The sequence below is a fragment of the Chlorocebus sabaeus genome, chromosome 20 (genome assembly GCF_047675955.1).
Source record: "Chlorocebus sabaeus isolate Y175 chromosome 20, mChlSab1.0.hap1, whole genome shotgun sequence".
Taxonomy (NCBI): domain Eukaryota; kingdom Metazoa; phylum Chordata; class Mammalia; order Primates; family Cercopithecidae; genus Chlorocebus; species Chlorocebus sabaeus.
Window position 1 is genome coordinate 135,715,875 of NC_132923.1, and position 130,709 is coordinate 135,846,583.

General features: G+C 59.1%; 7 protein-coding genes across 27 annotated transcripts; 3 read left to right on the forward strand and 4 right to left on the reverse strand.

Moving 5' to 3' along the window:
• Positions 1–2,605: 2,605 nt before the first annotated feature.
• Positions 2,606–4,310, reverse strand: ISG15 (ISG15 ubiquitin like modifier). Of its 2 annotated transcripts, none has more exons than XM_007981089.3 (2): positions 3,676–4,310; positions 2,606–3,159 (listed from the first exon to the last, which is right to left on the reverse strand). In XM_007981089.3, exons 1-2 carry the CDS (start codon positions 3,676–3,678, stop codon positions 2,665–2,667), a joined length of 498 nt encoding a protein of 165 aa, XP_007979280.1. In that variant the 5' UTR covers positions 3,679–4,310; the 3' UTR covers positions 2,606–2,664. The 2 variants fall into 2 exon arrangements, with proteins under 2 accessions (XP_007979280.1, XP_072864081.1); XM_073007980.1 differs by lacking the exon at positions 3,676–4,310 and adding an exon at positions 3,571–3,583.
• A 12,871-nt stretch (positions 4,311–17,181) lies between these two features.
• On the forward strand, positions 17,182–21,278 carry HES4 (hes family bHLH transcription factor 4). 5 transcript variants are annotated; one of them, XR_494593.3, is made up of 4 exons: positions 17,184–18,088; positions 18,174–18,436; positions 18,530–19,673; positions 20,648–21,278. XR_494593.3 is itself a non-coding variant. In XM_007981092.3 (4 exons), the coding sequence occupies exons 1-4, from the start codon at positions 17,981–17,983 to the stop codon at positions 18,901–18,903; spliced, it is 666 nt and encodes a 221-aa protein (XP_007979283.3). In that variant the 5' UTR covers positions 17,184–17,980; the 3' UTR covers positions 18,904–21,278. The 5 variants fall into 5 exon arrangements, 3 of the variants coding, with proteins under 3 accessions (XP_007979282.3, XP_007979283.3, XP_007979281.3); XR_012089837.1 differs by having other exon boundaries at positions 18,530–19,386; positions 19,524–21,278; XM_007981092.3 differs by having other exon boundaries at positions 18,174–18,269; positions 18,349–18,436; positions 18,530–21,278.
• Positions 21,279–37,172: 15,894 nt separating this feature from the next.
• On the forward strand, positions 37,173–41,656 carry PERM1 (PPARGC1 and ESRR induced regulator, muscle 1). 2 transcript variants are annotated; one of them, XM_007981104.3, is made up of 3 exons: positions 37,173–39,123; positions 40,984–41,109; positions 41,335–41,656. In XM_007981104.3, exons 1-3 carry the CDS (start codon positions 37,173–37,175, stop codon positions 41,418–41,420), a joined length of 2,163 nt encoding a protein of 720 aa, XP_007979295.3. In that variant the 3' UTR covers positions 41,421–41,656. The 2 variants fall into 2 exon arrangements, with proteins under 2 accessions (XP_007979295.3, XP_037841192.2); XM_037985264.2 differs by having other exon boundaries at positions 41,050–41,109.
• Positions 41,657–41,724: 68 nt separating this feature from the next.
• PLEKHN1 (pleckstrin homology domain containing N1) lies at positions 41,725–51,385 on the reverse strand. The gene is made up of 16 exons (XM_007981103.3): positions 51,136–51,385; positions 50,952–51,051; positions 47,491–47,637; positions 47,308–47,388; positions 47,153–47,225; positions 46,904–47,031; positions 46,702–46,833; positions 46,499–46,579; positions 45,753–45,828; positions 45,477–45,613; positions 44,584–44,733; positions 44,271–44,408; positions 43,957–44,097; positions 43,546–43,764; positions 43,209–43,257; positions 41,725–43,131 (listed from the first exon to the last, which is right to left on the reverse strand). The coding sequence occupies exons 1-16, from the start codon at positions 51,216–51,218 to the stop codon at positions 42,998–43,000; spliced, it is 1,869 nt and encodes a 622-aa protein (XP_007979294.3). The 5' UTR covers positions 51,219–51,385; the 3' UTR covers positions 41,725–42,997.
• A 646-nt stretch (positions 51,386–52,031) lies between these two features.
• On the reverse strand, positions 52,032–57,029 carry KLHL17 (kelch like family member 17). 5 transcript variants are annotated; one of them, XM_007981096.3, is made up of 12 exons: positions 56,712–57,025; positions 55,962–56,221; positions 55,764–55,885; positions 55,444–55,665; positions 55,030–55,215; positions 54,586–54,799; positions 54,251–54,395; positions 53,928–54,095; positions 53,422–53,570; positions 53,251–53,324; positions 52,901–53,082; positions 52,032–52,761 (listed from the first exon to the last, which is right to left on the reverse strand). In XM_007981096.3, exons 1-12 carry the CDS (start codon positions 56,819–56,821, stop codon positions 52,533–52,535), a joined length of 2,061 nt encoding a protein of 686 aa, XP_007979287.1. In that variant the 5' UTR covers positions 56,822–57,025; the 3' UTR covers positions 52,032–52,532. The 5 variants fall into 5 exon arrangements, with proteins under 5 accessions (XP_007979287.1, XP_007979289.1, XP_007979288.1 ...); XM_007981098.3 differs by having other exon boundaries at positions 55,030–55,146; positions 56,712–57,024; XM_007981097.3 differs by having other exon boundaries at positions 53,422–53,510; positions 56,712–57,024.
• Positions 57,030–58,189: 1,160 nt separating this feature from the next.
• On the forward strand, positions 58,190–73,492 carry NOC2L (NOC2 like nucleolar associated transcriptional repressor). The gene is made up of 19 exons (XM_007981095.3): positions 58,190–58,313; positions 58,446–58,598; positions 60,203–60,377; positions 60,454–60,585; positions 61,196–61,316; positions 61,465–61,555; positions 63,367–63,445; positions 63,558–63,668; positions 64,155–64,268; positions 64,834–65,022; positions 65,308–65,447; positions 66,230–66,341; positions 69,068–69,181; positions 69,436–69,537; positions 71,116–71,259; positions 71,372–71,485; positions 72,027–72,165; positions 72,545–72,652; positions 72,913–73,492. The coding sequence occupies exons 1-19, from the start codon at positions 58,288–58,290 to the stop codon at positions 73,017–73,019; spliced, it is 2,271 nt and encodes a 756-aa protein (XP_007979286.3). The 5' UTR covers positions 58,190–58,287; the 3' UTR covers positions 73,020–73,492.
• On the reverse strand, positions 73,129–95,425 carry SAMD11 (sterile alpha motif domain containing 11). Of its 11 annotated transcripts, none has more exons than XM_073007984.1 (14): positions 91,150–95,420; positions 90,308–90,399; positions 86,041–86,222; positions 85,312–85,362; positions 81,443–81,567; positions 78,491–78,580; positions 78,217–78,393; positions 76,376–76,538; positions 75,431–75,546; positions 75,206–75,284; positions 74,624–75,135; positions 74,292–74,416; positions 73,888–73,998; positions 73,129–73,788 (listed from the first exon to the last, which is right to left on the reverse strand). In XM_073007984.1, the coding sequence occupies exons 1-14, from the start codon at positions 91,991–91,993 to the stop codon at positions 73,543–73,545; spliced, it is 2,913 nt and encodes a 970-aa protein (XP_072864085.1). In that variant the 5' UTR covers positions 91,994–95,420; the 3' UTR covers positions 73,129–73,542. The 11 variants fall into 11 exon arrangements, with proteins under 11 accessions (XP_072864085.1, XP_072864087.1, XP_072864086.1 ...); XM_073007986.1 differs by having other exon boundaries at positions 78,217–78,354; positions 91,150–95,419; XM_073007985.1 differs by having other exon boundaries at positions 78,217–78,357; positions 91,150–95,419.
• Positions 95,426–130,709: the final 35,284 nt, after the last annotated feature.

A 130,709-nucleotide genomic window follows, 5' to 3' on the forward strand; every position in this document is an offset into this window, starting at 1 on the left:
GCCGGACACGGAGGCTGGGCCCGGCCAGGACCCCCGGGGCTGCGGCGAGGGGGCGGGTCCTGGCGCCAGGCTGGGCGTTGATTGGCCAGCACGGCCCGCGGCCCCGCCCATTCCAGTCCCGCCCCCAGGCCCCGCCGCGGGGAGGTGCGCGCCCCCTTCCGTCCCGAGGCTGCAAGCGCGGATCCCGCCACGCCCCCTCCCAGCTCCGGGCCGGGCGCCTCTGCAGCTTGGCCTGGCTGGGTGCAGGGGGAAACTGAGGACTGGAGGGCCCAAGTGACAGCCTGGCCTAGCTGAAGATTGAGAGGAGGGAGCGGAGGCCCTCTTTGTCCCCTCAGAACTGTGACTAGGCCGAGCGTGGTGACTCACGCCTGTAATCCCAGCACTTTGGGAGGCCGAGGCAGGTGGATCATGTGAGGTCAGGAGTTTGAGACCAGCCTGGCCAACATGGTGAAACCCTGTCTCCACTAAAAATACAAAAATTGGCCGGTGTGGTGGCGCACACCTGTAGTCCCAGCTACTTGGGAGGCTGAGGCAGGAGAATTGCTTGAACCCAGGAGGCAGAGGTCGCAGTGAGCCGAGATGGTGCCACTGCACTCCAGCCCGGATGACAGAGCAAGACTCTGTCTCAAAAAAAAAAAAAAAAAAAAAAAAAAAAATTAGCCGAGGGACCGGGCGCGGTGGCTCACGCCTGTAATCCCATCACTTTGGGAGGCCGAAGTGGGTGGATCACTTGAGGTCAGGAGTTCAAGACCAGCCTGGCCAACATGATGAAACCCCCATCTCTACTAAAAATACAAAAATTAGGCCGGGTACAGGGGCTCACACTTGTACTCCTAGCACTTTGGAAGGCCAAAGCGGACGGATCAGGAGGTCAGGAATTCGAGACCAGCCTGGCCATAGAGTGAAACACTGTCTGTACTAAAAATACAAAAAAAAGTTAGCTGGGCATGGTGGCAGGCACCAGTAATCCCAACTACTCAGGAGGCTGAGGCAGGAGAATCACTTGAACTCGGGAGGCGGAAGTTGCGGTGAGCCAAGATCGCGCCACTGCACTCCAGCCTGAGCAACAGAGCGAGACTCTATCTCAAAAAAAAAAAAAAGAAAAGAAAAAAGACAGGCGCCGGGCTCACACCTGTAATCCCAGCGCTTTGGGAGGCCGAGACAGGCAGATCACAAGGTCAGGAGATCGAGACCATCCTGGCTAACACGGTGAAACCCCGTCTCTACTAAAAAAACAAAAAAATTAGTCGGCCCTTGTGGCGGCGCCTGTAGTCCCAGCTACTCTGGAGGCTGAGGCAGGAGAATGGTGTGAACTCAGGAGGTGGAGCTTGCAGTGAGCCGAGATGGCGCCACTGCACTCCAGCCTGGGCAACAGAGTGAGACTCCGTCTCAAAAAAAAAAAATTAAAAAATAAATAAATAAAAAGGACTGGGCCTGTGGTGCCCCCCCTCACCCCAAGCTAGCTATGGATCTCTGGACCAGAAGCCATGAGGGAGGCCCCGCCCTGCTCTGCCCACGTTGGGAGTTCAGGAGAGGCCCCTGGCTCAGTGCTTCACTCGCCCATTGTGTCACAGGGGTGAGATGGGGACCCAGACACAAGGCTGGAGCCAGGACAGCCCCTGCTGGGCACACATGGGCACACAGTGGTCCTGGTGCAGCCAGACCAGGATCTTCCCACCTGGATATGGACCCCCACAGACGAGAGGGGACTCTGCGTCTCCAGCTGGATCCTCCAGAGGGCTCTGAAAGCTGAGGTCCAAGTGCCCAGAGTCTGGACTCTGCGTGTCCCTCCATGCCCCATCCTCACTGCATCCTGGCCAACAGTTGGCTTCTGGGAGACTCATTTAGCAAATTGGAGTAGGAGAGCTAGAGAAGGGTGCACCGTTGGGGGAACGAGTGTAGCTTGTACTGAATTGGGTGCCCCCAACCTGGGACAAGCTCTTCTTCCTGGATGGTGTCAGCCTCAACTCCAGGCGCCCCCACTGCTGGCCACGGCCCCTCATTCACGCAGAGCCTTGAGGGGATGTGCTTAGCCACCCAGGCTGTCTTCTACAGCTGGCCCCAGTGGTGATGTGAGCACTCAGGACCTGTCTCTATCCCTCCCTTGCCCAGCCCAGGCAGGTGGAGCAGGCTGTGCAGGCTGGGCTAGGGACAGCTGAGGCCCCCAGCCCCCAGTTCCTATGGAGAGCCTGCCTCACAGCCCACTGGGCAGGCTCCAAGGACTCACCCCTCACCGCTTCCAGGGGCCCACTGGGAGCCTCCCCCGTAGCCTTTTGATTTGAGCAGGCTGGTCCCTGCCTAAGCTGTCTACTGTCCCAGATGGAGGATGGGCAGGATGGGCTCCAGCAACTGTGTCTCTTTTTCTTTCCCTAGAAGTTAATTTCCCAAAGGGTGGGGAGAGCTGTCTTACTTCAGTTTGGTAGGGAGGAAGCTCCGTATTTTGATCCCTCGAGGCTGTAACTGCAAACCCTTATCCTTTTACTTGGCAACCAGGCCTGGTCACCAGGATGGACCCTGGGATCTCCCTCCTGACTCCTCCCGCCACTTCACTAGGGGTCTGAGGCGGACGCTGGAGGAGGGTCAAGTGCAGACACAGAGGCAGCCATTTCTCTTTACAACATTTATTTCCAGCCCTTGATCTTGCTCGAATGCTGGTGGAGGCCCTTAGCTCTGCCCACCAGGCTCTGTGCCGCCTCCCCGCAGGCGTAGATTCATGAACACGGTGCTCAGGGGCTTGAGGCCGTACTCCCCCAGCGGGAGCTGATTCTCCAGGGGCTTCCCCTCGAAGGTCAGCCAGAACAGGTCGTCCTGCACACCCTCCTGCCGGCTCACTTGCTGCTTCAGGTGGGCCACAGTCTGCGTCAGCTGTACCTCGTAGGTGCTGCTCCGGCCCTTGTCGTTCCTCACCAGGATGCTCAGAGGTTCATCGCATCTGTCCACCACCAGCAGGACCGTGCTGCCGGGGCCCAGGCCCTGGTTGGCAAGGGGAACCCTGTCCTGCAGGGTGGCGCCGCTGGGGTGGACAGCCAGACGCTGCTGGAAGGCGTGCACGCCGATCTTCTGGGCGATCTTTGCCTTCAGCTCTGACACCGACATGGAGCTGCTCAGGGACACCTGGAACTCGTTGCCCCCCAGCATCTTCACCTTCAGGTCCCAGCTCTGCAGACATTACACAGGCTCAGAGACTGCCGCACCAGTCCCAGGCCCACGACACACAAGGCCCTGGCTGCTGGGCGAGCTCCTGTGCCCAGGGACAGTGCTTCCTCCTGTTTGTCCTCTACATCCCATCAGCAGGGACCCCAGGCGCAGAAGGCACTGAGGGGTCATTACTAGAAGGCCAGCTGCCCACAGCCATCCGTGGCCTCCCTTTACCTGCTAGGGTGCCCCTCTGTGCCCACCCCGAGGACCTCAGGGGTGACCTGCTTTCAGGAGCACACTTAGAACCTGGCCGAGCTCTAAGCAGCTCTGCTCTCCCTGCAACCCTGGGAGACCTTGGCTGGGGGAGGGATGAAAATTGACTGGCACAGAGGCCCGCCCCCCCCCAGCCCCCACCTGTGACATCTCCCTTACCATGGCTGTGGGCTGTGGGCCACGGGCTGGGGGAGGGAGACAAAAATTGACTGGCACAGAGGCCCCCCCCACCCAACACACACACTCCTGTGACATCTCCCTTACCATGGCTGTGGGCTGTGGGACGCGGCACGAGCTCCTGTACTGGCAAAGATGAGTTCGCTGCCTCTCAACTGCCGGCTCCTGCAGGCAGCAGCCAGCCCTGTTATAAGCCTGAGCCACACACGACAGGGGGCGTTGCGGCGCGAGCCGGCTCCGGTGGCCAAGTTTCGGTTTCCTTTTCCCCAGGCATGCCCCAGAGTGAGCAGAAGAAACAAAACAGAATGGCCGAAAGACGGGGAAAAGCAGAAGGGGGTGGGCAGGGTCTCAAAGGCACTGTCAGGGCCGGGGACTCAGGACAGCGGACGGCATCCCCACCCCCACCCAACACCCTGGAAACACCTAAATATCGAGCATTCCAGGTCCTTCACAAGATGTACTAAAGCTGGTCGAGTGCCGTGGCTCACTCCTGTAACCCCAGCACTTTGGGAGTCCGAGGTGGGCGGATCACCTGAGGTCGGGAGTTTGAGAGCAGCCTGACCCACACAGAGAAACCCCGTCTCTACTAAAAATACAAAATTAGCCAGGTTTGGTGGCGCATGCCTGTAATCCCAGCTACTTGGGAAGGTTGAGGCAGGAGAATCGCTTGAACCTGGGAGGTGGAGGTTGCGGTGAGCCGAGATCGCGCCATTGCGCTCCAGCCTGGGCAACAAGAGTGAAACTGTTAAAAAAAAAAAAAAAAAAAAAAAAAGCGCTAAAGCCTTCACATGAACTAATGGTTTCATTTTCCATTTGCCAACTTGCAAACAGTAAACACGGAAAACACCCCTATGGTTAATTCAGAAACAAAACCTCCAAACTCCCCAGAGATGACAACACTTGGTTTAGGGCAGTATTTGCCCAGGTTTGGTGTTTTTTTTTGTTGTTTTTGTTTTTTTGAGACAGGGTCTCACTCTGTCGCCCAGGCTGGAGTGCAGAGGTGCGATCTCAGCGCACCGCAGCCTCCGCCTTCCTGGCTAAAGGGATTCCCTCACATCAGCCTCCCACGTAGCTGGGACCACAGGGGTCCAGCTACTTTTTTGTATTTTGAGTAGAGATGGGGGTCTCGCCATGTTGCCCAGGCTGGTCTCGAACTCCTGGGCTCAAGTGATCCACCTGCCTCGGCCTCTGCAAGTGCTGGGATTACAGGTGTGAGCCACTGCGCCCGGGCCTCAGACTGTTTTTTAATAAAAGAGACCTATCTTGTATTTTCTACAAAAATGAACTCTGGGACACTACTGAGAAAGTGAAAAGACAATCCACGGAATGGGAAGAAATATTTGCAAATTATCTATCTGATGAGGGCACAGCATCCAGGACATATAGAGAACTCCTACAACTCAATCAAAAAAAAAAAAAAAAGGCAACTCAATTTTCAAATGGCCAAAAGACTTCAATAGACATTTCTCCAATGGCATAGCAACGGCTATAAAGAGATGCTCAACATCATGAATTGGGGAAATGCAAATCAAAACCCCAGTGAGATGCTACTTCCTACTAGTATGACTGCAATAATAAAAATAAAGGACAGGCCGGGCGCGGTGGCTCACGCCTGTAATCCCAGCACTTTGGGAGGCTGAGGCGGGCAGATCACCTAAGGTCAGGAGTTCAAGACCAGCCTGGCCAACATTTTTAGTAGAAACCCCACCTATACTAAAAATACAAAAATTAGCCGGGTGTGGTAGCACACGCCTGTAATCCCAGCTACTTGGGAGACTGAGGCGGGAGAATCCTTTGAACCCAGGAGGCAGCGATTGTAGTGAGCCAAGTTTGCGCCAATGTACTCCAGCCTGGGCAAGACAGTCTCAAAAAATAATATAAAATAAACATAAAGGACAGTAACAAGCATTGGAGAATACACACAGAAGTTGGAATCCTGTACGTGCATTGCTGTTGAGAATGTAAACCGTGTGGCCACTGTGACGCTCAAAACATCAAACAGAATTATCGGTAACCCAGCAATTCCACTTCTAGGCATGTGTGCAAAAGAATTGAGAATAGGTGTTCAAATATTTGTATACAAATGTTCATGGCAGCACAGTTTACAATAAACAAGTAGTGGAAACGGAGCACACGTCCATCAGTGATGGACGGAATATTACGCAGCCATGAAAAGGACTGAGGCACTGATTCGTGTGAAAGAACCTCGAGAACATTATGCTGAGTGGAAAGAGCCAGACACAAAGGCCACAGAGTGTTGGTTCCATTCACTGCAGGGGCAACGACCAGAACTGGTAGATCCACAGCCACAGGATACCGACCCCATTACCGGGGACCAGGGAGGGGGAGCAGGGGGTGATTGCTTCAGAGCCACAAGCCCCTTTGGGGGTGCTAATGCTTCAGAACTCCACAGAGGTGATAGTTGGACAACGTGGTAAATAACTAAATGCCACTGGATTACATTCTTTAAAATAGTTGGTTATATGTTATATGAATCAGTAAAAAGCAAAGGTGAAAAGGCCTCACCATACTTTCACCATTTTGTAACCCGCTTCATTTATGCAACAGCGTATCATAAACATCGCTCCAGGCTAGGCAGCTCATGCCTATAATCCCAGCATTTTGGGAGGCTGAGGTGGGCGGATCATTTGAGGTCAGGAGTTTGAGACCAGCCTGGGCAACAGGGTGAAACCCTGTACCTGCAATACATAAAAAAATTGGCCAGGCGTGGTGGCTGCCACCTGTAGTCCCAGCTACTTGGGAGGCTGAGGTGGGAGGATCACTTCAACCCGGGAGGCGGAGCTTGCAGTGAGCTATGATCACACCGCCGCACTCCAGCCTGGGTGACACAGCGAGACCCTGTCTCAAAGCCAAACCAAACCCAAGCAAAACAAACAAAAAACCCAGGATTTTCTATTTCTTTTTATCATTTTAGATGCCCTATTAAACACGGTATATGTTTCCTGATTTCCTTTTTTTTTTTTTCTGAGACAGCATCTCGCTCTGTGCCCAGGCTGGAGTGCAGTGGCGCGATCTCAGCTCACTGCAAGCTCCGCCTCCCGGCTTCACGCCATTCTCCTGCCTCAGCTTTCCGAGTAGCTGGGACTACAGGCGCCACCACCATGCCCGACTAGTTTTGGTATTTTTAGTAGAGAAGGGGTTTCACGGTGTTAGCCAGGATGGTCTCGGTCTCCTGACCTCGGGATCCCCCCGCCTCGGCCTCCCAAAGTGCTGGGATTACAGGTGTGAGCCACCTCACCCGACCCCTGTTTCCTGATTTTTTAATGCTGACATACGGTGCTAGAATCTTCCTTTTCTTTTGGTTACTCCATCCTATCTCTGCCAGTTGTCTTCCTGCTTCGACAGAACCAACCCAAGGCACAGGCACCAAGGAAGGCGACTAGACCTGCAGTCACTTGCTTTAGTTCCCTGGGGTTGCTGAACAAAGTACCACAAACTGGGTGTTAAACTGCACACCACAGAAATGTGTTTTCTCATAGTTCTACAGGCCAAAAGCCCAAAATTCATGTGGACTAAATGACCAAGATTATCAGGCCAGGATGGTCCTGATCTCCTGACCTCATGATCCGCCCGCCTCAGCCTCCCAAAGTGCTGGGATTACAGGCGTGAGCCACATGTCCCGGGCAGATTAATTGGTTCTTTAAGGTCTGATTCATTCTTTCTACTTTCTCTGAAAATAGGTGATTTCCTAGTAAAAATACACATTAACAAAATGTACTCTAAAATAAGGAAAATTTAAATACACCAATTAGCATAGAAAAGCTTGGAGTGACCCTTAGAGATACCCCATTAAAAAAGGACCCCAGGGGCAGGGCGTGGTGGTTCACGCCTGTAATCCCAACACCTTGGGAGGACAAGGCGGGCAGATCACTTGAGGTCAGGAGTTTGAGGGCAGCCTTGCCAACATGGTGAAACCCCACCTCTACTAAAAACACACAAAAAATTACCCGAGCATCATGGTGCCCACCTGTAGTCCCAGCTACTTCAGAGACTGAGGCAGGAGAATTGCTTGAATCAAGGAAGGGGAGGTTGCAGTGAGCGGAGATCGTGCCACTGTACCCTAGCCTGGGCAACAGAGTGAGACTGTGTCTCAAAAAAAAAGAAAAAAGGAAAAAGAAAAATACCGCAGGGCCGGGCGCAGTAGCTCACGCCTGTAATCCCAGCACTTTGGGGAGACTGAGGCTGGTGGATCACTTGAGGTCAGGAGTTCGAGACAAGCCTGACCAATATGGTGAAACCCTGTCTCTACTAAAAATACAAAATTAGCCACATGCCTGTAATCCCAGCTGCTCAGGAGGCTGAGGCAGGAGAATTACTTGAACCCGGGAGGCAGAGATTGCGGTGAGTCGAGATTGCGCCACTGTACTCCAGCCTGGGCAACAAGGGCGAAACTCTGTCTCAACAAAAAAGAAAAGAAAAAATATATTCCCAATAAAACATGTTCAACTCTCCAGATCGGGGTGACATTTCCAGCTTGATATGGTAACGTGGTTGTGACCTTCAGCATAAACATGTGTGCCATCCCTCGAGCAATTCCTTACAGACCCGGCTCGGCTCTTCTCCAGCGTCTCCTTTGGGAGTTGTACCTGATTTTATTACCAGTTTTCCTCTGAATCCACTGGGGAATGGGACAATTTTGCTTTTGTTTCTTGGCCAGGAGTCACTTAATCCTAAAGTCTGGTGAGAAAACACAGCAAGAAGCAGAGTCAAGCACAGATGATGGTAATGGCAGAGAAGGGAAGGGAAGGTAGGGGAGGGGGTTCAAGCTTTTATTGTTATAGGACCTCCTGTGTCTCTATCATGCTTTGTTCCATGATCTTTGTTAATCTGTTAATGACATTGTTAATATGTTTACACCAGCCGGGCGCGGTGGCTCACGCCTGTAATCCCAGCACTTTGGGAGGCCGAGATGGGCGGATCATGAGGTCAGGAGATTGAGACCATCCTGGCTAACACGGTGAAACCCCGTCTCTACTAAAAATACAAAAAATTAGCTGGGTGCGGTGGCGGGTGACTGTAGTCCCAGCTACACAGGAGGCTAAGGCAGGAGAATGGCGTGAACTCGGGAGGCAGAGCTTGCAGGGAGCCAAGATCGCGCCACTGCACTCCAGCCTGGGTGACAGAGCGAGACTCCGTCTCAAAAAAAAAAAAAAAAAAAAAAAAAAAAACAGAAAAAGAAAAGGAAGATTCTAGCACTGTACGTCAGCATTAAGAAATCAGGAAACAGGGGCCGGGTGCAGTGGCTCACACTTGTAATCTCAGCACTTTGGGAGGCCGAGGCGGGCAGATCCCGAGGTCAGGAGATCGAGACCATCCTGGTTAACACAGTGAAACCCCTTCTCTACTAAAAAGTACAAAAAATTAGCCAGGCTTGGTGACGGGCATCTGTAGTCCTAGCTACTCGGGAGGCTGAGGCAGGAGAATGGCGTGAACCCGGGAGGCAGAGCTTGCAGGGAGCCAAGATTGCGCCACTGCATTCCAGCCTGGGCGACAGAGCAAGACTCTGTCTCAAAAAAAAAAAAAAAAATTATTATTATTTTTTGGCTGCATGCAGTGGCTCACGCCTGTAATCCCAGCACTTTGGGAGGCCGAGGTGGGTGGATCACCTGAGGACAGGAGTTCGAGACTGGCCTGGCCAACATGGTGAAACCCCGTCTACGAAAAATACAAAAATTAGCTGGGTGTGGTGGCATGCACCTGTAGTTCCAGCTACTCGGGAGGCTGAGGCAGGAGAAATGCTTGAACCCAGGAGGCAGCAGTTGCAGTGAGCTGAGATCTCACCATTGCACTCCAGCCTGGGCCATAGACCAAGGCTCAAAAAAAGAAAATTATTTTTTGAGACAGGGTCTTGTCCTATCACCTTGGCTAGAGTGCAGTGATGTGATTACGGTTCACTGCAGCCATCTGGGCTCAAGTGATCCTCCCCCATTGGCCTCCCAAAGAACTGGGACGACAGGCATGAGCCACTGTGTCCAGCTTTGATTTTATTTTTAAGCCCTTTAACTATCTGGCAACAACAAAAATCATCCCAAGACTGGTCCTCACCACTTATACCTGTGTGCCCTGGTCCAGACCACAGTAGCCCTTCACGCAGGTTCCTGTGGACACGTCCGGGTGGTCCTGCTCCCGTGCTGACCCCACAGCCTGCTTTTCACCCAGTCACCAGGTTGATGCGCACAAAGCCTCCCATGGCTCTCCTTACCTCTCAGGGCGACCAGCCAGGCCTCGGTTCCTGCACTGTGGCCTCTGGCCTCTCCCGGTGTCCCCTCCGGTCACCCCACACCTGCCCCCCATCCCAGGCTCTTGGCTCCAACGCCTGGGCCTCTGGGCCATGCCTGGCACACACATGCACGCTCTCACCCCAGCGCTTGAGACCCATCCTCAGCCCTCCATCCTCCACACATGCCCCACCATCCTCCGTCCTCTAACAACCTCTGCCGGGATCTTTCTCTCTCACCAGAATGTTAGTTCGCTGCTACACCTGCCTTGTATGTTTAATAAAACTAAATTGTAAAATGGAAACATGTGCTGAATCTTAAGTTCCCAAACATTCTGATTTTTTCCCCCTTTCTTTTTTTTTAAATAGCAATGGGTCTCACTAGATGCGACCACTTGCCCAGGGTGGTCTTGAATTCCTGGGCTCAAATGATCCTCCTGCCTCGGCCTCATTCTGATTTCTTAATAAATTCAATAATATCCTTCAGTCTTTCTCCTTAAATGATAAACCTGAATGGTTTGTTTGAGACGGAGTCTCACTCTGTCACCAGGCTGGAGTGCAGTGGCACGATCTCGGCTCACTGCAACCTCTGCCTCCCGGATTCAAGTGATTCTCCTGCCTCAGCCTCCCGAGTAGCTGGGATTACAGGCTCCCACCACCACCCCCAGCTAATCTTTGTATTTTTAGTAGAGAGGGAGTTTCACCACGTTGGCCGGGCTGGTCTTCAACTCCTGACCTCAGGTGATCTGCCCACCCCAGCCTCCCGAAATGCTGGGATTACAGGTGTGAGCCACTGTGCTTGGAGATAAACCTAAATGTTTTATTCAATGTGCATTTGAATTTAGAATCTTGAGGCGCATCTGATAAAACACTCCCAAGTGTAAAAACTCTGAGTCTAATTTTTTACAATTTGAATTAGGTGTGATTGACACACAGCAAGCTACATCTATTTAATGTGTAATTTAATGAGCTCTGACGTAGGCACCTGGCAACCCGTCAAACACCGGTTTTTGTGCTTCGTCACGTCTCTACATAATCCTCACCCGCGAAGGATCACGACAAAGCTCCCTGCAGAGCCAGGGTGATCTCAGGTGGGTGAGCCCCATCAGGGTCCGAGGCCTGGGCCAGGTGCAGGGCTGACTTGGGGCCCTGGACTTGGCTGTTGCAGGGGTCTGGCCTCACAGAGGCCAGAGGACGGGGCTCATCCATCTGGAGGAGTCTACCAGCCTGCAGCCCACTCCTTTGCACGAATTCAAATCTAGACCCTTCCCCACCTTCCCGTCTGGTCAGTCACCACTCCTCAGCCACCGCCCTGGATGACATCTGATGGACTCATGACTCCTGCTCACACGTGGCCTGTGGTCAGAGCTCGAAGGTCACTCCGACAACAGGGCTGGGCCTCCGCCTGGTCCCACTGGACAGGATGAGCTGGGAAACCCCACAGGTGTGCCACAGCACTCTGAGAAAGTCACACTGAGTCTGTGATTCCCTGTGGCCACCTTTCCTAAGAAGCATGGATTGCTGACGTCTGAGGCTGGGCTGATTACACAGGCAACCCCTCCCCTCCAGGTCCCACGAGGAGGAGCCTCACCCTGTCTCTCCACCTGGGACCAGGAAGGCCGAGCTGCCACCGCCTGCCCTGGGTCACAGTCTCACAGTCCTGGATCCCATCTTACCGGGCTGGAGCCTCCCCACCCACTTGGCAGGCATGTCACCCCCAGCTGCAGCCTCATGTAAGAGCCTCCTGGGAAAGCAGGACCTGGGACAGGGCGGAGGGTCCCATTCTACACAGCAGACCCAGTGGGCCATTTACAGCCGCCTGGTGTCTGGTGGGCTTGGCCGCGGGGAGAGGGTGTGCAGGTGAGAAGCATGGCTCTGGCTGTGTCAGGGAGGACAGAGTGGAGAGGCAGGCCCATGACCCGGCAGGGCTGCTGTTCCAGCCAGGTGGAGGCACCCAGCTGGTGAGGGGTCGGGGGAAGGTGGAGCCTGGCGCGCTGGACAAGAAGGACCCTCTTAGACCCAAAGGATCTGGCAGGGGATGCATGAGCAGCACACCTTTGGGGAGCAGGGGACCCAGAAGCCCTGAGCCGGACACCTGACCCCACACAGCCACGGGCAGGGCCCCCGCGCTGGGCCACGCATGCCTCACCACCTGGTGCAGTCACCGGGTGCGAGGTCGACCCACAGCCGCCTTCGGAAAACTCCGACCCACGGAGACCCAGGCCCAGCTGTCCTGGGGGCACTGCTGCAGGGAGCTAGGGCTTGGCCATACCAGGCTCCCTAAAGTCTCTGCCACTAAATTACACTTTCGTCCTTGCCTTCCCAGAGCCGGCAGGGCAGAAAAACCCAGGGGGTTCATCAGGTCCTGTGAGGAGAGGGCAGAGGCAGGTGGTGGAGGGGAGGGGGGGTCAGTGCATTTTTTGACTCCTCTGGAATCTGGCTGCTGTGACCTGCTTTGGCCGAGGGAATGTGGTGGAGATTTCACTATGTGCGTTCTGGACCTCGGCCTCAAGAGACCCCAGGCTTCCACTTTGCCCTCCTGGAACACTGGCCGTGTGCCGTGTGTTAGGAGGAAGCTGACCGAGGGTGGGGAGGATTCCAGGCTGCACGACTCTGGCAGAGTGCCCGGCAGCCGAGGGACAGCAGCCCCGGGTGTCCAGCGTGATGCCACGTGGGCCCTTCCCAGCCAGCTAACCTTGGCCCAGGGCCGCAGCCTGTGTGAGGCCCCGGGAAGCCGCTGGCACTGCCCTGATCCCTGCTATGAGAAAAGAATAGGCAGGTGGTGCTTAAGCCACCAAGAAGGTCAGGATTCCACACAGGCTGTGGTCTGCCCACATGAACGGGAGGGAGGGAGGGTGAGGGGCAGACACAATGGCCGGCCAGATAGGCTTCCCTTGATAAGGAGCGAACAGACAGAGGGGATGAGGAAGCCGCAGACGCAGGCCGTGCACAAAGACTGCAGATCTCAGGGCTGGTCGACAGCAGAGCTGGGAGCTGGGAGGCAGGCAGACAGAGTGAAGAGGCTGGAGTGTAGAGGGGTGCAGTTGGGAGAAAGGACCCAGTGGGGTAAGTGGGGAGGGGACAGGACCCCTGCAGGAGAGGAAGTCAAAGTTGGAGAACTGCCGGTGTGGATTTTGAAGACATGGCTGGGAGAGTGACAGGGAGCAGGTGTCCCCTCCTGCCGGAAAGGGGTGCCAATGACTTCAGCTTGGTGAGGTCTGGTCACAAAATAGAGGTGGTTTTGGTGGAAAAGGGAAGCAGTCTGGGAGTGCCAGTGAGGAAGGACAAGGGCACGGACCTCGTCCTGGTGCAGCGGAGAGAAAAGCAGCACCTGCCGGGAGCAGGAACGGGCTGGGAGGGGATCCCAGACAGGCAGGGTGGGGAGGAGACACCAGCACCATCCCGCTTGGGGACACAGCTCCCACCGCTGCTGAGAAGGCGTGCAGGTGGGGTGGGAGTGGCACCAGCCTGGTGCTCCTGCTTCTGCCTGAGTCCTAGTCTCTCTCCTGCAGCCCTGGCCGCCTATCACTGCAATCCCAGCAAGCACCCAGGAACAACTCTGCACCCGCCTCGGCTCTCCAGGAGGGAAACTCACGCCGGCCCCAGCCATGGTTCCTCGGTGGCTTTGGTCCCAGCTGCCTGAGTGCACAGCCCGCTGCCCTTGGCAGGAGTTGGGGACCACACTGATGACTGCCCGCAGGGGGTGGCTACAGGTCTCTGATGTCAGGAGCCGGTGTGTGAGGGGGGTGCTGAGGGCCATGGCGAGATGGTAGCTGCCACCTTCAGGTCAGAGGTTGGAAGGGGAGGTCACAGCCAGCACCTCGTAGGCCTTTTGGGGACACTGGCTGGGGTCATGGAGTGCGGCCACAGTGGCCTGATGTGAGGAGACCCCCCCACGAGGCTGAGGCCCCACAGGTCCAGCCTAGAAGACACCCTGGTTTTCCCCACAGGGTCCCCACTGACGTGTGAATGTCCTCATCAGTTACCCCCCTTAGCTAACACGGGGCCATGCAGATGCCCCGGGGCCACTCGCCATTTGGAGCTTGACCCACTCGGGGCCAGGAGGTTGGCTGGATTTCAGCAGCTCCCAAGAAGCACCTGTTAGATGGGGAGGAGGGGTGGGGAACCCGCTGAGCCTCTGCCTCTGTGGGAGAGAGGAAGGGATCCCCGAAGGAGGGAGCAGGGGTGAGGAGGGAAGGGTCACTCTCCCTGGGTCAGGGCCCCGGCCCACCTCCACTATTCCAGTCTTGAGTGCCACACCACAGATGACCCCAAAACAGCATGCTCAGCAACCACCCTACTGTGTGCAGGCGGCCTTGGAACAGGGCACGCTGCGACCTCGGCTGGAAGCTGCTCAGGAGTCTGGAATCCGACGCTGGTTCCTCCACCGGGCCTCTCCTTGAGGCCAGGGTGGGCTCCCTCCCAGCACCGCAGCTGGGTTCCAAGAGCGACTGTCCCAGGACAGCGAGGTGCACGTGGCGTCTTCCAAGTCAGCCTCAGAAGTCATGTCTTGCCAAACACGCCATTCTTCCTGGCTTAGGCTGTCACAGGGGCTCATGTAGAAGGCATTTCAAGGTACGGGGATGGGAGATACTGTCACGGCCATCTCTGAAAAACGCAACCTGCCTCCAACCCCGGGAGTCACCATCCCTTGCTGCAGCCCAGGGTCCATCCCCACACTCGGAGCAAGGGAACCCCAAGGCCCTCAGGAACCCTGAGGCCCCTACCACAAATCAAGGCCAGATTCGAGAGGCAGGGATGGGACCGTCACAGGCCAAGGGCACAGACCCCGAGAGACAGACACACAAACGGGAGCTGTCCTGTGGCCAAGATGGTGGGAGGAACACAGGCCCCGGAGACCCTGAAGTGGGCTCCCTGGCCGGGGAGGAGGTCTCTTCCTTTCCAGCAGAGCAGAGGCAAGTGCAGGTGCCCCTCCTGCCTCTGCTCAGCGAGGATCCCGCCTGCTTCCCGGGGGCAGGAACCCTGGCAGATGGGCACCAGTGCTCACTATGAGCTGGACACCGTCAGTGGCTTTAAAAGTAGAATCTCCTGGCCAGGCGTGGTGGCTCACACCTGTAACGCCAGCACTTTGGGAAGCTGAGGCGGGTGGATCACCTGAGGTGGGGAGTTTGAGACCAGCTTGACCAACATGGAGAAACCACATCTCTACTAAAAATACAAAAATTAGCCGAGTGTGGCGGCACATGCCTGTAATCCCAGCTACTCCAGAGGCTGAGGCAGGAGAATCGCTTGAATCCAGGAGGCAGTGCTGTGGTGAGCCGAGATTGCGCCACTGCACTTCAGCCTGAGCAACAAGAGGGAAACTCCATCTCAAAAAAAAAAAAAAACCCGGCCGGGCGCGGTGGCTCAAGCCTGTAATCCCAGCACTTTGGGAGGCCGAGACGGGTGGATCACGAGGTCAGGAGATCGAGACCATCCTGGCTAACACGGTGAAACCCCATCTCTACTAAAAAATACAAAAAACTAGCCGGGCGAGGTGGCGGGCGCCTGTAGTCCCAGCTACTCAGGAGGCTGAGGCAGGAGAATGGCGTGAACCCGGGAGGTGGAGCTTGCAGTGAGCCGAGATCTGGCCACTGCACTCCATCCTGGGCGACAGAGCAAGACTCCGTCTCAAAAAAAAAAAAACCAAAAAAACCCAACAAAAAGCCCCCTTTTACAGACGAGGAAACAGGTATAAGGAAGGGAAGTGAGCCCATCCAACAACCAGTGAGGGGAAGATTAGCCCCAGCCACGCTTGGCAGGGAGGAGGCTCACGCCTGTAGTTCCAGCACGTTTGCAGGCTGAGGCAGGAGCATCGTCTCAGTCCAGGAGTTCGAGACCAGCCTGGGCAATACAGGGAGATCCCTGTCTCTACACACACACACACACACACACACACACAAAGAGAAAAGAACGATTCTCAGGCCCCTCCTTCCATCCTGAAATCCCTGCCTGTTTGGGGACTGGGGGAGGCCCAGAGCCCCCCAGAATCCCTTCCCAAGTCCAGGCCCAGAGGCTGGGGAGATTCAGGCCGGCAGCTCCCCGGGACGACCCCCAGCAGGAGGCGGCGGCGACTGCGGCCACTGGGGGCGCTCGCGGGCTTTCCCGCCCTGGCCCAGCGCTCCCGCCGGGGAGGGGACGCGGAGCGAGGACGGGGGGGGGGGGGGGGACGGGGGCGGGGCCACCATCCACACCATTTCCAGGGCTGCGGGGCCGGTCCGAGCCTCTCCAGCGCCAAGGCGCGCGCAGAGGGGTCGGGGCGGGAGAGCCGGGTTCCACTGGGTGCTGCCGGGGCTTAAGTGCTCGCGGGGCCACCCCCGAGACGCCCGCCCTGCCCCCGCGGCTTTCCCCAGTCGGCGAGGGGCGTGGACAGCGTCTCCGCGGAGAGGGCGCCACCCCCGCTCCGGCCTCACAGCCCCCCGGAGGCGCGCGCCCCTGTGCCGGCGGCGAGGTGTGGGGGGCGCCGCTGGGGGACCGCGGAGGGCCAGGGTCAGCGCCGAGAAGACGGGACCTCCCCGCGTGGGCCGCAGGACTTTGCTTGGGGCCAGATTAGACGTGGGGTCCGAGGGGAGGGGAGGCTTCCGGACAGAGACCCCGGGTCCAGGTGCCCCGGCAGGGACGAACCTGCCAATCAGCCGACTCCCTGGCTCAGCAAAGCTCCCCAAAATGTTGCCCGACCCCTTCCCGGCCAGAAGCTCCCGGTTCCCGCTGGTCCAGCTGTCCCTCCCCGCTTCCCTCGACCCTGCGCCCCTTCGCACCCTGGGAATGCCACGCCCTCCCTTGAGGCTTTGACCCTGAGGACCCCCCCACCACGCCGAAGCCTTTGGGACTACCGGGTGGAAAGGGCTCTTCTCCCCCCAGGCCACCCACCCGATTCGGTTCTCCTACAACGGCGTGACTGCGGAGTCTGCCATCGGCCTCCTGCCCGGATTAAAAGCCCGGGAGGGTCTCCACACCCGGGCCCCGGCCCGGCTCTCCAGGGGGCTCAGGAAGCCTCAGCTGCACGGACGCGCGAGGCCGCCGGGGACCCCGAGTGCCGAAAGGACCAGCGTACCCCGCAGGGGCATTGGAAATAAAAACAGCAAAAACGAAAATAACCACAGCCCTGTTTTACGCAACCTGCCCCTTTGCCGTTACACACATTAACAGTGACCCCTCATTTTCCGTGAACCCCACTTTGCTGCTGCCGAGTTCGCCAGAGGGACACCCGGAAGCAGGTGGCGACAAGGGCCCCATGACATCATCCCAGCAGGCTTGCGTCACCGCCCCGGGGCCCGGTGACGTCACCAGCTCGCTCGCGTCACGCGCACGTCCTGCTCCTCGTGGTCCTGCCCGGCCCGCGCCATCACCGGCCCTGCCCCGCGGGGTGACCCGTGCGCCCCTTCACCGTCCTCTGCCGCCGCCCTCCGGCCTGCCGGCCCGGCTCTGTGGTTCCCAAGGCTTTCTCTAGCCCTCCGTGCCCCCGGCCGCACACCCGAGGGTGGGACCCCCGGGGGCGGAGCCGGTGTCGGGTCAAACTCGGAGACCGAGCAGAGCCCAAACGGGACCAGAGGGAGGGCGGGCGGAGGAAGCGAGGACGCTCGAGACCGAGGCTCGCCCACCCCTCGGCGCCGCCGGACCCTGCGCCACTGGGGATATTCCTTCCCGGCTTCCCGCGCCGCCAGCCCCAGCTCCGTCCCGCCCCGGCTCCCGGCCCCCTGGGCGGGAGAGCGACCCCCGAGACTCCGCCCAGCCCCGGGGGTCCCGGTCCCCGTTCGCCCCCAGCGGCCCCTCCCGGCGCGCTGCTCGGCCCTGGCTGCAGCGGGGGGCGCGGGCTCACCCGGCCGTGGCCCCCGCGGTGTCGGAGCGGGGCGCGGGCGGGGCGGCCCCGCAAGCCTTTGTCGCCCGCGGAGGCCGCGCCGGGAGCCGAGGCGTGACTGACAGCGGGCGGGGGAGGAGCGCGGCCGCCGATTGGCCGGCGCGAGTGTGGGAAAGAATGCGGAGCCGGGTTCACACACCCCGCGGCGGCGAGGCCTTAAATAGGGGAGCGGCCTGAGGCGCGCGCGGGCCTGGGGACAGGACCCGCCCGAGGGTCTCGGATCGCCGCGCGCTCGCCGCTCGCCCGTGGTCCCCGGCGGTGCGCTCCAGCCGGCACGGGGAGGCGCGGGGCGCACCATGGCCGCAGACACGCCGGGAAAGCCGAGCGCCTCGCCGATGGCAGGAGCGCCGGCCAGCGCTAGCCGGACCCCAGACAAGCCCCGGAGCGCGGCCGAGCACCGCAAGGTGGGGTCCCGGCCGGGCGTGAGGGGGTGACCGGGGGGCGGGAGGGACGGAGGAACGCGGGACTCAGCCGGTGCCCGACCCGCAGTCCTCCAAGCCGGTCATGGAGAAGCGGCGCCGAGCGCGCATTAACGAGAGTCTCGCTCAGCTCAAAGCCCTCATCCTGGACGCCCTCAGAAAAGAGGTAAGTCGGGGGCGAAGGCCCGAGACCCGGAGTCTGGGGCGCAGCCGAGCCTGGACCTCCCGCCCATCCCCGCCCCCAGAGCTCCCGCCACTCGAAGCTGGAGAAGGCGGACATCCTGGAGATGACCGTGAAACACCTGCGGAGCCTGCGTCGCGTGCAGGTGACGGGTGAGGCGCGGGCAGCCGCGGCTTGGAGGCGACGGGAGGGCGCGGGACCCCCGGGGCCCGGCACCGACCGCTCCTCCCGTGTCGCTCCCGTAGCCGCGCTCAGCGCCGACCCCGCCGTCCTGGGCAAGTACCGCGCCGGCTTCCACGAGTGTCTGGCGGAGGTGAACCGCTTCCTGGCCGACTGCGAGGGCGTCCCGGCCGACGTGCGCTCCCGCCTGCTGGGCCACCTGGCAGCCTGCCTGCGCCAGCTGGGGCCCTCCCGCCGCCCGGCCTCGCTGCCCCCGGCTGCCCCCGCAGAGGCCCCTGCGCCCGAGGTCTACGCGGGCCGCCCGCTGCTGCCGTCGCTCGGCGGCCCCTTCCCCCTGCTCGCGCCGCCGCTGCTGCCTGGTCTGACCGGGGCGCTGCCCGCCGCCCCCAGGACAGGGCCGCAGGGCCAGGGCGGACCCTGGAGGCCGTGGCTGCGCTGAGGCTGCGGCCCTGGGACTGCATCGGAGGCGGCGCCCCGTTCTAGGGCCGCGGCCTTTGCCGAGACTGTAGCAGAGAATACGTATTTATTATTCCAGAGGCCGCGTCACTAGTTTTCCTTTTCTGTCTTGGTGAAGAGTCGACTTTGGGAGCGCCCCGCAGCCACGCCACGCCGGAGTCCCGCCCTCCTCCCAGGGCCGCGGGCCGCAGGTGGCTGGGGGTGTCGGGCGGACCCGGGGGACGGCTGGGGGCGGGACCGAGGGCAACCCCTCCGCTCCGCGCCCTTCCCTTCCCTCCGCGGCCTCCCTCCCCTCCGCACCCCTGAAGCCCCGCCCGCGCACGCGCTCTCTGCCCCCGCGTGGGGTTTGCCTCGCTCTGCCGTGGCGGTTGTGAGGGTTCCCCCCGGAGGCCGGGATGGGAAGCTGAATGTCCCTGAGTGCCCAGAACCTTCCCAGTGCTGGAAGGCGGTCGCGCAGCATCACCAGGCAAGTTACTTTCTAGAGGCCCCTTTCCCGCCTCCCGGTCCCCGGACCGCGGAAGGCGGAGGCTGCGGTCCGGGGCCGCGCTGGGGTGAGGGCAGCCGCCCTTGGCCCTGAAGACCCGCGCTGGGTTCTCCTGTTAGGTGCACAGCTGCCCGTGCCCACCGCAGACCCCTCCCCCAGGTGTCTGTGCGGGGAGGGCCCGACCGGAGCGCGCGCGGGTCCGAGCTGGGCTGCGGACACTGAGTGCGGGGGCCGAGGACGTCGCTCACGAGGGCGTGGGCCCAGCCCCGGTAAGGGAGGTTCCGCCTCCCCAGTGGGTGAGGACTGGGGGCTCCTTCCTCATAGCCCTGAGCACGTGCCGCTGTCGACCACTGAGTTAACCAGGCAGCGCCCGACGTACCCTGAACCACCAAGGCGGTCGCCATCCCGGATCTTGTGTTCGGGGAGGGCGGCTCGGCGCAGTTCCAGGCACTCAGCCGAGGCAGAGGGTCCCTCTGAGCCGCGCCGAGGGCCATTTCCCAACTGGGGCCGAGTTCACCAGGGCCCACGGGAGGCGAGTGAGCCGTCCCACTAGCGCTGGCCCTCCAAGGCTCCAGTCTGTGCCTCCATCAGGAGCCCCCTGGGCCCTCCAGGACACAGCCGTGCGCAGCTTGCAGGAGCCTCGCAGTCCGGCCACCCGTGGCCCCTGGCTGCCCTGCCCCCTCCCTGAGCTCTGAGGGCCAGGCCAGTGACCCTGGGCGGAGGCAGCGTTGGGCTGGGGGCCGCACCCTTGGTCCCACCAGCAGTCCTACCCCGGGGGTCCTAGTCCCAGGGGAGCCTCAAAGTAGCCCTTCTCCTTGGGAGCTTCAGACCCTGTGAGGGAGGCCTCCTCAGCAAGGGGCAGGGACTGTCTTTTTGGCGGCAGGTGGAAGCTCAGCGTGGCCAGGGGAGGGGAGCTGCTCAGAGAAGGCATCAGTGCAGAAGGGGAGGAAGGGCCTGGGGCAGCGAAGCTGGGAGTGTGGGGAGGAGCTCAGGGGTAGTTGGGGCACCCTGCACAGTCACCCGGGCTGTGGGTCCTAAGAGGGCAGGACATCTCTCCACCAGGCCCTGGCCTCGAATGCCCTCTCCACTGTGGCTAAAGGGCCCTTCGTAGCTGCCCAGGGACCACTCCGGCTCTGGGGGAATCAGTGGGCCAGCCCTTCGCACTCTGGGTCCCTCTGTGCTCCGCACCACCCGGCCCGGCTTCTCCCCCGACTTTCCTCCTAACCTGTCCCATCTGCCGCAGGCTTGGTGCTGTATCATCTGGGCCCAGCTGGACGGCGCTCCAGAGGGCGAGGGCCGTGTCTGTCCCGAAGCTCTGTCCTCAGCACCCAAAACACGGAAATGGACCCACAGGGACCTAATCCGTCCATTTGAATGACAGAGCTGGGAGGTTTGGGTTAGACTAAGGAGGTCTCAGGAAACACAGCCTGAGGGGCTGGACTGGACCGGCAACATAGGGGCTGTCCTGGGCTCCCCCTCAGGCTGCCCCCTTCTCAGAGCCCCCCGCCATGGCCTCCGGGAGCCAGCCTCTGCCTACACCCAGCCAGGACGCCCGCCACAACCTGCGTCCTGTGGCCCCAGACTGGGGGTGCCCCCTCACGAAGTCCTTTCTGCCTTCCCCACCGTCCAGACGTTTCCTGCCCCTCCCCGCCTCAGGTGGTGGCCGCTGGGCAGCTGGGATCTGGCCCAGTTCCCCGCCCCTGACCCTCCCCAGCGATTTTTATCTTGGCTTTTGGTTTTTTGCTGAATAATAGATGAAAGTCATCTTCTCGGTGGGGCGGGTGTGGCTGGTGGCCCCTGGTCACTTCCAGTTCATCTCCCACTGCCTCCTTGATGAAGACCGAGGGTCAATAAATGTTTGCTGAATTCCTTTGCCTCTGTGGTGTCTGGGCTTGTCTGTTGTGGGGGGAACTGGGCAACACAACTGCAGATAACAGGCTTTTGAAATCTGGAGAACCTCAGTCCCTGTGTTGACAGAAGTCTAGGCCAGGCCCATGAACTCCAGGCTCTGGGAAGTTAGGGATGGGGGTGGGACTGGGGCTGCCTGGAGCCCGGGCTTGTGAGAGGTGAGGCCGAACTCGCCCTCCCCGGTCCCTGTGTTCACCTGGGTCCCAGCCTCCTCTGGCTCCCCTGGCTCCAGGACTGTCTCCTCACCATACCTGGCTGCTGCCCCACTGTCCCCTGGAACCCCAGGGCTGTACCCACCTCGGACGCAGCCAGGGCAAGGGGCCGGGGGTGGCAGCCTCCCTGATGTCCCACCGGCCCCTCCTGGCATTCACACCTCAGTGTCCTGAGGGTCCAGTGGTCTGCAGGGTCAGTGGGGTCCTGCCAAGGTGATGGGCTGAGAGTGAGACCCTGTCTCAGAAAGAGAATCAGTTGACCGTAAATGTGAAGACCTATTTCTGAACCCTCAGTTCTATTCTACGGATTAGTACATCTATCCTTGTTCTATTATCAATCACACTGTCTTCTTGATGACTGTAGCTTTGCAGTAAGGTTTTTTTGTTAGGTTGGGTTTTGTTTTGTTTAGACAGAGTCTCTGTCACCCAGGCTGGAGTACAGTGGCGTGATCTCGGCTCACTGCAACCTCTGCCTCCTGGGTTCAAGCCATTCTTGTGCCTCAGTTTCCCTAATAGCTGGGATTACAGGCACCCACTATCACGCCTGGCTAATTTTGTATTTTTAGTAGAGATGGAGTTTCACCTTGTTGACTAGGCTGGTCTCGAACTCCTGACCTCAAGTGATCTGCTTGTCTTGGCCTCCCAAAGTGCTGGGATTACAAGCTTGAGCCACTGCACCCGGTCTGCTCTCAGGCGTTTCTTTATGGCAGTGTGAGAACGGACTCACAGTCAGCCTATGAGCTCAGCATAGAGCATGGAGAGAGGAAACTGGTGGGCGGAGGAAGGCGGTGGCATCTGAGCCATTGGGCTCACTCTGACCTGGACAGGGCAACGGGTATGGGGGACCCTGGGGGTAGGGACAGGTGGAGCTGGGGCAGCTCTCCTCTTCTGGGACTGACTCCAGGTACATGTATACCAGTTGAACTTGTCCCACAACTCACCATTCTTCTATTTTTCTGTTGCTTTTTTTTTTTGAGATGGAGTCTCACTCTGTTGCCCAGGCTGGAGTGCAGTGGCGTGATTGTTAAAGATGGTTCTTTCCTCCATTGAATTGTCTTGGCACCCGTGTTGAAAAATCAGTTGACTGTAGGCTGAGCACAGTGGCTCACGCCTGGAATCCCAGCACTTTGGGAGGCTGAGGCGGGCGGATCACCTGAGGTCAGGGATTCAAGATCAGCCTGGCCACCATGGTGAGACCCCGTCTCTACTAAAAATACAAAAATTAGCTGGGCGTGGTGGGACAGAAAAGACCTGGGGGACAGAAAAGAGGCTTAATTGGCTCATGCTTCTACAGACTGCACAGGTAGCAATGGTGCTGGCACCTGCTCAGCTTTTTTTTTTTGAGACGGTCTTGCTCTGTTACACAGGCTGGAGTGCAGTGGCATGATCTCAGCTCACCGCAAACTCTGCCTCCTGGGTTCAAGCGATTCTCTTGCCTCAGCCTCCCAAGTAGCTGGGATTACAGGCGCCCACCACCACACCAGGCTAATTTTTGTATTTTTAGTTGAGATGGGGTTTCACCCTGTTGTTTAGGCTGGTCTTGAACTCCTGACCTCAAGCAATCCACTCACCTCGGCCTCCCAAAGTGTTGGGATTACAGGCGTGAGCTGCCATGTCCAGCCCTGCTCAGCCTTGGGGGAGGCCCCAGGAGACTTCCAATCCTGGCAGAAGGAGAAGCGGGAGCAGGCAGGTCACATGGCCAGAGCAGAGGCGAGAGGGGATGGGGGGTGGGTGCCACCCACTTTTAAACACCAGATCTCCTGTGAGCTCATGTACTAACCCAAGGATTGTACCACAGGGGGTGGTGCTCAGCCATTCACGAGAAACCCGCCCCAGGGTCCACACCTCCCACCAGGCCCCACCTCCAACACTGGGGATTACAGTTCAGCATCAGATTTGGGTGGGGACACAGATCCAGACCGTATCACTGACCGTGGCTTGTGCCAAACACACCAGATGGCAGGGCTGGCTGCGCTCCAGCATGGTTCCCTCTAGCTGCCAATGCCCCCAACCACGGCCTCTTAAGCCCCAGGCCCAGTGGCACCCTTGGTCTTGCCCCTCCCAGCCTGGGTCAGGGATGCTCTGCTGGCTGTGGCCAAACTTCCTGCTTCACATGCACGGGGAGGCAGCACGAGCTGTCGGCAGAGACGCCTGGGGGCCAGGACATCATGTTGTGTGCCCATGCGCCTTCTGTTTCTCCAGTTTGGCTTTAGGAAAAGAGGAAGCTCCATCAGCATGTCCCCAGGAAGCTGGTTTGTTGGGGAAGGGGTGACAGCAGCATTCCAGGAGGCGGCCGACGAATCTACCATGAGTGATTTCGGCTGGATTTTTCCTGACTAAGCCAGGGGCTTGCTGATACCAAGCAGGCTGCAGGCAGAAGGCTTTCACTGCTTCACAAAATCCTTGGGGCAAATGCCTTCTCCATGTGGGGGCAGCGATGAAAGCATGAAGGGTCGCAGCTGGTGTTACAGTGAGAGTGTCCCCCTTCCTGGCACTCAGGCAAGGACGCTTCCCAGATGATAGATAGACAAAGGAGACCCTCCCCAGACGGACACAGGGACCCTCCCAGATGATGGACACAGGGACCCTCCCCAGATGATGGACACAGGGGACCCTTCCCAGATGATGGACACAGGACCCTCCCCAGATGGTGGGCACGGGGACCCTCCCCAGATGGTGGGCACGGGGACCCTCCCCAGATGATGGACACAAGACCCTCCCCAGATGATGGACACAGGGACCCTCCCAGATGACGGACACACGACCCTTCGCACATGGACAGGAGGATCCCAGCAATGTTACAGATGATAGAATTCATAGACCAGGATATGAAAGCCCCTGCTACAACTTACTCCAGATAATCAAGAAGCTATTCCAGATGTGGTTGTGTGCCTGTAGTCCCAGCTACTCAAGATGCCAAGGCCAGCCTGGGCCACAAAGTGAGATCTCATCTCTAAACAAAAACAGGAACCAACTAGAAAAGCGGAAGCTAGAGGAAATATCGAATGTGTTAGGGACTTTGAAGGTATGAAAATCCCAACGGGGAACTTCTAGAGATGAACATTGTGACGTGTGATTTGAGAAGTTCACTGGGTGGAAGTCCCAACAGGTTAGACACTGGAAAGGAAAACAGTAGTCAACTTGAAACTGTAACAATAAAAACTATTTAAAATAAAACATTTTACAAAACAGAGAAATAGAATGGTGAGCTGTGAGATAACGCTGAGTGGCCTAACATACGTGTAATTGGAGTTGGTCCTAGAAGAGGGGAAGAAGGTAAAATAGCTGAAGAAATAATGGCTGGAGTTATTCCGAGCTTGATGAGAACCATAAACCCAGCAGTCCAAGGAGCCTCTCAGCACAAGAACCTGGATGGAGACTCCCAGAGCATCATAATCACATCAATAAAATGCCGTGATAAAGCAACAGTGCCCACTCCTGCCTCTTACTTTCGACATTCTAGGAAGTTCTTGCCAGAGCAATTAGGAAAGAAAATGAAATAAAAGAGGCCAGCTGCAGTGGCTCACGCCTGTAATCCCAGCACTTTGGGAGGCTGAGGCAGGCAGATCACTTGAGGTCAGGAGTTTGAGACCAGCCTGGCCAACGTGGAGAAGCCCCAGCTCTACTGAAAATACAAAATTAGCCAGGTGTGGTGGCGCATGCCTGTAATCCCAGCTACTCGGGAGGCTGAGGCAGGAGAATCACTTGAACCCAGGAGGTGGAGTCTGTAGTGAGCTGAGTGCCATTGCACTCCAGCCTGGGCAATAAGAATGAAACTCCATCTCAAAAAAAAAAAAAAATATATATATATATATATATATATATATATATATAAAGGAAAAGAAAACAGAAAATAAAATGAAAATGAAATGAAAGGCATCCAGGGCCAGTCACGGTGGCTCACACCTGTGATCCCAGCACTTTGGGAGGCCGAGGCGGGAGAATCGCTTGAGCCCAAGAGTTCAAGACAAGCCTGAGCAACATAGTGAGACCCTGTCTCTACCAAAGGAAAAAAAGGAAAAAAATGCAAAAATTAGCCAGGCAAAGTGGTGCGCACCTGCAATCCCAGCTACTCTGCAGGCTGAGGTGGGACGATTGCTTGGGCCCAGGAGGCAGAGGTTGCAGTGAGCAGAGATTGCACCACTGCCTTCCATCCTGGGTGACAGAGTGAGATCTTGTCTCAAAAAAAAAAAAAAAAAAAAAAAAAAAAGAAAGAAAGAAAAAGGAAGATGTAAAACTTTTCAGATGACATGATCTCATACATAGAAAATCCTAAGGAAGCCACTAAAAAAATTATTAGAATGAATAAACAAGTACAGCAAGGTACAGAATTCTTGCAGGGCACAAGATGAGTATTTCAAAACTCAATTGTATTTCTTCACGGGCAATGAACAATATAAAAATGAAACTTTATTTATTTATTTATTTATTTTTCTGAGACAGAGTCTCGCTCTGTTGCCCAGGCTGGAGTGCAGGGGTGCGATCTCAGCTCACTGCAAGCTCCACCTCCCGGGTTCACGCCATTCTCCTGCCTCAGCCTCCGGGGTAGCTAGGACTGCAGGCGCCGCCACCACGCCCAGCTAATTTTTTGTATTTTTAGTAGAGACAGGGTTCCACCATGTTTGCCAGGATGGTCTTGAACTCCTGACCTCAAGTGATCCTCCTGCCTCGGCCTCCCAAAGTGTTGGCATTACAGGCTTGAGCCACTGCACCTGGCCTACAGTCAACTCATTTTCAACACGAGTGCCAAGACAATTCGACAGAGGAAAGAATCATCTTTAACAAACGGTGCTGAGACCCCCGAACATCTGCATGCACGTCAGGGAAGCTGCTCGCCTCATCCACATCACACACACAATGAACTCAAAATGAATGACAGACCGGGCATGGTGGCTCACGCCGGATCACCTGAGGTCTGGAGTTCGAGACCAGCCTGGCCAACATGGTGAAACCCTGTCTCTACTACACATACAAAAATTAGCCAGCGTGGTGGCAGGTGCCTGTAGTCCCAGCTACTCAGGAGGCTGAGGGAGGAGAATCGCTTGAATCTGGGAGGCAGAGGTTGCAGTGAGCCGAGATTGTGCCATTGCACTCCAGCCTGGGTGACAAGAGTGAAACTTCATGTAAAAAAAAAAAAAAAAAAAAAAAGGGGGCCGGGTACAGTGGCTCCTGCCTGTAATCCCAGCGCTTTGGGAGGCTGAGGCGGGCAGATCACTTGAGGTCAGGAGTTTGAGACCAGTCTGGTCAACATGGTGAAGCCTATCTCTACTAAAAATACAAAAAGTTAGCCAGGCGTGGTGGCAGGCAGCTGTAATCCCAGCTGCTCGGAAGGGTGAGGCAGGAGAATCGCTTGAACCCAGGAGGCGGAAGTTGCAGTGAGCCAAGTTCACACCACTTCACTCCAGCCTGGGAGACAGCCTGGGAGACAAGACTCAATCTCAAAAAAATAAATAAATAAATAAAACAAAATAAAACAGAATGGATGACAGACATAAGTTAAGAGTTAAAACTATAAATCTTTTAGAAGAAAATATAGCAGTAAATTGTCATGATCTTGGGTTTGGAAAGACCTTGGGCAAAAACATTCTTAGGTGGGACACTGCAGTGGTTTGGTGTCCCCAGAAGCTCATGGGACACTGCAGTGGTTTGGTGTCCCCAGAAGCTCGTGCTGGGAGCTTGATCCCCCATGTGGAAATGTTGGGAGGTGAGGCCTTTAAGAGGGGTTTAGGTTATGGAGGCTCTGCCCTCATGAAGAGATGAATGGTTATCGTGGGAGTGGGTTCCTCAGGGAAGGTGGGGTCCAGCCCCTCCTCTTCTCCCTCTCTGTCTTCTTTGCCTTTTGCCAGGAATGACACAGCAGGAAGGACCTCATCAGACGACAACACCTTCATCTGGATTTCCCAGCCTCCAGAACTGTGAGAAATAAATTTCTGTTCATCATAAATTACCCAGTCTCAGATATCCTATTAGGGCAGCACAAAATAGACTAAAACAGATACCAGAAGCATAAGTGACCAAAGAAAAATATAGATGAATTAGACATCATCAAAATTTAAAACTTATGTTTCAAATGGCATTATCAAAAAGTGAAAAGACATCACATATGGGAGGAAATATTGGCAAAATATATATTGACAAGGAAATTACCCAGAATTCCAAACACAATCAACCCCGAACTCCAGAAACAATCAACCCCAAACTCCAGAAACAATCAACCCCAAACTCCAGAAACAATCGACCCCCAACTCCAGAAACAATCGACCCCGAACTTCAGAAACAATCAACCCTGAACTCCAGAAACAATCAACCCTGAACTTCAGAAACAATCAACCCAGAACTCCAGAAACAATCAACCCAGAACTCCAGACCAATCAACCCAGAACTCCAGAAACCATCAACCCGGAACTCCAGAAACAATCAACCCTGAACTCCAGAAACAATCGACCCTGAACTCCAGAAACAATCGACCCCCAGCTCCAGAAACAATCAACCCAGAACTCCAGAACAATCAACCCTGAACTCCAGACCAATCAACCCTGAACTCCAGAAACCATCAACCCAGAACTCCAGAAACAATCAACCCTGAACTCCAGAAACAATCAACCCCGAACTCCAGAAACAATCAACCCAGAACTCCAGAAACAATCAACCCAGAACTCCAGAAACAATCGACCCCCCAACTCCAGAAAACAATCCACCCAGAACTCCAGAAACAATCAACCCTGAACTCCAGAAACCATCGACCCAGAACTCCAGAAAGAATCAACCCTGAACTCCAGACCAATCAACCCTGAACTCCAGAAACAATCAACCCAGAACTCCAGAAACAATCAACCCTGAACTCCAGAAACAATCGACCCCCAACTCCAGAAAACAATCCACCCAGAACTCCAGAAACAATGAACCCTGAACTCCAGAAACAATCAACCTAGAACTCCAGAAACAATCAACCACAAACTCTAGAAACAATCGACCCTGAACTCCAGAAAACAATGAACCCAGAACTCCAGAAAACAATCAACCCAGAACTCCAGAAGCAATCAACCTAGAACTCCAGAAACAGTCAACCCAGAACTCCAGAAAGAATCAACCCAGAACTCCAGAAACAATCAACCCTGAACTCTAGAAAAGGGCCAGCCCATGGATGGATGGTCAGCTGCTTTTGACAAAGGTACAAAGACAATTCAGTAGAGAAAGGAAAGTCTTTTCTTTTCTTTTCTTTTTTCTTTTGAGATGGAGTCTTCCTCTGTCACCCAGGCTGGAGTGCAATGGTGCCATCTCGGCTCACTGCAACCAACCTCTGCCTCCCAGATTCAAGCATTTTCTCCTGCCTCAGCCTCCTGAGTAGCTGAGATTACAGGTGCACACCACCACGCCTGGCTAATTTTTGTATTTTTAGTAGAGACAGGGTTTTACCATGTTGGTCTGGCTGGTCTCCAACTCCGGACCTTGTGATCCACCCACCCCAGCCTCCCAAAGTACTGGGATTACAGGCGTGAGTCACTACGCCCGGCCAGGAGAGTCTTTTCAACAGTGGTTCAAAAACAATTGGATATCCATATGCAAATAAATTAACGGATTCTTACCTCACATCATATATACAAATTAACTAAAAATAGATCATAGCCCTAAATGCAAAGTCTAACCATAAAACTTTTTGGAGAAAAGTTTAAAAATCTTTGTGACCTTTAGGCAAAGATTTCTTAGATACAACACTAAAAGAATAATACATCAGGCCGGGCGCGGTGGCTCAAGCCTGTAATCCCAGCACTTTGGGAGGTCGAGACGGGCGGATCACGAGGTCAGGAGATCGAGACCAGCCTGGCTAACATGGTGAAACCCCGTCTCTACTAAAAAATACAAAAAAACTAGCCGGGCGAGGTGGCGGGCGCCTGTAGTCCCAGCTACTCGGGAGGCTGAGGCAGGAGAATGGCGTAAACCCGGGAGGCGGAGCTTGCAGTGAGCTGAGATCCAGCCACTGCACTCCAGCCTGGGCCACAGAGCCAGACTCAGACTCCCTCTCAAAAAAAAAAAAAAAAAAAAAAAGAATAATACATCAAGAAAAATGGGCAAATTAGACTTCATTAAAATAACTTCTCTTTTTCTTTTTCCTTTTTTTTTTTTTTTTTTTTTTTTTTTGAGATGGAGTCTTGCTCTGTCCCCCAGGCTGGAGTGCAGTGGCCGGATCTCAGCTCACTGCAAGCTCTGCCTCCCGGGTTCACGCCATTCTCCTGCCTCAGCCTCCTGAGTAGCTGGGACTACAGGCACCGCCACCTCGCCTGGCTAGTTTTTTGTGTTTTTTGTAGAGACGGGGTTTCACCGGGTTAGCCAGGATGGTCTCGATCTCCTGACCTTGTGATCCGCCCGTCTCGGCCTCCCAAAGTGCTGGGATTACAGGCTTGAGCCACCACGCCCGCCCTCTTTTTCTTTTTAAAAAAATTTTATGTATCCTCGTTGTTAAGCATGAACTGTTTTTCAAAAGACAATGCTAAAAAAATGAAAAGGCTGGGCACAGTGGCTCTTGCCTATAATCCCAGCACTTTGGGAGGCTGAGGTGGGTGGATCACCTGAGGTCAGGAATTTAAGACCAGCCTGGCCAACAGGGCGAAACCCTGTCTCTACTAAAAATACAAAAATTATCCGGGTGTGGTGGTGGGTGCCTATAGTCTTAGCTACTCAGAAGGCTGAGGTAGGAGAATCACTTGAACCCGGGAGGCAGAGGTTGCAGCGAGCTGAGATCATGCCACTGCACTCCAGCCTGGGCAACAGAGCAAGACGCCATCTCAAAAAAAGAAAAGAAAAGAAAAGACAAACCACAGGCTGGAAGAAAATAAATCACATATCTGATAAAAGACTTACATGCAGAATATATAAAGAACTCTGGGCCGGGTGCAGTGGCTCATACCTCTACTCCCAGCACTTTGGGAGACCGAGATGGATGGATCACCTCAGGTCAGGAGTTTGAGACCAGCCTGGCTAATACGGTGAAACCCCATTTCTACTAAAAACACAAAAAACTTAGTGGGAGGGCGTGATGGCACGTGCCTGTAATCCCAGCTACTCAGGTGGCTGAGGCAGGAGAATTGCTTGAACCTGGGAGGCAGAGGTTGCAGTGAGCTGAGATTGTGCCACTACACCCCAGCTTGGGCAACAAGAGTGAAACTCTCAAAAAAAAAAAAAAAAAAAAAGAATTCTGCAAACTCAAAAATAAGAAAAAACAACCTGATTTTTATTTCTAATTTAATTTTTTGTAGAGACAGGGTTTTGCCATGTTGCCCTGGCAGGTCTCAAACTCCTGGCCTCAAGCAATCCACCTGCCTCAGCCTCCCAAAGTGCTAGAATTACAGGTGTGAACCACAGCACCAGGCCACAACCCAACTTTTAAAATGGACAAAATAGGCCAGCCACAGTGGCTCACACCTGTAATCCCAGCACTTTGGGAAGCCAAGGCAGGCAGATCACTTGAGGTCAGGAGTTTGAGACCAACTTGGCCAATATGGTGAAACCCCGTCCCTACTAAAAATACAAAATTTGGCCAGGTGTGGTGTCAGGCACCTGTAATCCCAGCTACTCGGGAGGCTGAGGTGGGAGAATCACTTGAACCCAGAGGGTGGAAGTTGCAATGAGCCAAGATCTCATCACTTTACTCCAGCCTGGGCAACAGAGCGAGACTGCCTCAAATAAAATAAAATGGACAAAATAGCTGATCAATCTTTTTACCAAAGAAGATATATGGATAACAAACACACACGTGAGAAGACGCCCGGTGTTATTCACTGTTAGGGAAATGCAAATTAAAACCAGAATGAGCGCCTTCTGGAATGACTGAATTACAAACTTTCCGCGCTGAGAGCGGGTGAGGACACGGAGCCTGGAACCTCTAGTGGGAATAAATAATCCTACAACCACACTGGAAGATGGTTTGGCAGTTTCTCAAAAAGTTAAATATATACCTATCACATGACCCAGCCACTCCAATTCTGAGTATGTACCCAAGAGAAAGGAAAGCTGTGTCTACACTGCCACCCCCACGTATCTGAGACAGGTCTGACTCCATTCGGAAAGTTGGTTTTGCCGGCCAGGCGCCGTGGCTCACGCCTGTAATTCCAGCACTTTGGGAGGCCAAAGTGGGTGGATCACGAGGTCAGGAGATCGAGACCATCCTGGCTAACACGGAGAAACTCCATCTCTACTAAAAATACAGAATAAATTAGCTGGGCGTGGTGGCGGCGCCTGCAGTCCTAGCTACCCGGGAGGCTGAGGCAGGAGAATGGCGTGAACCCGGGAGGTGGAGCTTGCAGTGAGCTGAGATTGTGCCACTGCACTCCAGCCTGGGCGACAGAGGGAGAATCTGTCTCAAAAAAAAAAAAAAGTTGATTTTGCCAAGGTTAAAGACGTGCCCATGACACAGCCTCAGGAGGTCCTGATGACACGTGCCCGAGGTGGCTGGGGTACGGCTGGGTTTTCTACATTTCAGGAAGACACGAGACTTCAATAATATGTGAGTAATATGTGTAGGATGTATATTGGTTCAGTCCCAAGAGGCGAGACAATTTGAAGAGGGGAGACGGCTTCCGGCTTCCGGGTCACAGGTGGTAAAACAAAGGGTCGCGTTCTTTTGTGTCTGATTAGCCTTTCCAAAGAAAGCCACTGGATGTTCATTGATCCCAGTGAGCAGAGCAGAGGAATGGCTTGGAATTCTGTCCCTCCTGTGTCTGCAGGGAATTTCCCTGTGAACACATCCTGAGGGAGTTAGGCAGCTTTTTTATTTTTTAAAATCTTAGCTGTCTCTTTAAAGAATAGAACAGAAGGCAGGTTGGCCCTAAGCAGTTGCCAGCTTGACTTTTCCGTTTGGCTCAGTGATTTGGGGGATCCCAAGATTCATTTTCCTTTCACACTAGGAACACTTGTACACAAATGTTCATGGCAGTTTTACCTGTGAGAGTCCCAAACCAGAAATAACCCAAATGTCCTTCAACAGAGGAATGGATACAGAAGTTGCAGTGTATCCAACAACGGAACACTTTTTATAAAAAGTAACAATGAACATACACCACAGTGTGGGTGAGTGTCTAAGAAACGCTGTCACCGAGGACAGGCGTGTCCTACACTTCTGTCCTATACAAAGGAGGGCCCGGTGGGTGATTCCAGCCAGCGCGACTCACTCTGCCGGAACAGCAGATTTGTGGTTGCCTGAGTGTGGGGAGGGAAAGAATCACCAAGGGGCCGAAGGAACGTTTGGGAGTGTTGGAGATGTTTGTGGGGGCTCCCAGGGGTATACGTGTCCAAACCTAGCAAACTGCACACTTTAAATAGTTGAAGTGGGCCGGGCGCGGTGGCTCACGCCTGTCATCCAGCACTTTGGGAGGCCAAGACGGGCAGGTCACTTGAGGTCAGGAGTTTGAGACTGGCCTGGCTAACATGGCAAAACCCCATCTCTACCAAAAAATACAAAAATTCTCCCAACATGGTGGCGGGCGCCTGTAGTCCCAGCTACTTGAGAGGCTGAGGCAGGGGAATCACTGGAACCTGGGAGGCGGAGGCTGCAGTGAGCCGAGATGGAGCCACTACACTCCAGCCTGGGCGACAGCGTGGGACTCCATCTCAAACAGTAGATAGATAGTTAAATAAATAAATACTTGAACTGTATTACGTGTTAATTACACTTCAATAAAGCTATAAAAACTGAAAAGGAGGCCGGGCTTGGCGATGGGGCCTGTGGTCCCAGCTACTCGGAAGGCTGAGGCGGGAGGATCACTCGAGCCTGGGAGGTCGAGGCTGCAGGGAGCTGGGATGGCGCCACTGCACTCCAGCCTGGGCGACACAGTGAAACCCCGTCTTGCTCCCTGACTGCCGCAGGGTCCAGGGCTTCCACCAGGGCTACGTGGCTTCAGGAAGGGGAGCCTAGCAATCCCCCAAGAAGCGCCCTTCTCGCCCCCTGCCCGCCCAGACGAGGGGCAGGGCCCGGGACCCCCTGACCAGGGCAGGAGCCGCAGAGCCAACCCCGCCCCTGCGCAGTGGGGGCCTGGTGCCCTCTGGTGGCCGCTGGGGGCACAGCATGCCCCGTCCTCCCAGGGGACTCTGCCCGGCAGGCCGGGGGCTCCTCTCTGCCTCCACCATAGACCTGGGTTCTTCTTCCTTCGGCCGGGGGCTCCTCTCTGCCTCCACCATAGACCTGGGTTCTTCTTCCTTCCCGGCCTGAGGGGTGCTGCTGCCTGAAGCGCAGGGGCCCCTGACTATTCCTCATCCTACAGCCGCCCTCCCCCTGCCGCTCCCACCAGGAAGGTTCACGGCTGGGCTGGAGCACAGAGAAAGGCTTCCGCTGAAGCCTCAGGCCGCTGAAGCCTCAGGCCAACTCCACTGATAGCTGGTGTGAAAAGGCCTCAGAGTAGGGCCCTTCCCTCCGCCGCCCTAGACCTCCTCCCACAGCTCCCTGCCTTGCCTGTCCCAAGCCCCAAAGCCTTCTCGTCTCGTGATGGTCCACGTGGGCCTGGATGCCCACCCAGGATGTGGTGCTGGATCAGCTGGGCGTCCACGTGAAGACAGAGAGGAGCCCCGTGTCCCCCACCTCCCACCGTCCACAAAAGTCAACGCCAGGTGTGTGGCAGAGCTGAGCATGAAAGGCAACACAATGAAGATTTATTTTTTAAATGAAGGAATAGACCAGCCGTGGTGGCTCACGCCTGTAATCCCAGCACTGTGGGAGGCGGAGACGGGCGGATCACGAGGTCGGGAGATTGAGACTAGCCTGGCTAACACAGTGAAACCCCGTCTCTACTAAAAATACAAAAAAAAATTAGCCAGGCATGGTGGCGGCGCCTATAGTCCCAGCTACTCCGGAGGCTGAGACAGGAGAATGGCGTGAACCTGGGAGGCTGAGCTTGCAGTGGGCCGAGATCGCACCACTGTACTCCAGCCTGGGCGACAGAGCGAGACTCTGTCTCAACAACAACAGCAACAAAAAAAAAAAAAAAAAAAAAAAGAGGGAATAGGCCAGACGTGGTGGCCCACACCTGTAATCCCAGCACTTTGGGAGGCCGAGGTGGGCGGATCACCTGAGGTCAGGAGTTTGAGAGCAGCCTGGGAAACATGGAGAAACCCCGTCTCTACTAGAAACACAAAATTAGCCGGGTGTGGTGGCGCCTATCTGTAATCCCAGCTACTCAGGAGGCTGAGGCAGGAGAATCTCTTCAACCTGGGAGGTGGAGGTTGCAGTGAGCTGAGATTTTGCCATTTCACATCAGCCTGGGCAACAAGAGTGAAACTCTGTCTCAAACAAACAAGCAAACAAAGGTACCGTTAAGAGGGTGGAAAGTGGAGGCAGAGAGGGAGAAGATTCCCCAGTACAACAGTTCAATGAAGAGCTTGTCCAAAGGAGGAGGCACAGGGAGGCGGCCAGAGCCGAGAGGCGCCGCCCAGCTCCTGCACAACTCCAGCCTGGACCACGGCCACGCAGCCGCCTGGCGAACGGGGCGGCACCTTCCGACGCTGGCCCCACGCGTCCTGGAAATGCGAGAGGTTTGCTGAAAGGAGCGTTTCCAGACATTCACAGCCACACCGCGTGTGGTAGCTGCAAACTGGAAATTACCCACATCGCCACCCACGGGAAACGGCACAGCTGCGTGGGGCGTTCACGCAGGACAGCCTCGTCTGCACGGCAGCTGTCTCCAGAGCACAGCGAGGACCCAAGGACGCAGACGCAGAAAGGGATGCGATTCCATGTGTGAAAGCTCAAGTCAGGCTGGCCCTGGGTGGCGGGACGCCTCGTCCTGCGGCCTTGTGGCAGCTACTTTCTGGAAAAGCATCGTGTGGCATCAGGCATGCACTTTCCGCACGCCCAGCTCTCACTGCCACCCCTCACAGTGCAGGCCCCAGTCTCCTAGCCCTGTGCCCTGGACTCCCAGGAACTTCCGGGTCCAAACCCCTCCTTAGAGAGATCCCTGGCCCCCCCAGCCACCCCTCTCCCTACTTCCTTCTCAGGAGAGCTGCCGTCGGAGCTGAGCTCATCTGCCTGTTAGATTGGATGTTTATTGTCGGATCTCTTGCCCTGTCTTCTTGTCCCCTGGCTCGGAACCTGCCTGGGAATGGGCACCGTGAACCCCAAGGTCAGGACAGCCTGGAGGGTGCAGCTGAGCAGAGCTGGGCATGGGGACACCTGACCCTGACGCTCCCTGGCTGTGTGGCTACGCAGGCCCCTCACCTTCACATGAGCCCCGGAGGTCAGGACAGGGAGGCACAAGCCCTGGCCAGGACACAGAGGCCATCTCAAAAGCAGGCCAGGAACATTCCAGGGGTGGCAGCGAGGGCAGGTCTGAGGTTTCACTGTGGGTGGCGGAAGCACGGGAACGGAGCGGTGCTGCCTGCTGGTCAGCGTCCTCCGGCCTGTGTCTGACCTCACCTCGGCCCGGCCCCGTGCCAGGAAGTCGTTCTCACGTACTGTAGCTGGAGGGCCCTCAAATGCCATCTATTTGTGGCCTGGACCCTGATGGCTGGCACAAGTCACGTGTGACGACAGGGACGCGGTATTTTTGGCACAGGGGTGGAGCCTGTGCAGCCAGCCCGTGCCGCCCTGGGATGGGCAGCTCAGACCCCCAGCTTGGCCGCCGGGACCCAGGTAGGACATGGTCAGCTGCTTGCTCCGGACCCAAGGGGTCCCAATGGCAACAACCCCCACAGAGGCTTCTCCAGAGACCAGAGAGGAGGGCGAAGGTCAGTGGGCGGGAAGCCACCATCCCTGGCCTCCGTCTCAGGACTCTGTCCCTGCCAAAGGGACTTCCTGCCCCCTGGGTCCAGAGGGGCTGACCTGAGGCTGAGGTCAGTAAGGGTAGACCCGACAGCTGGCTAGGCTCTCCTTGCTTCTCTGAGATGGGGCAAAGGAAGGCACCCTGAGCAGCCAGGCAGGCCTGGGTTGTGCTGCAGACCTCGAGGACGGCCCGAGGTGGTTGCTGGGTCAAGAGACCCATTGCACCCTGCACCTCCTGCCCAGGCTCTCCCTGCTGACCGGGGCCAGCTCTGGTGAGCACCACCTGGAGCTCAGAGAATAGCCTGGCCCAGCCAATGCGATCGGAAGGTCATCACCGAGGGCTGGGCACCTGCTGGGCCCTGCAAACCTCTCCTGTGGCTGGCTGCCAGCTGGGGCGCCCGGGATGGGCCAGGGCCGCCCACCTCCCGAGTGCACTGGTCCCATTGGGTGGACCCTGAAAGGTGCTTTGCCGTGTAAAGACAGCTCTGGCAGAAGGTGGAGGAAGTGAGGCCGCCCCAGCTAAGGTGTGATGGGAAACTGAGCGTTCGAACCTGAGGACGGCTGGTTTTATAACTTCACTGGTAGAAAATCATCCTAGATTCTAGGAACGTAACACACTACGTAATGTAATCATCACACAGCTATCATTTGGGGTGCGTTGGGAATTAGGGTCATGGGAGCTGGGGAGCTTCTAACTTGGAAATCGTCACCACTACGTTTGAAGGAAGCACGGCCCTCCCCTCGAGATGTTCTCTTCCTTTCAGGGCCCAGATGGAGCCCCGAGGCGGTGGAACCCCCGGGTCTCGTGCGGCAGGAGCCACATGGCAGTGTAGTGCCTGGGGCCTGAATGACGAAGACCCCACTGGACCCATTCTGCTACCCTCCAGGGCCTCTGCTGACCCCACATGGAAAATTTCCAGTACAGCGTCCAGCTGAGTGACCAGGACTGGGCTGAGTTCTCAGCCACCGCCGATGAGTGTGGCCTCCTGCAGGCTGGCCTGGCCTCTGGGGACGAGCCCTTGTCCAGTGACATTGACCAAGGGGACAGCAGTGGCAGCAGTCCCCCCAGGCCCCCGCCTCTCCCAACTGGGCAGCCAGCTGCAGGAGGGCGGAGCTGGCGGGGCTGCGAGGGGGAGGACGTGGCCACACAGCAGCTGGTCAGCAGGTCTCTGTGTGAGCCTGTCTTGGCTCTGGGGACCGGTCAGCAGACACCCAGCACGTCCACACAGGCAGAGGCTCCACCGTCCCTCGGCCCCGGTGCCAGCCCTCCCGGCCAGTGCTCATCCTGCCCTGGTCCGGCGTCTTCTGGAGACCAGATGCAGAGGCTTCTGCAGGGCCCTGCCCCACGGCCCCCTGGTGAGCCCCCTCGGAGTCCCGAGTCCCCTGGCCACAGCACTGGCTCCCAGAGGCCCCCCGATAGCCCTGGAGGCCCACCACGGAGCCCCAGCCGGAAGAAGAGGCGAGCTGTGGGTGCCAAGGGGGGTGGGCACGCAGGGGCCTCTACTTCTGCCCGGACGGGCTCCCCGCTGCTCCCCGCGGCCAGTCCTAAGACGGCAAAGCTGACAGCCAAAGCCAGGCAGGAGGAGCTGGGGCCAGGCCCTACAGGAGCTCCTGAGCCAGGGCCAGATTTGGGCCTATCTACACCCATCCCTGTGACTGAGCAAGGCACAGACCAGATCAGAACCCCTCCCCGAGCTGAGCTGCACACGGGGTCCACACCTGTCCAGGAAGCCCACCCAGATGTCTCAAAGGCTAAGTCAGACATGGCTGTGTCCACACCTGCCTCCGAGCCGCAACCTGACACGGCTGTGTCTACACTGACTTCTGAGCCTCAGTCCAGTGTGGCCCTATCTACACCCGTCTCCAAGCTGCAACCTGACACGGACACGGCTGTGTCCACACCTGCCTCCGAGCATGGCCTGGACATGGCCTTGCCGACAGCAGGCCGAGTGGCTAAGCTAGAGGTGGCTTCATCTCCACCTGTCTCAGAGGCTGTGCCGAGGGTGACCGAGTCCAGCGGGCTTGTGTCTAAACCTGTTCCCACAGCTGACGCCGCTGGCCCCACCTGGTCTCCCACCCGCAGAGCTGGGCCTGATGTGGAGACGGGGGTTGTTGTGTCTGCGCCCTCAGCAGGGGCCCCTGGATACCGCTCTGGGGAGCCCACACTGGGTCTCACCCAAGTCCCCAAGAAGAAGAAAGTGCGCTTCTCCGTGGCTGGGCCCGGCCCCAACAAGCCAGGCCCAGGAGAGGCCTCAAGCCTGGCCCCATCGGCCACAGCCAGGCCCTCAGCCCCCCGGACAGCAACTGGGGGCCACGGGGGGCCCGGAGCCTGGGATGCTGTGGCCGTTGGTCCCCGGCCCCACCAGCCTCGGATCCTCAAGCACCTGCCTCGCCCCCCTCCCTCTGCCGTGATGAGGGCCCAGCCCGGGCGCAGCTTTGCCGTGACCCTCCCAGAGGCCTACGAGTTCTTCTTCTGTGACACCATCGAGGAGGACGAGGATGTTGAGGCGGCAGCGGCCGGTCAGGATCCGGCAGGCATCCAGTGGCCAGACATGTGCGAATTCTTCTTCCAAGACACTGGAGCCCAGAGGCCGAGGCAGTGGAGGGCCCCAGCGCCACTCCCAAGAGCTGATCCTACACCGGGCCCCGTACCTGGAGACCCTGTGCCCATCTCCATCCCTGAGGTCTATGAACACTTCTTCGGGGACGACAGGCTTGGGGGCGTGCTAGGGCCAGCTGTCCTGCCCCAGCTGCAGGCCCCGGAGCCTCCCAGGTCGGCCTTCCAGGGTGCGGGGCCGGGGACCACCCTCAAGCCAGCCACAGTAGAGCGGCTCCACCTGGCTCTTAGGCGGGCAGGTACGTGCTCTCGGATCCCCGTCCAGGTCCCAGGCAAACACTGTCCAGGGAGCTTGGCCAGGGAGGGGGCCACTGGGGAGGGGCAGGCAGGGCTCAGGTCATCCCCTGGCAGGGGAGCCTGGGGACCAGCCCCCAGTCACCCCAGGACACAGTCCAGACGGGGTGGCCCAGGCCAGGCGCCCGGGCTGTTCAGGGGGCTGGCTCTGCACTGGCTGTTGCCCTGTGTTCGGGCCCACGGGACGACAGCGTCCCTCCCCCAGCCTCTGGCAGGGTTCCCGCCCAGGCCTCGCTGCCTTCAGGGTCAGGCATCTGCGAGGCGACATCTCACACTCATCTCCTCTGGGAGATGCTTCACAGACCAGAAAACGGGGGCTCCACAGGCAGTTCCCCCAAACTGGCCCAACACAACCAGGTCACCCAAGTCTCAGGCAGAGGAAGCACGGGGGAGATGTGACTCCGACAGACGCGTCCAGGGCAGGCGGTTTCCGGGGCAGGTGGCTCCCGGGGCAGGCAGTTCCCGGGAAGACGTGTCCAGGACAAATGCCTCTTACGACAGACATGTCCCCGGGTGGATGTGTCTGGGACAGGCGGTTCCCAGGGCGGGCGTGTGCGGGGCAGGCAGTTCCTGGGGTTGGGGGGTGCAGGCGGTTCCCGGGGTTGGGGTGGGGGAGGCGGTCCCTGGGGTGGGCATGTGCAAGGCAGACGGTCCCCAGGGTTGGAGGGAGCAGGGGGTTTCTGGGGCGGGCATGTGCAGGGCAGGCGGTTCCCGGGATTGGGGGGAGGCAGTTCCCGGGATTGGGGGGGAGGTGGTTCCCGGGGTTGGTGGTGGGGGCAGGCGGTTCCTGGGATTGGGGGGCAGGCAGTTCCTGGGGTTGGGGGGAGGCTGTTCCCGGGATTGAGGGGAGGCGGTTCCCAGGGTTGGGGGGGAGGCGGTTCCCGGGATTGCGGGGGAGGCGGTTCCCAGGATTGGGGGGAGGCGGTTCCAGGGTTGGTGGTGGGGGCAGGCGGTTCCTGGGGTTGGGGGGTAGGCGGTTCCCGGGATTGGGGGGGGCAGGCGGTTCCCGGGGTTGGGGGGGAGGTGGTTCCCGGGATTGGGGGGGAGGTGGTTCCCGGGATTGGGGGGCAGGCGGTTCCCGGGATTGGGGGGGGCAGGCGGTTCCCGGGGTTGGGGGGGAGGCGGTTCCCGGGATTGGGGGGGAGGTGGTTCCCGGGATTGGGGGGCAGGCGGTTCCCGGGATTGGGGGGGGCAGGCGGTTCCCGGGGTTGGGGGGGAGGCGGTTCCCGGGGTTGGGGGGGAGGCGGTTCCCGGGGTTGGGGGGCAGGCGGTTCCCGGGATTGGGGGGGAGGCGGTTCCTGGGATTGTGGGGGAGGCGGTTCCCGGGGTTGGGGGGGAGGCGGTTCCCGGGATTGGGGGGGCAGGCGGTTCCCGGGATTGGGGGGGAGGCGGTTCCCGGGGTTGGCGGGGGAGGCGGTTCCCGGGATTGGTGGGGAGGCGGTTCCCGGGGTTGGGGGTGCAGGCGGTTCCCGGGATTGGGGGGCAGGCGATTCCCGGGATTGTGGGGGAGGCAGTTCCCGGGATTGGGGGGCAGGTGGTTCCCGGGATTGAGGGGGAGGCGGTTCCCGGGATTGAGGGGGAGGCGGTTCCTGGAATTGGGGGGGAGGTGGTTCCCAGGACTGGGGGGGAGGTGGTTCCCGGGGTTGGGGTGGGGGGAGGCGGTTCCCAGGATTGCGGGGGAGGCGGTTCCCGGGATTGGGGGGAGGCAGTTCCCGGGGTTGGGGTGGTGCAGGGAGTTCCGGGCGGGCATGTGTGGGGCCGTCTCTAAGTGCAGCGGTGGGGCTGACGGTGAGCTTCTCTCCTAGCGGAGCTCCGGGGGCCTGTCCCGTCATTTGCCTTCAGCCAGAATGACATGTGCCTGGTGTTTGTAGCCCTTGCCACCTGGGCTCTGAGGACGTCAGATCTGCACACCCCAGACGCTTGGAAAACAGGTTCGGGTGCTGGGGGCAGAGGGAGCTGTGGCTAGAAGCCAGACCGAGGGGCACTGGCAGGACGAGGGGTGCATGGGGGCCCCAGGGCTCTCCCCTGACCTGCTCCTCCCAAGCTGAGCCGCGGCCCTGGCACCGGCCTAGCCCGCCCTTTGAGGGCTGGGTCTTGCGGGCAGACGGTGGTCACAGCCAAGCTGGCCCTCAGGAGACCCTGTGCTTCTCTTGCAGTCTTGCTGGCCAACATCGGCGCCATCTCTGCCATCCGCTCCTTCCGCCGGCAGGTGGGGCAAGAGCGCCACAGCCCCAGCTCCTAGGAGCCAGGCCCGGGCCAGGGAGATGCGGGATGAGGAGACGACCACAGGCACCCAGGACGGGACGAGGTGCCACCCTTGCCCGAGCCCTCTGACCCCTGTCTTCTACGGTGTCCGGGGGGGGCGTGTCCTGGTGCTGCTCCCTCGGACTCACCTGAGGATCCGGCCAGTGGCCACGGCCACTCCCCACGCCTGGGAGGGAAGGTGCTAAAGTCTGGGTGTGTGGAGGGAGGCAGGTGGCTGGATAGGAGGGTGGCCAGATTCACAGATGAGAACACAGGGCATTCGGTTAATTTCAGACATGCAATAGTGGGGAGGTCATTTTACTAAGAAGTTATTTGTTATCTGAAATCACATTTAACCACACCCTGCATTTCTTCTGGGATGCAGTGGGGGCTGAGTGGCAGGACAGGACTTGGACCCTGGAGGGGTCTGAGCAGTGAGAGGCTCTGGCTGGAGCTCTGGGCAAACGGAGGGGCGAGGACACAGGGCAGCCTCCTCACAGGTGGGCCGGGCTGCCAAGGGCTCCAAGGCTCATCACTCTTGATCCTCAAGGGACTGTGGCCAAGGCCTCTCTGAGCTCTGGCCTGAGACAGTGAAGGCAGCCCAGCGGTCCCTGCAGGGTGGGGGTCTGCGGCAGAGCTGCGAGTCCCTCCCTGGGAAGCCCTGGGTGCAGGTGCAGAGGGAGAATTTGGCAGCATCAGACGGAGGGCTGGGCTCCTGGGGTTGTCCTGGCGGCTCCTGTGGGGCAGCTGGGGGCCCACGGCCAAGGGGCGTCAGAGACGAGTTGGGAAGGTCGGTGAGGGGCCGAAGGTGGCAGAGGAAGGGAGGCTGCCTGGCTGGGTGCCAGGTGGGGGTCCCCGGGTGGGGGTCCTGCCAAGGCAGTGTGTGCAGGGTCCTCAAGACTGTGGGAGATCCTGGCTGCTGAGTGGAGAACACGTGTACGTGGCACCAATAAAATTCTTTCTTTTCTTTTTCTTTCTTCTTTTCCTCGTTTTCTCTCTCTCTCTTTCCTTCTCTTCTGTTCTCTCTCTTCTCTCTTTTCTCTTTTTGTTCTTTCTCGTCCGGTGGTGTCAGCATCTCCTGTGCTGCCCTATGGTGCATGCCCAGGCCATGCAAGGACCCACCCGCCCTCCTCCTTGGGACACCCTGGCCAGTGCTCCTCACACCTTGCTGACCTGTGACCCTCATGCCCTCTGACCTCACATACTCTGACCCTGCTGACCTTTCTCTTTCCTCCGACCTTCACGCCCATGCCGCCCTCCCACTCCCAGTGAGTCTCCCCACTGACTCCTGGAGAGCTGAGCTGAGGGCCGACCCTGTGGATGGCCAGGACCTCCCTGACCTGTGACCCACCTTGCCAGCCAGGGCATCCTTGGGGTGAGCCCTTCCTGCCCCTCCCTGCCCCAGCTGCTGGCACTGAGGAGCAGGAGCCGAGGGACAGGCTCTGAACTCAGGGCCCCGGAGACCCCCCCATCACACTGGGTTCAGACCCTGACTTGTAATTTGAAGTGGGTTAGAGGGGCGGGTACCCTGGAGCTTGGTGAGGGCGGTCCTGAGAGCCAGCCTCACCGTGGCCATCAGATCCACTGCACCAGACCCGCACTGGCCTCAGGCCCTCCAAGCTGGGGGCACTTCCGGTGGGAGGAAGACAAAGTCTCGTCCCAGAGGTGGTCGTAGCCGGGGCCCTGGCTCCCCCTGGAGGACCAGCCATCTATGAGGGAAGGCAGAGATGTGTCAGCCTGTGGGAGGCAACAGGCACTCACCCCAGGAGGCAGGACCCTCACTCACCTGTCACAGGCAGCCGGGGTTCGGGCAAACCTTCCCTGGCAGAGGAGACCTAGGAAGCCCAAACCGCCAGTCTGAGAGCCAGGTACAGCCCCAGGCAGGGAGCTTGGAGACGGCCGGTCGATGTGCAGACCCCCACCCCCCCGGGTTGGCATCACCCACGTCCCCCTGCTCTCCCTCCCCAGTCCCGTCTCCCCACCTCCCTGCTGGCCACCCCGGTCTCCATCTGCCCCCGTCCTCCTGTTTCCCTCCCTGCTCCCTCAGAGTCCCAGGAGGCCCCACACCAGCGCCCCCAGCACCCCGGAGTGCAGGGCACACTGGCGTGGGGACTGCTACTCACAAGCTGAGGGGACTCTGGGGGCTGCGGCCCCCCGTCCTTGGCTGAGCCCCGGCGTCTCTGAGAGGCTCTGGACTGCAGGACTCCCTTCTTGGAGAGCAAGCGGGGGCCCGAGGGACCGGAGGAGCTGGAGCCGGGGTCAGAGGCAGGCACAGACACAGGTACCAAGGGGAGTGGGCTCAAGGGCACAGGTCCAGGTGAGCTCTGCATGGCACTGAGGAACTGCCAGGAGAGCCTGGGCTGGGGCCTCAGTGGCAACCAGGGACCCCCAGAACCTCAACCTCCCATCAGAGCCTGAACAGACCTCAGGCTCGGGGCAGCCCCAGACCCCAGGCTGAGAGGCACGGTCTAGACCTCCCCAACCTCAGGCTGCAGGCACCTCCCGCCCTTTCTGTCGCCCAGCAGGGGCCTGACCTCCTCCAGGCCCCGGACATCGGTGACCCTGCGGTGGGAGGTGGCAGGGGGCGTGTAGGGGTCAGCATAGAGGGGTGAGTGTGAAGTTTCCGAAGCGTGGTCAGGGGCGTCTGGGCTGTTCTCCAGGCTCAGCCTGTTCAGCTGCAGGGTAGAGGTGGGAGAGATGGGCTTCTCGGCCAGAAGCAGCCTAGGCCACCCCTTCTCTGTGCAAGACACCTCTGGGTGGCGCCAGGACAACTAGGCCCAGAGACAGAGGCCAGTGGTGCGGAATGGTGGGAACCAGGCCGGGGTCTGGGTGGGTGTGCTGGGCCCACCTGGGTCAGGTCCAGGTGCAGTGGGGTGGCAGGGCCGTGGCCCTCTGCCCGGGCCTTGCTCCTGGGTGACCGGCTGCTGCTACGTCTCAGCTCAGTCCTCCGTCGGCCAGTGCTGGTGCGGTCAGAGTTGGCCTGGTCCTGTGGGGACCACAAACCTTCCACAGAGAGCCCCTTGGCCCCTCTCCTGTGCAACTCTCTGAGGCTGCAAGGGGCTCCCTCCAGTCTGAGTTCCCCTGAGGAACCAGGGTCCCCAACACACACTTACCTGACAGTCTTCTGCCCCACTTTCGTCTGCCACCCCGTAAGCACTCACCGGTGTGTGCTGGGAGGAGCAGCCCACAGTGGATGGCACTGAGGACTCAGGCAAGGAGTGGCTGGTGCGTGTGGAGGGGGGCGCCAGGCACCCCGAGTCCCAGCTGGTCCGTCCGCCTGAGGACAGTGAGCCTCGGCCGCTGCCCGTAACCTGGGTGGGCAGTGAGTGGGGGTGAGTGAGGGCTGGACCCCCTCCCCACCTGCCCCTGCCTGGACCTACCCTGCTGCCCCCGCTTTTTTCTTTTTGGGACAGAGTCTTGTTCTGTCTCCCAGGCCAAAGTGCAGTGGCACAATCTCGGCTCACTGCAACCTCTGCCTCCCAGGTCAAGTGATTCTCATGCCTCAGCCTCCTGAGTAGCTGGGATTACAGGGATGCGTCACCACGCCTGGCTAATTTTTTTGTTGTTTGTTTTTTTTGAGACGGAGTCTCTCTGTGTCACCCAGGCTGGAGTGCAGTGGCACCATCTCGGCTCACTGCAAGCTCCGCCTCCCGGGTTTACGCCATTCTCCTGCCTCAGCCTCTGAGTAGCTGGGACTACAGGCGCCCGCCACCTTGCCCGGCTAGTTTTTTGTATTTTTTAGTAGAGACGGGGTTTCACCATGTTAGCCAGGATGGTTTCGATATCCTGACCTCATCATCCACCCGCCTCGACCTCCCAAAGTGCTGAGATTACAGGCTTGAGCCACCGCGCCCGGCCAATTTTTAAAATATTTTTAACAGAGATGGGTTTCTCCATGTTGGCCAGGCTGATCTTGAACTCCTGACCTCAAATGATCCGCCCACCTCAGCCTCCTAAAGTGCTGGGATTACAGGCGTGAGCCACCACGCCCAGTCTGCTGCCCCATTTTTACCACTGCCCAGGACCTGGGCTGTGGGGCCTGCTGATGCCTCACCTGCAGCCCTGGGAAGCTCTCCGCGCCAGGCAGCGGCGGGGCCCCCTCCCTGTGGGTGACGGCACGAAGGCACAGCAGCCAGTGGCTGTAGTCCTCGTAGCTGGCGCACACCACGCGGATGGTGTTGATGAGGGGGCCTGGCACACAGATGCTGTGAGGGGCTGGCAGGGTGGGGTGTACCCCTCAGCACCCCCACTAAAGAGCCGGGTGTCCCCCAGGCTGCCGCCCCACCATGGCCTGGCCAGGCAGGAGGCAGAACTGGGGTCAGGGCCCCACCTTCGATCAGGAAGGAGTGGATCTGCTTCTCCTTCTCCTCCAGGTTGATGCGGACCGCACGGAGTGGGAGCTCCCCCTGTGGGGGCAGAGACTGAGGGCCAGGCCTTTGTGGGGGCAGCCCCGGGGCCCCGCCTGGCTTCGTCCCACCCTCGTGCCCTCCAGAGCCTGGCTGGGTACTTGGAGAGCTGGGCACCGAGGCCACCACCCTGAGGGAGGCCAGTGGGTCCCATCTGTCCTGGGGCCACTGCTAGCCCTGCCGGGGGGACCTTCGCTGGCTAGGGGCAGACACACAAAGCCGCAGGACTGGCCTCCTGGGGTCCCCAGAGAGGAAGCTGGGCCGGGGGAATCACAGGGAGGGCCCTGTGTTTGTTCCTCAGTGATTGAAGGTTACCGTGAGTGCACACCCCCTTCCCGGTGCCCGCCCTGGAGGACACAGGCACACACACGTGTGCACACACACCCCTCACGGGCAGGCACACAGGAGGGAGTCTCCGGGAGGGGCTCTCAGCCCCGTGCTGCCTGCCCCAGGGTGATGGTCAAGAACCTCAGGGTGAGAAGCTCAGGGCGGGCAGGGGCTCCTCCACGCCACAGGGAGACCAGACTGACCAGGACTGCGGGCCTGGTGGGCAGGGCCTCGCGCCCTGTCTCAACAGGCCCCGAAATACAGGTTCCTCCTGCACGGCCGCCCCCTTCCACCCCCACACAGGTGCCTCCATGGGGCGGGCCCACAGTGGGGAGGGGCCCACCTTGAAGCAAAGCCCGTCCAGCTCCTCAGAGAAAATGGCCAGGGATGTCGGGTACAGGACCAAGAGCCGGTCCCACTGCTCCTGAGTGGGGGGCGTCAAACGATTCGGGGGCTGAGCTGCTGTGCACCCAGGGCCAGTCCCTGCCCTGCCCAGCACCCTGCACCCCTCCCGTCCCCCTACAGCCCCATGCACCTCCCACCCACCTGTGCGGGCAGGTGCTGCAGCTTGACCCTTGAGGCACAGACAGCGCTGCCGCCGGGTTCGTGCCCTGACGCTGTCCGCAGCCGGGTCAGGTGGCGTTGCAGAGTCCAGGGGAGCTCGTCTCCACAGGACCCCTGTGAGGAGGAGGTCAGAGCAGGCTGCGAGGATCTGGGTGGGGAGGGGCGTGGGGTCCCTGGCACTGACCTGTGGCGGTACCGAGTGGCAGTGTTGCAGCCCCCCAAGGAGGGCCGTCTGCTTCTCCAGGTGGTAAAGCCAGCGGTCCAGCTCGGCCCGGCTGGGGCAGAGCACCAGGAGGGGTGCGGGCAGCGGGCCTGCGGGTGGGGCAGAGAGGGCACACACATACACACACATGCCCCACAGCCCACAGGGCAGGCCCCTCTCCAAGTCCTGGGTCACGAGTGCCTCTGGGGGCCCGGGGAGCATCCCAAACACCTGTGATCTGGAAGGCGTGCTCTCGGGACCCCTCCAGCAGGCAGACGCTCAGCTCCGTCAGTGGTAACAGCCCCTGCCAGGCACAGGGTAGGAGCTTCAGGGATCCATGGAGGGAAGGGTGGCCATGGCCCCACCCCCACTGCCCACTGCCTCACCTGAAAGGTGAGTCCTTCCGAGCCGTGGGCCTGGAAGTACAGGTGGGCAGGGAACAGCTCCAGGTAGCAGTCGCTGACATCCTGCGCGGGCAGCAGGGTCGTCAGTGCAGGGTCCGGGGAGCCCCAGGCTGGTGGGGATGCTGCACCCGGAGCGTGCACCCCCCAGCCCGGCCCGGCCCCCACCTGGCTGTGCTGGAACCGCAGCTGGACCTTGGCGTAATGTACGACCTTTCCCAGGTTCCTCACAGGCACCCTCCGCCGCGCCTTCTTGAACACACTCAGGAACGGCTGCTCTAGGTTTTCTCGCTGGTTCTGCAAGTCCAGGATGTCCTAGAAGGAGCAGTGCTCAGGGGAGGGGGCCTCACCTGGGCCCCTCACCCCCTCGGCTGGCATCCACACAGCTACAGGATTATAGGCATGGTCTGCCTGTGCACAGCCACCCAACACATATGTGAAGAACAGCCTCCCACAGGCACATGAACCTGCACACTCAGCCTCTCCACAGGAAAACAGTCATGGCAGAACTTACACACACACGTGCATACATATATACATACATGCACGTTTGCGTAAACGTACATGCACACACCCCCGATACGTGCACATATAGGCAACATGCAAGTATCTATGCACACACACACACGTACACATGCATACATACACATATGCATACACATACACATAAGACACATACATGCCACACAATAGACACATACAGATGCATACGCACGTACACACACACACACATTCATGCATATGCATGGATACACACGTGCACACATATGCACTTGCACACATACACACAGATGCATACATGTCCACACACATACACCAAACACACATGTATACACATACACGTGTCACGTGCACACATACACATGTGCACACACATATACACATGTACACGCACATGCATGCACTGCACACATACACATGTACACATGCGCACACATACACATATGCACACGTGCACACCTATACACGTGTGTACACACATGCACATATATGCATACATACACACATGCACACGTACACTTGCACACGCACACATGTGCATACATGCATACACATCCACACACAAATACACCAACACACATGCATGCACACATACACAGTGCACAAATACGTGCACACACACGCACATGTACACATATGCATACACACGCACACATACACACTTGTGCACACACTCATGTGCGTGCATACACACACACTTCCCCACACAGAGCTGCCTGGTCTAGTGGTAGAGATGGTGAGATTTGAACTCAGTGGATTAAATCCTATCTTCATTATTTCCTAAGCTGTGTAACATGTCTTTGGTTATTCAACCTCTGAAGACTTGTTAGAAGAATTTGGGGGTGTCTAGGTAACACTCAAAACTCTCCCACATCTCCAGTACTGGCTGGTAAACGTTTAACACCTGGTTCTACAAAAAACAGACACAGAAACAACCAATGCCCTGATTTGTAACGTTTGTCAATTTCCTCAGTGTCAATGTTCTCAGCGCCGCCCATTTCCAGCCCCCAGCCTGAAAGATGTGAGGAGATTTCTGGGGTCGATCCCCTGAGTGTGTGCTGGCCACTTGCTCAGGTGACAGCCGGGTCCTGGCAGTGCCCCGAGGGGTCAGAGCCCCGCTCTCCGGCCACTGCATGTGCTCTTCCCGCTTTGGGGACCGCTCAGCCCCGACCCCCTTCCTTACCCACTTTGCAGCTTTGCTCAGACATCACCTGCTCCAAGAGGTCCTTTTCTGAAAGCCCCTCTAAAATTCCAGCCTTCCCTGATCCTCTGCACCCATCCCCTCTGTTTTTCTCCTTAGCACCAACCCCACCCTTCTCACTGGATCTTCTATTTATCTGCCCCGTCATCTGGGAGTGGGAGTGGGAGCACCGTGAGAACAGGGGTTGCCTATTCCGTTCACTTCTGTGTCCCCAGAGCCTAAGACAGGGCCTGGGATGTGCTGTGGGTATCACTGCATGTGCTGAGAGGGGAGGGGAATCCACATCCATGCCACATTTAGCCAATCCTGGCACAGTCCTCTACAAATGCAGGCTTTGATCACCAGGCTAGAGATCAGAAAGGGGATGGGTGTGAACCTGGGGCTGGAGAGCTCTGTGATCCACAGGCTCAGGGGCAAGTGGGAAGGTGTCCTGCTCCCTCTAGGAGCTGGCAAGGGCTACCTGCAGTGCTGCTGTGCCCTGGCCAAGCTTAGCTGCCCCTGAGCAGGCCCAGGAATGTGAACAGACAGACGCATAGGCTTTCCCGGCCTCCTGCCTCTGGGTGGGGCCTCCTGTACCCACACCCAGCGTGGGAACTGATGCCGGGTAGGCACCCATGAAAAATGGGCCACAGACCAGGAAGGGCCCTGCAGCCCAGCTCAGCCTCGGGGCCCCGGGGAGGACTCAGCTTGGAGCCGGCAGAGCCAGCTCACAGCACTGGGTGCAGAGCCCAGGCACAGGGCAGAGGAGCACTGGCTCCAGGACTGGCCCCGAGCTCCTCCCCCAGCCCCATTTCCTGAGGCTCAGCGGGTTCCCTCTCTAGCTACCATGTCCTGGCAAGGGAGGACCACTAGGGCCACCCACTGCACCTCATAGGACCCCACCAGGGTCCCACTGCATGTCCTGGGCCTGGACAGAGAGAGTAGCATCTGAGATGCAGCCAAAGGGACCCCACCCCTAGGCCAGCCTGGCTCCCTCTGCCTGCCCACTCCTCTGAGGCAGTGTGGTTTCCGAAACCAGCACCTGTTGTCTGCAGGGAACCCTGAAACTCTGCAGGTCAGGAGAGGGTATGGCACGAGCCTCCTGCCTGGCGGGGGCATGTTGGCAACGGGGTCTGCACGGCCACACCAGCTGCTGGACCTAGGAGTGCAGGGCAGGGCCCCCCTCCAGATGCTCCTAGGGCCTGCACATAGCAGCCTGCCTGCCTGACAGGGGTGCCGTGGGGGCTCCTGTCTGCCCTGAAGCCAGGTTCCTCCTCCTGTTCCCTCAACCCAGCACCAGGCACATCGGAAAGGGGCTGGGCATCTACCCTGTGAAGACCCTTAGTCCCACGGGGGCCTGGGCGGGGGGATGGGCGTGGGGGTGGTCTTCTGCTCCTTCCACGGAGAGGTGGCCTAGTGTGTGCTTGGGAGATGCCTCCTTGCTGCGTGGCCTTGGCAGGCTGGGAGGAGGCCGGTGCGTGCACAGAGGGGTTGCTGTGGATGGGGCGGCCCTACCCAGCAGCAGCTTCCTGCGGGACACCCCGGGAGAAACAGGCCGCGTAGGTGGCCGGCTGGCTCACTGCTCACCTGAGGCCCCTTACTGTCAAGTGACACGACCAGCACGACCCCAGCCCCACTGCAGCGACAGAGACGCGTGCGCCGGTCCCCTGCGGGAGGAGGTCCCGGGAGGCCCCGCCCCGCCCCGCCCCGCCCCGCCCCGCCCAGCTCGCTCCCGACTGACTCAGTCCTGCGTCGCGGTTTCGCTCTCCGCTCAGACTTTCGGCCGGATGAGCTCCCCAGGGCGGGGCAGTCAGCGTCCCCTCCTCACCTAAGGGGGTCTGAATCCCCCCGGGCCGAGGGGAAGACCCTGAGCTGCAGGGACACGCGGCACACACGCGCGGGCAGAGCCACGCTCCCAGACCCCAGCCACCGCGTGCGCCGCGCTCACCGTGCCCGGGATGTAGTGGAAGAGCTTGTTGGCGGCGGCGTCCCCGCTTCGAGCAGCCTCGGGGCCCAGCAGGCCAGCCGGCATCCGTGCGCCGTCCTCTCTGGGGACAAGGCAAGGGAGCTCGTGGCCGCGGAGCGGGTGGGGGAGCCCTGTGCCCAGGTGGCCACACCCACACCCCGCTCACCTGTTTCCCTTCAGTGAGGGCTTTCTGGAGAAGGAGGCCCGGAGCCTCCTGGGGGCCTGAGGGACACAGTGGCTGTTCCCCATGGCCAGAGTCGTGCAGGTCGGCAAATCTGGGTCCCTGTCCACAGCCTCCTGCCCCCGCCTCCCACAGGCAGGCGGGGCTCTGGGACGTCCCGCCCGTCACCCAGGGCTGGGCGGGGGTGGAGCCTTTCTGGAAGAGGCCTGGCCCCTACCTGAGCCGTCCAGGTCTCTGCCCTGGGCCCTCCACACCGAGGGGCCAGCCTTGGGGCGATCTCCCCTCTGGCCCAGACAAGGCCTCCAGTGTGCAAGGGGCACCCCACTTGCCTGTGTTCAGGCTTTGTGAACTCGGGGCCACCTTCCAGCACCCCCCAACAATGTGCACACACATCCTGTTTCCATCTAAACCCTGGCCAGCCTGAGTCACCGGTGACTGCAGGGAGGGCTGAGGCAGGAATTCCATTGTAGGAGACAGCAGCCAGAGCCACCCCAGCCTCCCCTCCTGCTTGGGCCCCCTCACCACAGACCCGTCAGGGTCCTCAAGGCTTAAGGGGACTCTGGAAGACCACGTGCCACCTAGGCGGCCAGGACAGTCAGCATACACAGGGGCAGTGCGGTCCTCCCCAGCCACACCCCCAGAGCCCAAGACGTGGTGGGGACCTCAGCCTCAGGACCCAGCCCAGGCAAACCCCACCTACAGTGGGAGGCTGGTCCACAGGGACTCCATGGCCCCCACCCTCCCTGGATGCACAGCTCTGCCTTGTAGCCCCCAGACACCGGTGCAGCATCTCAGGCCACCCGCCCACGCCCCTCACCCTGGACCCCCAGATAGGACCCAAAGTTGCGCAGCTGCCCCACAAGCCAGAGAGACGCTCAGCCTGAGGAGCCCCAGAAATGTGTTTATTGTTCAAGTTGGGCTTGTATTGCTGTGTGGGGCCCGAGTGCACACGTGTGCACCCACTACAAGATCCAGGGAAGACGGCACAAAGCAGACGACGACAGGAAGGACACCTGCTCCCCACCCTTCCCGGGACCCCGCCGTGTGCAAAATTCGAGCTGGTGTCGGCAGCTGCTTGGAAAGCCCCAGGGCCTCTGGTTCTGCGGCCTGCAGGGTCTGAGCAGGCAATGGCCCTGGGGCAGCGAGGCCCCCACCTGGTCACTCCCGGCTGCCCGCCATGCAGGCAGTGGAGGGGAGGACGGGCGGCCGCGGCACTGCTCACCCCTCAATAAATAAGATAAATAACTAAATAAATAAACAACTAAATATAGACACGAAGGAATGGACGCAGAGACGTGGACAGAAGATGCGAGATGTCCCTGGTGGGGGCCACGGCCCCCTTAAGGCATGTGGGAGGCTGCAGGCCTCTGGGGGTGGGGGGGTCAGAGGCTGGTGGAGGACACGGACAGCGTGGGCGAGGACGGCGGCGGGAAGTTGAGCAGCTCCAGCACCGCCACGCCGACACTACTACGCCGTGTGAACATGCAGGACGCGGCCACCCACTTGTTGGTCCTCGGGTTGTACTTCTCGATGGAATTGAGGCTGGAGCTACCATCGTTACCCCCCACGGCGTACAGCCATCCATCCATGGCCACCAGGTCGTGCGTGCTCCTGGGGGGCAGGCGGGGTGAGCCCCTGGCAGCAGGAAGGGGTGCGGGGGGAGGGGCCGCGCCACGAGAAGCAGTGGGGGCAGGACATGCCCACTGAAGTGGGGAAAACCCCCTCCCCGCCGCACAGCCCCACTGCGGACCTGCGGATGTTCATTGGCGCCACGCTCTCCCAGGCTCCAGCCTTGGGACTGTATCTCTCTACTGAGTTGAGGCAGCTAGTCCCGTCGTTGCCCCCTGCCACATACAGGGCACCCTCCAGCACGGCCACACCTGCTGAGCTGCGTCGGCTTAGCATGGACGCCACAGACGACCAAGCGTTCACCTGGGGGCGAGGGTGTGGGCTGGAGGCAGACCCGCCACGGGCATCCCTCCCCTGCCGCAGCCCCAACTCCAGCGTGGGGTGTCGGGAATGGGTGGGATGTGGGTGACCAGAGAGGGGAGGGCCCCGCAGCGCACAGGAGGGGGTGGACAGGAGGGGTGCACTATGCACCTGGGGCTCATACTTCTCCACAGTGGCCAGGTGTGAGGAGCTGTCGTAGCCGCCCACGGCATACAGGTTCCCATCTGTGGAAAGTCAACATGCCCGTGGCACTCCTGCTGGGAGTGGGGTCTCCAGGGTGGGGGAAGGCGGGGACCCCCCCAGGCAGGCCCCATCACCCACCAAGCGTGGCCACTCGCACATAGCGCCTCCGGGTGCTCATGGCAGCGACAGATGTCCACGTTCCGGTCAGGGGGTCGTAGCGTTCGGCGCTGTGGGCACCAGGACCGCCACAGCTCAATAGAGACAGAAAAGCGTCCCGGCCCCAGGACCTGCCCTCCCCAGCAGAACGGCCGAAATCTTACCCTAGGAGCCACAGAGACTCAGACCGCAAAGTCCTACCAGCCAGGACCCGCTGGTGGGCACAGGCTCCTGGCTGCCTGGAAAAGCCTGGGCGTACACCCACCTGGGCCCAGACTCTGGACTGGAGGTAAGGATCCCAGAGAGGAAAGGGGAGTGGGGCAGCAAAGCCAGTTCAGGCCCAATGTGGCCGTGGCCTGGGGTGAAGCGGCCTCGCAGATCACCCCCTTTAACACCCCGTCAGATACGACCTCCATGATGGTGACACAAACTCGCCTCTTGCGAGGTGGACCCTACAAAGCCACTGGGGCCCCAACACCAATTACTACCTGTTCAGGCAGGAGGCCCCGTCATAGCCGCCAGCCGAGTACAGGAGTCCGTGCAAGGCGGCCACACCCAGGCAGCTTCGCCTCGTGCCCATGGACACCTCCGGCTGCCACGTGTTAGTCACGGGATCGTAGGACTCCACGGTAGCCAAGTCTGAGGTCCCGTCATAGCTAGCAGAATTAACCCACTGTAGGTCAAGACTGGCCTGGCGGGCATGCGTCAAACCCGACCCCAGTCCAGCCTCCAGGCTTACCCGCCCACGGCATACAGCCGGTCCCCATGGGGCACACACCAGACCTGACCCAAGTCCAGCCTCCGGGCTTACCCGCCCACAGCATACAGCCGGTTCCCCACCGCAGCCACTCCCACCCGGGCCCGGCGCGTGGACATGGAGGCCACCACGTGCCAGCGGTCGGTGCGCGTGTCATAGGCCTCACAGTCTCCGTGGATGGCAAACAGGCTCCCACCGCCTGGGGAGGGCAGGTGGAGACGGGACTCGTGAGTGGATCCCACTGCTGGGCCACACCCCGGGCTCCTGGAGAGGCCCCTGGATGGAGGGGCGGAGGGGCAGGTCAGGACCTGACCGGCACAGGTGGGGTGAGCTTGTGCTGGTGGGGAGGAGAAGGCACAGGGCAGGAAGGAAAGGAGTGGGAGCCATACCCACAGCAAAAAGCACAGGCCCGGCCCCCTCACAGCGCCGGGGCCGCGTGCGGCTGGTGCCTAGGACGCCCCTCTGCTCGGGCAGCAGGTGGAACTTTAGGGCCTCGATGAGAAGGTCCTTGCAGTCAGGGTGGTGCCTCACCAGGCTCTCAGCATCCACGTGGCCCAGCAGGAAGTCGCGGCTCAGTAGAGGCAGCCGCACACACTTCATGAGCTGGGGCGCAGAGAACACTACGCTCAGGCGGGACCCTCAGGCACACTGGGCCCCAGGGCTGAGACAACCCCCCAGATGCCGGTACCACCTGTGTGACGGGTTCTTCTTCAGACAGGGTGGGCACCATCCCCACGGAATCCCTGAACTCGGGAAAGATCAGGGCGCACCAGGCCCTCAGCCACCTGCATGCCCTCCTGGATGCTATGGGAGCCCCCGGGGCCGGGCCTCACCCGTGGGACATGCTGCCTGCGGGCGTCCACGTCATGTTTCACCCAGCTCAGGACTGCTCGATAGACCTCCTCCTCCGAAGGCACGTTCAGGCTGTCACTAGAGACCAGTTCCAGCACCTGGGGGTGGAGGTCCTCAGACCTGAGATCTGGGGAGGGTCCTGTGGGCCCAGGGAGCCCTGAAGATGCCTAGGAGGAGGGTTAGGGGTGGGGGCTGAGTGTTCATACTGGGAGGGGCTGAGCAGAGTCAGGAGCCACAGACGAGGCTCCTGGGGGGCCTCGATCCAGGAGGGTCTTGGGGATGCACAGCAAGTACTAAGGATTGTGAGCAGGGCTGCATCAGGACAAAATGGGGTCGGGAGTCAAAAGCAAAAACGGGTGGGGTGGAGGGCGCCGGCTGGGCCCACCAGCTGTTACCTGTTTCAGGGGCAGCAGCATAAATTCTTCGGTCTTGGCCACGTCCACGAAGTGCTGCAGCACGTACCTGTGGGCGGCCTTGAGCAGGTCGCTGCAGGAGTGCGCATCGGCAAAGCCCCGGATGCCCAGGCAGTTGGAGGGGTCGAGCTGACTCAGCAGGAACTTGCAGCAGGCGTCTCGGACGCCATTCAGCTGCAGGAGGCTGGCGGCTGGGAGCAGAGTCTACGGGGCACCGAGATGCGGGTGAGGGAGGCACAAGGTGGAGGGCAGCGGGATCTGGCTGAGAGGACTTCACCGGGGCCCAGGGGAGGCAGCCTCACCTGCACGTTGCCCTCGCCCACCACGATCTCAGCCGTGTACGCAAACTGCACCAGCTGGTCCAAGGCCTGGGGGTCGATGTCGTGCAGCGTCACGTGGGTCTGGCGGCTCTCGCTCATCTCATCTGTGGGGACAGCGTGTCAGAGGGGCTGACCCGAGGGACCCACGGAGTCCCCAGCGCCTCGCAGGTGAGTACTTGCTTGTGAACATGGCGTGGAAGTACGGGCTGCAGGAGGCCAACACCACTTTGTGTGCACGGATCTCCTTGGCGGCCACGTGCAGGACGATGTCGCACAGGAGGCCGCGCTGGCGCATGCGGCTCATGGCCACGAAGGCGTCGTGGTAGTGGCGCTTGGAGTTGTGGGCCACGCTGTGGCCCTCGCGGCTCAGCAGCTGCACGGCTCCCTCCATGGGGGCTGCGGGCCGAGCCTGCCGGGGCCGCGTGCGCTCTGCCTCGGGGCTGCAGGGGGCGGGCGGGTCAGGCTTCGGCCCGGCTGGCGCTGCCCGCCCGCCCTGGTTGCCCTGGAGACTCTGGGCCGTGCCCGGGCAGCCCGCGGGGACCCAGCCCCTGGTGCGACGGGGGCGCCGGCAGCCCTCGCCTGACCTCCGCCAAGGACCCCCGCCCCGCGCGCGCCGTGTCCAGGCCTGCGCTGCGCCCCTGCTCCCCCGGGCGTCGTCAGAGCCCCGCGCCTGGCCCCGCTCCCCGGCGCCCCCACGAGCTCAGCTCCTCCGCGTTCCCAGCCGCCCTCTCGGGCCCGCAGCGGGAGCGGCGACCTGGGAGCGCGGGGCGCTGGTGGGGACGCTACTCTGGGCCGACCCCGCTCCGCACCCGGGTCCCGACCTCCCCGGGCCCTCCGGAGCGGCCCCCGCCCCTTCAGCAAGCGGACGCGAGGGCGGGGGCCGGGCAGGTCCCGAGGCCGCCCCCCGCGCCCCGACCCCCGCCCACTCACGCCGGCGGCTGCGGCGGTGGTGGCGGCGGCGGCGCCTCGGGCCCAGGTCCCGGGCTGCCGTGCTCCGGGCTCTGCGTCCTGCCGGCCGGGCGCTCGCTGCGGGGCTGCATTCGGCTGCCGGACCCGCCGCCGATTCGCGGAGGACGCGCGGGCGAACCGACGCGGAGACTGCCGGAGGGCTGCTCGGCGGTGGCGGCCCGCTCGCGTCGCTCAGTCCCGCCGCTCCCGCCCGCAGCCGCTGTTTCTCGGCGCCGCCCGCCCCGCCTGCCGAGAGGCTTCAGGGACTAGACGTTGGACGCGGATCCTTCCAGCGCCGCGCCCCGGGTTCGCTGCCTCCTCCGAGAAGCCCCCTAAAGGCCCCACCCTCATCCTCCTCCAAGAAGCCCCCCAGGCCCCGCCATCCTCCTCCGGGAAGTCCCCCAGGCCCCGCCATCCTCCTCCTCCGGGAAGCCCCCCAGGCCCCGCCATCCTCCTCCTCCGGGAAGCCCCCCAGGCCTCGCCCGCCTTCTCCTCCGGGAAGCCCCCCAGGGCCCGCCATCCTCCTCCTCCGGGAAGCTCCCCAGGCCCCACCATTCTCCTCCCTCGGGTAGCCCCCCTAGGCCTTGCCCTCCTCCTTCTCCGGGAAGCCCCCCAGACCTCCCCCTCCTCCTCCTCCGAGAAGCCCCCAGGCCTCACTCTCCTCTGGGAAGCCCCCCAAGCCTCGCCCTCCTCCTCCCCTAGGAAGCCATCCCCGGCCCCTCGACCCCCTAACCTGCTTCCTCCGGGGAGCCCGGGGGCCCCGCAGCACCAAGAGGCCAAATGGGACCCCGAGGCCACTCCGCCCGCGTCCTTCACTCGCCCCTTCAGTGCCAGGGCTGAGGGAGCCGCGCCTGCGCCCCTGTCATGGGGTCTGGCTGTCCAGGCCCGCGGGCCCCGGTGTCAGGCTGGTAGCAGGGAGGAAGGCGCCGGTCTCCCCACCGTCTTCACCCCGTGCGGCGTCCCCGGGAAGGGCCGCAGAAGAGCCGCCGTCGGCGTCCAGAGGGCTGTGGACGGGGAGCGCCCTGCGCGGTGTTCGTGGCGCTGGCCCGGTCTCCGCGGATCGGGCGAAGCCAGCCTGGCCCTCGGGTCGCCCGTCTTTTGTAGAGTTGGCGACATCAGTGCGGTTCCCACTGCCCCTCGCGTTTCCTACTGGACCCTCGGCTTTTTATTGTTGATTCGTGGGAGCTCTTTGCATAGGGGCCCCGCCGTCGCAGTCTGGCGTCCTCGCAGGCGCGTGCCCTCGGAGCGCCGGGTGGGATGCGGGCGCGACGGGACACCTGGTCTCTCTTCCCCGGGGCGGACACCGGCGTCGCCGCGTCCTGCTGAGCCGGGCGCCGAGCGGGAGGCGCATCGGGGCTCCACTTGGGCTGCCCGCACCGTGCACGCGAACGCGCCCTCCCGCCCGGAGACAGCAGGCGTAGCGGTCGGAGAACCGTAGAACCACTCGGCTGGGCGTGGCGCGGCGGGGCGGGGAACGGGGCGGGACCTGGGCGGCGGAAGTGCGCCGCAGCGCGGCATTCTGGGGCCGGAAGTAGGGCGCACGCTGTGGACTGGTGTCATGGCGGCTCCCCGGAGCCGCAAGAGGTAAGCAGCGGGTCCGAGGGCCGCCTCTGCCTCTCGGTGGGTGTTTGTATCCAAGGGGCTTTTCTTGCTCCTCTCAGGGGGGCTGGGGCGAGCTGCTTCTGCGGGCAGCTGTGACTCCTGCGTGACCCGCAGGCGCCTGGCGGAGCTGACGGTGGACGAGTTCCTAGCTTCGGGCTTTGACTCCGAGTCTGAATCCGAGTCCGAAAACTCCCCAGAAGCGGACACGCGGGAGACACGCGAGGCTGCCCGGAGTCCGGATGAGCCGGGCGGGAGCCCCTCGGCCAGGTGAGTGGGGACAGGGGTGAGCAGAACCTCCTTGCTTGCCCTGGCCCACCCCGCCACAAGTTTGCTGACCTCGCCTGGGGTCTCAGGGTCAAGGCCTTAGGACCTCCGACCTCTATTCCCAGTCCTTTCAGCTTAAACTGTTTCATCCGTTGTTTACTGAGCTCCTGCTCCGTGCCAAACCCTGTCCTATGTATGTCCTATGAGCGTATGTTGGTGAGTTCTGCAAACGTCTCTTCCCGATCTGGGTCTCTCACGGTCTTGGGTAAAATCACTGCCTGCAGTTCAGTGGAACAGATAAGTGCTGGGGAGGGAAAGGAGAGACAGGCTGGAGAGAGAATTGCCAGGGGAGCCGAGTTGCTCTGTTAGAAGGAGCGGAGGCTGGGCGCTGTGGCTCACACCTGTAATGCCAGCACTTTGGGAGGCCCAGGCGGGCAGATCACTTGAGGTCAGAAATTCGAGACCAGCCTGACCAACATGGAGAAATCGCGTCTCTACTAAAAATACAAACATTAGCCGGGCGTGGTGGGCGCCTGTAATCCCAATTACTCAGGAGGCTGAGGCAGGAGAATCGCTTGAATTCAGGAGGTGGAGGTTGCAGTAAGCCGAGATGGCACCATTGCATTTCAGCCTGGGCAACAGAGTGAGACTCCATCTCAAAAAGAAAAAAGAAAGAAACCCAAAAATACAAAAATTAGTTAGGCATGGTGACACACACCTGTAGTCTTAGCTACTTGGGAGGCTGAGGCAGGAGAATCGCTTGAACCTGGGAGGCGGAGGTTGCGGTGAGTGGAGATTGCACCACTGCACTCCAGCCTGGGCGACAGTGAGATTCCATCTCAGAAAAAAAAAAAGAAAAGAAAAGCGGAGGTGGCTGAGAAGATGATGTCTGAATAAAGACCTCGAGCGAGGAGGCCACGCAGGCAGTAGGGGGAGCATGTCTTGGATTTCAGGTAACAGAAACAGTAAAGGCCATGCAGTGAGAGCATTTGGGGAGGGTGCAGAGGTCAACGTGGTGGCTGTGGCAGGAGTGAGCGGGTGAGTAGGGGCAGATGAGCCCGGAAGGGTGATGAAGAGCCAGGGGCCGTAGACTGTCCTAAGGTTACCTTGTAAAACAGGAAGTTACTTCTGGGTTTGAGCGGTGGAGTGCCTTGTAGGTGGCAAGGGTGGAAACAGAGAGACTTTTATGTTAACTGAGAGTTGAACTGTGGTGGTTTGAGAGGAGGCGTGAACAGTTTTGAAGGTGTTGCTAATGAGATCTGATGACAAGTTGCGTGCTGGGTATTAGAGACAGAGGTTTGAGACAGAGGTTTGCCTTTAGTCTGAGCCCCTGGAAGGGTGAAGCTACCAACAGCCAGAGTAGAGCATGGCACAGGTGCAACAAGTCCAGGGAAGACCGTGGTTGGGAGTCCTGTGTATTGGGTTTGAGTGTTACGTTGTAGAGGCTGTTGGGTAGGAGAGACAGGTCTGCCAAAAACATACCTCCTGGCAATCCTCCTGCCTTGCTTGTTGGTAACTCTGTGAACGGAGCAGACTAACCCTGTAGGCCACTCCCCACCCCCTCTACTTCCACTTTCTACTGGGGTTGCTGACTTGTGCCTTTTCAGCTGGCGTAAAGGCCGTGCCTCTGAGCACAAGGACCAGCTGTCTCGGCTGAAGGACAGAGACCCCGAGTTCTACAAGTTCCTGCAGGAGAATGACCAGAGCCTGCTAAACTTCAGCGACTCAGACAGCTCTGAGGAGGAGGAGGAGCCGTTCCACTCCCTGCCGGATGTGCTGGAGGTGAGGGCATGGGCCGAACCAGAAGGAGGGCACTTGTGGCCTTTACACCCTCCTTCAGCTCAGCCTTTCTGTGCAGGAAGCCAGTGAGGAGGAGGATGGAGCAGAGGAGGGGGAGGATGGGGGCGGAGTCCCCACAGGGCTGAAGGGGAAGAAGAATTGTGTTCCTGTGACCCTCGCCATGGCTGAGAGATGGAAACAGGCAGCAAAGGTGAGCAGCAGCGAGGGGTGGGCAGCCGGGTGCCCTAGGCCGGAATCTGGCCTTGCCTCACTTGGGGTGCCTGAGGCTGTGCTGGTGGGAGGAGCTCTTCTCCACGAAGGGGACACTGGAGTCCTCTTCAGCGCAAGTCACTACGCCTTGATCCTCCTGCTTGCTTGATTGCCCCAGGACTGTGTGTTCACCTTTGGGTAGATTCCAGGGGCTCTGTCGGCGCCTGGCTCCCCAAAATCTGCCCCACTATGGGTGGGATGGACTGTCTGTGCCTTTGTTGGCTGGGGGAGCTGGGATCCTTCTGAGCCTCTCTCAGTGGTTTTTCTAGGGACAAGGATAGGGAGAGCTCCAGATACCACCTGGAGGTGGCCATAGTGCAGGATCTGGAACCCCCAGCCCGTTCCCTGGGGCTCCTGAGCCAGACTCCCTCCCCTTCCCAGAGAATTCTAGACTTTGTTTCCATTTTTGTTATCCGTATGGGGCTCTGTGGGCCCCCCCCACCTCTGCCCTGTGTCTGAGGGTGAGGGTGCCTTTCTCTGGGGCCACCGTTTCCACTCTGCCCAGTGCAGTCTTGGCTCCCCTGACGCCCCTGGTACTCTTGCTCCTTCAGCAACGCCTCACTCCAAAGCTGTTCCATGAAGTGGTACAGGCGTTCCGAGCAGCTGTGGCCACCACCCAAGGGGACCGGGAAAGTGCTGAGGCCAACAAATTCCAGGTCACGGACAGTGCTGGTGAGCTGGGGGGACCCTGGCATCCAGGCTGGTGAGCTTGAGGGGACCCTGGCATCCAGGCTGTCTGGTGAGCTGGGAGGAACCCTGGCATCCAGGCTGTCTGTTGTGTTCTCTATCCCATGAGTACATCCAGGCCTTTTCATTGCAGTGTTCAATGCTCTGGTCACCTTCTGCATCAGAGACCTTATTGGCTGTCTCCAGAAGCTGCTGTTTGGAAAGGTGGCAAAGGACAGCAGCAGGTAAGAGGGGAGGGAGTGAAAGGGGGATTGGGACCACACATAGGAGAAGCCAGAGGCCTTGTGGCCAGGACAGAGACATGGCGACAGAGCCAGGCTCTTCTCAGGGACCCTGAGAAGGCAGCGAGGCACGAGGGACCCTTGGGAGAGGCTGGGCACTTGGGGCCGGTTGGAGTGGCCCCACCTTCTTTCCTTCCTGAAAAGGAAAGTTCTCTGCTCAGTCTCAGGAGGTGTGGATGTGCAGCTGCCTTTGCGCTTAGAATTTCCCAGCTTAGGCTGCTTGCTCTCTTCCCCCTCGTATGGCCTTGGAAGTTCTGTCCGTGCTCCTTGATCTCTGCACTGTGACTGGCCTGTTTCCTGGAGCTGCATGTGTCTGTAGACAGGGGCCTCATCAGTGCTGAGAACCTGGGGGCCTCAGCTTCCCCCTTAGAGAAAGATTGGGCAGAGAAGGCCGTGGAATGTTTTCAGAGAGAGATGTACAGCCAAGCATTTGGTAGAGCATGGGTCACACTGGGGTTCCAGGGGCCGTGCAGCCATGTGACCTTGAGGCAGTGGAGGCCTAGAGTTGAAATTGCCCCAAGACACCCTCCAGAGGAAGAAAGGAGACCCAAGGGAGAGGTCTTGCCATCAGCACCTCGGGGGCAGGAGACAGCGGCTCAGGAGACGGGCACTGTTGCTGGTGGTGGTGGTCGGGGCTGGGCAGATTGATCAGAGCTGTGTCCACATGGAGGCAGTGCTGTCTGAGCTGTGTCCACATGGAGGCAGTGCTGTCCGAGCTGTGTCCACATGGAGGCAGTGCTGTCCGAAGGGGACAGGGAAGCTGGCAGATGGGGGTGGAGGACGGGCAGTGATTGGGGGACACTAAGCAGCCTGAGCCACTAGGTCAGGGACCCCTGTCAAGGCAACAGCTGTGCCAGAGGGAGTCAGGCCGTGGGGGAGCAGCAGCAGGTGCCCAGCAGCCAGTGTCAACACAGGTGTGAGGAGGGCTGAGGACGGGGGGCCTCTCTGGGGCCCTGCCCTTTGTCCTTCCCATGCTTCAGTAGATTTTAGTGAGCGCCTACTGCATGGGTTCTGGTAAAGGTTTTTTTTTTTTTTTTTCCTTACAAGACAGAGTCTTGCTGTGTTGCCGAGGCTGGAATGCAGTGGTCTGGCCACAGCTCACTGCGACACCTACCTCCTGGATTCTCCCACCGTAGCCTGCAGGCGTGGATGATACTTTGTATATTTTTGTAGAGACAGGGTCTCACTATGTTGTTCAGGCTGGTCTCAAACTTCTGGGCTTGGAGTTTGATCCCCCTGCCTTGGCTTCCCAAAGTGCAGTGACTGCTGGCATGAGCCTCCACACCTGCCCTCTGATTTTCTTTTCTTTGTGCAGCAAATGTGGGCGAAAGGAAACCAGCCTGCGGCAGTTGGTGGTGCCTGGCAGACCCCAGAGGCACCGAGTACTAGCTGCTGGGCTTAGGGGCCTCATGTGGTCTCGTGGGAATATGATCAAGGGGACTTAGAAAAGGTTTATGTCTGAGAGACGGAGCTGGAGGCTGGGACTTCTGGGGACTCTTAGGGAGGTGGCCAACCCTGGGCCAGGGCAGACAGGAGTTCAGGGCCACTGAAGGAAGGGCTAGTGCCCTTGAGAGGGTCCTGCTAAGCCCCTGTGTCCGTCCAGCTATAAGGTCCCTGAGCTTTCTTGAGAGGAGAGATGGGAGTCTCTGCAGGGTTGTGGAGGCTGCACTGGCCAGGACACGTGCCAAGAAGCTGAGCAGCCTTGTGTCCAAGCCATGGGGCTTCCCAGACAGGGATGGGTGGTTTCTCTGCAGGGTGCTGCAGCCGTCCAGCAGCCCGCTCTGGGGGAAGCTTCGTGTGGACATCAAGGCGTACCTGGGCTCGGTCATACAGGTGCTGTTCTGGTGGGGTGGGCACAGGGGCCTGGCTGTATCTGGTGGTCCAGCCCTTTTTTGTATCCCGGAATGTGTGGGTTTGGGGCTTCACTGTCTCCTCCTGTCCCCAGCTGGTGCCCTGTCTGGCGGAGACGACGGTGTTGGCGGCCGTGCTGCAGCACATCAGCGTGCTGGTGCCCTGCTTCCTGACCTTCCCCAAGCAGTGCCGCATGCTGCTCAAGGTGGGCGGCCCAGTCCCCTCTGTGTCTGTCATGGGGTCGGGGCCCACGCGGCTACCCCCACCACATCCCACTCCTGACCAGGGCACAGGTGGTGCCCACACTCCACTGGCTCCACTTGGCTACCGAGGCCACAGAAGCACCTGGCCCCCCCCAACCTGGGGTTTCCATCTCAGGCAGACCCCACCTGCCTGGGCAGCATGGCTCAGTCTGTGAGCAAAGCCACGTGAGGTATTCTTTTCCCGGTGTGATTTCACATACAGTGGCGTGTCTGACATACGCTTTTGTGGTCCTCTTCTCACGAGGAGCAACGCGCCCGTTTTGTGTTTACTTCTGTAACTGAACTGCTAACTCACAGCTCCCTCGAGGTGCTTTGGGAAGAGCTGGTGGCCACGGGAGTTTTTGCCTGGCTGGGGAGGGCTGTGGTGGCCCTGGGGCATCCCAGCTGAGGAGGCTGGGGGGCCAGCAGTGATGTCTGACCTTCTGCAGAGAATGGTGGTCGTATGGAGCACTGGGGAGGAGTCCCTGCGGGTGCTGGCTTTCCTGGTCCTCAGCAGAATCTGCCGGCACAAGAAGGCCACTTTCCTCGGCCCCGTCCTCAAGGTAGTTGGGGGCCCTGCATCTGTGTCCCTCAGCGTGTGCTTTGGAAATCTCAGCCTGAGGCGGGGCAGGCTGCCTTGGTGGTGCCCCTCACTGGGCCCTGCACTGCGGCTCTGAGCAGACCTGGGCCCTTGGACCACGAATGTCTTACAGAGCATCTGGGGGTGGTGGGCAGGGAAGAGAGCCCTCAGCCTTCTCAGGGCCCCACCTGGACCCTGCTTCACACAACTTCCCCAGGGGAGGGCCTCCCTGGCTGGAGGAGGACACTGGGTGTTGGCATCTGAGGCCATGGTCAGGGTACAGTCCTGCCTGTCTCCAAGCCATGGGTGGCCTGCATGTGGGGACCCTCAGCCCCCAGACAGGCCCAGTGTGCAGCAGGAGCTTGTGCCCCACCTCCTCCCAGGCCTGAGGCTGGTGGGCACATGGGGGTGGGGGCTGTGCGAGGGGCTACGGCTCTTCCTCGAGGCCCAGCTCGGAGGGAAAGGCCCAGGTGTTCACAGGGGCCTGGAGTGGGCGGTGGAGGTGCACGGCCCTGATCCCAGGTGGCTCTGACCGGGTCCCTCCACAGCAAATGTACATCACGTATGTGAGGAACTGCAAGTTCACCTCGCCTGGGGCCCTCCCCTTCATCAGTTTCATGCAGCGGACCCTTACAGAGCTGCTGGCCCTGGAGCCGGGTGTGGCCTACCAGCACGCCTTCCTCTACATCCGCCAGCTCGCCATACACCTGCGCAACGCCATGACCACCCGTAAGAAGGTGTGTGGTGGGCCCTTCCAGGCTCATGCTGGGCGTGGGGTGGGACAGCCCCGGTGCTTGACCCAAGGCAGGGCCTGGGGCCTCCCCGAAGCCCGTCTGTTGGAGACAGCCGAGCACCTTGGTGCAGTCGGTCCTTGCAGGTCGGGGAAGGGTGGATGGGTCGAGACCCCACGTGCGAGGTGAGGAAATGATTCCTGTGCCAGCCCAGGAGGAATGTGCGTCAGCCGGGCCGGTCAGCCCGGCCGGTCAGCCTGGCCAGTGGCTGACGTGGTTCTCTCTGATCAGGAAACGTACCAGTCTGTGTACAACTGGCAGTACGTGCACTGTCTCTACCTATGGTGCCGGGTCCTGAGTACTCTGGGCCCCAGCGAAGCTCTCCAGCCCTTGGTCTACCCCCTTGCCCAGGTCATCATTGGCTGTATCAAGTGAGTTGTGGGGTGGGCAGGGCTGTCCAGGAGGCTCAGGAGAAGCAAATTTGCTGGGACTGTGTGGGCAGTACCTCTGGCGTTCAGGGCCTTGGGGCCTGCGTCTGTGTCCTGGCCGTCCCTGAGGAAGGGCTGGGGTCCCTGTACCTGCTACAGGGAGATGCCCTGGATTCTGGAGAGCTGGGCTGGTGGGCACCTGTGACATGAGCTCCTCCAACAGCAGTTTAGCTGCCTCGGGTGCCACCCAGCGTGTGTTCTGGGGGCTTGTGTGCAGTTTCCAGTGAGTTTGGTTCATTACGTGGGGTTTTTGGGTGGAGCACATCTGATGCAGTGAGCTGCATTTTGGGTGTGAGCGTTCAGGAGGGTCCGGGCAGGGCAGGGGCTGCAGCAGGAAAAGCTGGGAGTGGCACTTTGGCCGGATGCTTTTGTGGCCTCTTTGGCCAGGAGGGGGCATCTGTCTGGCTGAGCCTTAGAAACTCAAGGCTGGGAAGGGAGGTGGCAGGTCGAAGAGAAGAAGCAGGAAAGCGGGAATGGAGAGGAGAGGAGGCAGGAACAGATGAGACCCCTGGCACCGTGTTAACATGAAGTTAAGCTGAAAGCTGGGTAAGGTGCCTGCAGCCCCACAGCTGAGCAAGGGGTGCAGGTCCCCTGGGGTTCAGACTTGCCTTGCCCTACTTGAGGGATCTGATGCCAGTGAGCGGGGAGGGGGTCCAAGACGGCAGGGGGAGGGGCAGGGGTTGCCAGAGCTGGGGCCTCTGCTCACTCGGCCTTCCCACCCCCAGGCTCATCCCCACTGCTCGCTTCTACCCACTGCGGATGCACTGCATCCGTGCCCTGACGCTGCTCTCAGGGAGCTCGGGGGCCTTCATCCCAGTGCTGCCTTTCATCCTGGAGGTGAGTGGGGCTGTGGTGGGTGTGTGGCCCCTCTGCCGCTCAGGGCGTCTGTGCTGAGTTGTCCCGTGACCTCCTGGAGCCCTGGCTGCCTCCTTGTCACAGGGTCCTGAGGACGGTGCTCCTCCGCGAGCCGGGGGCAGTGTTGGTCCTTGTCACGGGTGTCCTGAGGACGGTGCTCCTCCGCGAGCCGGGGGCACTGTGGGTCCTTGTCACGGGTGTCCTGAGGACGGTGCTCCTCCGCAAGCCGGGGGCAGTGTTGGGGGATGTGGGGCCTCTGGAGATGAAAACAGCTGCTGCTAGGGCTGTGCTTGAGGATGCCAGGCCCTGACCCTATAGGTGCTTGCCCAGGACAAGTTGGCAGGAGAGCGGGGCCAAAACCCCAGTCTGATTGCTGAACTGTACACTCTACAAGGCTCTGCCCCGACAGTTGTGTGCATGTGTATGCATTTGTATGGGGGTGTGTGTACATCTGTGGGTGAGTGCGTTTGTGTCTGTGCGTGCATGCATGTGTGTGAGTGCACCATCTGTGTGCACATGTGTGTGCAAATCTGTGTGCCTATATCGGTCCATGTGTGCATGTTTCCATATGTGCATGTGTGTGTGCACGTGTATCCATGAATGCCTGTGTGCTTGCAGGTATGTGCGTATGTATACCTGTGTACATGCGTGTCTGCGTGTATCTGTGCGCGTACCTTTGTACGCGTGCATCTGTGTGCATGCATGCTGCGTGTGTATGCCTTTGTGTACCTGTGTACCTGTATGCATGCACATGCGTCTGCATGTGTGGACCTGTGTGTGCACCTTTGTGCATGCATGTGTGTGTGTGTGCACCATCTGTGGGTGCATGCATGTGCGTCTACATGTGTGTACCTATGTACCTGTGTGCATGCATTTGCATATGTATACTGTGTGTGTGTGCACCTATGTGTATCTGCGTGTACCCGTGTGTGTGCTCCTGGTTGCATGCATGTGCGTCTGCGTGTGTGCACCTGTTCATGTGTGCGCCTGTGCGTATCTGTGTGTGTGTGCCTGTATGCTTGCACATGCGTCTGCATGTGTGTACCTGTGCATGTGTGCACTTGTGCATATCTATGCGTGTACCTGTGTGTGTGTGCACCTGGGTGTGTGCCTGTTCGTCTGCATGTGTGTATCTGTGCATGTGTGCACCTGTGTGCATGCACATGCGTCTGTATACACTTGTGTGCATGCATCTTTGCATGTACACATGCCACTCAGGTAGGGAAAAGTTGGAGTCTAAAGTTTCGACATTCAGTGGGTGGGTTAGGCCCCAGCCCACCATAAATTTAGGACTTCACGATCTCCACTTTGTTTATCTAATTAGTTCTCAGCCTCATGGAGGCCCAGAGTCATGTCACAGCTGTTTTGGGGGCTGGGTCTCCAGGTTGCCAGGTCCAGAAGGTATGGAAGCCCCAGGCACGTCCTGATTCCCCTTCCACCGAGGCAGGGATGCTGAACATCTTTAGGAAGCCACGTTCACTTCTGTGGCAGCCAGCAGTAGTCTCTGACTGCCCAGCTGTTGGCCTGGCCCCTGTGTCTGCAGACCTCCAGCTCTGCTGCCCAGCTCCAGGCATGCTTTGTGTCCGTCCGCTCTGCTCAATCCCCGGCCGCGTGCTTTCTTGCTCTCTTGCAGTGTCTTTCTTCACCTCTGCACTGCTCTGGTTCACTGCAGCCGCACCCTGCAGGCCCCTCTCATGCAGGGATGCAGGCTTCTCCTCTCCGGAAAAAGCAAACCCTAAAGGCTAAAGCAAAGCCCTCAGTTGTAGGCTGTGCCCGCCCTTCCCCGGTGCCTGGGCAGGAAGCCAGTCGCCCGCCCATACTTCGGCCCAGGCTAGAGAAGGGCAGTGCCCTCCCAGAGGCTCATCAGTACCAGGGCGTTTTTCCATCTGGACCTGAGCTCAGCTGTCTGGCAGCCACCCCTGCTGAGTGGGGTCTCTTGCTGCGGCCTCCACCCTTGGGCCCCCCATAACCTTCTGTCCTCTGGGTGCCTCAGCATGTACCCTGAATCTCCATGGTTCACAGCCTGAGGGCCCCTATGTGAGGGGTCTCCTGGTGGTTGGGGAGGGGTCACAAGACTAAGAGCTCGGGCTAGACTCCTTCTCCTGGTATGTTCTATGGAGATGCACAGCCTGTGGCTTCTGTGGAGGATGTGGGAGGGGGGCCCCCCAGGCCTCTCTCCGTCTCTTCCTGTGTTTGGCACTCCTCACTGTTGCTGCTGCATCCTCTGGTTGCTCAGGACAGAGCCCTGTGTGGCGCTGCCGTGCTGAGGGCCAGGACAGGCCTCAGTGCCACGTTGTCAGGAATGGGGGCTGTCCTGTACTCTGTGTGACAGGGACCTCTAGGTCTCCAGATGCGGGTCCTTAGTGCTTCCCAGGATTTTGGGAGAGGACCTGTGTTCCTGATCCTGCCCTGCTGACCAGAACCCCACTCAGGGACACAGCAGGCCGTTGGGGCCATGGGGCTGGGACCATGCCTAGCTGCCCATCTCTGGTCTCAGCTTGGGTCTCCTTGTGCTGAAGCCTGAGGACCAGGGTGACTAGGTCCAGCCAGGCACGGGACTGAGGGGACAAGGGGGACCAGGGTGCAGTCAGGCGCGGGGCCGAGGGGACCCGGGGACCAGGCGTGGGGCCCAGGGGATCGGGGGACCAGGGTGCAGCCAGGGTGACCAGGCACAGGGCCAAGACAGCCTGACACGGCCCTCGGGCCAGATGTTCCAGCAGGTCGACTTCAACAAGAAGCCGGGGCGCATGAGCTCCAAGCCCATCAACTTCTCTGTGATCCTGAAGCTGTCCAATGTCAACCTTCAGGAGAAGGCCTACCGGGTGAGGCTGGCCTCCTGGGGAGGGGCCTGGGCAGTTCCCAGAGTGGGGTTGGGGGTGCTGAGGTGAATGGGAAGGGGCTGGCATCCTCCGAGTTCAAGTATGGACCTTCATGGTCTCTCAGGGCTGGGGGCCCAGGGCCCTGTGTTGCAGTCCCTGCTGTGGAGATGAGGCTGACCTGATAGCCTGAGTGGAGGGGACTGAGTGCCAGCCCCTGCTTCTCCCTAACGCACTCAGTCCTCTCCCCTGCTCCTCAGGACGGCCTGGTGGAGCAGCTGTACGACCTCACCCTGGAGTACCTGCACAGTCAGGCACACTGCATCGGCTTCCCGGAGCTGGCGCTGCCTGTGGTCCTGCAGGTGTGTGTCCTGCCCATGCCTGCTTGTGGCCGACTCATCCTGTCTTATAATGGGCCCGGCTGCCCCGGGCTGGTAGAGGTGTCCTTGTCCCGGGTACCTGGGGCCGGGGCAGAGCCCGACTGGTGTAGAGGCTCCATGCTGGCAGCCCCCACCCTGGGCCCCCGTGGAGGGGCTGATGGGGAATGGGAGCCTGTGGGTGTCCTTGGGGGCCATGGGACTCTGACAAGGGGTTCTAAGCCATTCAGGTTTGCGGGCAGGCTTGGGCAGCGGGCTGAGGACCCTGGGAGTACAACAGCCTCCTCCCAGGGGGGAGCCACAAGGCTGATCTTCACTTCGGGGTCGGGACTGAGTGTGCCGACCCTGGCTCAGGCTGGTGCCCTGACCGCACACTTCCCCAGGCCATCCCGGGTGTGGGGAGTGGGTGGAGTGGCTTCTCAGTGGCTGGAAGGCCCGGCCTGCCTCGCCAAATACCCAAGTCAGCCTCACCGTAGGCCGGAGGAGGGCGGAGGAGGGGCTTCTCCTTGTCCTCAGAAGGTCCTTCGGGGTCCACACAGGAGGTCTGTTTGCTCTCAGCCCTGATGTTTCCAGCCTCGGAGGCCTGTGCCCAAAGAGAGGGGTGGAGGCCCTGATGTCTGGCCCTGGTGGCTAGAATCAGATGTGCCAATTACAGGTTTGTGGGGAGGAGGGGTCTGCCCACCTGAGCCACAACTGGTCAGAGGCTCATCAAGATATGGGGGGGGTGTGTGTGTGTGTGTGTACTTAGTCACACATGGTCACACACACGTGTCACGTGTCACATGCACAGAGCCGGGACCCCCTTTCCGGGGGCACTCAGAGCAGGGGCCTCAGTCTGTGTTCCTCCCGTGTCCTCTTGCGTGGCGATGCCCGGCATTGGGGCATCTCTGCTTCTGGACTCCAGGGCCCAGGGTTGGGTCTGGAATAGGGGTCAGAAAATGTTTCCGGTAAGGAGCCAGATGGTGAACATTGCTTCCCACAGATGTTCAGCTGCACAGGCAGCTGCAGGAGCCATGCAGTGGACACACCAGTGAAACTATTTTATTATTATTATTTTTTGAGATGGAGTCTCGCTGTGTTGCCCAGGCTGGAGTGTAATGGTGTGATCTCGGCTCACTGCAACCTCCACCTCCTGGGCTCAAGCAATTCACCAGCCTCAGCCTCCGGAGTAGGTGGGTTTACCAGCACCCACCACCACACCTGGCTATTTTTGATATTTTAGTAGAGACGGGGTTTTGCCATGTTGGTCAGGCTGGTCTTGAACTCCTGACCTCAGGTGATCCACCCGCCTCAGCCTCCCAAAGTGCTGGGATTACAGGCGTGAGCCACCGCGCCCGGCATAAAACTTTATTTCCCGAGGTGGCGGTGGGCAGCGTTGGCCCAGAGGGTGGGGTGACTCTGCCTCTGCCACCCCAGCCGCAACACCTATGCACTTGAGCTCTGAGATTGAGTTCCCTCCTGGGGTATCCCCGTGGCCACCACGCGTGGTTCTGCACGGGACCTGGGCCAGCTGTGCACATGGAGCAGCCCTGGGCTTCAGTGGCTGACCCCTCCCTTCCACAGCTGAAGTCCTTCCTCCGGGAGTGCAAGGTGGCCAACTACTGCCGGCAGATGCAGCAGCTGCTTGGGAAGGTTCAGGAGAACTCGGAGCACATCTGCAGCTGCCGCCAGAGGGTTTCCTTTGGCGTGTCTGACCAGCAGGCAGTGGTTAGTGGAACCTGGGGGGTAGTGCTACCTGAGGGCACCTGCCAGGGGTGTAGCTGGGATGTGGGGGTTTGCCCAGGGTAAGGCATGACCCTGAACTCCACCAACCCCCCAGGAAGCCTGGGAGAAGCTGACCCGGGAAGAGGGGACCCCCCTGACCTGGTACTACAGCCACTGGCGCAAGCTGCGTGACCGGGAGATCCAGCTGGAGATCAGTGGAAAAGAGCGGGTGCGGCTTGGGAGGGGCCTGGGGTGTGGTGTGACTTGCTGGGTTTTCAGATCTAGCTCATGGACTATGACTTGAGACTTTGCGACCAGGGCGAGGGTTTGGAAACAGTGCCAGGTGGCCGGGGCCATGGTGCTGGGCTGCGCTGCCAGGGCAGTGCCCAGATGATTCAACCTGGAGAGGGGGTAGGTGTTGCAGAACTGACTAGAGCCAGGTGTTTCCAGAGAGGGGAATCCCGGGGTGCACTGGGTTGGGGAGGCCACACCCCCTCAGGCCTGATGGGCTGGGGGCTCTGGGCAGGTGGAGTGGCTGGACTGACGTTGCCACCCCGGCCGGCAGGTGGGGAAAAGCAGGAAGGGCTCTGCCTTTGACCTTGGACATGGGGTGGGTAACCTAGAGGATGGCTTTGTGCTGATTGGGGAACAGAGAGGGGACTAGAAATTGGCCACACAGTCTTGGAGGTGGGTCTGGTGATGCCTGGCCCAGCTGTGGCCGTCAGCCCCTGCCCTTTCCCACCTGAGCCCCTGGCTCTTTGGCCTTCCAGATGGAAGACCTGAACTTCCCTGAGATCAAACGAAGGAAGGTGGCTGACAGGAAGGATGAGGACAGGAAGGAATTTAAAGACCTCTTTGACCTGAACAGCTCTGAAGAGGACGATGACACTGAGGGCTTCTCGGAGAGAGGTGGGGCCTGTGTGGTGCTTCCAGGGGAAGGGTTGGCCTGGAGGGCTCTGCTGGACTTCCCAGAGCCACGAGGGCCATCTGTACCCACCCTGCAGGGCTCACCAGTCTCTGGCCCGGCTGGGGCCAACCTCCATGTTCCCAGGCTTCTGGTGCTAGTGCCTTCCCGCCTGGAAGTGAAGGCCTACTGGGATTGGTAACCCTGTCCCCAGGCCTGTGACCTCCCAGTTCCTCCCCAGGGCTCCTCTCCACCTGCTTGAAGTCAGTGGAGGGAAACACGGGCACCAGGCAGGGTTGTAAGCCTGGCCACCCTCCTGCCCCTGCTGTGACTTTGCTGGACCCTGTGGGTGGGAGTCACATGGCTCTGCTCCTTGTTCCTCAGGGATACTGGGGCCCCTGAGCACTCGGCATGGGGTGGAAGAGGACGAGACACTGGGGCCCCTGAGCACTCGGCATGGAGCAGAAGAGGATGAGGACGACGACTCGGAGGGTGAATGGTCTTGGGGTGAGGGGGTGTGGCCCTGTGATCCCATCTGGCAGGAGGGCAGAGCATAACCGGAGCGGGGGGCTCGGGGCCAGGCTTTCCCCTCCCTGGGGAGGCCAAATGCTCTATTCTCTCTGGCTCTGGCAGCCAGCAACAGCGGCAGGGCTAAATTAATTAGTGCCATGATTAATTAGTGATGAGTAACCTCCAAGGCTGGCTTGTTCCTGATAAAGCAGAATTTATGTAGCCTCCATCTCTCCCCACAGATGGAGACCCAGACGCAGAGGCGGGGCTGGCCCCTGGGGAGCTGCAGCAGCTGGCCCAGGGGCCGGAGGATGAGCTGGAGGCTCTGCAGCTCTCAGAAGAGGACTAAGGCAGCCCATCTGGGGGCCTGTAGGGGCTGCCGTGCTGGTGGCCAGTGTTCCCACCTCCCTGGCAGTCAGGCCCAGAGGCTGGCGTCTGTGCAGCTGGGGGAGGCAGTAGACAGGGGACAGGCTTTATTTATTTTTCAGCATGGAAGACCAAACGGACTGAGAGCTGTGCTGGGGTGGCGTGGCTGCTGAAGCCCCACAGCTCTGGGCTGAAGTCAGCTCTGCGGGGGAGACAATGACCCTGATGTCAGGAGACTAGACCAGTCCTAGTTCCAGGGGGAGGCCTGCAGACCCCTGGCGCCTTCCACCACCTCTGCCCTCCATCTGCAGACCTCGGCCGCACCAGGCTCTACATTCACTCCCCCAAGTCTTTGGAAATTTCCTCCTTTCCTTTGAAGTCACATTTTCCTTCAAAATTTTTTGTTTTGCATCCAAAACCAAAAGAAATAAAGCTGTGGGAGGCAGGGCCATTGTAGTGGTGGCTCCTGCAGATTTGTGTGGCCCCACCCTGTACCCCCGGCCACCTCAACACAGAGGCTGGGAAGGGTCAGGGGCCCCTGGAAGTAGAGCCAAAGTCCCATTCTCCTGCTTGGGTGAAGCTCGACCAGCAAGGGTGTGGCCCCCTCCATAGGGGGACGTGGCTGTCTTGGGGGACAAGGGCTGCTCTCCCGTGCCGAGTTCTTGCTCTGGGGCCCGCAGGGTTGGTGGCTGCAGTGGCAGAGCCACAGGGAAGCTGGCCATGTAGAAGACTCGGCCCAGGCGCCTGGCCACCTGCAGAGAGAGGGCCTGGTGGGGGCTGGCGCACACCCACCCAGAGCTTTCTGCCCAGCTGTGGTCTGGAGAGCCTGACCTCACTCCCCTGCAGCTCACCTGGGCCCGGATCTTAAGGGCGGGCCCCAGCTTCAGCCCCATGGTGCTCAGCAGGTGCTCCTCCGTCAGCAGTGGAAGGGTCTCCCCGTCGATCCCCTGCTCCCTGAAGACCTGGAAGAGAGGGTGGGTCAGGACCCGGGTGCCTGCTTCATCCTCCAGCCCAGGAAAGCCAAGGAGAGCTGTTTGTGCAGCTCACAGGAATTTTTTTTTTAAATCATCTGTTGGGTTTGAGTCGGTGTCAGGCAGAAGACACCTGGCAAAAAAAGGTGGGGTTCATAGTCCTGTCCCTGCCACACACTGCTTTTAGGGAGGGAGAGGACGTCGGGGAATAGCCCTACCCCGCCATGCTTTCCAGGGAAGTAGTGTCAGCTCCAGTCCTACCCCGGGAATGGGCCCCCCCTTACCCGAGTGTACTCTCCGCAGCCAGACAGGCCCCCCACGAAGTTGCAGACATCATCCACGGTCCATTTGCTGACGTCCTCGGGGGCTGGGGCCTCCTCCCCATCCACGGAGAGTCCCCCTACAGCGCCTAAGTTGTGGAGCTCGTTACTAGAGCTCTGGCTGGCTTTCCAATACCCGCCCGTCTCCTGACCTTCGTGTGCCCCAATTGCTCAGGTGCGGGATGGGAGCCTAAGTGCGATTTTCCTCCCCACGGCCCCCCTCCCCCAAGACCCTTCCACAGGCGGCCTGCCAGTCCTGTGGCCTCTGGAAGGATCTAGAGTGTGGGGGTGCCCACCTGTGTGAAAGTAGGGGCTGACGGCATAGGGGAAGCCCAGGGGCAGCGGAGGGGGCAGTGTGGACCCTGAGAAAAGCCCCTTCCCCTCGGCGCCGGCCCCTCCAGCTGGAGCTTGGCCCGGAGTGGGCCCCCGGCACCCAGCAGCTGCCGCCTCGGGGTCCTCTCCGTCCGAGTCTTTGGGCGGCTCGTCCTCCGAGCCATCTTGTGCCCAGAGCCTAGCCCCCGTCATCTCTTTGGACTCGCTGGGCCGGGCCGAGGCAGAGCCGGGACCCCCTTTCCGGGGGGCTCGCCGGGCAGAGTCCCGGGACGGGGTGGGGGGTCCGGAGCCCGGGGGCCCCTGGGGGGGCAGGGCCAGCAATGGCGCCGCGCCGTGGTTCAGCAACAGCAGGGCCCCGCGCCGCTGCAGCTCCTCGGCGCCGTCGTTGGGGCGCAGGGCGGCCTCGGGCGCCAGCAGCTGTGGGCGCACGCCCTCCAGCTCCTTCTGCCGCAGGAGGTCGGCGGGCAGCTCCAGCCTGGGCCGGGGGCAGACGCGGGTCAGCCGCCTCCCGAGCTGCGCGGGCCCGCCCGCCTCCCCGCACCTACCGGGCCAGGTTTTGCTTCCGCAGGAGCTCCTGCTGCCGGGCGAACATCTCCGCCTGGGCTGGGGGCAGGAAGCCGTAGCCTGGTGGGGAGGGGGACAGCGCGGGGTTGGGGGTCCGAGTCCCCCCTTCGCAGCCCCCTACCCCGTCCGTCTCGGTCCGACAGGGGCAGGGACGGGTCCGCGGAACTCCACGCGGGATCCCAAGGGACGCGCACCCACCTCCTCACCTGGGGTCTGGCACAGAGCCGAGGGCACCCCCAGGAAGGGGGGCCTGAGGTGGGGGCCCAGGGCGATGTGAGGGGCATTCTGGGGCGACAGCAAGGGGGGCGGCTGCGGCAGCTCCCTGTGGACGGCAGCGCAATGAGCGGCGCCCCCCCGCCCCCATTCCCGTAAAGGCCCCGGCGCCCCTCCCCCGCCGCCTCCGCTAATTGCCGGCCCCGCGGGCGGTCGATGCGTAGCTCGTTACGGCCCCAGGTCGCGCGCCATCCCCGCCCCCGCCGGCGGCGCCAATTAATCTCGGCGGCGGCGCGGAGGCGCTGACCCGGCGGGCGGCGGCGGCTGCAGCGGTAATTACTGCGCGGGGCGCCGGCCCCGCCTGCTCCCCTCCCCTGCGGACCCGAGCGGCGGGGGAAGCGGGGGCGTCATTAGCCGCAATCCGGGCGGCGGTGGAGGCAGCTGCAGACGCCGGGCTCAGCGGCCGGGCGGGGACTCGGTCTTCAGGCGGCCCGTCCCTTCTCCAGGACCCCCGCCCCCGCCCCGCCTTGTCTCCTGGACCCCAGAAACCCGGGTCTGTGCCGGAGGCCTTGTCTGTGCCGGGAACAGATCCGGCGCCGGCGTCTGAATTTGAGCGCCAGCCAGGACCCCCTCCGCCTCCAGCTGAGTCCTCTGGCCGACCCCTCCCGACTGACCCCGGGGCTCCAGACTTGGAGCTCTCCCCTTCTCTGGCTTCTCCTCCAGGGAACTCCCGGACCGGCCTCAGCCTCTCTCACGCACCCCAGTGGCGCCCTCAACACTGCAGCCCAGAGCGGTGTCACCCCCGAAACGCTCTGCCCGGACCCGAACCTAGACCTGAACACAGTGCTCAGCACACTCGGGGCGCGTGCTGGTGGCTGAGAGCGTGGGGTGCGGGTCGTACCCCAGAAACAAGCAGAGAACGGCAGCCACCCCAGTACCTCTCCGAGAAGGACGGGGCGACAGCTGGGGCGGCGCCCTCCCGGTGCTGAGCCAGGCCCTGCTTCCGACGCTGACCTGCCGCGGAGGAGGGCAGGTGGGCTTCCAGGCCACTGGGGCCCCTCAGAGCTGAAGCTGCCACCTCCTGCCGGACCCTCAGGAGATCTGGGTGGGGGACAACAGCAGTGACCCCCCGGCTATTCGCCCCCCTTCCCCAGCCCGCGTCCTAGCGTAGAACACGGAGGTGGGGAAGTAACCGCAGCACTCGGCCGCGTTCGGCCCGGGCTGGTTTCGGGCACGGGGCAGGAGGATGGGCGGCCACAGGGCCGGGGCGGCAGACAAGATGCTGGGCGGGGAAGTGTCGGGAAAGGCTCTTGCCCGAAGGGCAGCCGGAAGCCTGGAGGCCGCTGGCCCGAGAGGCGGTGAGCCTTGCGGGGAGGGGGCTGTGCAGAGTTCCCGAGGACACAGCGCCTGCGGGGCAGCGAGAGAGTCCAGGAGAGCCAGCCAGGGGCTCACCGCCCAGGGGACCCCCCTCCTCGGTGGGAGGCAAGAAACTCAGGTCCCCATAGTAGACACGGCTGGCCAGAGCTTGTTACAACGGCAAGGCAGCGCCCGTGCACGCACTAGCACAGGGGTCGCCCAGTCCCGGCTGTGCAGGGTCACTGTCCCGCGTGGCCACACTCGCCCCAATGCGCACGCAGCGCCCGCGTAAGGCGCCGCCTCCCAGGTCTCTCGGCCTCCCCCTCCCGCCCAGGCCCGGGCCTCCCGAGTCCCCGCAGCCCCCACTGTGCAGGCTCCGCCAGCTCCACCGCCGCCTGTTTATAAATTAATTACCCGAAAGCGGAGGTGGGTCCCGCCCCGGGCCGGGTGCCAGCCCGCAGAGCCCAGCCGGCGCGGCCGCCCGCATCGATCCCAGCGGGGCCCAGCGCCCCCGCGCTCGCGGCCGGGGTTATTTACAGCCGGCTCCGCGGCGGGGCGGGGGCGGGGGCGGCGGCGCGGCCTGATTGACAGCGCGCTCCCCGGCGGCCGGCGCCCCCTCCCCCGCGCGGCCAGCAGAGCGGCCCCAGGCAGAGCAGGGCAGGCAATTAAAAAGGAGGATTTTTAAATTATTAACATTTGGTGAATTATTCAGGCTCTTGGTGCCTGAGCTGCCCTGGGGGACGGTGCCTGGTGTGAGGAATCCTGCCTCCTTTCCCGGCGCCCCCACCCACCTCTAGCCCGAAAAGCCAAGCTCCCCTGCCAGGCGGGCGGCTGGGGCCTGGGAGGCTGAGTGCAGCGGGCGGGAGGTGCGACTGCATCCCGGAGTGACCCTGGAGAACGTCATGAGGTGGGGTGGACAGGGTCAGAGCCGACCGGAGGGAAGGGGCAGCCCCTCCAGCTGGAGTCTCTTCAGCACTTGGGGAGTCCTGGTGGCAAAATGCCCACTGCACCCAGCCCGGCCGTCCTGCTCACTGCCCCTCCCCAGGCTCCCGGGGCAGGCATCTGGCAGGTCAGCGTCCCCCGGCTGGAGAGACAACTCACAGACCACAGGGTCCAGGAGCTCTCCTCAGGGGGTGCTGCTGAAATGCCCACCGTCCACCCTCACCTGGTCCACCCCAGACTCCATTTCTCCATATATAAAATGTGAGTCACCCATGAGCCTGGGGGCCTGGACGACTTGGAGGTGTCGCCCGCCCCAGGGGGTATGGGGCAGGTCGTGTGGCAGAGGGTCCCTCCAGGGACCTGCACCCAGCCTGACCTTGGAGTCAGCAGAGCCTCAGCAACAGGAATGGCCGAGCACACGTAGGTGGGGAGGTGATGAGGGCTCATTCCTGGGGGGGATCATGCCAGGGTGGGTCCTCACCGTGGCTGGGGAGGCCCAGGTGGTAGAGGCGCTGAGGGTCCTCAAAGGTGCTGGCCTCGCTCAGTGCCGACACGAGCCGACGGTAGTGGTCCTCCGGGGCCATGTTGGGCCCCAGCTCTGGCGGCAGCAGCAGTGCTTCTACTGGGGAGGACCCGGGGTGAGAGGCTTCTCCAGGCACTGCCGAGGAACACCCCCTCTAGAGCCCCTGCTTGAGGTCCAGGGACCCTCGGGGACCGCCCCCTCCCCTGGTGACCTGTAAGAGACACACTCTTACCTTGGGGGGATTCGCTTCGTGCCCTCTTCTCCGAAGAGCAGTCGCTGCTGATATGGGGGGAGCGGCCCAGCCTCTTGCCCAACAGGTCACCTGCGGGAGGGTAGTGAGTGCCCACCTGCATCTCAAGGAGTGGAAGGGGACCCAGCCCCTGCTCCAGCTCAGCCTGGACAGCACCCACCATCTCTCAGGAGGCCCTTGGTCCTGGTGAGTACAGGCCTGCCCAGCCCTGGGAGCCCCAGCCTTCAGCGCAGAGGACATCACACCTGGCTGTGGTGGGGCAGGGGCCCAGGAGAGCCCTGACACTGGCCTTGGTGCTGGTGCATGTGTGCAGAAGAGATCTACAGCAGGCACCCAGCTGCCCCACCCGCCAGCCTAGCTTCTTGTGCAGTTAATGAGCCCCCCGTCATCCCCCTGGAGGAGAATAAAAAGCTTTTGATTGGACTGGGCAGCATCTTCCCCTCCTGGACAGGGGTGAGGGCAGGCTGTGCAGGGTCACATGCCAGCGTGGGGTAGGACAAGCCGGGAAGGACCTCACACCTGACCTCTTCCTGCTCTGTGAGTCACTGGCCTGTGGGCCCCCCAGGCCACCTTGAGGCCCTTCCACTCCCAGGCCTCCTACTTGGTCATACCCATCCCTGCCCCTAGAAGGCCCAAGTCCTCCTCTCTGGCCCAGTCCTGCCTGAGTTAGCACCCTAGTATGGCTGTCACGTCCTGTCCACCTGCCCAGCCAGGCTCTGGGCTCTTGGGGTGCACCTCCCAGTAGCCTCACCCACCTCCTCAGCCAGGAGGCCAGCCCAGCAGGTGGCAGGGGGGAGGCCCAGGCCAGGCCCAGCCCACTCTCCTGAGGTCCTCCCTTGGGTTCTGCTGACCACACCCATTACCATCCATGTACCCATCTCCGACCTACCCCAAGTTCCTCCCAAGCCCCTGACTCCACGCCCTGGGGGTCTCCCGGGCCAGCCAGTGCCTCCAACTCTGGCCCCTCCTCATCCTCATGAGGCCTCTAGGTGGGTGGGGTGAGGGGCCACCCCCCTGTGACCCAAGACCTCCATGAGGCCTAGGCAGTGGGGCTCCCAAGCCCGTCCCCCCACAAGCCATGCCGTCAGCTCCAGGCCTAATTCTTTTTTCTTATTCCCTTAATCTGTCATTTTTATCAGGCTGGGGAAGTGCGGCGGCCACACCGATCAATCCCACATTACAGCTGACAGAGCGGTGCTAATAACTTATTGATCCTGGCCCGGCCGCTGTCAGGCCCGGCCCCAGAGACAGGGTCAGTCCCATGGCCTGGTCCAGGGTCCCCGCCTCAGTGACAGATTGGGCAGCTGGGCCCCGTGGGCGGCGGGGGGCACCTGGCCACGCACGGATCCAGGGACGTGCCAGAGCTCGGTGGGCTGGGAGGGGTGGGCCAAGGCTGGAGGAGCCTGGCCCTTTTCCACACCTGCTGCCTGGCCCACCATGCACATGCCCTCAGGGTTAGCAAGGCCTCTCACCTCCTGACCATCAGTTTTCCATTTTACACGTGGAAACTCCCCTTTCCGTTCATGTGGGGGGCTAAGGCCTCCTCATAGCCTGGGGGAGGTGACTGGGTGGGGGAGTCGGGGGAAGGGGGCCTGCCAGGAGACCGCAGGAAGGCCGATGAGGCCACGCTCGCTCCTCACTCGTGGACCCCGGTGGTCTCACAGAGGCAGATGCAGGACCTGCTCTGAGTCCCTCACAGCCCAGGGCCCAGGGAGGTGCAGCTCAGCGGGAGGGCCCGTGCTGGGAACAGCATAGATGTGTGGTTCCTGGGGTCACAGGAAGGGAGAAGAGGTGAACGCCCCCTCCAAGAGGAAGCTCCAGGGAGCAGGCCAGGCCCTGACACGGAGTGTGCGTGGGAGACCTGGACACGGGTTACAGGACACACGGGCCCTGTAGAGCCTAGGAGCCTGGAAGTGCATGAACACACCCTGACTCCGTGGGTGAGACCTGCCGGGCAGCCCCCATCATGTGCACCCCACAGGACCGCAGACACACACATGCCTGCACACGCACATGCGTGTACCTGAGGAGGTCTCCTTGTGTGAGGGCACAGAGGGAGGGCCTGCTGGCTCAGAATATCTCAATCACTGTGGGGCTCCCTCAGCTCTGCCAATCGATGGGGCAATTAGATTTTATCAACCGCCTCTCAGCTGTCCTCCACGAGGCATCAGAAGCTGCCCCCACCCAGTCCCACAAAGGCATTCCCAGGTGCACAGAACACGGGTGGGGGACACAGATGGGGGCGGCCTCCCCCACCCCACCTTCCCAAGAGATGCAGGCCCTGCTGGGAACACTCCTGCCCGGGGTCCACAGGGCCTCAGGGGTGACCCCCTCCTTTCACAGCCTGCCCTGGGGCTGAGGCTCTGCTATGCCCCTCTCTACAGCAGTGCCCTCTGAGGGGGACCTGGGTCCCCAAACTGCCCCCTCCCTCTGAGGTCCTGTGCCAGGTTCCCCTTATCCCCCCACAACTGTGACCAGGCAGCAGCACCTCCCTCAGGCACCGGATCCCTTCCCTCCCAGAACCCCTTCCCTCCCGGACCCCCTTTCCTCCCGGAGCCCTAGGAGGCGGGACCAGTCAGGCATGCAGCTGCGCGGTTCTCTGGGAGTGAGCACATTCCTCCAGGGTGTGCATTTCTGAACCTCAGGCCACGCCTACATCTGCTCTGTGAAGAGGGGGTGGCAGGGCCCCGGCCACTCCAAGCCCACCCCAGCGGCAGCCACAGCGGAGGCAGCCACAGCGGAGCCACCGCCTCTGCCTCCTGTCTGCCCCGCTGGCTGGGATTAACACAATTACCATCACATGCAGCCCCGGGGGACAGGCCGCTCCTCCTGCCTCTCTGGCTGCCTGCCAAGGCTGCTGGTGCTGAGTGGAGACTCCACTGTCCTCTGGCCCCACAGCCCCGACTCCGCCCTCAGGCCCCCTGTGCTCCTCACCTGCAGGTCCCAGGCCGATCTCCAGGCTGCCTCTCTGGAATTCACAGCGGCTCTGATGCTCGGGCATCACGAGGTGGCGGCTGCGGTGGATGCTGGATATGAGGGTGGGAAGGTTGCCGTCCTGGCTGCGGAACGAGACCGGGAAAGGCTGACCCCATGGGCAGCTGCGAGAGGCTGGAGCCCAGCCTGGGCACAGGGAGTGCCTAGCTCTGCGTGTGATCGTGGGGACGACCTCTGAGTGCCGCGTGGCTGTGCCCACACCCCGGCATGTGGCCCGTGATGCCACTGTGTGCACACCCACAGAGCAAGCCAAAGCGACACAGAACCTGGCACTGGGACCCCACTGCTGCTCCAGGGAGCGTCTGTGTGGAGCACCAGCGGCTCTGCCTTCACGCCCTCCGGAGGGAATCGCACTGTTACCTCACTCCTTGCCTCAAAGGGGGTCGAGGGGCCCACCAGGCAGAGGGACCCCGCACGGGAAGAGGCCGGTCTGCACAGGGGCAGTCGCAGGACAGGCCCCAGGAGAGGACAAGCCACATGCGAGCCGCCAGCCCCTTGGTCATGAATTTCGGTGAAAACTTGCAACCATTCCCTGACTCCCGGTTTCTGCACACGAGGAAACTGAGGCCCAGAGCACGGTCCTGTGGCCGATGCACGCACACAGAGCACCAGCAGACACATGCAGCTTGCACCAGGCACCAGGGCTGTGTGCTCCGACCTCCCGCGGTCCCCCAAGCAGGTGTGGGCTTGGAATCAACATGCATTTAACTCTTTTGTTCCCTCGTTTCTCCTCTTCTTGCTAATTCAGCCGAATCCCACATCCACAGAGTCCCAGAGAGCAATGGGAGGAGCTGTGTGGAGCACACCTCTCCACCCCTTCCCGGTTCTGTGAGCCTCTCCCCAGGTCAGCAGAGAGGGGGCTCAGGGTCCAGGTGCCCCTCCCCGAGCAGCATTCCTGCAGCGCAGCCCCTGCCCACCTGTAACGGAGCAACCTCCTGGTGCAGTGACCTGGGAGCCAACCCTAAACCTCGTTAAATAGCCCCCAGCCCCCCTGACCTGGGCTGGCTGGAGCTGGGCTAATCCAGGGCTGCCCCTAAGCCGAGCACCAAAGACTCCCGGGCTGGGCTCTCAAGCCTTCCAGGAGACCCAGATGCCGGCTCTCTCCCCACCCCCACCGGCCCCCAGTGGGAACGCAAGCCCCCCCCAGGCACACAGGAGGGCAGCTGGGTGGGAGTAAGTACTTTATGGGATTAATCGGCAGCGAGTCTCATCCCTTCCATGATCCTAATCGATGCGGGGGTGTCAGGAGAGGACTGCTGGCCTCAGCATGGGGTGGGGGCCGAGGGCTGGCCTGGCAGCAGCCACAGCTGCCGTGGAGTCCTCCCCAGGGGTCCCCCCTCTGGTGTCCCCGGGACGCCTGCAGGAGGAGAACTAGCTTCCCAGAGACTCCAGAGGGTGGGGGCTGGCTGTGAGCCCTGAGCCTGGCGCCCAGAAGGAAAGTGAGGGAGGGCCTGACAGCTGGGTGGAGGGGCTGTGGCTGGGCAGTGGCACCTGGTGGGGAACTGGGTGCCACCCGCCTTCCCCACTCCTGGTCTCTACCTTGGAGTTTATTCCCAAGGCTCTGACACAGCCTGGCCTGGTCCAGCCCCTGAAAACCTGTTCTGGTCACTTGGCCACTCAGTGAACCAATTATGCCAGTTTTATGTAAAGAAACACGCCCTGGACGTGCCAGAGCGGAGACGCAGGAACCTGGCCTGGGGCACATCAGCGCGTGGTCCTCGAGCCACAGAATGCCCTCTGCACCCTCCTTCGCACAAGGGACAAAGTCCCTGAGGGTCTCTGTGGTGGGGCCGGGCTGCAGGTCAGGAGGTGGGGAAGCTGGGAGAAGCAGTCAGGGCCGGGGCAGGAGGTGCAGGAAGGAGAGGGTGAGGGGGAGGCCAGAGCCTGGCAGGTGTGACCCCAGCTCCCCAGGCAGGGGCCTCCCGCCACCGCCCCTCATTGATGACCACACAGTCCAGCCCTTGCCCATTTTTCCACCAGCTCAGGGGCCCAGGAGAGAGGGGCCAAGCCCCCGCCTGCAAACAATGGCTTGAGGAGCATCTGCCAGCCCTGGTTCCTGAGGCAGAGGAGGATGGCCTGGGGCTCTGCGGGCTCCAAAAGGCAGGTGGTCACTGCAGAGCCAGCCAGCCAGAGGGACAGGGATGGAAGGACAGACGGACAGATGGGTGGAGACCAATGGATGGGAGCAAATGAACACACAGATGGAGGTGGCCTGGCCACAGAGGCACCTGTGGGAGCCCGCACAGGTTCTGTGGGAGCCTGCAGAGGCAGATGGACCCAGGGATAGGCCGAAAGAAACACAGACACGGCCTGGGGCCAGTGTGGCCGCTGGGTTCAGGGACTACCACCCACTCTGACCAGACACCAGGGTCAGGTCCACAAACGGGGGCTTTAGTCCACTTAGGCGTGCTGCGCCTTCTCCTTCGGGGACCCCAGCATGCCCTCCCCTCTGACCGAAATCTCGCCCTTGGGATATTCAGAAACTCATTCTAGCCCCTTCTAGGGCCTATGCAGGATGGAAGACCTGGCCTCTTCCTAGGGCACCCCAGACTGCCAGCCGTCAGTGCTGCTGAGGGTCCCTGCATTCCCCAGGCCAGGCGGACGGAGGAGGGGCTGCAGGCAGGAGGAGCCGTTACTGGAGCGGGGGGAACCGCGGCTGGGTTTCCCTACAGGCCTCACTGACAAATTTATTCTGTAGTGTCCCAAGTAAAAGGCTCATAAAATGTCATCAATGTTCATGACAGTTCATAAAAATGATCAGTTGAGCTGGCAACCCCAAAATGAGGTGGAAATAAGTTTAAAGATGTTTTTATTGTAATTCGGTTCTGAGATTCAGACATCCTCAGAGACATAAATAATACATCTGGCGTGGAGCCAGGACCTGCAGGTCCCCTGGGCCCTCACGGCTCTGGCCCCGGGAAGCTGAATTTGCGGCGGACACCCCCTTCCTGCCTTGCTGCCCTGGAAGCCACAGGGTAAGACCTGACCCCACTGACAGAATCCACAGCTGGGCTCTGTTCACAGACTGACCACCCGCTTCCCCCGGAGCCAGGAACTCAGGTCCCCCAACTGCCTTGACCTCTTCCCTGGGGCTCTTCATTTTCATCTCCTTCCCACATCCTGGAATCGCACCCCCTACTATCCTGTTTCCACAGCCTAAATCCAATCCCCCGTCTGCCAGGAGGGCCTCCGGAGGGACCTTCTCCAAACGCACACCTGGTCATTGCCCTGCTCAAGAACTTCCCCGCCTAGAGGACAGCGCCCACAGGCCCAGCAACTGCGAGCCTTCAGCATCCAATTGAGCCACAGCTGCCAGGTTCACTCCTCCTCCCTCCTACATGCCCTTCCCTGTTCCTCCACTCTCTGCAGACATCCCCTCGCCTTAGTGAGCTCCTACACATCCTTCAAGGCCCCACTCACACACCATTCTCACCTCCTGGTGGGTCTGTAGCAGGGTGGGAAGGGAGAGGTGACAGCCTCATTTTTGGGCCCAAATGGCCAGTCTCACATGGGAGGAAGTGCACACTAACTCTAGGGCCGGGTTACCCAGAACTCACACCTGTGCTGCTGCCGACATCTACCTCTGACTGGGCCTGGGGTCCCTCGGTCTCAACTGGGTGTGACATTGTCTGCCTCCCGGGCTGGGGGACAACCTTGCAGCACACGTCAAACCTGGCAGACACTCAGCCAGCATCAGCTCACACTATCTGAGACAGGGGACAGCAGACAGCAGGCCACGGGCAGGGGAGGGAGGGAGGGAGGGAGGGGAGTCACGGCCCCCTCTTACGCACGCACAGCATGGCTCCTACCTGCAGGACGTCTCTCGGAAAGAGATGTTCAGGTCCCAGTGGGTGTGGACTCTGCAGGAAGGGAAGCAGAAGGTCCATGTTGCTCTGGAGGCCCCTGACCCCAGCCTCAGGACAGCAGACCTGTCTCGGGTCAGTGTCCTGCTGGGCCACAGCCCTGGGCAGTGAACGAGGGCGGCTGCCGTGCCCAGCACCATCTGCTACTGGCTCAACGTGCTGGGGTCTCCTACCAGGAGAGGCCCATGGGCCAGTTCCTGGCCTCAGCAGACACAGACGTCAGGAAGAACAGAACCGAGACCCCTTCTCCCTCCGGCTTGTTGCACTCAGAGGAGCCCTGGCGTTCTACAGCAGGTAGGGGCCGAGGCTGCTTCCGCACAGTCAGTCATGAGCCTGAATGGAGCTCCTCGTTGCTGGAGCTGCTCTGGCCAGACTGGGACCCAGTCAGCAAGGGTAGCTGGAGCGTCGGCCCAGGCAGGTGTAGACCTCTGGGTCCCAACTGCTGCCAACCTGCCTCCTGCAAGTGAGCGCCGCACAGCAGAGGTGGGAGGGGACACCAGACGGGGCAGATGAAGAAACAGCTCCTGCCTGCGACCCACACAGGACCCCAAAAAGACCAGCATCCGAGGGAAGTGTGGGAGGCCAGTGTGGACGCTCTCATCTGAGCAGCTGAAGGCCGGAAGCTCCAGCCCCATCTGAGCCTTGTGCCTTCCTGTCTGGCCCTGGTCCAAGTACCTTCTCTTCATGATACGGATGTGCGGGCCATCCTCCTGCTTCAAGCCTGGCCGCCGCCCACAGGTGGGACCACTCCCGTCGCTGTCACCATCGCTGGCAGAGAAGCTGGGAGTCCGCTCCTTCTTCAGGCTCCGGGCAGCAGGCAGGGCGACTGTCCTCTTGTCTGCCAGCCGCCCCCGGTTCTGGTGGGGCAGGAGGACAGGAAGGTGAGGCTGGACCGGGCCGTTGCGTCTCCCGGGGGTCTGCCCTGGCCTCGCACCCCAGGCCCAGCCCCAGGCACAGCGGAGGTGCCCTCGGAGCAGCCATCCTCCACCCACCTCCAGGATGGGCCTGGGGCCAGCAGGAGCCACAGCTGGCCAGAGACCCAGAGGAGAGCTGAGAGATGGGGCCTCAGTTGGGCATCCCCCTACAGACGACGCCCACTGGCTCAGCCCTCCTCTGCCCACCCCACCACAGCCCTTGAGAATGCTGGAGGGTCCTGGCCAACTCCAGGGCGAGTCGGGGCCCCCGTCCCGGGCTTGTGTGCCCCTCACTCCCAGCTCCCTTCTTAGGGGCCCCGAGTGTCTCCTGGGATCTGCTTGTGGTCTGGGGCTGGTTCTAGGGGGCGTGTACTCAAGTGCACACGTTACCTCCGTGTATCTGGCTGCCAGTCCCACCCATATTTTGTGAACTTTCGCCCCACCACACCCTGCCACCAATGCCAATGTTGACAAGCGAATGCCCTTTTCTGTTTCATCAGCGCCGTGCACAGCCCAGCTCAGGGGCAGCTGCAGCCGGTCGCAAGGCAACTGGCAACTGTCTGAGCTGAACCCTTGCCGACTGCAGGCCTGGGGCTCACAGGTCACCAGATGAGGAGCCCTGACCAGCCCAGGTCCTCTGTTCCACCAGCCCTGCCTGGCATCTTTCACGTGGCTTCTTCCTCCCATCTCCCTTGCACCCACGGAATGAGCGTGTGGAGCGGTGGGTGCCTCGGGTGGGAGCACAGACGTGCCCGGTGTGGTCCCTGCAGAGCACAGCCGAGCCCCAAGCTCACGCACACACGCGGCAGACACGCCTGTACCACCCTGCACAGCACACTCGCTCTGGCCCAGCCCCAGGCACTTCTGGACTCCTCCAGTGTTTTTAGGTCCTGCCACCCCCAGGGGAAAAAGAGAAGTTATTGATGATTTTCCAGTGGGCGGGAGGCTTTTTAAAATGTAATAACAGGCTGCTGGCCCCAGGAGGTGGCAGAGCCCTTGAGAGCATCTAACTGACTCCCTCTCCTCCGTTCAGTCACCGGGGCCTCCTTGGACTTCCTCCCTCCCAATGCCAAAACACAGCCTGGAGCTTGGGGATGAAGGTGTTAGGAGGGTGTCCTCCTCAGACCTAGAACCACCATCACCTTCAAACACACAGCCACAGCACCAGCTCAGTTTGGGCAGTGCCCCCTCCTCAAGGGTCTGAAAGCTGGAGCATCCCCCAACCCAAGCGGAAGCCCCTGTCCCAGAGCCGCGTCTCCCCTCACTGGCCACTGGGCCTGCGCTGAGTCCCCTCCTTTCTCTCCACAACAGCTCAGTGGGAAAACCCAGCACTGCTGGGCAGGGGGTGGGGCATGGGGTCCAAGGCCCCTGCTAAGACCCTGCCCTGGCCCTGGGCTGCCCCCAACACCAATGACCACAGCGTGCGGCCAAGGCTGTAGGTGCAGTGCCTGTCTGCCCAGGCCTCCGCGTGTCAGCTGGAGCTCGGGGCTCACTTCAGCAGCCACAGCCTGTCCGGAGTGTGCTGTGCTGGGAAGTCTCACTCAGCTCTGCCCTTCTGCAGCCCAAGCACCAGGGCTTAGGGACTCTGACAGCCTCTCCTCTCCCACCTCCCTTCTTTTTTTTTTTTTTTTTTTTTGAGAGGGAGTCTCGCTCTGTCACCCAGGCTGGAGTGCAGTGGTGCAATCTCGGCTCACTGCAAGCTCCACGTCCCGGGTTCACGCCGTTCTCCTGCCTCAGTCTCCTGAGTAGCTGGGACTACAGGTGCCCGCCACCACACCCGGCTAATTTTTTGTACTTTTAGTAGAGACGGGGTTTCACCATGTTAGCCAGGATGGTCTCGATCTCCTGACCTCATGATCCGCCCGCCTCTGCCTCCCAAAGTGCTGAGATTACAGGCGTGAGCCACCGCACCCAGCCTCCTACCTCCCTTCTTTTGAGAAGAAGACACAATGCTTTTCTCTCTGCTTCTTGTCTGTGGGATGGGGAAGAGAGGGAAGCAAGGACCAGAAGACTGCCCCTTGGAAGGAGGCCAGGGCCGGCTGGCTGGAAATGGAGCCCAGGCTGTATGCCAGCCTCAGCCCCGTGATGCACAGAGTCGGGTGTGGGGACACACTGGCACCCCAGCCACACCCCAAGGCACCTGGAGGGCAGGTCTGGGGTGGCTGATGGAGGTGCTGAGGACCAGGACAGCTTCCCTGGCACCCGCCCTGCCCAAGGACAGAACATACCTCCTCCACACTACAGACCTCGGCCAGCCCACCCCAGTTCCACAGCACACAGATCTGAAAACTCAGCCTCTGACAGCACCTCCTCTTGGGAGGTGCTTGGCCTGCAGGGCCCCTGTGCAGGGTCCCCAAGGCACATACACACTCATATTCTGCCCTGGAGTTTCCGTGACCATGAGGTGCACACACCTGTGGACCTGGCATGGGGCTTGGGGGAGACAGCCTCTGAGTGAGAAACGTGGGGGCTGGAAAGAAGGGGCCACTGGAGCTGCTTCCTAGGGGAAAGGTGGGGGACAGGCCTGGGAGGGACTGGCAGAGGCAGGCCTGGATCTGAGCCATCCCTCACACAGGGCAGGAACCTGGGAGCCCCAGGTGGGGGGGCATCTCCTGGCTGTGGCCCTGGGTTGGGAAGAGATGCACGCCCACTGAAGCAGTGTCAGAAGAGACTGATGCTGGGCTCAGGCTGCCTGCTCCCCACTCCTGTGGGAGGCCTCAAGGGGGCCGCTCCCATCCAAACAGAGACCCAAGGCTAGCTAGCCAGTGGGCTGCCCAGAGGAGCCCTCTCCAGCACCAGCTGCTTGAAAGGAGGGAACTGGGCCTCTTGCCCTGGGTAGGTCTGTGACAGCAGGCAGGGGGCTGCCAGCTGTCTGCACACTTGCCTGGGAACTCTGTGAGCTGCCTGCCTGTGCGTGCAGATCCGTGTCAGACTGTGCGTCAGGTGGGCACACGGGTGAAGTGCAGCTGTGTCCCCTTCCCCTGCCCAAATGCTGTATGTCTGAGGGACCAGCTGTCTTCACAGGTGTGTCTGCAGCCTCCCAGCGCCCAGGCTACCAAGCACTCGCAGCTCACAGGCCCCTGGGGTATCCCCTCCCCCATCCTACCTTAGGCCTGAAGCAGGCAAGCAGAGGTGGGCCACTCAGGCCCACTTTGCACCTGTGCCTCTCCCACCCCTTCCTGGAAGAAGGGGCTCCTGAGTGTACCAGGAATTGCAGCCCCTACCCCCAGCAGCCATGGCCCTAATTGGCTCCAAATTGGTCCTTCCCAACAGGCAATCTTCATTTTCACATCAATCCGCCAACCCTTGCTGCCCAACTAGGGGTCTGGAGGCTGGGTGGGGGGTGCAGGTGCCTCCCTGAGCAGAAGGGAGCTCCCAGCCACCCAGTCTCTCCTGCCTGCTCCCTCAGTGAGGGTTTCCATAGCTGTCTACCCTGGGTTGGGGCCTTGAACCAGCCTCCAGCTCCAGTTCTCTGGACACCAAAGGCCCACACTGCAAAGGCTGTCCCTGGCTAGCCTCTGTGTCCCTAGGACACGCTTCGACATCCAGGCCCTTGCACCCTGGCCTTCAGCACCCCAGAGACACAAGGCACTCACACCCAAGCCTGCAGCTCCCCAAAATGCTGTCATACCCTGAATCACACCTCACCAGCTGGGCCAGAGAACACGGTGACCCCCAAGCTGTGACAGGGCACAGTGCCAGGCCCACGTTGAATTACTCCTCCCAGAGAGAAGACCCTGACCCAGGACTCGAGGAGAAGCAGCTCCAAGGCACCCAAGGGGAGGCTCTAGGACAGGCACGGCCCCCCTGTCTCCACACTGGGAGGGGGCTCGGGTGCCCAAGGACTCCTCCCCCTGTCCAGGTACAAGGGCTGGGAGAACACGAAGTAAAGCCCCTTCCCTCCGCCCTGCGAAGGCTCCCTCCAGCACACCCACAGGGGTGAGGTGAGGACTCTCGATCCTGAAAACCGCAGGGACAAGCTCCGCAGGGGGAGTAACTCCCAGCCCCAACCGAGCCCCGCATCTCACCACCGGGGAGGAGATTCGGCAGCCCGGGCAGTCGCAGATCGGAGGATGCACCTGCAGGATCCCCTTGGACATAAGCGTCTTCAGACTCTTCCCTGCGAGCAGAAGCGAGGCAGACCCTGTGAGGGCGCGGCACGCTTCTGGGCGCAGTCGGCGGCAGGGCCAGTCCCCCCTTCCCGTCTCCTGGGCGAAATGCACCCCGACCCCCCACACCCACCTCGGCCCGACTTCCCAGCCCGCTTCCCGCCCCACCCTCGCGAACGCGGCAGGGATCTGCTGGGCTCTGCACCTCCAGTCCGGGAGCAGCGCCCTCCCCCGACGAAGGGCCTGGGCGTCCCCACCCGGCGCCCCTCCTCCCGCGCTCCACCCTTTCCCGGGTCCCGAGGGAGCCGCAGACCGGGACCAGAAAGGCTGAGTCCCGGAGCGGTGAGCGGCGCCGTCGGGACCCTCGGCCTGCGCGGCAGGAGGCGGCGGCCACCGCGGAGCCATGCACCGCTCAGGTCCCGAACTTTTTAACTCCTCGCGGCGCCTGGCGCTCACCTCGCCCCGTGTCCCGGCTCAGGCGCCCCCGCGTCGCACCCTCGGGGCCAGGCGCCCGCAGGCGCCAAAACAGGCGGCGTGTCCTGGCACCGCCGCTCGGGCTCCGCTCGCGCCCCGCCCCGCCCCTTAGCCTCCCGCGCCGCGCGCTCGCACCCGGCCGCACGTGCGCCCCTCTATGCCCCCCAACTTGGGGCTCCGCGCCCCCCAACCCGGGGCTCCGCGCCCTCCCAACCCGCCTCCTGCCGGCTCTCTCGAGTTCCCGTAAACTTGTTTTGGGCCTTCAGGCCCAGGAGCCTTGCAGAGACCTTCCGAGCGGAGGGGGCGGCCCGCGAGCCCCAAGCGCTGTGGCCCAAGCTGGAGGGAGGTGCAGCGGGGGGCGCTCTGCCCGGGTCCACCGAGGCCTCCGCGCGCGGCGGGTGTGTCCCCGCGCAGCCCTGGAGCTGCAGCGCCCCCTCGGCCGAGCCGGAGGCTCCCGGGTGTCCGAGTCGGGTAGGGGGTGGGGTCGGGGCCCGCAGGTCCCCGGGGAGCGAAGGGAGGGACGGCGGCGGCCCGCGCCCCCACGGGTGTCAGAGTCGGGTTGGGGTGGGGTCGGGGCCCGCGGGTCCCGGCAGCGAAGGGAGGGGCGGCGGCACCTTTGTGGCGGATGCTGCGCTTCCAGTCCTTGGCCGTCTCGCGGCCGCTGACGAACTGGAACTCGTTGGGCGTGAGCCACTCGCCGCGGTGGCGGATGGACGGGCCCTTGCTGCCCTGGCAGAGTTTGCGCACGTAGAGCAGCGCGCGGTTGGCGCCGCACTCCACCTCGATGCACGGCTCGCCGTTGTCCAGCAGCGGCTGGAAATCCGGGGCCGCGGCCGCGGTGGCCGAGAAGCGCTCGAGGGCCAGCGGGTCCCTGGGCAGGTGCAAGTGCGGGGCGGCCTCGTGCAGGCTGAGGTAGGCGCGCGGGGGGCGGAGCGGCGGGGCCAGCAGAGCCTCGTAGCCGGCGGCCGAGGCGGGCAAAGAGGCGGCCGGGGGGAGGGCCGCCGCCGCGGGCAGTGGCGCCAGGTAGCCCGGCAGCGGCGGCAGCGGCAGCGCGGCCAGGGTCGGGTGGAACGTGGCCAGAGCCAGGGCCAGGTCCTCGCGGCCCGGGAACTCCTTCTTGACCGCCGGCATGGCGCCCCGGTGGCTTCGCAGCCCCGCTCTCCGCCGGCGGCAGCAACTTACTCCGGCCCGGGCGGAGTTGGGTCGCGGGGGCCGGGGAGGCGCCTGGCCGCGCGCCCACCCCGTCCGCTACTGCGCCCTGGCGCCTGCAGCCGCCGCCTCCGCGCCGCCCGCCAGGCCTCCCCGGACTGCTGCCCAGACGGCCGGCGGGGCCTCGGCGGCCCGAGACATGGAGCTGCCGGAGCCGCTCCCGATCCCGGATCAACTCGCCGAGCGCCGCGGCTCCCGGGCCTTGGGGCTCCGCGGGGCGTCCGGAGTCCCGCGCCTCGGCCACCTGCGCCCGCGCCCGGGGAAGACCCGCGTCCGGCTCGCCGACCCACCCTCCAGGCCGAGCCCGGCAGCGAGGAGCCGCGGAGTCCCCGCCCCGCCCGGGGGTCCCAAGCCCCCGCCCCGCCGCCCGGGCCGCGTCAGCCGTGCACCACTGGCGCGCGCCCGCCCGGCGGGGACTTGGGAGACTCCGCCGCCGCCGCCGCCGCCACAACTTGGCCCATTTAAACGGCCCCGGCGCGGCGGGCGGCGCGGGCTCCCGCGGGGGGTGCATGACGGCCGACTCGGGGCATCCGGCAGCGGCAACGGGACAGGGCTGCGGCCCCCGGCGCTATCCCGAGTACCGAGTCACTGGGAGCGGCTGGAATCCGGGACTCCGCGCGGGCCTGGGATGGGCTGGGCCGGTCGCGGACCGGGCTCCTCTCGGAGGGAGGGAGCTGGGGGCTGCTCGCCGCGGTGTGAGCCTGCGCCCGCGGCTCTGGGGCTTTGCACAGCGAATCTGATGGTGGGCGTTGGTGTCCGGGAGGGCGTGGTGGTCTCTGCACCTGCAGGGAACCAGGCTGTGGATTTGTAGTGTGCCGCCTGGGCAGAGTGTTCTGTGAGTGACAGGGTAGCACCTTCCCGCGCGTTCGTGCCCCTTCCTGTGCACTTCACAAGAGTGAGTTCGCCTGAGCCACCGAGTTCCTTTTTAGTGTTTTGCAGGTGAGGAGGCTGAGACAGAAAGGTCAAGTAACGCTCCTGAAGTCACACAGCTGTTTCAAATGCGCAGTGTCTCACGCCAGGACGCCAGGACGGCGCCAGGGCCATGGGGTGGGGCAAGAGCTTCCTGTCACCCCACAGCCCCCAGCAGGAAGGCGTTAGGCAGGGTGGGCGTGGGGGACAGCGGGCTGGCAGGGTGCACGCCCTCCCACACCACCACCTCCTCCCAGACCAGCCCCCCAGAGCGTAAACCTGACCCGGGGTGACCACGCTGGGCTCCCTCACCTTATCTCACCAGAGGCTTCTGCTGGCCCCCCAGCCCACCCGCGGAGTGAGATCTGAGCCAGTGGTGCTCTGCTCAGACAAGGAGCATGCCCGGAAGCCTCCCCTCCCATCCTGGCCCCTTTCTGTGGGGGCTCCTTGGTCTTTTGGGGTCTGAGGGGCCAGGTGGGAGTGTGGGTGTGGCTGTGAGTGACCCTTCCTTACATGGCCACCCTTGGTGCTATCAACCTCTCTGCATCCCTGACCCCAGACGTGGCTGCCAGCAAGTTCCTGTGCCTTCCTCCCCTGAAGTCTGTGTCTTCTCTCAGGTCCGATGCCATGTGGAAAGTCCACTCCTGGGGCCAGCTGGAGGCCATGTGGACTGACCGTGAGCGCCCACTGTCTGCAGCCCTGACCCTACTGCCCCTGTGCGGGCTACTAGATTCACCTGCACCTCACTCTCCTTCTAGGTTCGCCTGCACCTGACTCCCTGATGCTCACACAGCGATTTGGGGAGGGAGGCTGGGGAGGCGCAGGTCCGCAAGGCAGTGCCTCTCTGGGTCTGAGGCCCTTGGGCCAGGCTCTCCTCTGACCTGGGCCAGCAGAGGGGCCTGCTTTCCTTTCCAAGAGCCCTCCCCTGTTCACCGGTGTCTCACCATGCTCAGGCCCGCAGTGCGGTTAAGGAGGGGCCTGGGGCTGGCCCTGGGTTTCTGGCTGGGTGTGGGAGCCCACCCGGGCCCTGCAGCCTAACCTCCAGCCCACAGTCTGGCTCCACCTGTCTCTGGAGGACCAGGGTGTCTTCCCGAAAAGACCCTGACTGGGTCCAAAGCTGGAGGCACCCCCCATCCTCACCGTCCACTCCCTGATGTTCTGGAGGCCCCTCCAGGGGCTGGGTGAGGAGGCCTTCCCCACCACCTCCTTGTCTTCCTGGGAAACAGGTACCTGTTCGGAGGCCACTTTCCCACATGACCAGGCCTCCTCACCCCCAGCCTCATCCTTCTCCGTGGGGCTGTGCCCCTTCCTTGGTCCTGTCCACTCACACACTCATATCCTGTGTCCACTCACACACACCTGTGTCCCATGCCCACACCCGTGTCCGTGTCCATGCTCACACCTGTTCTGTGTCCACTCCCACCCGTGTCCACTAGCACACTGTGTCCACTCCCACACCTGTATCTCGTGTCCACTCTCACATCTGTGTTGTGTCCACTCGCTCACACATGTACTGTCCGCGCCCACTCACACATGTGCTGTATCCACTCGCTCACAGCTGTGTCTCGTGTCCACTGGTTCACACCTGTCCCGAGTTCACTCATGCACCTGTGTCCCGTGTCCTGTGTTTGCTCACGCACTTGTGTGATGTGTCCACTCACTCACCTATGTCCGCTGGCTCACACCTCTCCCTTCTTCACTTGCGCACCTGTGTTGCGTGTCCTGTGTCTGCTTGCACATCTGTGTGATGTGGCCACTCGCTCACACCTGTCCCGTGTCCTCCACTCGCACACCTGTGTCCCGTGTCCACTCACACACCTGTCTTGGTCTGGGACACCTGGGTCCCAGTCTCCCCTGCACTCCTCAGGCCGGCGGCAGAGGCCAGAAGAATGGAGTTTTGTTGCTAGAATCATCCTGAGCAAGGCAGGGACGTGGTGGTGTGGACTCCACTGCCCCTCCTCCTGCCCACCGAGCCCCGCCTGCCTGGGCCTTGGTGCCTCTGTCGCTGCTCCAGGTCCCCCTGCTGGGGCCCCTCCGACACTGGGCTGAGGCTGGAGCCGCTGCCTCCCGCCACCAGAGGGAGGAGGTCATAAATAACCCTGGGGCTGCAGGAGCAGACGGTGACCCCAGACGTCCTGGGGGAGTGTGGGGGCGCCAGGGGCCGCTGCCCCAGCCCACACGCCGCCTCCACCATCCGGGAGTGCCCGCCCAGGCTCCCCAGCATTTCTGTTAGAGCGCCTCTCATCCATCCCCTCATCAATCAGTCAACCATTGATTGAGCCCAGATGTGGTACAGCCCCAGCCAGAGAGGACCCAGAGGTGGGGTGGGGAGGAGAGAGATGGGGAAGCCGAGTCCGAGTCCGGGGCCACAGGTGCAGCCAGGAGGTGCAGGTGAGCAGTGCTCAGGCCAGCCCGTCAGCCTCAGTCCTGAGTTTACTTCTGGTGATGGAGGGAGATACGCGGAAAAGATCCCGCAGCCCGCAGGTGTGGCACAGCTGACCTCGGGCCAAGGATGCACAGCTGTGTGTGTGCCTGGCCTCCAGCAAGGGCACGCGTGCTCAGAAGCACAGGTGTGCCCACACCCTGCATGCCTGTGTGTGGCGCAGCAGCTCCAGACTCACTCGCACGACACTCAGCACAGACAGACCCTCCCATGGCCACAGGGACAACGGTGCAGACAGGATGTGCACTGCCCTCCAAGGCCGGTGCGCAACACAGACCCAGGGCCTGCGGGCACCCGCACCGCACAGACCCAGGCACACATGATCCCCAGCCAAGGTGGCCTGCCCAGTGCCAGGGCTCAGTCCCGGTGCTGTTGGATGGAAAGGCTAATGCAGGAGGTCAGGGGTTGTGGTAAATCAGCTGCACTCCCTCAGATGCTCCTGCACAAGCAGCCAGGACCTCAGGAATGCACCTGCTCCTGGTCAGACAGGAGGAGCTGCTGCGCTGGAACCTGCCCGCGCCTTTGGGTGCCGTGAGCTGGCTGCGCACCACATCGTTTTGAGGACATAAGAAGGTGTTTCCAAGTCCAGTCTGTCCACCTACCTGAATCTTTACCACTGAAAGAACAAAGGGGTGGGGCCCGAGGGACCCTTCCCTGCCCTCCCATGGTGTGTGGTCAGGGATGCTCCTGCAGACACACACAGGTGGGCTCTGACTGCCAGATCACAGGGGTGGTGCCATGGTCCTCACCTGCCGTGTCACCAGAGTGCTGACACGCACACCGGAGACAGTGCTAGGCCCGGCACATCCCAGCCAATTCCTCTGTAAATGACGCAGAAGCCCCAGCACCTTGAGGCTGAGCAAAGGGAAGCAATAGAATTCTCCAGAGCCCCCAGGAAGCGGGAGGGTCTGTCCCAGTGAATGCACTCGGCCAATTCCTCCCTGTCCTCCCCCTGCCAACGCTGCCAGCCTGCAGCCTGGACCTGGCCTGGGTTGTGGAGGGGATCAGAGGATGCAGCAGCCGCCTGCTGGGTGCACGTGGGCCTAGGTGGTCCTTAGCCCTCAGCCCTTATGGCAGGAGCCCCCGAAGCACTGCTGTGGCACCCTCTCTGACATCGGGCCAGGGAGACGCTGGGAGCCGGGTGCAGAGCCAGGGCCCAGCACGCAGGCCTTGGGCTCTGGCCCATCCCCCACATCTGGAATGTGCCAGCAGGGCCCAGTGTGAGAGAAGAGCGGATCCCTACGTGAGTAAGGGTGGAGGGATGGTGCCTCTGCCGTGGCCACGGTGCCGCCGTCCACATCAGCTCACTCTCAGCACAGATCCTGTGTGAAGGCCTCAGGGGCCACGATCCTCGTTCTGAGGGCCCTAGCAGGTCGGGCTCCTGCTGTGCTGGCTCCACATTGACTAGCTGGTGGGCTTGGCAGGTCTGTGATCACAGAGAGACCAGAACCCGCATAACAGGCCCGATGAGGATGCCAGGCTGCACTGACCCCCGAGCTTCAGAGGAGAGGGGCACCAGCTGGGAGCCCTGCACAGACATCCTCAGGTGCAAGAAGCCGGAGCCCAGGGCAGCTGGGGAGGGGCGGGGTGTGGTGGCTGGAAGTTGCTGTTCTCAGACCCAGCTCTGAGACACTTTCCAACTGCATGGGGGGTCCAGGCTGGACCCCAGATGTGACTGTGTATGTGCTGGGATGGGAGCCCCCTGAGAGCAGGGCTTTTGTTAATTCACCAACAATCTCACACGCCTGGCATGAGACAGGTGCTCAGGCAGTGAAGACCACATACATGGGGTCCTCCACTGTGTCCAGGGGAGGGTGGGCCCTGCTCGCAGCCAGACTGGGTATAGCCCTGGGTGGGCTCTGGGGTTCGCCCAGGGCAGCTCAGCCTCCTAGCCCTGGGCAGCCCTGCTGCCTGCCTGCTCCCTCCACTCCTACCACCTGCCCAGGTGGGACTCTGCCTGCCTTCTTGTCCCCGGTGCTTTGTAGGAGTTGGACCACAGGTATCCTCTTCATCAGAGGGAGAAGAGCTCACAACCTGGGAGAACTCCAGGCCTGGCCCAGTGAAGACATCCTTATCTTCAGCAGACGTTGCCCAGTGCAAAGGGAGGCCAGCCTCAGGAGGCACGGACGGTGGCGTGGCATCCGTCCGAAGGCCCTGCCTGCAGCACGGGATGCCACAGAGGTCCCCTGTGACAGAGCCTCATGGGGCAGGCAGGGGTCGCAGCTGCTCCTGCGTGAAGAGGCAGATGCAAACCCATGGTGTGGCCTCTGGGGTCCCACATCCCAGGTAGAGAGTGACCCAGGTCGCTGGCGTCTGTGCCATCTCTGCTCCACTGACCACTCATGGGGGTCCTGGAGATCCTGACACCAGTGGCCGGGGAGCAGCAGCTCAGGCACAGGCCCCAGTGCACACTCAGATCCCATGGTGTGTGCACACGGCCTTGCCCCAAGGCCTGGGTGCTGTATGAGGGCCAGGACGCTAACACAGTGGAGGATACCCACGCGTGAGCTGCGCTGGGTTTCCTTGTACCCAAACGGGGTATGCAGGGTTCCACTGTGCAGTTGCTGTGTATTTTAGGATCTCATCCCCATGTGCCCCAGCAGGACCACAGCTGTGACCGGCTGCTGCAGAAGGGGTAGGTGGGTTGAGAGCCCACTGGCAGGGTCACTGGGGGCAGCAGGTGCTCTGTCAACACTGATTTCTGTGTCACATCAGGGATTTTCAGGGTGGCAAGCTCAGGTGTTTTACTGTTTCCCATGTCAAGTCCAGCTCCAGACTGACTTTCTGAGGTCATGGACGGACCCTCACCCCATCCAAGGTGATGTCCTGAACTCCCAGTGTGTTCCCCAGAGGGCAGGGTGAGTGCGTGGCATCCTTTTGGCGGGCATGGGCGCCTCTGTGGACCTGGCGTGAGGCTTCTCTGTTTCTGAGTCTCCTAATGGACCATCTGTCTTCTGTGTGGCTGCTGAGGGATCACACTGGGGTGACCCTGCAGGTGGCTGAATGAGAACAGGAGCCCCACGCTGCACAGCCCTGCATGACCGCGGGGGTGGCCCCAGAAGCGGGTGGGCGAGGCTGGGCGGCAGGGATTGGCTGAGATCCTATGAAGAGCCCAAGGGCAGCGGCCAGGCTTGAGCCCAAGGTGCAGGGGAAGGCGGCAATGCCAGGGTCCCTTTCTTCACCAGGTACCTGGGGCCCAGCCTGGGCGGCAGGAGGGACTCAGCCCCTCGCCCAGGCAGGAAGGCTCCCAAGCAGAGGCCCCTCCCTCGTGCACTCCCCAGCCCCCACCTGCGGCACTGGGACTGGGACTAATAAAACACCCACCTCGGAAGACAGCTTTATCTTGTTGATCGGAAGTCTGCCAGCCCAATTTATGATGGAACATAAGATCTCCAAATCTGAATTTATGCGCTGTAGCGTAACGAGAGGTCAATGAGATTAAACGGGGGCTCAGGAGAGGACCCGCGTCAGGCTCACTTGAGGCGCTGCACAGAAAACCACAGCCAGAGCCCCTGGGCCAAGACCAGGCAAGACCAGAAAAGGAGGGGGCAGGTGGGAGACCAGCCTGGGGCTCCAGGGAAGGCCACGGGATGGAGGTAGGAGAGCCAGCTGGCCTGGGGCAACCCTGGGATGGCTCCTGGATGGAGGAGAGCAGAGGGGTGATGAGGGCTCCCTCAGGGCTGGGGAGCCTTCTCCTGGTCTCAGACCCACCCCCCTTCAGCTGCCAAACCCTGGGCGCCCCTGATTCTGAGGACAGTTGGGAGCCTGCCCTGAGGCAGGTTCAAGGACAGAGCTCTGACCCTGGCCCAGGGCCGCTTTGGTGCCCATGAACTCGGCTTCTGGCTCCGAGCAGTTCCCTGCACCCCTTCCTGAGCCCTCTGTCCTCTGGAACCCATGGGTAGGGCGAGGGACCAGTGCTCGCTCTGGGTGGGGGCCTGGGTGCCCAGCCAGCACGAGGCTGAGCTTAGGGCAGACCCTGACTTCAGAATTTATACAAATAAACGCAATGAAAAGTGCTGGCAGCCTGATCTGATTACAGAGTCATTCATTCTCTGGTCGTTAATAATTTGTGCAATAAAGGACTGCGGCCGCTCAGTGCGGGGGAGGCTGTGGCCCAGCCTTCCCTCGGCGCCGGCCCCGGGAGCTGGAAGCATAAATTATTAGTTTCTTATCGCTGGGCCTGCCATCACTCATGCTGCCAGGGCCTGGTGGGAGCTGGTGGCCGTTCTGCTGCCCGCCAGGGCAGGCTCTCAGCCGTCGCCTGGGGCCCTTTGTCACCCCCACCCTGGCCCCCAGGTGTGGGAGCCCCCGAGCCTGGTCAGGCCTGGAGGCTGCTGTGGAACCAGCAACTTGCTGGAAGCCGGAAAGGTGGGGCTTTAGTGCTTGTCCTCAGACCCTCCAGGTAACCAAAACCAAAGCCAAATCACTCCCGGTTGGAAACGCAATCTCACACACCTGGCCGCAGCACGGACACTCACAGCAGCAGCCCACAGGGCCCCTTGCCCAGACCCTGACCAGGGGAAGAGACGGTTGTGTCTGGGTTTGTCAGTCCTCCGGGTGTGGCAGGGCCCCTCTGGGTGGGACTCGGCACCTGTACCTGGGAGCACCTGCCCAGATGAGGGAGTGGGGGCAGGAACAGCGCTCTCACTGTCTCCCTGTGTCCAGGCGGGCAGGTGTAGGGCACCTCCCGCCCTCTCCCGCCCTCACACGCCTGCTGCTGGGGTTCCCTGCCCCACCCCAAAAGGGAGAAGCCGAGGCTGAGGCAAGGTTAGAAAATTGGGGTGGGGACTCTGGAATCCAGACATCCCAACAGAGGATGCAGGACGAGTCGGGGCGTGAGTGCAGGGTAAACTCATGGGCCCGAACTCTCTGATGTGCCTCCTGGCTCGGCTTCCCCTTTCTGGAGGGCTGGGGTCCCAGAACCTTGCCTTGAATTCGTGAGGATGGTGGGACCTGGAGGGTAGGTGGCCCAGAGGGCGTGAGGCCTCACCCCAGGACGCTGTGCCCATTTCTGGCTGTGCAGCCTTGGGAAGCCTTCTGACTTCTCTGAACCTCAACCTGTAAAATGGCAATGAGAATGAAACAAGATGAAATTAACATGCACTGAGCGTGTGAGGTGGGGCAGAGACAGCCGCCCCGCCGCTGGTGAGGTCCTCACAGCATCTGGTCCTGGAGCCCACAAAGCCCCTTGCAGAGACTGCTCTACACACGTGCAAGTGTTTCGCCCTCTTCCCACGGGTGACCCCAGCTCGGCTGCATGTGTTTTTGCTCAGAACGCCCCCACCTATGTCCCACCTGCCCTCCGGCTTTGGGAGCACTGGGCGCAGTGGTGGCAGGTGCCTCGGTGCCCTGCGGCCTTGCCGGTCGTCTGTCACTTCCGAGTCGGCTCCATTGTTTGGTCCTCCTTCTATTCCGGGTTGCATTTTCCTGCTTCCTTGCATGCCTGGTGATTTTTGAACAGGGATTGTGAATTTTGTTGGGTGCTGACTATTTTTGGAAATACTCACTTTGCTCAGGACTCCAGGAAGTTACTTGGAAGCTGTTTGGTCCTTCGGGGTCTTCCTTTTAAGCCCTGCTAGGAGGACCAAGGCAGCATTTAGTCTGGGGCTGACTGTGCCCTCCTTTACCAGGGCACGGCCCTGCTTGCTGCTCGGCCTGGGGCTGAGGTGCCCCAGCCAGGCTGGTGGACCACGGACCTTCCACGGTCCTGGTGGGCTCCGGCCATGGTTCCCTCTGGTGATCTCGGGTGGTTCTTTCTTCGCCTTCTGTCGTTTCTTTTTTTCTTGTTCTTTCTTCTTCTTCTTTTTTTTTTTTTTTTTTGAGGCAGAGTTTTGCTCTTGTTGCCCAGGCTGCAGGCGCAATGGCGCGATCTTGGCTCACCATAACCTCTGCCTCCCGGGTTCAAGTGATTCTCCTGCCTCAGCCTCCCGAGTAGCTGGAATTACAGGCATGCACCACCACGCTGGGCTAATTTTGTATTTTTTTTAGTAGAGATGGGGTTTCTCCATGTTGGTCAGGCTGGTCTTGAACTCCCAACCTCAGGTGGTTCTCCTGCCTCGGCCTCCCACAGTGCTGGGATTACAGGCGTGAGCCACTGCACCTGGCCCTGTAGTTTCCTTTCATGTGAAAATGCTCACTGGGGCTCACTCTCACCTGCTCTCACCTCACACCTTAGCCTCCCCAGACTCCCACCTTGGTCTCCTGCCCTGAAGGAGACCCCTGAACACACCTGGGTCCCCATGCCTGCACCACAGCCCGGACACTCGGGGCAGTGAGCGGGGCGGTGAGCGGGGCATTCGCAGGGCTCCGCCTCCGTTGTTCCCCAGCCTTGCTCACCTGGTGACCCTGGTGGGGGGGTCTGGCTGCTCCCTCCTGCCTAGACGTCTGTCCCCACTGGTGACCCTGGTGGGGGGGGGTCTGACTGCTCCCTCCTGCCTAGACGTCTGTCCCCACTGGTGACCCTGGTGGGGGGGGGTCTGACTGCTCCCTCCTGCCTGGACGTCTGTCCCCACTGGTGACCCTGGTGGGGGGGGTCTAGCTGCTCCCTCCTGCCTGGACGTCTGACCCCACTGGTGACCCTGGTGGGGGGGTCTGGCTGCTCCCTCCTGCCTGGACGTCTGTCCCCACTGGTGTGCTCACGACAGTGCCTTGTGTGCCTGTGGGGCTCTCACAGGTGTTTTCTAAGGGGCCTGGGCGGGGCCTGGGCAACCTGCTAGACAACAGACCCTCAACCCATCCCCTAACCTAGCTCAGCCCTGAGCTCCTGGCAAGGGATGAGACAGCCTGAACTTCAGCCCGGCAGGGGGGTGCGGGGGCTGCCATCGGGTGCCTGCTGCTCCCTGTGCACCGAAGGTGGGTCACCTGTTCCTCCTCCAGGACCTCAGGCATCCCATTACCCAGGGTGGTGGCCCCACTGCGGGGGCCAGGACAGGGGTGGAGGGTGGACAGCACTCCCACTGTGAATGCCCTGGATGGGTCCTTTCCTCTCTGAAGGCTTCGTCACCAGGGCCCAGGTGACAGGAGGCTGTCATTGTGAAGGAAATTTAACCTTGGAAAACCTTCAGGAGAGCAGTGAAGCCTCAGGATGCTGGATTTGTTACCCGGAAGTGCTCTCTGGGCTGGGGGCAGCAGCCGCGGTCATAACACGTGTGCCACACCAGGAGACCCGTCTGGTAATTCGTGGCAGGCTGGCAGCACCTGGCTTTGGCTTGCTTAGAGTGGACGTTGGAGCAGGTGGCCCGGTCTCAGCCTGACACTGCCCGGCACTGCCACTGTCAGGGTGGGGGGTGGTCTCCAGGGCGGGCTCCGGGTGGGGGTGGTCTCCAGCGCCTTCTGGTTGAAGGAGCATATGGTACATGGTCTCAAGCAGGCCCCAGGATCCCTGACCCACAGGCAGGCCCAGGCCTTGGCTCACAGCCCGCAGATGAGCAGGCAGAGGAGATCAGGACGGGGTGGACCAGAGCAGGCAGGGGGCCCTGGACAGAAGGAGATAGAAGGGGGCGTGAGGGGCCGTCTCCTTGGGTTTGGGTCTTAAACAGGGGGTGGTTTTCTCTGTTTGAGGGGCAGCCTGCACCCAGAGGCTCCAATGGGCGTGTTTTGAGGGGGCAGGTGAATCTCAAGGCTCCCAGGGGACAGGGCCTGTTCCAAAGGCCACCTCTCTCAGTGCAGCCAGCAACAGGGCAGAGCTCTGGGGACCCCAAGCTGGGGGCCCACATGGGCGGGAGACACTGCCTCCGGCCACCCCGGGGAGCCAGAGTGTAGAGGCACTCACAGCGTGGCTCCCTCCCTGCCAGGCACAGTCCACAGAGGCAGCTGCTTTGGGAAGTTTGGTGCCAGACACCGCCAAGCCTCTGCCTGGGGCATCTCCTCCCAAACCCTTCGCTGTCTGAAAGGGCAGCTCTCCTGAGCCAGGCCTGCGCCATCTCCTTTAGGCTCCTGCAGTTCCTCCGCTGGCCTCCACACTGCCCCAAGCAGGGGTGTTGGATCTGTCATTTCCTGACATTAACCATTCAGCTGGGTCTCCACCATCTGCAGGATGAACACACATTTCATTATTTCTCTGATTCCTTCAACCGTCACTGAGCCTATCTCTGTGCCAGGCGCAGAGCTGCAGACCCAGGAAGACAGTGGTGAGCAGTTCACACAGCCCTTCTTCCTGGTGTGGAGTGCAGAAAAGGAAGCTTGCACCTGGGGTGTGCAGACCCACCTTCTGCCAAAGCCTCCTGAGCCGTGCGGTTCAGGAAGGGGCGACCGCCCTCACCCCAGAGCAGCCTTTGCACTTTGGCCTTCCTTCACATAGACACCAGTCCCCCTGTCTAATTCTTTTCATCCTTGGTGCCAATTTCAAACGCCACTTCCTCCATGAAGCTTCCCTGGATCCCTCCAGTCAGAATGAGTCCATTGTCCTTGAGCTTTTGAACCCACGTCCTGGCATTTCCAGAACTGGGTGTGCTGGCTGACACAGGAACCCTGGCTTCATAACTGGACTGTAGGCCCCACAGGGGTCTCGTCTCTGCTGCAGGGGCCAGCCGGCACTCAGGAGGTCTTGGAAAAAGTGTCCCAATGGCTCAGCACTTTACAGTCAACATCTCAGATGACCCTGCAGCCACTGCGAGGTGGGCGCTGGTTCCGCCTCCTGCACAGGTGCCAGCTGGCAGGTGGTGGAGGAGGTTTGAGGCCTGATCCTCTGGACCTCTGTGGTTTAATCAAAGGAGCCCACAGCTGCTCTGGGCCACGGCTCCTCCAGAGCTCATCACTGTGACTATTCATTAACCCTTAGTTATCAGCTAGGACTTCACGGAGATTCCCGGGCTGAAAGTGAAAGCAAGCAGGGGATCCAGGAGTACCTGGAGGAGGTGCTGGGTGCTGTCCAGCTGCCTGGGCCTGAGCTGAGAGCTGCTGATCTCTGGACATCTTAAGGTCCAGGGCTGCCAAAGGCTGCTTTGTCCTGCAGACGCACGGCCATGGGTGTACTACGTGTTCGGTCAGTGACAATGTAAAGCTCCTTATTCTTGGTTTCATTCTCTGGAAAAATGGGGATAAAATACTTGGCTTGTACAATTGATACATTCTAGATGTTGGCCAGCAGATAGTGGTTGCCCAATAAATTGCAAACATGATTGTTTTTGATGATTTTTATTACTGAAAATTTACACACTATACAAATCCAGCATTTAATCTAGAGAGTCTGCCCCACATGTGCCCCCAGGGGCTGCCTGCTTCCCTCCCTCTGCACCAGGCTGAGCTCCCAGACACCCCATCTTCCCTGCACCCCACTCTGTTGCTCCCCCGCTCTTCTGATTCCTCCTGGCGACACACCTTCTCCACTCTGCCACCTGCCTAGCGCCCACCTGGGCCACCACATCCGGACCCCACATCCCAGGTGGCCTCCCTCAGCCCCCAGGCCCCCTGAGCACAAGCACACAGAATCGTGCACACGCGTGCTTTTACCAAGGGCACACATCAGACACATACAAATCCACTGACTTGCCCTTACCAGGCTGTGCGTGAGCACAAAGGCACAGCTCACCAGGTTTCTCTGGCCCAGGCCTGGGAACCCTGAGTGGGGAGCCCCACCCCACGCCGCGTGCTGGCTCTAGACTGGTGCCATTTATCACCAGCCTAGGATGAGTAATTTCATCGTGAACACAGTTCAGGGTGATAGATGAGCGAGTGGGGGCAGGTGATCGCCGTGCTGCCTGCCCGCCCCAGAGGGAGGCTGGAAGGAGACTCCTGCCTGTTTATAACAGGATGGTGGCCCAGGACAGGCACACGGAGGGAGGAGCCCCTGTCAGGGAGGCTGGCACAGCCAGAATGGGGCAGGGAGGCAGAGGTCGCAGGCCTGGTCTCATCCACGTCCCGGGCCTTGTGAGGACCATGAGGCAGAGCCCACGCAGGGAGACGTGGCCATCCCCCAAACCCTGCTCAGGGCTGAGGTCCCAGGGGCCTTATGCTGTAGGAGGATGGGGACAAGCAGGTGTGCGGCTCCTGTGTCCAGATAGAAGAAAAGGAGAGTTTCCACTGAACACCGCCACCATCCTTTCCCGGAGTCCTAACCTCACCTTTGGGTCACAGTCAAGCTCTGTGAATTGACATCTTTTCAACAGTGCTGGCCTCACTGCAGGTGCAGCTACACTGCCCACAACGACAAGGAGGACTTTATCTGCTGACCACGCACGTGTGCAGTGGCAGGGCTGGGCTTTCTGGAGCCGCTACCACACTGTGGCCTGCCCAGCTGCCCACAGGACTGAGGGCCTGGCAGCATGGCAGGCACGCCCACCTCTAAAGTCCCCGGCCTCAGTGGGGAGGCTGAGGGCAGGCACAGGGCGCCCAGGGGATGAGCCCATCCCTGTCTGTCTGTTCAGGGCCTGCCAGGTTCCTCGGCCCGGGAGGGAGCCTGAGGGGCCTGGCTGGTTACCAGACACCCTCCTAGCTGCTCAACCAGGACCCCTCCAGATGCCATGGCAAGCTCCCCAGGTGTAGCAAAGAGTCCCAGGCCCCTCAGGGTAAGGTCGACCAGTCCCCCCACCCCCAGCAATTGATCAAAGCAGGGCTCCCACCCCAGCTCCAGGGACCAGGCAGGTCGGGACGACAGAGGCAGCCCCGGGAGACCCCGCTGGGGCCGGGAGGGGCCACCCGGGCTGGCGGCGCTGTCAGGCACCCGCAGTCACTGCGGCTGACAGGAGATGGGGCCCCCCCACTCCGCGGGCGCGGCCCCGGGGCCGCCGTGGGCAGCAGAGGCGCCAGGGCGTCCGGGAAGTCTGGGCCCGCAGCTGCCCCCGGGTCCTGCGCGCGCCGAGCCAATCCCGAGCCAGTCGCGCCCCTGCCAACCCCCCACCCCCATCCCCGCCGTAACCCTTCCCTCTCCGCAGCGGGCCGGTGCTGGCGCGGTGCGGGGGGGTCCCGGGTCACTGCCCAGGCAGAGGGCGGAGCTGCGGGTCCCAGCGCCAGGACCAGCCCAGCCGCGCCGCCGCCCCGGACGCCGCCCCCGCACACGACCCCCACCCGTGCCAGGCCCACCCTTGGTCCTTCCTCTGGGCCTTGGAGATAGCAGTGATGACACCAAAAACGACCACCGCATTTACCAGCATCAGTGCGCCCAGGGGCCTGATCCAGGGCCCTTCATGAATCCCTGTGGCCCAGGAAATGGGCTTAGCAGAATCCCACCTGCTGCAGGGCCAAACCCCCCCTTCCCCTGCCCCCTCATTCCCTCCCTCCTGTCCTCTCCTCCCCTCCCACCTGCCCCCTCATTCCCTCCCTCCTGTCCTCTCCTCCCCTCCCACCTGCCCCCTCATTCCCTCCCTCCTGTCCTCTCCTCCCCTCCCACCTGCCCCCTCATTCCCTCCCTCCTGTCCTCTCCTCCCCTCCCACCTGCCCCCTCATTCCCTCCCTCCTGTCCTCTCCTCCCCTCCCACCTGCCCCCTCATTCCCTCCCTCCTGTCCTCTCCTCCCCTCCCACCTGCCCCCTCATTCCCTTCCCTTCCCCTCCCCTCCCACTTGTCCCCTCTCCCCTCCCACCTTTCCCTCATTCCCCCCCACTCCTACTCTCCTCTCTCCTCCCCAACCCGCTCCTCCCCTCCCACTTGTCCCCTCTCCCCTCCCCACTCCCCTTCATCCCCTCCCCCTACTCCCCTCTCTCCTGTCTCCTCTCCTCCACCCACTCCTCCCCTCCCCCTTTCCCTCATTCCCTCCCCCGTCCCTCCTCCCCTTCCCCCCTCCCCTTCCCCATCTCCTCTCCCCTCCCTTCCCTCTGTCCCCTCGCCTGTCCCTTCCTTCTTTCCCTCTTGCCCTCCAGTATCTTTGCCGCCTCCTCCCTTTGCAGACACACTGCACACAGGCCTCTCCCGGGCCCTGCTTTCCTTTGAACCATACCTTGTCTCTCTTCCCATTTTCAGGAAAACTTCCAAAGAATTGGCTGTGGCGGACACCCTATCTTTCTGGCTGTGTGACCTTCCCCTTCCAGCTCCTGCCCCCACCAGCCTGCACCCCTGTTCTGACAGGCCGTCCGCACCTCTCGGTGCCTGCCCTCCTGACCGCTCTCCTGTGGGCCTGGCCTGTTCCACGCCTTCTGTCCATGAACCTGCTGTCCACGTTGTGCTGCCCTCCAGCTTGGCCACACTGGTTCCTGCTGCCTGCAGCTTCCATTCTAATAGGCGTGGGGCGGATTGCAAACAAATCAACTAACGAATACATAAGAAAGGTAGGGTGATTGTCGCTGGGTCAGTGCCTCCTGGGTAAGGCCCCATCCTGACAGGTGACCTGTGAGCCTAGATCCTTCAGATGGAAGGAGCGGCCTGGGAAGTCCTGGGGGGGATTGGCGAGAGCAGGGGGCAGGGAGCGGGTGATGGGCCCTCCTCCCAGGTCGGGGAGGGTCTGCACTCTCTTGCCTGCTCAGAAGGACTGGGCAGGAGGGAGGTGAAGAGGGTGTTTCTTAGCCCTGCGGGATCCCCTTGGAGAGGAAGTTTTCCTGAAAAAGGGAGGGTCCCATGGAGGAAGAGTCAACCCCAGATGCTCCCTAAGCCCAGAGAACATGGATTCCAGGAGGTAAAATCAGGTGCGCCCACAGCCTCACCTCTCCTCCTTGTCCCTTGAGGGTGGGCCAGTGACCCCAGCCTTTCTGGCCAGTGCAAGAGGCCACAGGGCCTGACATTCGCATCATGGAAAGAAGACTTTCTTTTTTCTTTTTGAGACAGAGTCTCCCTCTGTTGCCCAGGCTGGAGTGCAGTGGTGTGATCTCGGCTCACTGCAATCTCCATCTCTTGGATTCAAGGGATTCTCTCACCTCAGCCTCTCCAGTAGCTGGGATTACGGGCGTGCACTAGCACGCCATGCTAATTTTTATATTTTTAGTAGAGAGATGAGGTTTTGCCATGTTGGCCAGGCTGGACTTGAACTCCTGACCTCAAATGATCCGCCCACCTTGGCCTCCCAAAGTGTTGGGATTACAGGCGTGAGCCACCACGTCCAGTCAATTTTTTTTTAAGATAGGGTCTTGCTCTGCCACCCAGGCTGACACGCAGTGGTACGGTCTTGGCTCGCTGCATTCTGGGAAAGGAGAGCGTAACAGGACTTTAAGGAACGAAGCCTTTCAATAGCCAGAGAGACGGAAAAGTCTTAGGGAGGGAGGGGAAAATGAGAGGCCTCAGAGCCAGGCTCCTAGGACCGCGGCGGCTCAGCCTTCTCACCGGTGGAGGTGCACCCAGCCCATGCTCCCTGCACGTCGGGTGGCATCGGGTGTGGGTGAATGAGTGTGCTTCAGGGGAGGTGAAGCAGACTCTGGCACTGGCTGTTCTGTCTGTGGCTAAGGAGAGTGCCCAGGACGTGTGCAGCCTGCAGGGGTGGCAGGACACCAGCTGCAGAGACACCTCCTGTGCTGCCCTCAGGGCGGGCTCCAGCCTCTCTTCCCGGCTCCTGTGCACTTCAGGTGGGGGCTGGCTGAGTTTCTGGCGCTGTCCTAGCCAGCTCCCCTTCATGTCTCCAGAGACCACCTTGCTCAGAGAGCTGCCCAGGGAGCTGCTGACTAGGGACCCCCCCAGTTTTGCTGAGTGAGAAAGGGCTGAGGGTGAGAAGCAGGCAGGTGTGAAAGCCAGAGGGCATCTCTGGTTGCACACAGGATGTTCTCACCTCCAGCAGGAGAATAGCAGAGCCCAAGGGACTAAACAAGGAAGAAGGTGAAATACCCAACCAAGGCCAGAGGCCAGGTTGGAAAGCTGGAGGCTTAGGAAAGCTGGAGGCCCTGGCAGACGCAGTGGAGACACCTGGGCAGATATTCCTGAGTCCGCAGACTCTTACCGGAGCCTCCAAGCCTATGAAATCAGCTCCTCCTTGGGCACTGGGGCTGGGAAAAGGCTACCTCACCGGCACATGCTGGGCTGCTGCAGCACACAGCTAGTCCTGGCAAGAGGGCAGGTAGGGTGGGGGGCTTTGACCCAAGAAGATGGCCCTGGGCTGCTCCCGGGGCTGCCACTGAGGAGACTGAACATGCTAAAGGCCAAGGTCTACTGCGGAGGCAGGGGTTGAAGCTCCAGGAGGCCCAGAAGGAGCGGGGCCAGCCTGGCAGCAGGCCAAGGGCAAGAGTGCCTGGTGGTGTGGATCTGGGTGGGGGCTTGGTGGGCCGGGTCAAGGGCAGGGCTGGGGGCCAGAGGGGTCCTACCCATGGTTCAGGGAGATGGGAGATGGGCTCAGTGAGGATTTCAGACGTGGGCCTTCATGGTCTCCTGTGGGGTGGAGGAAGCTGGTTGTGGTGGAGCCTGGGTGAGGGAAAGGCGGAGGTGGAGGAGCCTGGAGGGAGGGGAAGCCATAGGCTACACCCCAGAAGACCCTGCTCCAGACCGGGGTGGGGTGGGCCCTGCAGCCAGCTTGACTTATTCTTTTGAGATGAAATTCACATAACAAAATTAATGACGTTAAAGCAAACAATTTAGTGCATTTAGTGCTTTCACCGTGTCCTGCAACCCTGACCTCCACCTCCTCTCAGAACACGCCCTCACCCTGAAGGGAACCAAACACATTAAGCAGTCGGTCCCTGTTGCCTTCTCTTTCCAGCTCTGGCAACCACGATGTCTTTTCTGTATCTGTGGATTCCCTGTTCTGGACATTTTCACGTTTCCCAGGCTCGTCTCTGTCCCAGCGAGTGCCCGGGGATGATGTTCGAGCTGCGCACTGGGCCTCGCTTTGCTGGGAACGTTCGCCGCCTGCATTCGCCCGAGGCGTCTTCAGCTCTCCGGGGACTGCGCCAGGGAGGGGAATTTCTGGGCCTATGGGAATTCCGTGCTCACCTTTCTGAGGAAGCTGCTTTTGCACCGTGGCTGCACCCACCCCGACAATGCACGAGGGGGTCCAAGGCCTCCCCCTCCTCGGCGCACTTCTTTCTGCTTTTCTGAAATCACAGCCATTCTGGTGGATGTGCCTGGCTGGGTTTATGTCTGTTTTCTCGGTGAACGTGTGCGGGGGTTTCGGGGACAGGCGGAGACAGCAGTGAGGAATCGGCGGACGCCTGGGGCCCCCTCGCTGAGTACCCTCCCTGGGTTCCCTGGGACGCGGCGGGGTGGGGAGGGGGCCCAACAGCCCCCCAGCCACGAACGTCCCCAACAGCCGCCCCGCCACGAACCCCCCAACAGCCCCCCCGCCACGAACGCCCCCAACAGCCCCCTCGCCACGAACCCCCAACAGCCCCCCCGCCACGAACGTCCCCCAACAGCCCCCCCCACGAACGCCCCCCAACAGCCCCCCCAACGAACGCCCCTAACAGCTCCCCCGCCACGAACCCCCCCAACAGCCCCCCCCAACGAACGCCCCCAACAGTCTCCCCGCCACGAACGCCCCCAACAGCCCCCCAGCCACGAACGTCCCCAACAGCCCCCCCGCCACGAACCCCCCAACAGCCCCCCCGGCCACGAACGCCCCCCAACAGCCCCCCGCCACGAACCCCCCCAACAGCCCCCCCAACGAACGCCCAACAGGCCCCCCGGCCACGAACGCCCCCCAACAGCCCCCCGCCACGAACGCCCCCCAACAGCCCCCCCAACGAACGCCCCCCAACAGCCCCCCCGGCCACGAACGCCCCCCAACAGCCCCAGGCCACGAACGCCCCCCAACAGCCCCCCTGGCCACGAACGCCCCCCAACAGACCCCCCAACGAACGCCCCCCAACAGCCCCCCGCCACGAACGCCCCCCAACAGCCCCCCGCGGCCCTCCCGAAGCCCCCGGCACCCCCGACCCTCCGCCCCTCCCCTCACCCGCCTCCCTCCACGTCCTCCCCGCGGCGGAGTCCGGCAACGCTCAGAACTAAATTTCCGCGGACAGATCCTCCTGGAACGTGAGCTCTTGACTTTGGTGTCCAGGGAAGACCCCGCCGCGCCGGTCTTTGTGTTCGCGTTTCCGCCGCGGGGTCGCGGGAGGCGGCGGCGCGAGGAGCTGTGGCGCCCCCTGGTGGCGGAGTGCGGCCTGCGCCGGGCGCTGCTGAAGCGGCCACGCGCGGAGGAGGCGGCCACGCGCGGAGGAGGCGGCCACGCGGGACTGCGGAGGGGGGAGGGGGGGCGGGGCCGGGGACAGTGGCTTCTTTGGACCCCGCGGCTTTTTTTTTTTTTTTTTTGACAGAGTCTCGCTCTGTCGCTCAGGCTGGAGTGCAGTGGCCGGACCTCAGCTCACTGCAAGCTCCGCCTCCCGGGTTCCCGCCATTCTCCTGCCTCAGCCTCCCAAGTAGCTGGGACCACAGGCGCCGCCACCTCGCCCGGCTAGTTTTTTGTGTTTTTAGTAGAGACGGGGTTTCACCGTGTTAGCCAGGATGGTCTCGATCTCCTGACCTCGTGATCCGCCCGTCTCGGCCTCCCAAAGTGCTGGGATTACAGGCTTGAGCCACCGCGCCCGGCCAGACCCCGCGGCTTTGAGGAGGCCCCGGCGCTCACTCCCTGACCCCGGCGTCCTGATCCTGCGTCCAAGGGGTTGCCACCTGCCTCGATGCCGCCTCCCACCCTCCACTCTCGGCTGCGTCCTGGACTCTACACCGGCTGGGGTGCAGGAGTCGCTTCTAATAGAAACGGCAGGACCAGAAGGACCAGGACCCCGGGCCCCTGGGGCTCGCGTTGTCCTCTGCACTGTCCCCTTCAATCCCCCGACCCTCCGCCCCAGGCCTCCCATCCTCCACTCTGACTGCAGCAGGAACCTCGTGGGATGAGCACGTGGAGGGAGCTCCCTGGGATGCTGGGCTGGGCACAACCACAGGGGCCCACGGCCCCTACGCTGACCTTCCGGAGCTCCCTCGGCAGCCACCCTGGAGGTCCAGAGACACCCGGGCTCGGCCTGATGGGAACAGAGCTGCCCCGACCTTGTCCCGGTGGGCCTCTCTGTAGGGTTCCCAGGACTGCCTTCTAGACTCCTTCCCTGCTGGGGTCTGACAGTGGGGTGGACAGCCTTGCCCAGCCTCAGGGCCTAACTGTGGCTGTCCTTGCACTGCTGCGCCTAGGGCTGCCCTAAGGAAACGCAGTTGGTCTCCAAGGCTGGGGCTGCCTCCATGGATGCAGAGGGCCCACTGGGGGACTTGAACATCCGTGGCTTTTGGTATCTGTGGGGATCCTGGAACCAGTCCCCCACAGGTACTGAGAGATGACAGTACCACAAACTGGGTGGGTTAAAGAGAAATTAAAATTCTCACAGTTCTAGAGGCTGGAAGTCTGGGATCAAGGTGTGAGCTGGCCTTCTTCTGGCGAGGGCTCATACCTGGCTTGCAGACGGTTGCCCGCTCTGTCCTCACACGACCGAGACAGAGAGTGGGTGCTCTGGTGCCTCTTTTATAAGGACAGTAATTCTATCAGATCAGGCCCCCTCCTACAGCCTCATTTGACCTTAATAACTTCCTTAGAGGGCCTGTTGAACACTCGTTCGATGAACCAGTTGGTGAAAAAGATCACAGTCACACAAGCTAACCTGCAGCACACACCACACAGTAGTGGGGAGGTGGTGTGGACTCAAAGTGTGCGTCCCCCCGCCCCAAATTCCTGTGCTGAAGCCCTAACCCCGGGGACCTCAGGATATGGCTGTTTGGAGATGGGGTCTTCAATGAGGCCATTAAGGTTAAATGGGACCATGAGGCAAGCCCTGATACAATCTGACTGGTAGCCTCATAAGAGGAGATGAGGATCTGGGGAGAAGACGGTGTCCACAAGCCAAGGAGAGGCCTCTGGAGAAGCCAGCCAGTGGACACTGTGACCGCGGACCTCCAGTCCCCAGAATTAGCAAATAAACGCTTGCCCCAGACGCCGCGCAGACGGTGGTGCTGGGTTATGGCGGCGGCACTGACTAGCAGAGGGCAATTCTGCAGCCCATCACGCCGGGCCTGTATCTGGGCCCCCTCGCCCCCTCACGCTGGGCCTGCATCCCGGGCCCCCTTCGCCCTCACCCCAGGCCTGCATCCCGGGCCCCCTTCCCCCCTCACCCCGGGCCTACATCCCGGGCTCCCTCTGCCCCACACGCCGGGCCTGCATCCCGGCCCTCGCCCCCTCACACATGAACACACTCTTTATCCAAACCCAGTTTACCTTTCAAACGAGGAATCTTTTATTTTATTTTATTTTATTTTATTTTATTTTATTTTATTTTTTTGAGACGGAATCTCGCTCTGCCGCCCAGGCTGGAGTGCAGTGGCATTATCTTGGCTCACTGCAAGCTCCACCTCCCGGGTTCACGCCATTCTCCTGCCTCAGCCTCCCAAGTAGCTGGGACTACAGGCACCCGCCACCTCGCCCGGCTAGTTTTTTGTATTTTTAGTAGAGACGGGGTTTCACCATGTTAACCAGGATGGTCTCGATCTCCTGACCTCGTGATCCACCCGCCTCGGTCTCCTAAAGTGCTGGGATTACAGGCGTGAACCACCGCACCCGGCCAAAGGAGGAATCTTGAACCTGGATTGACTTACTAGAGCTCAGGTGAGAGTGGATTATTATTACTATATATATATATATTTTTTTTTTTTTTGAGACAGCATTTCACTCTCGTTGCCCAGGTTGGAGTGCAATGGTGCCATCTGGGCTCACCACAGGCTGCGCCTCCCGGGTTCATGTGATTCTGTCTCAGCCTCCTGAGTAGCTCGGATTACAGGCACCACCACGCCCAGCTAATTTTTTGTATTTTTAGTAGAGATGGGGTTTCACCATGTTGGTCAGGCTGGTCTCGAACTCCTGACCTCAGGTGATCCGCCCACCTCAGCCTCCCAAAGTGCTGGGATTACAGGCGTGAGCCACCGCGCCCGGCCTACGATTACTATTAATTAGCACCACAAACCCACTCCCTCTCCTGTCTGGGAGCCCAACCTAGGTTCTCCTTCTAGGGAGTGCAGGGCAGTGTGGGCTGGAGCATCGGTCAGTGTCGGCCTGAGTGGCCGTCCTTCCCCTGAAATGAGGACCCAGGAGATGAGCAGGGGGTGCTCTGTCCACTTCCAGGTTTTGGGCTCTGTGTTGGGAGACACCCAGGAGTTGCCCCTCCTGGAGGTGACTCTGGATGCTCCTGAGCCATTCAGTCCCATGGCACCTCCGGAGGGAAAGTCACTGTCCTGGGGCCGCTAAGTCACCTGGTGTCACACCTACCTCCAGCCGCCTCGCTCCCTCGGCCCGGGGTCTAGCATGAAGACTGGCTTCAAGATGAGGTGCTCATGGGCACCTCCCCCAGAGGCACACTGCACCCTGACGTTTCTTGGTAAACAGGGTTGCCTGCATTTCATGCCTAATTTGTATTAACCAATGAAATTCAAATTTTAAACATTTTGCATAACTGGAAATGTATTCCAAAATGTTTCGCTTTTGACATAGTTTTGTGAAAAGGTGAAAACAGAACATGCTTGTGTACACACATGCAAACATGTCTGTGCACACACGCATGAACACGCATGCCTTCATGGAGGTAGGTAAGCATGTAGTCAGCACTCCCCAGAGCAGCCCTCAAGTGTCTGCTGTGTGGCCATTAGGAAAGGGAGGAGCAGGCGGGGTGGCCGTTGTCACCCTGAGTGGCTCCCACGTTGAGAACGCATGTTGCAAATGCATCATCTGTCCTGTGAGTGACACACACTCTCTCCACAAACTCCAGCCTGGCTCCTCGAGTCCTCCTCTGGGCAAGCCCCGTCTTTGGTCTGTGAAGACTTGGACAAAACAGCAACATAGTTTCTCACAGCCCAAGGGTCTGCCATCGCCACATGCCCACCTGAGCGAAATGAAGGCTGAGGAAGAAACTCCTGTTCTGACACCTGAGGCGACACCCGGGCAGCTGCCAACCAGGTGGGCTGTGGGCACATGGACCAACCCCTGCCCACCTCCACTGAGCCCTGGTTTCCCTCTTCTCTCGTATTCTCTGTTTTCACTTTACACAAACTCTGTGTGTGTGTGTGTGTGTAAACACAGGGTCTCACTCTCATTGCCCAGGCTGGAGTGCAGTGGTGCAATCTTGGCTCACTACTGCCTCGACCTCCCAGCTCCAGAGATCCTCCCACCTCAGCCTCCCAAGTAGCTGCAACTACAGGCATGTGCCACCATACCTGGCTAATTTTTGTGTTTTTGGTAGAGATGGTGTTTTACCATGTTACCCAGGCTGGTCTCCAACTCCTGAGCTCAAGTGATCCACCAGTCTTGGCCTTCATAAGTGCTGGGATTGCAGGTGTGAGCCACCGTGCCCAGCCTACTAAATAAACTCTTTTAAAAGAAGGGTTTTAGATTTACAAAACAATTGAGAAGATGGAACAGAGTTTAAAATGCCTGGCACCCAGTTATGCTGGTACGGACGTCTTACATTAGCGTGACGCTTGTTCCAACTACTTGTTACAACAAATGCTCCAATATTGATGGATTCTTAACTAAAGGCCACGTTTTATTCAGATTTTCTTAGTTTTAACGTCACATCCTTTTCTTTTCCAGGATCCCAAGATATATTCCATTTAGTAGTCAAGTCTCTTTAGGTTCCTAAACTGTGAGTTTTTCAGACTTCCCTTGTTTCCATGGCCTTCGCAGTTTTGAGGAGGGCTAGTCAGGTATTTTGGAGACTGTTCCTCCATTAGGGTTTGTGTATTTTCCTCACGATCATACTGAGGTTCTGGGTTTTTTGGGGAGAAAGACCCAGAGTCAAGTGTGCAGAGTTCAAGGGATTACTGCTGATGTTGATCCTGGCCCATCTTCATCCACCACTGATCTCCACTCTGCACTCCTGAGAAGGAGGTCCCTGCCATGAGCAGTGGTAGAGAGGTGGGGAGTTAGGCTGGATCTCCTGGAGAGTGGAGCCTCCACATAAGTTATTTAGAACTCTTCCGCGCTGGAGACTTGTCTGTTCTCCCCCATGATAGATATTTAACCAATCACGTTTACATATCGGGATGGACTCAAGTTCTTTTTAAAATGCAGGGTGAGTGTGGGGGCAGGGAGGCCTGTGAGGGGCAGGGTCACCTGTCGCTGTGAGGAGGGTGCTGTTTGTGTGTGCGATGCTGTGTGTGGGAGGCCTTGGGCCTGCGATGGTGTGGAAGGGTCAGCGCAGGAGTCTGAGTGGGCCCTTGGGCCAGCATCCCTGGCCTCAGCCAGCGGGACCAGCCCCTGCTCACTTGCCCAGATTTTATCTCCAGCATCTCCTTTATCCTCACTCTTCACACCTGTTTGGTCTGCCATCCCACCCCATCCCTGCATCCCACCCTGTTTCAGCCAGTGTCCCACTTCCTGGGCCGGTACCCGTCCCCTTGCAGGTGGGGTGCACGTGCTGAGCCATCAGTGGCCCTGTCTGGCCACGGCGTGGGCCTCTGTGAGCTGTGGGATGAGCCAGGCTGCCTGGGGCCTGAGGGACAGCGGGGCAGGACTGCAGCTGACGATGCAACACTGTTGTGCTAAACATCTTCTGACTTTTTTCAGAAGAAGCCAGAAATCCAGATTTTTAAAACATGGAATCTCCGTAATTGCCCTTTCAGAATCAGCATCCTGGCGTGCCAGGCTCATCCTGGGTCTCCAAGTGATTTCCTCCTTCATCCCCCATGCCAGGCTCATCCTGGGTCTCCAAGCGATTTCCTCCTTCATCCCCCATGCCAGGCTCATCCTGGGTCTCCAAGTGATTTCCTCCTTCATCCCCCATGCCAGGCTTATCCTGGGTCTCCACGCGATTTCCTCCTTCATCCCCCATGCCAGGCTTGTCCTGGGTCTCCAAGCGATTTCCCCCTCCATCCCCCACTCTCTCTGATGTCCCCGAAACCCGTTGAACACCTGATGTGTGGGCCACTCGTCCCTGTATCTGCCACGGGGCTCTGTGCCACTGCTCAGGTCCATGTTATTGGACTGCAGACCTGGGGTGAGCGCCCCTCACCCAGCACTGATTTGGATCCATCTGTGAACGTTGTGTTTGAGCATTTAGGAGTATTCTGTGCAGGCACCCCCATTCTGGTTTGCTTATTCCCTCATCATGGGCCAGAAGGTGCCCCCAACTCCCAGGATCTCAAGCAAAGCTGAACTGAGCGCCCCCACAGCTGTTCCCTCACAGTCCCAGAAGCAGCCTGGAGCGGGCTGTGTTCACAGGTCATGAACACTTCACGTTGCCAAGTGCCGGCAGGGTGCGTTCTAGAAGACGCCCATCTGCTCACCAGCCCCCAGCGGTGCCTCAGGACCTCCACCTGCTACATGCTTGCCGACTGCTGTGTACATACAAGGGGTACAGTGGTGTGTGACTTTTGTTTTTTAATGTATTCAGTTGGAAGAGTTTAAATGTTGAAATAAGAATGACTTAACATCAGTTACTGTCGGGAACAGGCTCCCCAAAATCTGGCCATAAACTGGCTCCAAAACTGGCCATAAACAAAATCTCTGCAGCACTGTGACATGTTCGTGGCGGCCTGACGCCCTCGCTGGAACGTTGTGAGTTTACCAGAAAAACCACAAACAACAGCACGAGCGATCTGCACCTTAAGGGCACGTTCCTGTTGCAGATAACTAGCCAGACCCACCCCTTTATTTCAGCCAATCCCTTCGTTTCCCATAAGGGGTACTTTTAGTTGATCGAATATCTATAGAAACAATGCCAATGACTGGCTTGCTGTTAGTAAATATGTGGGTAAATCTCTGTTCCGGGCTCTCAGCTCTGAAGGCTGTGAGACCCCTGATTTCCCACTTCATACCTCTATATTTCTGTGTGTGTGTCTTTAATTCCTCTAGCGCTGCTGGGTTAGGGTCTCCCCGGCCGAGCTGGTCTTGGCAGGTTACTTTGCCATCACTGGAAGAGTCATCACGTGCTCATCCAGAAGGGACTCTACTCACAATTGCTTCAGAAAGGTTTTTTCCTGAGAGGAACACGGCACAAGTAAAGGAAGTGTTTTCGGCATTTTGATGACCTGCATCCATGAGTGTGCCGTAAAATGCTGAAATAGTTAGACCTAGGACAACGTCTATGATGCTCAACGTTTACACCTAGCACGGCCTCTATGATCGCAGATGGAGCTGTTACACTCGTTCTTATCACAGCAGATTTCATCCTGGTCCCGGAACACTTCACTTCCTTGCAGTTTTAGAATCGGAAAGGACGTCTGCTATCCACGTGCTCTAGCAGCTGTGCGAGTGGTACGACATACAGCGTGGAAGGAGGTTTTAACTTCTGTTCTGGAAATTTGTGGTTTTGCCACTTTCTTGACACAGCTGACAAAACAATCCGTGTCTTAGGCTTAGCTGTGGCATGTGCTGGTTTTAATCTGCCTTTTCATCATTGTCCATATTGAATGACAATTTCGATTCTGACAACTTCCACATGTTGCACAAATAGCTCCAAAAGGCTTTTTCGTTGTTTAATAAATGTCCATGTTCAGAAAATTAAATGCAGAATTTACATGTGTGTTCTGACATTTAAATTTCTATATATGTTTTGGCATTTAGGGGTTCCAATAAATAGCTAATAATAGCTTAGCCAGGCCTGGTAGTGCGTGTCTGTCATCCCAGCTACTTGGGAGGCTGAGGCAGGAGAATCTCTTGAGCCTGGGAACTCGAGGCTGCAGTGAGCTCTTTTTGTGTCACTGCACTCAGCCTCAGAGACAGAACAAGACTCTGCTTCTTAAAAAAAAAAAAAAAAAAAAAAAAAAAAAAAAAAAAAAAGCAGCCACTGCCAGACTGGAAAAGACTAGATTTGATCATCTTACAACTGGGCCAGTGCGTCTTTCACTTTCACTCCCTAGTCCAAGTTTGTCACTGACCACAGACAGGGTTGAACTGCTGAAAGGATTGGAAATTTGTGAACTAACAATACATTTGTCAACCTCAATAATAAACAGAGAGAGGGGCCAGTCACTGGCTCACACCTGTAATCCTAGCGCTTTGGGATTACAAGATGGACAGATCACTTGAGGTCAGCAGTTTGAGACCAGCCTGGCTAATATGGTGAAACCCCATCTCTACTAAAAATATGAAAATTAGCCGGGCGTGGTGGTGGGCACTTGTAGTCCCAGCTGCTCGGGAGGCTGAGGGAGGAGAATCACTTGAACCCAGGAGGCGGAGCTTGCAGTGAGCCAAGATCATGCCACTGACTCCAGCCTGGGCAACAGAGCGAGACTCTGTCCCAAAAGAAAAAAAGAAAAAGAATCTGGGGCAAGTCCAGTGAATAAAGCGAAAGCAAGTTAACCAGGAAAGTAAAGGAATAAAAGCACGGCTGCTCCATAGGGTGAGTGGCAAGAGCGGCGGCCTGGGCTGCTTGACCGAGTACACTTATGGTTATTTCTTGATCATATGCTAAACAAGGGGTGGACTATCCATGAGTTTTTGGGGAAAGGGGCAGGCAGTTCCCGGAACCGAGGGTTCCTTCCCCTTTTACTTTTATTATTTTACGTATTTATTTATTGTGAGATGAAGTCTCACTCTGTCACCCAGGCTAGAGTGCAGTGGCACAATCTCAGCTCACTGCAGCCTCCACTTCCTGGGTTCAAGCAATTCTCCTGCCTCAGCCTTCCGAGTAGCTGGGATTACAGGTGCCGCCACCACGCCTGGCTAATTTTTTGTATTTTTAGTAGAGATGGGGTTTCGCTATGTTGGCCAGGCTGGTCCCAAACTCCTGACCTCCAGCCTGTGCTCCTCCACCACCGCTGCCTCTGGTCCTCCCAGTCATTTCCAGGTCCTCAGGGTTGCTCCTCCTCGATCTCCTCAAGCCCTCAGCTCGGTGCTGCCCCTCCAACCTCACTGAGACCCTTGGTGGTTCCCTTTCATCCACAGCTCCCTCACAGAGCCTGGGGAGTATCCAACCACACTCAGCTCTCTCTCCTAGATGCTCCGTCCTCCCATGGCCACTCCATACTACAGTATTCAGGTCCTGTTGGTCATAGTCTTTGTTGGGGCATGATGATGATGAAGAGCCATAGTTCACAGTAAAGTGGCCTGATTCAAGTCAGGGTTAAGGTCTGGTTCTGGGTTAGGGATTGGGGTGTTAAAATAAAAGCCTTAGGCCGGGTGCGGTGGCTCATGTCTGTAATCCCAGCACTTTGGGAGGCCAAGGCGGGCGGATCATGAGGTCAGGAGATCGAGACCATCCTGGCTAACACGGTGAAATCCCGTCTCTACTAAAAATACAAAAAAAATTAGCCGGGCATGGTGACGGGCGCCTGTAGTCCCAGCTTCTCGGGAGGCTGAGGCAGGAGAATGGCATGAACCCGGGAGGCAGTGGAGCTCGCAGTGAGCCGAGATCACACCACTGCACTCCAGCCTGGGTGACAGAGTGAGACTCCATCTCAAAACAAAAACAAAAACAAAAACAAAAAAAACACAGAGCCATAGTTCACAGTGAAGTGGCCTGATTCAAAGAGGTACTCATGCTTTCAGTTGGTCTATGTTTTACTCCATTTTTTTTTTTTTTTTTGTGAAACAGAGTCTCGTTCTGTCGCCCAGGCTGGAGTGCAGTGGCCAGATCTCGGCTCACGGCAAGCTCCGCCTCCTGGGTTTACACCATTCTCCTGCCTCAGCCTCCCGAGTAGCTGGGACTACAGGCGCCCGCCACCTTGCCCGGCTAGTTTTTTTTTTTTTTTTTGGTTTTTTTTTTAGTAGAGACGGGGTTTCACCGTTTTAGCTAGGATGATCTCGATCTCCTGAACTCGTGATCCGCCCATCTCGGTCTCCCAAAGTGCTGGGATTACAGGCTTGAGCCACCGCGCCCGGCCTCCATTTGTATTGTTATAAATAAATACTTGAGGCTGGGTAATTTAGAAAGAAAAGAGGTTTATTTGGCTCACAGTTCTGCAGGTTATACAAGCAGCATGGTACCAGCATCTGCTTCTAAGGAAGCCTTGGGAAACTTACAATCATGGCAGAAGGCTAAGATGGGGCTGGCCATCACCTGGTGAGAGCGAGCAAGAGAGAGACTAGGGAGACGCCAGCCTCTTTAAATAACCAGATGTCATGTGAACTCAGAGTAAGAACCTGCTCCTGACCATGAGGACGGCAGCAAGCATTCACAAGGGATCTGTCCCCACGACCCAAATACCTCCCAGTGGGCCCGCCTCCAACGTGGGAGGTCACGTTTCAACGGGAGATTTGGGGGGGAAAAAACATCCAAAGCATATCAGTGGGGTAACACAAGTCACAGTAACTGGGACTAGATGAAACATAGAAATTAGAAAACCCTGGAATAGTCAAGCTGGCCACCCATCATTAGGGGCCTACAAATCAGCCACATGCAGCTCCCAGAAGCACCTCATGTGTTTCCTTCCCCTGAGAAATTCCCTTAATGTATTCAATGGCAGTGTTTGGAGAAACAGTGTTACCGGCCACCTTTTAAATTCAGTTCTCCATAGTAGTAAAATCAGGGGAAAGATACGTGGAACATTCGGTCTTGTTCAGCACCACACACAAGCCCCCAGCATAGGCAAAGTGATGACTGAAAGCTGTGTCATGTTCCACCAAGTGTTTCTGTTGGACACAAATGTTCTCACCCACCAGCTGGCTGAAGGGTGGCCTCTACCTGTCTAAATCCTGGTGAAGACTGACTGCCTTCCAAATCCAAAGTTTTTCCCAATTTACAGATTAGCTTCAAATTCCACACAACTGGCACCCCCCTACCACCAAGTTTGAGGCCCCAAGAATCCCACTGGAAACTAACTCATCTTCATCTATTTCAAGGTTGGTAGTAATTTGTTATTGACTGCTTTGACCTCTGACTGTGGGAAATATTATGGGAACTTTCAAGGAAAACTATTTGGAAGGCAGGACTGAGCCAGGTTAAATAACAATGTCCAAACCAGCAAGGAGGCAGAACAAAGCAAATTCTCTGGGGACCCAGGAGATACCCTGGCAGCTGGAAGAGGGGTCACCTCATGGCACGTGAACCGAGGGGTCACCTCATGGCACGTGAACCGAGCTCAATTGCATCGGCCTATCCCTAAGTCTGCCTAGCTCCTGGTCAAGCTGCAGGGGAAACTTACTCTTATGTGGTCCACTTACAGCTGTGCAGCCTGTGATGTGCTCCAGACGGAGCAGCTGTAAGATGTCAGAGCTAGCAACAGCCTAGGTCCCTGAGGCACTCTGTGGAGTCCACATACCCCTCACTGACCTGCATAGGAAGGTGAGTGAGAAATAAGTTCTCTTCTGAAAATTATTCAAAATTTCAAAAACTACACAAAACAAAAATAACCATTCACAGTCTCTGCAAATGGTCCCAAGAGCATACAGCAAATAAACTTTTACTCACGTGAATGCAGGAACTCACGGAACTTCAAATGAGACAAACGTAAAGAGATCCACAGACACATCATAGTAATGATGCTGAAAGCTGAAGACACACAGGAAATGCTGAAAGCAGAAAGTGAGATAAAGAAAGAGGAGCCCTTGAGCTTAAAAGGGATCCTCTAAAACGGTTATAAACAGGAGGAATCCCAAGGAGACTAACAGCCGACTTCTCACCAGAAATAGTAGAGGCCAGGAAGAAGGGGAGTAACATATACAATGTCTGAAGAAAAAATCCTGTATTCAGCATGGCTATGGTTCAAAAATGAGGGTGAAACAAAGACATACCTAGATTAACAAAACTGAGATAATTCATTGCTACCAGACCTATCTCACAAGACATATTAAAAGAAGTTATTCAGGCTGAAAATGATTACCCACACAATAATCCAAATTTATACACACACACACACACACACACACACACACACACACACACCCCTACCAGTAAAGGTAAACATGAAACTCTAAAACTAATATATTTTATATTATGAAAAGAATAAAAGGCAGTATAAATGCACAATTTTCTATTTTTTCTCTTAATTGATTTAGAAAGCAATTTATAAAACAATGTCTGTTCAATGTATTGTTTGTCCTGTGACTTACAAAATTTAGTATGTTTGCCAATAACAGTCTAACCGAGGTGAGTGGGAACAAAGCTGTATTGGGTTAAGACAACGACTCCATATATCAGACTACAGACGACTCAAATCTGGAAAAACAAATGAAGAGAATCATAAATGATAAACAAGAAGGTTAACTTAAAATTTTAAATATTTATGTGCTTTACTATTTCCTCTCAGCTTCTTAAAAGACATGGTTATACGAAGTAATAGTTCTAACAATGTATTGTTGAGTTTTTAGTATTTATAGATGTAATATAAATAAGAATAATACCTTAAAAAGGTACAATAAGAAGGGGATAGAACTACATAGGGTACAAAGCTATATGCAGAAGGGCGTGGAAAAGGTAGAGGTAATGTTTTTGTCTAACGGAAACTGTTCTGAATTAGCATGAATCTGAAGCTGATTCTGATAGGTTAAAATGTATAATGTAAGCCTAAGAACACTGACTAGCATAATAAGCCAAAAATAGAGTACTAAAATCATTAAAGAAATGTAATTGTCATTTTAGAAAATACTCACTGTTGCCAGGTGTGGTGGCTCACGCCTGTAATCCTAGCACTTTGGGAGGCCAAGGCGGGTGTATCGGGTGTATCATGAGGTCAAGAGATCAAGATCATCCTGGCAAACATGGTGAAACGCCGCCTCTACTAAAAATACAAAAATTAGCCGGGCACGGTGGCAGGCACCTGTAGTCCCAGCTACTTGGGAGGCTGAGGCAGGAGAATGATGTGAACCCGGGAGGCAGAGCTTGCAGTGAACCGAGATCACGCCACTGCACTCCAGCCTGGGCGACAGAGTGAGACTCCGTCTCAAAAAAAAAAAATCATCTATGCCATCTACCAGAGTAACATTTTAGATTCAAAGATATAAATAGAGTAAAAAGATGGAAATACATATATCGTGCAAACAGAAACCCTGAGAAAACTATTCTAAGGTAGTTATACTAATATCAGACACAATGAATTTTAAAACAAAAAAAATTGACCAGGTGCGGTGGCTCATGCCTGTAATCCCAGGACTTTGGGAGGCCAAGGTGGGCAGATCACCTGAGATCAGGAGTTCTAGACCAGCCTGGCCAACATGGTAGAATCCCGTCTCTACTAAAAATATAAAAATTAGCTGGGCGTGGTGGCATGTGCCAATAATCCCAGCTACTCAGGAGGCTGAGGCAGGAGAATCGCTTGAAACCGGAAGGCGGAGGTAGCAGTGAGCTGAGATCACGCCATTGCAAATTATAAAAAAAAAGAAAAAAAATTTTTTTTTTTTTTAGAGATAATGTGGGACATTTTACAATAATAAAATAAAATGGTCAACTCATCAGTAAGAAAGTACAAGTATAAACATATATGCACCCAATTAAACATCACCAAAGTACGTGAAACAAAAACTGACAGAAATGAGTCAAAATTGATGATGACTGGAGACTTCAATATTGCATTTCCACTAATGGATAGAAAAACCATCAACTTCATAGTTCAACCAGACCTGAAAAACACGTGCAAAACATTCCACACAACAAAAGAAGCTACATTCTTCTCAAAGGCTTATTAACATTGTCCATCATAGACTCTACGCTAAGCCATTAAAGGAACTGAACAGCATGTGTCCCAGTCACAATAGAGCGAACCTAGCAATTAATAACAAAAAAGTAGGGAAACTCAAATATGTGGAAATTAATACACATCCAAATTATTAATCAAAGGAGAAATCAAAACAGAAATTTGAAAATATACTGAGAGGAATGAAAAGGAAGTCACAACATACAAAACTTAATGAAAGACAATTAGAGACATGCTTACAGGGAAATTTATTACTGTAAATATCTATAATAAAAAAGAACTATTTCAAATCAATAACATAACTTTCAACCTAAGGACACTGGAAAAAGAACAGCAAATAGAAGCTAAAGTAAGCAGAAGGAAGGAAATAATAAAGATTATAGCAGAAACCAATGAAACAGAGAATAGAAAAGCAATGGAGAAAAACAATGAAACCAAAAGCACATTCAAACCAGCTTAACACAATTGACAAACCTTATTGTCATGAAAACGTATTTTGGGTATACAAACAAGAAGTAGTGAGTTGAAGGACACGGGAACTGGAGGACCAAGATAACTGCTGTTGCTAGGAACATCCCCCCTGCATCCCCTCACCTAAAAATGCTGACCAGATTGTAGGAAACCCGAACAATTCCTTTAAGTAGAAAGTAAATAAATTAAGAAAGCAATTAAATGGCTTTTTTTCTTTTTCCCCTTTTTATTTTCATGATATAAAAGGTTAGACAGGCATGCATTGCAAATGTGGAGATCTGCCTCATCTTGCTGCTGCCCAAGACCACCTCAGTAAGATCCTCCTGAATAAACCTTCGACCGTCTACCAGCCTGGAATTGTCTATCTCTTTCTTTGGTCTGAGAGCTTTCTCTCCATTATGTAGGACAACTCAGTTCTGGCAGGAAGTTTTCCTAACATTTTTCTAGACTGACTAAGAAAAATAGAGAGAAGACTGAAATAACTAAAATCAGAAATGAAAGAGGATATATTACTCCCAGCATTGCAAAAAGAAAAGAACATTTAAGGAAAAATAATATGAACAATGGTATGCCAATATATTAGATAATTTAGATACAATGGAAACATTCCTAGACACTACCCAGTGACACTGATGCAAGAAAAAATGCTCTCACTAGACACAATAAGTAAAGAGATTTAATTATTAATAAACAACTCCACACCAAGAAAAGCCTTAGCCCAGAAAGTTCGCTGGTGAATTTTGTCCAACATTTGAAGAAGATTTAGGATCAATTCTTTCCAAACTCTCCAAAAAATAGAAGTGGTAGAGAGAGACATGTCCCAACTCATTCTATGAGGCCAGTATTACCATGACAGCAAAGCCATACAAAGACATCACGAGGAAAGAAAAATTCAGACCAATACATCTTATGAATACAGATGCAAAACTCTTCAATAAAATACAAGCCAACAGAGAGGCCAGGCGTGGTGGCTCACACCTGTAATCCCAGCACTTTGGGAGGCCAAAGCGGGCAGATCACGAGGGCAGGAGATTGAGATCATCCTGGCTAACATGGTGAAATCCCGTCTCGACTAAAAAATACAAAAAATTAACCAGGCATGGTGGCAGGCGCCTGTAGTCCCAGCTGCTTGGGAGGCTGAGGCAAGAGGGAGAATGGCATGAATCTGGGGGGCGGAGCTTGCAGTGAGCCAAGATCATGCCACTGCATCCCAACTTGGGTGACAGAGCGACTCCGTCTCAAAAAATAAATAAATAAAATAAATAAATAAATACAAGCAAACAGAATACAGCAACATGTGAAAATAATTATACCTCATGACCAAGTTGGATTCATCCCAAGTATACAAGGTTGGATAGCAGCCAGAATTATTTAATATAATACACCATACGAATACAGTAAGCAAAACCACAGTCATCTCAATAGTTCAGAAACAAAATCCCACATCCTTTCGTGATGAAACGTTCAACAAAGAAGGAAAGAAGGGAACATCTTTAAACTAATAAAGGGCATATGAAAAACCACAGCCAATAGCATACTTAATGTTGAAAGCCTGTATACTTACATCCTAAGATGAGGAACAAGGTGGATAAATCCACTCTCACTACATCCATTCATATTATGCTGGAGGTGCTAGCCAGGACAATTTGGCAACAGAAATAAATGCAAACCATCTAGATTAGGAAAGGAGAAGTGGGCCAGGCATGGTGGCACATGCCTGTAATCCCAGCCAAAGTGGGTGGATCACTTGAGGTCAGGAGTTTGAGACCAGCCAGGCCAACATGGTGAGAACCCGTCTCTACCAAAAACACAAAAATTAGCCAGGTGTGATGGTGTGCACCTGTAACCCCAGCTACTTGGGAGGCTGAGGCACAAGAATCGCTTAAACCCAGGGGGCGGAGGTTGTAATGAGCTGAGACTGCACCACTGTGCTCCAGCCTGGGCAACAGAGCCAGACTCCATCTCAAAAAAAAAAAAAAAAAAAAAAAAGAAAAAAAAAAAGCTGAGCCGGTGCATACCTTAAATAAACAATCCTCCTGTTCTCCGTATCAGTCTCTCTAGTCCTCAGTTTCCCGCGACATTTTTGGCGACCACAAAGGGACCAGAGACAGCAAGTTTACTGTCTCTTTTGCCTCTAAGGGCTAGAGCCCCAGACCTCAGGAGACCTGTGACCCCAGGTGCCACCAGGAGAACTGCAGCCCACAGAGGAGATCGGCTTTCACGTGACCCAGTGCCCCTACCCAGCAGCACAACAGAACCTAAAGAAAGGCTACAGGATGATTCCAGAAACAGTGTGCTTCAAGAACTGCAGTAGTTTTAAGGTCCAAGGCAGGACCTGTCCCACAAGGACAGAAGAGGGGCTTGATCACCCCCCAAGGTGTGCCTAGCAGTCCAACCCAGAGAGGCTAAAGGCGGTGAGAAAGGCTTGCCAGTTCAGATGAAACTCACACCCCAACTGACGCAAGGTGCAAGAGTGGCTTGCAAGTCGGTTGAGAAAAAGAAACTAGAAATGGCGAGAGTGGCTTGCCACCCCAGTTAGGTACACAGGAACAAGGAGCAGAGAAGTGTGTGAAAGTGTGTGAATGAAAAGGCCTAATTAAGCTCATCAGCTGTGAAGTAAGGAGTCACAGATCTCCTAGCGTGGACTGTGTGCTCCGAGCGAAGTGTAAGGCCGACTAAGACTAGTAGTGATCTGCACGCGGCTAATAAGAACTGCCCTACAGCTCGGAGTCGTAGCAGGAATAAGGAACTCTCCAAAGCCAAGCAGCGTCTGAAAACTCCCATAATAGGAGACAGCGTGGTAGGCTGAAACGAGAGGGAAGAGTGTGCTGTGCCGTAAAAGGAAGAATAGGAAGAAAGTAATCAAAACTCACCCCATTAGAGGGCATGTTACAGAACTTTAAGAAAGGTTTTGCAGAGGATTATGGAGTTAAGCTAATCCCACAGGGGTTGAGAACTCTCTGTAAATTAGAATGGCCTTCTTTTAGTGTTAGATGGCTGACCGAAAGAACTATAGATAAGTAAATAATTGGCTGTGTATTGAAGGTGGTGACAAGAGTCAGAGGATAGCCGAGGCATCCAGATCAATTTCCTTATATTGATTCATAGTTAAGTATAGCACAGACAAGACCAGCCTGGATCCAGTCCTGTTTAGCAGCTTATTGCAAAACACGTGTAGCCTGAGTCCAGCCAACAGTGAAAGTAAGAGCAGCTTCACTGGCAGACACAGAGTTAAAGAAGTCCCAAAGAGAGCAAGAAAAGTTAGTTTTGCAGGAGCGGCCAGAAAGAACAGAGATTCTTCCTCCATATGTCCCAGCTTAACCCCCTTTACAGAGTCCAACAGCCCCCCAGGAGCCAGACTCAAGAGCCAGCATTCTCCAAGTTTCACCCCGAAGGGGAGGATCAGAGCCTTGAGAGGCCAGGGAAGGAAGTCAAGATAGTCAAGCAGGCTGTCTAGATCCAGCGGTGATCAAGCTCTGCAAATGCCTCTCTAGGAGACGCGAGGACCCATTTATTATGATGACCAAGGCCAAGTCCAAAGAAGGCAATGGACTTTCATCAGTCAGCCTTTCCAACCACTGACCTTTTAAACTGGAAACACCACACTCCCTCCTACACGGAGAAGCCTCCAGCTCTTACAGATCTGATGCATCCATCTTTCTGACACACAATCCGGCCTGGCCAGATCTGATGCATCCATCTTTCTGACACACAATCCGGCCTGGCCAGACTGTCAGCAGCTCCTCCTCACGTCATTTAACACTGAGGAGCGCAGGAGAGTAACCCAGGCAGCTCCCCACTGGCTAGCAGCCCATGCATCAGCCGACACAGTGCATGCCCGGCATACACTCAAGGTCAGTTCCCAGACCAAGATCCTAACTAGGACCCAGAGGATGCAACTCAGCTTCAGCGTTTGCAGAGGTACTAAGGGGCACCTCTGCAAAGGCTGAGATGGTGGAAAGAAAGACATTAATATATAGAAGATTTCAGAAGTGCTTCAAGGAAGTGATGAGAGCCCTAGCCAGTTTTATGGAAGATTCTGTGAGGTATACTGGCTTTCACCCAGTTTGACCCTGAGGCCACTGAAAATCAGTGTACAGTGAATACGTCATTTGTAGGACAGGCCCAAGGTGAAATCAAACGAAAGCTTCAGAAGTTAGAAAGTTTTGGCCGGGCGCGGTGGCTCACACCTGTAATCCCAGCACTTTGGGAGGCCGAGGCGGGTGGATCATGAGGTCAGTAGCCCGAGATCAGCCTGGCCAAGATGGTGAAATTCCATCTCTACTAAAAATACAAAAAATTAGCCGGGTGTGGTGGTGGGCGCCTATAATCCCAGCTACTTGGGAGGCTGAGGCAGAGAATTGCTTGAACCCAGGAGGCAGAGGTTGCAGTGAGCCAAGATTGTGCCACTGAACTCCAGCCTGGGTGACAGAGCGAGACTCTGTCTCAAAAAAAAAAAAAAAAAAAAAAAAAAAAAAGAAGAAGAAGAGGAAGAGGAAGTTATAAAGTTTTGTAGGAAGTTATAAAGTTTTGCAGGAAGTTATAAAGTTTTGCAGGTATGAATGCCACCCAGCTTACAGAAGTAGCCTCCAAAGTGTATGTTAACTATGACCAGGAGGCAAAGAAAGAAGCAGACTGGAGGCTTAAGATCTGTTGGCAGCAGCTCTTATAGAAAAAGAGATCAGCAGTGTAAGATGACGTGGACGCAGACATGGACACAGAAGAAGTCAAGTTAGACAAGGATTTGAAAGTTGACCAAGGCTAGAGAAGGATCAGTGTGCGAGATGCAAAAAGAAAGGACACTAGAAGGATGAATGTCCAGAAGGCAATGAAAGAAATGGCCAAGGCTGTGAGACAAAAAGGCCATTGGCCAAAGGCTGCCGCACCTTAGAGGAACCAGATACTGATCTGTTCAGGCTAGCAGGAGCTGAAAGATGGGAGGATGAAGACAGACCGCGCTCCTTCTCATTAGGCCTCCAAGAGCCCATTGTCATATTAGAGGTTGAAAGCAGTAAGATTCTCCTGTATCTAGATTATAAATTTCTCACTGATGGCTAAGCCATTATGTGAAGTTACAAAAAAAAAAAAAAAAAAAAAAAAAAAAGAGAGAGAGAGAGAGAAAAAGAACCCCTCCTCTAAGAAACTGAACAGGAGAAGGAGCCATGCCTTCATGCCTTGTGAAAACTTGCTTATAGACTTTACCAAAATGCCCCGTGCCAGAGGCTATCAGTATATGCTAGTGTTTATTTGCACTTTTTTCAGGATAGGTTGAGGCTTTCCCCACCAGGACAGAAAAAGCACAAGAAGTGACTAAAGTACTGTTAAAAGACATTATCCCCAGGTTTAGACAGCTTCTAACTTTAAAGTCAGACAATAGGCCGACATTTGTAGCTGAAATAGTGCAAGACGTAACAAGACTGTTAAAAATAAAATAGAA

What these genes read in the sequence shown, in the direction of transcription:
- PERM1 (XM_007981104.3), top strand. Translation starts at nt 37,173, where the DNA reads ATGGAAAATTTCCAGTACAGCGTCCAGCTGAGTGACCAGGACTGGGCT. An exon ending in CCTGGCTCTTAGGCGGGCAG is followed by an intron (nt 39,124 to 40,983) that starts GTACGTGCTCTC and finishes CTTCTCTCCTAG; the next exon opens with CGGAGCTCCGGGGGCCTGTC. An exon ending in CCCAGACGCTTGGAAAACAG is followed by an intron (nt 41,110 to 41,334) that starts GTTCGGGTGCTG and finishes CTTCTCTTGCAG; the next exon opens with TCTTGCTGGCCAACATCGGC.
- SAMD11 (XM_073007981.1), bottom strand. Translation starts at nt 91,993, where the DNA reads ATGCCGGCGGTCAAGAAGGAGTTCCCGGGCCGCGAGGACCTGGCCCTG. An exon ending in ATCCGTATCATGAAGAGAAG is followed by an intron (nt 85,363 to 86,040) that starts GTACTTGGACCA and finishes CCCTTCCTGCAG; the next exon opens with AGTCCACACCCACTGGGACC. An exon ending in CAGCCCCTACTTTCACACAG is followed by an intron (nt 74,417 to 74,623) that starts GTGGGCACCCCC and finishes TCCACAACTTAG; the next exon opens with GCGCTGTAGGGGGACTCTCC.
- KLHL17 (XM_007981096.3), bottom strand. Translation starts at nt 56,821, where the DNA reads ATGCAGCCCCGCAGCGAGCGCCCGGCCGGCAGGACGCAGAGCCCGGAG. An exon ending in GCAGGCAGCATGTCCCACGG is followed by an intron (nt 54,800 to 55,029) that starts GTGAGGCCCGGC and finishes TCTGCGCCCCAG; the next exon opens with CTCATGAAGTGTGTGCGGCT. An exon ending in CGGCTGTATGCTGTGGGCGG is followed by an intron (nt 54,096 to 54,250) that starts GTAAGCCCGGAG and finishes TAATTCTGCTAG; the next exon opens with CTATGACGGGACCTCAGACT.
- PLEKHN1 (XM_007981103.3), bottom strand. Translation starts at nt 51,218, where the DNA reads ATGGGGAACAGCCACTGTGTCCCTCAGGCCCCCAGGAGGCTCCGGGCC. An exon ending in TCCACTACATCCCGGGCACG is followed by an intron (nt 47,638 to 50,951) that starts GTGAGCGCGGCG and finishes TGCTCCTTCTAG; the next exon opens with GACATCCTGGACTTGCAGAA. An exon ending in GCTCCTCCCAGCACACACCG is followed by an intron (nt 44,409 to 44,583) that starts GTGAGTGCTTAC and finishes TGGTCCCCACAG; the next exon opens with GACCAGGCCAACTCTGACCG.
- HES4 (XM_007981090.3), top strand. Translation starts at nt 17,981, where the DNA reads ATGGCCGCAGACACGCCGGGAAAGCCGAGCGCCTCGCCGATGGCAGGA. An exon ending in GCGCGGCCGAGCACCGCAAG is followed by an intron (nt 18,089 to 18,173) that starts GTGGGGTCCCGG and finishes CCCGACCCGCAG; the next exon opens with TCCTCCAAGCCGGTCATGGA. An exon ending in GCGTCGCGTGCAGGTGACGG is followed by an intron (nt 18,437 to 18,529) that starts GTGAGGCGCGGG and finishes TCGCTCCCGTAG; the next exon opens with CCGCGCTCAGCGCCGACCCC.
- NOC2L (XM_007981095.3), top strand. Translation starts at nt 58,288, where the DNA reads ATGGCGGCTCCCCGGAGCCGCAAGAG. An exon ending in GATGGAAACAGGCAGCAAAG is followed by an intron (nt 60,586 to 61,195) that starts GTGAGCAGCAGC and finishes TTGCTCCTTCAG; the next exon opens with CAACGCCTCACTCCAAAGCT. An exon ending in CGCTGCCTGTGGTCCTGCAG is followed by an intron (nt 69,538 to 71,115) that starts GTGTGTGTCCTG and finishes TCCCTTCCACAG; the next exon opens with CTGAAGTCCTTCCTCCGGGA.